Below are 144179 nucleotides of genomic sequence, written 5' to 3'. Positions count from 1 at the left end.
CTGGAATTCTTCTTTTTTATTTTATGAAGATAGATGAAACTTTTTATCTTTGTGTTACATTTAAGGGCATATTTAGGGCATATTTAGAAAGAAAATGTACCTACAGAGAATTTTTTGTGAATGTAACATTCACTGATTTATACATTTCCTCCTAAGAGTTGTTGTGTGCACTGTCTCCACCTTCCTATCATAGGAAGTCCAATAGATATGTGATATTTGCATAAATATAGTTCAATATATTTGTTATTAGTGCACTTTTAAATACAGGTCCACAAAGCACTACTGCTGTAAATGAAAAACAATTATTTTATTGTTTAAAATGTTTAGTCTTCCACGTTCCAGTAAGCTACAGTGTTTCTCTAATTTCCCTAAAGACCAGTTATCGGAGTCAAGGGAAAAAGGATATTCACAGAGGATATTCTTCTGAGATTATTTATTATTGCTGTCATAACAAAACATGGAGAAAATAAAACATTTAAGTGGCACTCGTGGGATAAAGTATATTGCCAGCTGATTTAATTTTGCGGTATTCTTTACAGTAAGTGACAGGTTGTAGTGGGAAGGATCCTATTTGATATAAAATAGAGAATCAACGCATATGCTAACTTGCAAGTCAGTTTTGTTAAATAATGAAAATGCAATTTCCATCCACCAATCATAGCCTATATTAATTATATTATGCTACGTTTAGATACAAAATCAAAATATATGTGCCAATGTAATATTTTTGGTGATTTTTTTTAGTTCAGTTTCTTGACACTGAAAACTAAAAAAATGTGGGCTGTCATAGATCCAACGTGAAACCTATCTGTAAACATAAGCAAGATGTGGAAACCCTTGGATCAGTGTAGAGAAGTCGTTTTTGCGCAAGTGAATTTTGGACATTCAAGTACCATCAGTTTTAGGAAGGGGCCTGCATTTTTGAATCTTGAGTTTGGGTACCAAAGAACCTTGCCCCAGCACTGCTTTCCTTGGTATTGCATAGAAAGTAAGAGCCAGCAAAGCACACATTTGTTTTAATGTAATTTGTAATGACCCTCATTCTTTTGAATGCAAAGTGGCATATTTAGTAAAAAAAAACAACATATAAATGTGGTAAAAAAACACACACATATAAATGCTAATGTAGAATAGATTAGGCATCTGTCGTAGATATACAACTATTTAAATGGGATAATTTCATAAATGGCTGTGCCAACAAATTGTAAAAGGGTGGCTTAACCACGTAAGGACTGGAAGGATTTGCCCCCTTAATGATCAGGCCATTTTTTGCGATACGGCACTGCGTCGTTTTAACTGACAATTACACGGTCATGCGATGTTGTACCCAAACAAAATTGATGTCCTTTTTTTCACACACATAGAGCTTTCTTTTGGTGGTATTTGATCACCTCTGTGTTTTAAATTTGTTTGCGCTATAAACAAAAAAAGAGCAACAATTTTGAACAAAATAACAGTATTTTTTACTTTTTTCTATAATAAATATCCAAAAATAAATAAATAATAAAAACAAATTTCTTCATCAGTTTAGGCCAATATGTATTCTTCTACATATTTTTTGTAAAAAATCGCAATAAGCGTATATTGATTGGTTTGTGCAAAGGTTATAGCTTCTACAAAATAAGGGATAGATTTATGAATTTTTTATTATTTTTTTTCTACTAGTAATGGCGGTGATCTGCGATTTTTAGCAGGACTGCGACATTATGGAGGACAGAGCAGACACTTTTGACACATTTTTGGGGCCATTGACATGTATACAGTGATAATGCTATAAAAATACACTGATTACTGTGTAACTGTCACTGGCAGGAAAGGAGTTGACACTAGGGGGCGAGCAAGGGGTTATATGTGTTCCCTGGCAGGTGTTTGTAACTGAGGGGGGATGGGACTTACTGGAGGAGAAGAGAGATCACTGTCCCTAATCACTAGGAACAACAGATCTCTCTCTACTTCCCTGTCAGAATGAGGATCTGTCTGTTTACATTGACAGATCCCCGTTCCAGACATCCCAACCTGCAAAAAAACATTTCAGGGAGGTTTCAAACTCATTTCAGGGAGGCGACACCGCCCCCCCCCCCAATAAAATGCAGCCATACCGGCGCTAATTAAATGCAGCATGATCAGTGCCAATTATATGCAGCTATAGCAGTGCTCATGAAATACAGCCTTACCAGTGCCCAATGAAATGCAGCCTGATCACACAGCTGCTGGGGCTGGGCTAACGGTCCTGGGGTCTGGCTGCTAGAGCCTGGCTGCTGGGGCCAAGGGTTTGGCTGCTGGAGCTGTGCTGCTGGTCCTGTAGTCTGGCTGCTGGGGCCAAGGGTCTGGCCGCTGGAGCTGGGGTGCGAGGGCCAAGGTCTGGCTGCTAGTCCTGGGGTCTGGCTGCTGGGGCCAAGGGTCGGGCTGCTGGGGCCAAGGTCTGGCTTCTGGAGCTGGGGTCTGGCTGCTGGTCCTGGGGTCTGGCTGCTGGCCCTGGGGTCTGTCTGCAATGGTGCTGGCGAGCCATCCCAGTCAGAGAATTTCCCAGAAGGAAGGGGGTGGGTGGAGGCAGAGAAAAGACTCTTTCTCCACTTTTGGTTGCCGTTGCGCAGGCAGTGATCTCCTGTGCGACAAGTACATGACAGTCCCCATCTCTTCTATATCAATCTGCTGGGCAGACTGAGACTGTCATGTACTTGTCGCACAGGAGATCACTGTGCAGCGGCAGCCGAAAGGGGAGAAAGAGTCCACTTGACAGGGGAAAGTTTATTTTCTTTTAATTGCTACAGCCTGCAGATCATAGTCTTCTCTCTGCCTCCGCCCACCCACCTCCTTCCCTGCTGAATCGACCTGATTGACAACAAAAAAAATAACTCATGAAGTAGCCAAACCCGCCTGTCAATCAGTCACAGACAAAGCATTTGGCCGCTCAGGATGCTCCTGTCTGTCTGTGGCTGAGTGACAGCGGGAGACTTGGGATGTCAGCCGTTCTGTCTCTCTGTGGAGCGATCGTGGGTGGCCAATGGAAATCACGACCACCAGCTGCATCAGCTCCAGTGTCGCATCGGCTCCAGCTCTTAAAGCGGCCGATTCGCCCAAGAGAGCCAACCTGCCGCAGTATAATGACGGCAGCTGGTCCTTAAGCAGTTATTCTTTAAAATTACCATTGATGAAATACTATGAAATAACCCTTGTAGTATATGTTTGTTGTGAAAGTTGTTTGAGTGGACTATAATATAGGGAGTTTGTACAGTTATTTAGGGGTATGAGGAGTTAACTGCATATTTGTGCAGCTTTTTAGCTGTATTACAGTGCCCCAAATATCAAACTTCTAGGGAAGGTCTGCTTTAAATCAGAATTTTGAAAAAGAAAAATTCCACAGTGCTAGTTATGATTCCTGTGCATAAACTAAGCCCTCTTTCTGTGGTTTATGCTTGTATTTTGTTTGATTCGTTCAATTCGCATTTGGAATTCGTAATTTTTTAATTTTCTTCTAATTTTGCGTTTTTTTCGAAATGCTCAAATCGATACATTTTCGAATCAGTCAAATGCAACAAAGTGAACAAACAAAAGAAAAATCTTCATCAAATGATTACAATGACTCTTTCAATCACCTTTGGCTTAACAAAAACAGCATTGTTTCAAAATGGTACTCCAATAACATGCACAGGGGGTTATTTACAAAAAGCAAATTCACTTTGCACTGAAAGTGCACTTGGAAGTGCAGTCGCTCTAAATCTAAGGGGTAGAACTGAAATGAGTGGAAGCTCTGCTGATTTTATCATCCAATCATGTACAACCTAAAATGCTGTTTTTTATTTTCCTCGCATGTCCCCCTCGGATCTACAGCGACTTTACTTCCAAGTGCACTTGCAGTGCAAAGTGGATTTTCATTTAGTAAATAAACCCCCACAGTCTTTGAATTCAGCATTATGTGTAGTTAGAATATGACTGGAGTTCAAGGTAAAATTAGATTTGAATTTCAGTCCGAATTTCTGAAATTCAGAAGTATTTCGTTACGTTATTCTGAACATTCGGTAAAATTTGTTTATATTGTAATTCAGGTATTTGGATATATCCCAATTTCTGAATAATGAAAAATTTGTCCGAATTTTAATTCGGAACGAAACAAACCGCACATGTCTAGTTTGTACTTGTATACTCCCAAAAGTAAATTACTGATGAAAGCTGTATTGCATTTTCTGACATATTTCTCAATTTGTCTTTATGTAAACAGTTTTTTTTCCATATGCAAACGGTTTTAAAAGCTAAAAATAAAACCTATATGACCCACTTCCAGTACTAAAAAAGTAATAAAGCAATGAAAAAAGCACAGGGACACTTTATCTTTTCTAAGTTACAAAAAGTGCAACAAAGGCTGAACACTAAAAATCAAGTAGGTCTGAAAACATGGCTCTGTAATTAAACATAGCATTGGCTACTAGAGACAAATAGAAAGCAAAGTGTCCAACCAAAACTTTTTTTTTTTTGTTTCAGAGTGTGGGGGGTAAGTACAATCCCTGTTGAGTTTGTATTTCTATCTGGGGATCCCTTAGAAAGATTTCTACTCACTTACTGAAGTGATATAAACATGCAAATAGGGACCTGGCTTTCCTCTAATTCCTACTTTATTATTCTTAGTTAGGTATCTGGGTCTTGTTATGTGAGGTCTACATCCTCAGTGTACACCTTAGCAATGCACATTCTTTGTATAGGCTGATTACTGATGCCATGATTATCTACTGAGTATGATGCCCCTGTTTAAACCTAATGGGGGAGTTCTTATAATATTCTTATAAGAATAAAACACTCACTAACAAAAAAAGTGTAAATAGATTTTGGCTGCACTGCGGGCAGACACATCCTGACCTATTTTACTGCGTTGTGGGTTACTGATATTGTACTTGAATACTAAGCATGAAGCAGTTCACTGTTAAGTCAGGATGTGGCAACTGAAGAAGCACGGAAACCACACAGCTGCTTTAAAAAAGCTTATATTCTACACATTTAGTGCATGGGCATATCAACCTTATTTTGGTCTGGCTATGTTGTTTTAAGTAATTATTATCTGTTTTAAGTAATTATTTATTATAGTAACTTGTGTAGTTGTATTTGTTCAAGGATTATGTAAAAATAATTAATTAACCTGCATTAAAATGTATTTTTGTATTTTATGACCCACTGTGTAATAATCTAAAGTATAAGCACACCCAATTGGTCATCTAGCTCTGGTCAGTTTCCACTGTGGCCATATCCTTGGTTGGATTCATGATGGTTAACTGGCAGGAGGTTACCATTCTTTCACATACATCAAAACAAGATTGTATTGAGAGGGAAAGTCCTACATGATTTATTACTGTTACAGAAATATTTTCTGTCACTCAATACACAAAAAATATACAGTATACTTTTGGGTTATTAATATTATTTGCATATAATTATTATTATATAATTATTATTTATGGTCGTGGCCCTATGACCGAGACAAATATGGATCACATAAACACGCAACAAGACTTACAACATAACAGAGACCTGAGGTGTGCCTTGGTCATCTGTTCGGTATGCCAAGAAAAGGGGGCATACCCAAGATAAGTAATGGATGACTGTGGAGTAGAATGTGCTGAGAAGTGCCCTGAAACAAGGGATGGGAGGGAGGCTTATTGTGCACTGGAACCAACAACGAGCAAGGGTGAGTGGTTTGCTTAAATACCCCCCGGCCTCCTCCCATAAATTCAGGCCAGCATACTGGCTTTATATTACCCTACTACTCTCTAAAGGAAACTATCTTTTCTATAAAGTTTATTACAAGCCAAAACTTTTTTTCAAGGCCAGGTTGCAAGCTTTTGTTAAAAAAAACTGCATGGGTAGTTGGCACTGCCATGGAGGACATGTACCAATGGCAAAATTAAAATGAATACTGCTTGGTGGGGAGCAGGTCTTTTAAAAAGGTTTGAAAGGGCAACATTAAATGACACAATCATATTAAATAACCTGCTTGGATGATACCTTAAATTTGCCCACCTGTACGATGTACTGTAAAAGTGACATTTAGGAAGGAAGAAAAGAAAACAAAAAAAAGTGCTAATTGACATTTCCTGGCCTGCTGCTTGTTCTTGTGTTTCTTGCTGTTGGAAATGTTCTCTCACTTTCTGTCTTTCATTGTTACAGCACAGTAAGGAAGCTTACATTTTTCTAATGGAGACCTGGATACAGTAAAACCAAGTAAGAGTTCTAATCCTCCTCCACTATAGGGTTTATTTACTAAAGCTTTAAAGTGCAAAATTAGCCTCACTTCTGCATAGAAATCAGTCAGATTCCAGGTTTTATAGCTAAAGCTTAATTGAACATGCTGAGGTTAGAAGCTGATTGGTTTCTATGCAGATGTGATTTTGCAAGCTCCAGCTTTAGTAAATAAACCCCTATATGCATAACAAAAAACTTTTGCCTAGAAATGTACTTTGAATGGGGTTTTCACTGTAGATACAAAAGAATACTCTCTTTATCAATGCTCTATAGAGGGTTCCTTCCCTCCCCCAGATCCTCTCTGTTTCTTCTGGATTAGGAATTTCTGATTTCACATGCAGTATTAAAACTTATAAAAATAGTACCCAGGCAAAATCATTTAGGTGGAATAGTACTCTTTGGTCAGACTTGTAAACCATTAAAGTGTCAACAGGCTGCCATAAATTTTTCAAATTATTTCACTTTAAAGGTAAATGACACATGTTTTTGGCTTGATAAGAGAAAAACTTGGGTGACTGCACACAACATCAATTAAAAAATATATTTTTTATACAAACTTTGAAAAACATTATAAAGTCAGACTATATCACAGAAAACCCCATTAGGCTTAAGTGCCCCAGTGGCATGAAACGTGTCAATAGACCTCCCTGGGGCTTTCAAATCCACAATAAGTGCAGGTCTAGCCTATGACTATGTGCATGTGAAGAGGGAAAACTCGGATGACTGCACACTAATATCATATAAAAAATATCTTGCTTTTTCAAACTTTTAAAAACTTTATAAAGTCAGATCATATCATAATGGGTTTTTCTGTGAAGTGGTCTGACTTGATAAAGTTTTTAGAAGTTTGAATAAAGATGATATTTTTATATGATATTAGTGTGCAGTCATCTAAGTTTTCCTCTTCACATGATCACAGTCACGAGTTGGACCTGCATTCATTGTGGATTTGGGCTGTAAAGATGGACCGACCTGCAACAGTGCTTCCTTTTGTGCTTTTGGCTTGACATACAGTTTACGAATGAAACGGACTGAGGTCTATAATGCTAAGCCTCTTACAAACACCAGCAATTTTGATCCAGAGGAAGGCAAAGTAAAAACACCAGACACTTTCAGTATGGGGAAAAGCAATTCCTCTTTGACCCCACAATGTGGTTGGATTTGTTTCCTAGATGACACAACATACTATTCTTAGTAATTCTAATGATGTAAACTGCTAGTTTTAATAAAATCAAATATAACAATATTTTTTACTTTTTTCTATAATAAATATCCTCCAAAAAAAAATAAATGAATTTCTTCACCAGCTTAGGCCAATATGTATTCTTCTACATATTTTTGGTAAGAAAAAAATGCAGTAAGTGTATATTGATCAGTTTGCCTAAAAGTTATAATGTCTACAAAATAGGAAATAGCATTTTTTTTTTACTAGTGATGGCGGCGATCAGTGATTTTTAGCGGGGACTGCAACATTGCAGCGGACAGATCGATGTTATTGTACTGATGACACTGGCAAGGAATGGGTTAACATCAGGGGCGATCAAGTGGCTAAATGTGTTCCCTCACTGTGTTTTCTAACTGTGTGGGGGACTGTGTGACTTTGGGAAACACACAGATCCGTCTTCCTGCTTAGCAGAAAGACAGGATCTGTGTGTTCTACCCTGTCAGAATGGAGATTTGCCTTGTTTACACAGGTAGATTCCCGTTCTGTCACTGCGAGGAACAATCGTGGGTGGCCGGCGGACATCGTGTCTGCCGGACCTGCTGACTGGCTCCTCCTCTGGCCAATGGGAGTGTGCGTGCCCACAAATGCAAGATCTCACACCGACCTACACCTACCTACCAACTTGCCACAGTATAATGATGGCGACTGATCAAGAAGTGTTTAGTGTGAATATTGTAGACAAAACTGAAGTGACGTTGTATTACACCACATACATGGTGCCAAAAAAACAACAACAATCCTTTAAAGCATAAACAAATAGTAAAGTTCATATGAAAAGAAAGATAATTGACTGTGTGGGATGTAAGTTATCTACTACCAGCTTTTATTCTGAACATACACATTACTGTTATTACTGTGATACACTTGAGGACCAGCCGCCATTCTTCTTGTCCGATACCTGGACACTCAGGAACAATTGGTGCAGCAGCGGGGAAGTTATAATCACGATCTCCCTGTGTGGCTTTCAAGAAAGCAGCTGAAAGCCACGGAGGGGAGAGGAGGAGAAGCACAGAGGGAGATGGGTGATTATATCTTCCCCCGCTGCTGCACTGGATGTTCCTGAGTGTCCCTTGTAGCCTCCTCCCGCTCCCCTCTGTGTTCCGCCATGTGTTCCTCTCCTGTCCTCCTCCACTGTTCCCCCTCCATTCTCCCTCCGTGAGCTCCTCCGGTCCCTCCTTTTCCTCTGCTCCCCCTCTGTGCGCTCCTCCACTCCCCCCCGTCCTGCTCCGCCCCCCTCCTCCTGTCCCAGATCTTTCAGGATGAAGAGCGGAGGAAGAAGCCAATAAATATGTCATTCACTGGCTCCTATGAACAGAGTGACTCTGTCCATTCATAACTGAGCTTTGGTTTATGAATGAACAGGAGTTGCTGTCCCCTCTTCATTCATCTTCATTCTTCATTCATCTTTAGTGCAGCTGAGGCGGCTGAGAAATCGACTGGGCAATCTCTATCCTCAGTCTCTTTGCATGTCTCCCCAAAGCCCCCCTACCCTAAGATTGAATAAAAAAAAGAAAACAAAAGTAAAAAGAAAAGAAAAAAGAAAGCATTGTAAAAAGAAAAAAAAAAGAAAAAATATATATGTATTGTAAAAAATAATGAAAAAAATGTAAAAAAATAACCTTGTAAAAAAATAAAATAAAAAGCTACTGACACAGTCCATGCCTCATCAGTGCCACCTATGGGTGCCCATCAGTGTAGCATATTAGTGCCACTATCTTATGACATTAAAAAAATATATCAGTAATCGGTATCGGCGATTATTTAAATAAAAATATCGGGACAACCCTACTTTTAATCTTTTGTTAAAAATAAATACTACACTATAAATCTTTCTCTCTCTGGCATTGGTGATTCAGTGCTCGGATGGATGCGAGTTCATTTTTCCCTTTGAGGTCCATGTACAATATTGGAGGAATATTCATATCCAGTGAATGCTGCATGCACCCCTTGTGAAGAAAGAACAGAGAGTAATGAATGAGTCTTGTTGCTCTATATGTTGGACAGCAGTTGGTTCTGGTGAGTTCACACTCTGTATGTTTGATGGAGACAAGGAGGTTCCCACACAGTCAATTATCTTTGTTTTCATATGAACTTTAATATTTGTTTATGCTTTCTTTAAAGGACTATTTTTTGGCACCATATATGCGGTGTGATATCAGGTCACTTCAGTTTTGTCTACATTATTGATTGTCAATATTCACTTTCATTCAATGTTTATTTGATATGAAATTATTTCATCTTAAGAGCTCTGCATGTACCTATACTTATTATTTTGTGTCTGCATATCTACACATATTGCACACTGCCACACATCGACCAACCTAGCGCTGACGCACAATCTCTTTACGGTTTTGAATCATATTAGTTGTCAGAGAGAGTTTTTTTTATATCATTTATAAATGATCACTATTTAGGTACTATTAATAAGGTTTAGAGGAAGCGCTTCACCATTGGATATACTATATTCCTAGATCTACCTTTACATTTTTTTCATTATGGTAAGCACAGTCTTGTGCATTGTGCACATTCTTGTATAAAGGCTAGTTTACACTTGCTTCAAAACAAGGCATCAGACAGGCTTTGTTAACCGGTTCCCGACCGGTGCACGTCGATGTACGTTGGCAGAATGGCGCGGCTGGGCAAATGGGCGTACCTGTAAGTCCCTTTAAATTTGCCGCCGTGCCATCACATGCAGCCGGGACCTCCGTGAGCCGGGTTGCAGGTCCCATGAACTCGATGTCCATTGGGATACCCTCGATCGCCTCACGGAGAGGAAGAACGGGGAGATGCTAATGTAAACAAGCATCTCCCCGTTCTGCCTAGTGACAGTGTCACTGATCTCTGCTCCCTGTGATCAATGACATGTCACACGTAGCCATACCACCCCACAGTTAGAATCACTCCCCATGACATACTTAACCCGTACACTGCCCCCTAGTGGTTAGCCCCTTGACTGTCAGTGTTATTTACACAAGAATCAGTGCATTCATATAGCACTGATTGCTGTATAAATGACAATGGTCCCAAAAATGTGTCAAAAATGTCCGATGTGTCCGCCGTAATGTCGCAGTCATAAAAATCGCTGATCACTGCCATTACTAGTAAAAAAAAAATTCTTAATAAAAATGCCGCAAAACTATCCCCTATTTTGTAAATGCTATAACTTTTGCGCAAACCAATCAATAAACGCTTATTGCAATTTTTTAACCAAAACTATGTAGAAGAATCGGCCTAAACCGAGAAAAAAACTTTTTTTTATATATTTTTGGGGGATATTTATTATAGCAAAAAATAATTGCGTTCTTTTCAATATTGTCGCTCTTTTTTGTTTATAGCCGAAAAAAATAAAAACCGCAGCGGTGATCAAATACCACCAAAAGAAAGCTCTATTTGTGGGAAAAAAAAGGATGTCAATTTTGTTTGGGAGCCACATCGCACGACCTTGTCAGTTAAAGTGATGCAGTGCCAAATCACAAAAAGTGCTCTGGTCTTTAGCCAGCAAAATGGTCCGGGGCTTAAGTGGTTAAAGCTTTCTGAATGCTAGTCAAAGCTCCTGTCACTAAATAAAATGGTTAGCTTACAGTCCTGTTTACACCTTGCTTTTGCTTTGCTTGAAAAATGATACCCCATGTCGCTTTAGTGGGGCTTCAAAGTGTCTTCAAAGCCTCCAAAGAACTCTATGGCAAAGCTTGCTTGAAGCACCTGCAGCTTTTGAGAGGCTTTAATTCAGCTTAGCTTTGTTTTGGAGAAATTGTAGGTATGAGATATCCACACACACACAGGGCATCTACCAAGCTTCAACAAAGATTCAAAAGAGCATCACCGAAGCATCACTAAAGCTTCATTGAAGCATCACCAAAGCTTCATCCAAGCACCGCCGACGCTTCATCAAAACACCACTGAAGCATCAAAAACACATCATAAAAGCATGTTGAAGCGGTAGGCACTTTAATGTGTGTTGAAGCCGAAACAAGTGTAAATGAGCCCTTAGTGGTGCTTCAAAGCATCTTCAGAGCCTCCATAAAAGTCTGTGGCAAAGCTCGCTTGAAGCACCACCAAAGCCCCATCAAAGCTCTACCAAAGCCTCATCGAAACCCCACCGAAGCCTCATTGAAGCACCAAGCAAAAGCAAGGTGTAAACAGGACTGTAAGCTAACCATTTTATTTAGTGACAGGAGTTTTGACTGGCGTTCAGAGAGCTTTAACAAAGTGTGTCTGAAGCCATATTTTGAAGCAAGTGTAAACTAGCCCTAAGGCATAATAATTTTTTTCCCTGTATTAAACAAGTTTTCCTGGAGCAGGGCACTGGGTACTTCTGTCCACCAAAATATTAAATTGTTACAAATTCATGGAATTTGGTTTATTATAACAGTGTTTATCTTTTTATTATAAAAAACATTTTGGCATGCTTGTTCTTTCTTCAGTTTGTTGTGTTAAATACAGATATTTGTATACTAGCCATTTAAAATCACCCATTATCACTTTCTTCTTCAACCTCCAAAAAATGGAAAGGTGGCCACGAAACAAATGATTGCAAAAGTGTGGAAGATGGCAATTCTCAACTTCGATGAGGTGAAAAGTCGGGTGTAAACTCTACGTACCTGGCAGCCCTGGCTAGACTATTTAACATTAGCACAACCAACTATGCCTTTCCTAGAACTGTACCCAAACAAAATGTGTTAATATACCCATAGTGAGCCTTGGGACAGAGATGCCCCCCCCCCTTTTTTTCTTTCTTTCTTTCTTTTCCTCTCTTCTCCCTCTTTTTCTTCTTTCCCTCTTTTCTCCCTCTTCCTCTTACATTTCCAGCTTACTTTCCAGATTCTCTCCGTCCTAGCATTTCCTTTTTGCCCGTAAGCAAGAACGGTACCTCTTTTTTGTCCTATGGATGACTGTACTGTTCTTGCTAGATCAAGGGCCCCTAGTCGAAAAGGCGTTTTAAAAAAACAAAAACAAAGCCTGTCGCATTTCCAGGCAGGGCTCTGACAATTGAATATCTAACAATATAATGTTGCTTGGGACCAATGGTCCTTCATTTCTACATAATTGTTTAATGTTCCACATGAGCAGAGAGAAACTCCTCCTGATTTTTTTCATATTTTCGCTTTGTCTATTTTTTTTTTCATTTCAAAAAGGCTATACTGTCCATTTAATTTAGGCCTCATTCATACAGACAACTGAAGGCACGCAGCAAATTCCCACCGCAAAAATCTGTGGATTCTTGAGGCTAAATCACAGGAGTTTGCAGACGGCTGTAGGTGCTCAGCCTGTACAAAGCAATGATAGGTAGAGGGTGACCATTGTTATTGACATTTATCCCCACATCCACAGGTTACATGTGAGAATAAAGAAAGATGTCTGTCCCAGGATGCAGAGATACGAAGATATTAATGTATTTAAAGCAGATTTTTACTAAATCTGAGCCCCAATAAACAAAGACCCTATTTAATTCCTTTTTTTTATTATTCAAAGCAAACTCCCACATCCATCCATGTCTGTATGCTTTATTTTGCAGAAAAAATCACTTTGAAAAACATCCCCTAGCACTTCTGGCCATTGCCATTTTTAGTAAGGGCAGATGATTCATGTAGCATTTACTTCCTGGAATCCATCTTAGCTCCGGCATGCATGCAAAAGAGTGTGCGGGGAAAACCCTTTGTCCCATCCTGAAGACTCCTTGGATGTATGGCATACTTTTTCCAGGCAAAAAAAAAACAGCAAGTAACTGAAGAAATGCAAAAAAAAAGTTTAAAACAAGTAAACTTTGCCAGTAGCACAAGGATTAAAAATAATCAGGAGGTGAACAGGATGGAAGACCTAATATGAACAGCTAGGAAAAGAAGAAAAACCTACTTAGAAATATGGACACCATGGAATCTTTATATCTCTTCGGAGGAGGGAAAGAGACAGATTGATGCGATCTAAGGGGGAGGAGGGGGAGATATAGGGGAAGGAGATGAGAACTTCCCCTCTCCCCCTCCTCTTCTTGGTCTGTGGGGGTGTTGAGGGGGGTGGTTTGGGGTGGGATTATTTTTTTTATTTTATTTTTTTTTGGGGGGGGAAAAACAAGGATGGAAATAAAGTGGGGGGAGATGAGAAATAAGAAGATAACAATAAAACTTTGGCCTGGCTGGGAATAGTACCAACTCAGGACCAGACATAGGGTATGTGGGACCGAATTCAGAGGGAGGAGTTTCCTCGACGTCGTCCCCATACATTACCATCAACTTAGCTTTTTTTCCCTTGGATTTATATATTACACTATAAGGGAAGCAAGAGGTAACGGAAATAGAACGAATTGTTATGTTTTTCTTTTTACTATGTATAAATATGGAAATTCGATGTATGATATTCAGACTGTTTATGTAAAATTCCATTCTTGTTTATATGAAGGAAAAAAGGGGAAAAAATAAAGAAATTAAAAATAATCACTGGGAGAGTGAAGTTCCACTAAATCGAGGGTTAGGGTGAGGGTTAGGGTTAAAATAGAAATAATGAAAAATTTGATTTAAAACAACACTTACAGTTTATTTTGCTTTGCATTTAGTTAGTATCTAGTCATTAAGTATATAACATGATCTCAAAATATATTGTATCTACATAGAACTGTATTGTCATATTGAAGCGATGCATACATTAATGAATATATTACATTGCTAATAATCACTATTATGTGACAAATATCATTAATATATACATGAAATGGAAAGTGATTTGAACATTTTGTGAAAGTATGATGATATTGCTTTCTTTATTAGGCAGTTGGACTTGACATTTATATTCTTTTTTACTAAATATATATATATATATATATATATATATATATATATATCAGTTTTCCACCACTGATAACAAACATGTTTATCATTAGTATTATAATTATTTATTTATTACGTTTTCCTCCCCCAAAGTTTTTTCATTGCATTCTTCATTTCCTCATTCCTCAAGGTGTAGATAAAAGGATTCAGCATGGGTGCTATGATAGTATAGAACACCATCACTGCTTCATCAGCTTGAAAACTTTTTGATGGTCTCATGTAAATAAAGACACAAGGCCCAAAGAAAAAGGTCACCACTGTAAGATGTGAGATACAGGTTGAAAAAGCTTTGCGTCTCCCTTCAACTGTTTTTATTTTGAAGATAGCTTTGCCAATACCGATATAGGATAATAAAACGGTTAAAAAGCAGCCCAGTGATACCACGCCGCTGTTGGCAACTATCATGGCGTCAATCATGGTGGTGTCAGTACATGCCAGCCTGATTAGAGGAGGGATGTCACAAAAAAAGCTTTTGATTGTATTAGGACCACAGAATGGCAGTCCTATAGTTAGTGTGGTCTGAATGTTGGAGTGGACAAAGCTAATAGCCCAGGTTGCTGCGACCAACCACAGACACAGCTGTTTGTTCATAATAATGGAGTACTGTAGAGGTTTGCAAATGGCTACATACCGATCATATGCCATAGCTGTAAAAATAAAACATTCTGCACAGGCAAAGAAGTGAAAGAAGTAAAGCTGTGTGATACAGCCATTAAATGAAATGGTTTTCCTGCTAGATAAGAAATCTACCAACATCTTGGGTACAGTTACAGAGGAATAGCAGAGGTCAATGAAAGAAAGTTTACCTAGGAAGAAGTACATTGGGTTATGAAGACGATAGTCTTTCCTGATGGTCAGCATGATCATTATGTTTCCACTCAGAAGAAGAGTATATAAAAATAAGAATATTGAGAATACAAAGTATTGAAAAGAGGAAGAGAAGTTAAACATAACAAAAACAAATTCTGTCACTTCTGTGGCATTTTGGGTCTTCACAGTAGTGCCAAAAACTTGGGGGTCATGTAGGTGTATTTGATCATTTGACACATTACCTTGTGAGGACATGGTTCACCGAGCTGTAATGCAATTACTAGATCTAAAAAGCGCAATAAAATAAAAACATAGATGATAACATTAATTATATTAAGCATGTAAAGGCTCATGAACTAAGAAGCTGTTGTTGGGGTGCATCACCCAGATTGTAATGGTCTAATGCATCACAGTGCCAGTTACATTTTTCTATTAAATATAGAGTTAGATGCAAACATGATCCATGATGATCCATCAGCTTTATCCTCCTATAACTAATATGACCACTTCATCACTTGCAAAACTTAAAGCGGTATTAAACCCTAAACCATAAAATGAATGTATTGCAGCTTACCAGTTATTATATGTGGTGGCTGCATTTGTTTTCTTTTTTAGTCTTTCCCCCCTCTGTTTTCACCTGGTGATCTAGCCAGTAACATACCTCCTGTATTATGGGGGGGGGGGGGGGGGCACCATTGCCAGTCTGGGGGAAGGGCTATGTTAGTTGTACTAGCAGATTTAGACATTCTAGCAAACTAAAGCCAAACTCCAGCTCACACTTTATAAGCTAGGTTACAAAAAACTGTTTTCATTTTGGGATAAAGGTTTTACATAAATAACAAAAAGCTGATCATTCTAAGCACCCCTGTCAAAGGTAAATTGTTTGTCCCACCCCTGTAACTGCTTCATCTGAAGGACAGCTTGTTTGTTTGAATATTTACTGGCTGGATCACGAGATGAAAATTAAAAGAAAAAGGCCCTAAGAAAGAAAACACATGCAACCATCACATCTAATAATTGGTAAGCTGCAATATACTACATTTTTGCTTTTGGGTTTAATACAGCTTTAAGGTCACATAGTGTAATACTAATCTGTATGAGCCAGGGCTATACTAACCATTTGATGCTCAGAGGCCTGTGCCATAGGCCACAAGGTAAAAGAAGATCAAATGATAACATTTACATTTTTTATTTTATTATTTCCTTTTATCAGGTCAACTAGAGACAATTTTTTGTTAAAAGTAAACAGAGATAAAATAGCTATCCTATCTCACCTTTCCTTGGAAAAGGAGAGCTGCTTGGCTCTCATACTTCAAAAGTTTCTGAGGCAAAAAAATATGCAGGACAGTCCTGACTTCACTTTTAGGGCTAGTTTACACTTGCTTCAAAACATGGCTGCGGGCATGCTTTGTTAAAGCTCTCTGAATGGTTAGCTTACAGTCCTGTTTACACTTGCTTTTGCTTGGTGCTTCGATGAGGCTTTGTTAGGGCTTCGACAAGGCTTTGGTGGAGCTTCAATGGGGCTTCGGTGGGGCTTCAAGTGAGCTTTGCCATAGACTTCTATGGAGGCTTTGAAGATGCTTTGAAGCACCACTGAAGCTACATGGGGTATAATTTTTGAAGTAAAGCAAAAGCAGGTGTAAACAGGACTGTAAGCTAATCATTTTATTTAGTGACAGTGTTCAGAGAGCTTTAACAAAGCCTGTCTGAACTAGCCGTTCATGTGTGTTGAACCCAAAGCAAGTGTAAATGAGCCCTTACTTTCTAATCTGCATGCTTATTCCAGATCAGTTGCACAGAAAGTACTGAAGAGAAAGATGGTATGGGATAGAGAATTGAGCGAAAAGGGATAGGGTGTACTATTACCTTGCCTGCTCTTGGCTAGTGGTGAACTGTAGAATTTAATGTTTCGTGGTGCTGACAAGTGGTCACGCATAGGTTGGACTTGATGGACTTGTGTCTTTTTTCAACCTCGCCTACTATGTAACTATGTAACAGTGCTACCTGTGCTACAATAATTATGTTATACGGTGGGTAATAAACAGGGAGGAGATTTTAAAAAGGGATCTTTATTATCTCAACCGTAAGAAAGAAAAATGTATACATTACGGTGATACTAACGTTTTTTTTTTTGTTAAAAATAAGAAACATGTTATTATTACCTGCTCTGTGCAGTGGGTTTGCACAGAGCAGCCCCCGATCCTCCTCTTATCGGTTCCCTCTTTGGCGCCCCTGGACCCTCCCTCCTGTTGAGTTCCCCCACAGCAAGCAGCTTGCTATGGGGGCACCCAAGCTGAGTCACAGCTTCCTGTGTCCATTCAGATATGGAGCCTATCGCAGCCCCGTTCCCTCTCTCCATTGATTGGCTGGCTGACTTTAATTGACATCAGTGGGATGGCACCAATGGCACTGCTGCTGTGTTTCAGCCAATCAGAAAGGAGAATCTCAGACAGCTGAGTGACTCGTAAACATCGCTGGACAAAGAGGGACCTCAGGTAAGCATTAGGGGGGACTGAGGGGGGCTGCTGCACACAGAAGGCTTTTTACCTTAATGCATAGAATGCATTAAAATAAAAAATAGTCTTGTGCACAAAGGAAAGTTTTGTTTTGTTTTGTTTCATTTTCATTTGTAAAATACATAATAAAAAACCTTCTGACTTTACAACCACTTTAACTTATGCTTGAAGTATAAACCCCCTTCACTACGACCGTACATAAATTTACATTCATGGCTTGAAGGGGTTATACCGGGATAATGCCTGCAGCTGCAGGCATCACCCTGGTACCGTTGTTTAGAGCGGGCGGTTGGCTCTTTAGTGATAACAATCGATGCGGCTAAAAGCTGCTTGGCTATTATCCTAAAGGAGCAGGAGCGGACATCCCCTCTCCCGCCACCTTTCACGGCTCTTCCCGGGCCTCCCGTCACACCGGGAGGCCCGAGCCACCAGACTGAGACAACGTCACTTCCAGTTTACTCAGCTGCCAATGGCACCGATTTAAAAAAAAAATGACAGTATTCAAAATCTTTTAGACTCCCGATTCCTCCATAAAGAGTACTGTCACCACCTATTACTGTCACGAGGGATGTTTACAGTCCTTGTGACAGCAATAAAAGTGATCAGATTTACGTAAGTCGCGCCCGCAAATGTAAACAGAGTTCAAATCACACGTGAGGTATCGCCATGATCATCAGCATGAGAGCAATAATTCTAGCACAAAGCCTCCTCTGTAACTCTAACCTGATGACCATTACATTTTTTTTAAAGCGTCGCCTATGGAGATTTTTAGGTAGCGCAGTTTGTCGCCATTCCACGAGTGTGCGCAATTTCAAAGCAGGACATGTTAGGTATCTATTTACTCAATGTAACATCTTTCACAATACAAAATTGGGGTAACTTTGCTGTTTAGTTTTTCTTTAATTCATAAAAGTTAAATTTTTCCCCAAAAAAAACATTTGAAAGACCACTGCGCAAATACCGCGTGACATAAATTATTGCAACGATCACCATTTTCTTCTCTAGGGTCTCTGTAAAAAAAAAAAAATATATATATATATATATATATATATATATATATATATATATATATATAATGTTTGGGGGTTCTAAGTAATTTTCTAGCAAAAAATACTGATTTTAACTTGTAAGCAACAAATGTCAGAAATAAGCTTATGGGTGAAAGGGCAACAAATACATATGCAATGCATCTTTACAATGCATGTACATTTCCCCATGTTTTAGCTCTTTAAAATCCTGCAGGTACAGCAAAACACAAGTTTAAAAGTATTCAGCTCCTAAGTATAGTTGTGGGCTGACAACACACAACAGGTTTGTGTAGTGAACACTGCTTCATGAATGTAATTTCTGAACGAAAACCACATACACTGAAAATTCCTTTGACTAAGAAGTTTTCTATTCTGCTTCTTCAAATTTTCCCATCACTGTGGTCAAAAACAAAATGATGATGATTTGACCCCACTAACAATTAGAAAATCAACAAACATTCTTAAAATTACATTTTTTTTTGAAGGAAGACATTGTTTTTGTATAGCCAGCATAAGTAACAGCAGGTGCAGGTAGCTTTTATCAAGCCACCTGCCTATATTACAATTCTATCGAAAACCTAGAACTAGCATTGGGACTTTATATGAGGCGGTATAAAATATATACATGGATCTCCATCCCCGATAAATTGAAAAAGAGAAAAAAAAAAATAAAAAAAATAACTTAAAAAATGGTGGGACTTTATATGAAGCATATCACTAGATTAGATAAGCCAATCAGTTTACACATTGTTCCATTTATTTATATAAGTCATACATACATAAATAAAGTAGTACGTTGTAGATTAATAGACAATTTTACTAATAAATCTCAATCAATAGATCATGATAATACATATATATATATTACAATTCTGTCTGAAAATCCGCAGAACAGTCTTTCATTTTTTTTTTTTTTTTTTAAATAAAAAATTTGATCTGAGTCTGATGATATTTACCAAATTCAACCTCTAATAGTATATACAGTATATCTCTTCTGTCTGTTATTCTCAGAGTGGATTAGAGATTTTGCTCCCTAACCATTTAGTTGGTTATTTATATTTACCACTGCATAGAGATATTTAAGAATAAATCGCCTTTTTTTAAAACTTTACATATTAACTAAATTATACACCACACTTTAAGGTCATTATCTGATTAATCGATTAATCAAAACAATAAATGGCCAACTAATCAATTATGAAAATAGTCGTCAGTTGGAGCCCTACTTTTGAATAAGTTATTCCCGACTGGTCTTCTGCTCCCCCCTGCCAACATTCTATATGTCCTAACACAGACCACTGATTACACTATTCCATATGCTGTGGTTTATGCCAAGTCTTGGCTCTTTTGGGAAGCAAGTCCTTTACTGTGTATGCATAGCTCTATTCTACTGAACTAAGTAGAGTACTAACCTGCAAGAAGGCATACTCTCCATTATACACTGGGTTATCTAATTAGTAGAGCAAGCTGTATGTATGTATCCTGTATATGTTTAAATGTTATATCTTTGCGTATTTTATTTTAAAATGCAAAAAAAAAAAAAAACTCTTTAAGAAAGTTTCTCATAAATATGTGCATTTATGACCATTTATTAAATAAAAATAAACAACATATATAAAAAAATCTAATTTTATTAGGTGTCAGAGACATGCATATTCATTAGGTGCAGTTAGGTGTCTATTACCTGTTCTATGCCATAGAGTAGAATGTGATTACAGTGTTGATTCCTTTGGCACAGATGATAGCACCCTCATCACCAGATATGATTACAATATGCTGCAAATGCCACACATACAACTGCTTTATTTGATGAGCCTTTCCATGGGGAAAACATCCCATGGATATTAGCCAAGGTTATTCTTACCATTTCCTCTGAGACAGTGACTCTTGTTCTTGAATAAACTTCTTTGATTTCTCTTAAGTTTATTTTAGAGAAGAAAGTTAGAAATAAACTTTTCATTTTTTGTTAACTAGTTTGGCTCTAGATCAATTTTTGTTTAATTTTGCACACATGTAAAATCTTCATTTTTGACAACAAAATTATGTAACCCCCCAGAACATTATATATTTTCTTAAAGCAAAGGCCCGTTAGAATAAAGAGATGATAGTTGCAAACTGTTTATTAGATGCAAATTTTTTAGGACAAAATATAATAAAATACTCACAATATAATACATTTGTTTTTGTAAAATATAAAAGATGGGGTGCATTGAGTAAATAGATACCAAACATGCCAAGCCTTAAAATGTTGTTCACCTGTGATATTGCAAAAAACTATGATACCTAAAATCTCCATAAGTGACGCTTTAAAAGCCTTTACAGCTCATCAGTTTATGCCCTGTACACACGATAGAATTTTCTGACAACAAAATCCATGTTTTATTTCCGAGGGATGTTGGCTCAAACTTGTCTTGCATACACACAGTCACACAAAGTTGGTCGGAAATTCTGAACGTCAAGAACGCGGTGACGTACAACACACGCACAGCAGAGAAAAATGTTCAATAGCCAGTGCTGCTCTTCTGCTTGATTTTGAGCATGCGTGGCACTTTGTGTGTCGGAATTATGTACACACGATTGAAATTTACGACAACGGATTTCATTGTCAAAAAATTTGAAAACCAGCTCTCAAATTTTGCGTGACGGAAATTCCGATGGAAAATGTCCAATGGAGCCTACACAAGGTGGGAATTTCCGACAACAAGCTCCTATCAAACATTTTCCGTTGGAAAATCCTATCGTGTGTACGGGGCATTAGGGTTAATTAGGAGCGTCTGTGTTAGAATGATTGCTTTGCCCTTTGACATTCATGGCAGTACATCACACGTGTGTTGCAGTTAACATCCGCATGTGCACCCTAGGAGTGGGTTTGCGTATGCGAATGTGTTCAGGGCAACAGGGGTTATGGCAATGTTTTACTTTTTCTTTTTAAATGCATTTTATTAGAAGTTTATTTTTAAAACATTTTTCTTTCATTTATTTATTTTGACATGATCACAAGAGCAGTGGCAGCCCATGTATTGTGGGCGCACGGATGCCACCCCCCTCGACACCTCCGTCACCTTTCAGGATGCTGGACACATGAAATACTATGGCGAGGATAGGCAGGGAGTGTGTATTTTGAAGCAGGTGATTAGAGCCAGAGGCTCTAATAGGCTCCAAAATAGGATGGGCTCGGGCGCAGAGTACTGCGTCCCGATCCCACCGTGTTGTGTGACATAGCAAATAAATTTTCGCTAATTTTCACACTGAAGTTCCTCCCTGACAATCAGCAGTCATTGAGACCTGTCTCCTGATTGGCCAAAGCATTAGGCAATCCTATTGCATGCCTAACGCTTTGGTGGAACAGGAGAGACAGTAGAGGAAGCCTGAGGAGCAGAGCGGACACAGGAGCCACAGCTTCCCACCACGGAGGAGAGCCACTGCTTCCCGCCGAGGAGGAGAGCCACTGAGGAGGAGAGCCAGCACTTCCTGCCGAGGAGGAGAGCCTCCGCTTCCGGCTGAGGAGAGCTGCCAATGAGTAGAGCCCCGTCACTCCAGGAGAGGAGCAGAGCTTCACCACACGAGTGATAAATGCCGCATGGGGGGGTAAGTGAAGTAACAGCTGAGCCAGGGGACGGGCCTGGCTGCATTTGATGGGCACAAGTGATTGCATATGACAGGCACAAGTGCCTGAATTTGATGGGCACAAGTGGCTGCATTTGACGGGCACGAGTGGCTGCATTTGACGGGCACGAGTGGCTGCATTTGACGGGCACGAGTGGCTGCATTTGACGGGCACAAGTGGCTGCATTTGACGGGCACAAGTGGCTGCATATGACGGACACAATTGGCTGCTTATGATGGACACAAGTGGCTGTTTATGATGGACACAAGTGGCTTCTAGGGATGAGCCGTATACCCCCGATTCGGTTTGCATCCAGGACATGCGAACTCCGTTAAAGTCTATGGGACTCAAGCGTGAGAAATCAAAAGTGCGACTTTTCAAAGGCTAATATACAAGTTATTGTTATACTAAGTTATTGTTCTAAAAAGGGTTTGGGGACCTGGGTCCTGCCCCAGGGGACATGTATCATTGCAAAAGAAAGTTTTAAAAACAAATGTTTTTTCTGGAGCATTGATTTTAATGATGCTTAAAGTGAAAAAATAAGAGTGAAATATTCCTTTAAATATTGTACCTGGGGGGTGTCTATAGTCTACCTGTAAAGTGGCACCTGTTTCTCTGTGTTTAGAACAGTCCTTGCACAAAATAAAATTTCTAAAAGGAATAAAAGTAATTTAACTGCTTGCAGCTATAATGTAATATCAGGTCCCGGCAATATGGATGAAAATTATAGAAAAACAGCATGGGTAACCCCCCAGCCCATCCAGGCTCTTTGGGTCTTTTATGGATATTAACCACTTCCCGACCAGCGCACGATGATGTACGTCGTCAGAATGGCACGGGCAGGCATATTGGCGTACAGGTACGTCCAATATTCGATGCCGCCCTGCCATCGGGAGCGCGCCGCCGGCGGCGCACTCCCGCGCTGGTCGGCACCCCCGTGAGTCCGGTCGCGGGACCCGCGGACTCGATCGCCGCGGGCATCCCCGCGATCGTCTCACGGAGCGGCCGAATGGAGGAAATGCTGTGTAAACAACATTTTTCCATTCTGCCTAGCAACTAGTGACGCTGATCTCTGCTCCATGTGATTGGAGCAGAGATCAGTGTACACTAAATGAAAGCCCAACCCCCCCACAGTTAGTAACACACCCCTAGGAACACTTAACCCCTACACTGCCACCCACTGGTTAACCCTTTCACTGCCAGTGTCATTTACACAGGAATCACTGCATTTATATAGCAGTGATTACTGTATAAATGACAATGGTCCCAAAAATGTGTCAAAAATGTCCGATGGGTCCCCCACAATGTCGCAGTCACAATAAAAATCGCAGATCGCCGTCATTACTAGTAAAAAAAAAATAATAAAAAATTATTAATAAAAATGCTATAAAACTATCCCTATTTTGTAAACGCTATAACTTTTGCGCAAACCAATCAATAATCGCTTATTGCGTTTTTTTTTACCAAAAATATGTAGAAGAATACGTATCGGCCTAAACTGAGGGAAAAAAATGTTTTTTTATATATTTTTGGGGGATATTTATTATAACAAAAAGTAAAAAATAATGCGTTTTTTTCAAAATTGACGCTCTATTTTTGTTTATAGCGCAAAAAATAAAAACCGCAGGGGTGATCAAATACCACCAAAAGAAAGCTCTATTTGTGGGAAAAAAAGGACGGCAATTTTGTTTGGGAGCCACGTCGCACGACCGCGCAATTGTCAGTTAAAGCGACGCAGTGCCGAATCGCAAAAAGTGGTCTGGTCTTTGACCAGCAAATTGGTCCGGTCTGAAAGTGGTTAAGAGGAAACCCATACCCAAATTAAAAAAAGAAAAGACTTGGGGCCCCCAGGCCCTATATGCTCTAGTCCAAACAAGACAGGGACTGTAGGTTTGGTCTTAAGTTGAATCTGTAATTTGGAACAGGTACATTTTTTAACTGTAGCTCCAGCCAAAAAAATAAATTTTTACGCTTTTTGGATAACATAGGAAAGGGTTATCATCACCCCTGTAACATTTGTTTTGCTATCTGTGCCCCTGTTCAGAAGATTTAACCTAATTTCTGTCCCAATGACAATTGGATTTTGAAAATTTGAGGTTTTTAGGGAAACAAGGTTTAGTGATAATAAAGCATCAGTGGAGACACTTTTTTCCCATATTAACTCTTACAGGAGAGAATTTCCCTTCCTAGGGGTAGATTTACTCTCACTTCCTGTTGTCTCCCTCAGTTTGTAAGTAGGAGTCATTTGTAAATCAGAAGTTTGAAAGTAGGGGACCGCCTGTATATACTATATGGCCTGCCTTATATACTCTGCAGAAATGTGGGCCTTAGATGTTGGTGGTACCAGAACACTGTAAGCCCACACAGTAACTCTTGGTGAGTACTGGAACGGGCCCTGCTGTGAAATAATAGATCAAAAACTTGTAATTACACGCCCCTGTTAAACAGGGCCAGAGAAATTGGGCTTTAGGCACTGGTGCCACAACACTGCGTCCCCTCACAGATACTCTAGTTGAGTGCAAGAACAAGCCCTGCTGCAAAATATTACAGCAAAAATTATAATTACATGCCCCTGTTATACAGGGGAAGAAAAATTTGCCTTTAGGCATTGGTGGTGGTGCCCAGAACCAAAAATGTTCTTAGAAGCGATTAACATGAACATTGAGGAGGAATAGGATAGTCACTCAGCATAACAGGATAGTCACTCAGCATAGGGAGTCTTCAAGGCATCTCACATTCATAAAAAAATTAATCAGTTACATCAGCATCAGGTGCTTGGTAGCTGGTGATCCAAGACTGATTAGTTTTTATGAAGGTGAGCCAATCAACTGAGTCTGTGGACAGGCACACTCTGTGATTGGTTACAAAGCCTCCAGCAGCACTGAATGTGCGTTCAGATAGAATGCTGGATGCAGGACAGGCCAGAAGCTCAATTGCATACTGTGCAAACTCTGGCCAGTGTGAATAAGTAAATAAAGTCGCGCTACCGACTACCCACCCTGTGAGTGGCTAAAGTAAAACGAAGTGAAAATTGGAATCAAGTGAGTAGAAATAAATTGAAGGGGTTAGAGCTGCCTTTACCTAGAACCTCCACCCCTTAAAATGGGGGGGGGGGGGTATTGGATTTAAAAGATGTGAATGATAGGTTATGGCGCTAAACCCAAATTATGTACCTTGCGTATTGTAGCCTGTCTGTGAAAAAATAATATAACTCTAGTTGGTGATCTATGTGCAAAACTTATGATACAAGAAACTCAGTGTTGAAATATTATTTAAGCATTATGAGCATTATGATGTTGGCATAATTACTTTTGTATGAATTTCTGAATGAATTTCTGTGTTATTGTTATATGCAATTTATATTAATTTGACACAGTAGTGTCAGCACGCATTTCACATACCAATCATTTATTTTTATTTTTTATTAATCTCATAATGCTTAAATAATATTTCAACACTGAGTTACAATTCTTGTATCATACGTTTTGCACATAGATCACCAACTAGAGTTATATTATTTTTTCACAGACAGGCTACAATACGCCAGGTACATAATTTGGGTTTAGCGTCATAACCTATCATTCACATCTTTTAAACTCTGGCCAGTGATCCATCCTCAAAACCCAGTAACCCAGAGTATTTTCGGTGGGAAAGGTGTCCAAGTCGGATCTTGCCCCTAGGTATTCCTGCACCATGTAAATGAGACGCTGGTGATGGTTGCTGGAACCGATCAGACCTTGGGGCTGCAGACTAAAAAAATTGTCTTAACACATCGGTCAGATGGCCACCTTTTCCACCGCTTCTTCTGTGACTGAACAAACCCTCAGCAACACGTTTTCCAGGAGGACCAGGAAATTGCAACCTCTCAGGCTCTGGAAACGCATTGCACAAACCTTTCTGCAAGGGCTCTCGAAGATGTTTCATCCTCTGCTCCCTGTGCAAAGGCTGAATAAATTTCAGCGAACTTACCCTTGTAACGTGAATCAAGAAGGGTTGCAAGCCAGTACTGATCCCTCTCCTTGATACCACGAATCCGAGAGTTCTTTTGAAGGCTTTGCAGGATCAGGGAGGCCATGCAGCATAGGTTTGCTGAGGCATTCGGTCCGGAGTCCTCTGGGTCACTAAGGATGACATGATCCTCAGCCACCTCCTCCCAGCCACATACAAGTCCATGGGTTTCTGGGGGACTGAAAACAATCCCTTGAAGACTGCTGCTGATACTGCCTCCATACAGACATAATGATCCTCCTCCTCCTGTTCCTGTGTCATAGACGGGCCTGCAGGAATACTGTCTGGATAAAGGGGGTCTTGAGATGTAAGGAAGTCCTCTTCTTCCTCCCTCTGTTCTGCCTCAAGTGCCCTGTCCATTATTCCATGCAGCATATGCTTCAACAGGAAGAAAAGAGGGACGTTATCACTGATGCATGCATGTCACTGCTCACCCTCGTGGCTTCCTCCAATGGTGACAGGACAGTGCATGCATTCTTGATCATTAGCCACTGGCATGGCAAAAGAAAGCCAAGCTCCCCTGGCCCTGTCCTGGTGCCATACTCGCACAGGTACTCATTGATGGCCCGCTGCAGCATTGCTGACGTTGAGTTACACCTGGTGGGCATGTCATAGATGAGGCGGTTCTTGGGCAGGTTGCATTCCTTTTGAAGGTCAGACAGCTGAGAACTGGCATTATATGACTGGCGGAAATGCCCACAGACTTTCCTGACCTGCCTCAGGAGATCCTGTAAGCCCTGGTACCTGCACAAGAACCACCAAATTAAGGACATGAGCCAAATAGAGAACATGGGTCAAGTGTCCCTGTCGGAGGGCGGAGAGGAGGTTGGTGCCATTGTTGCAAACTACCATTCCTGCCTGAAGCTGGCGTGGCATCAACCACCTCTGAACCTGCCAGAATATGTACCCCAGTGTGGCTCCTGTCCCTTAAGTAGACCAACTCAATCACCGTTTGGCATCATTTTGCCTGAGTGCTTGCGTAGCCCGTAGAACGCCTACAGAGCACCGCTGGTTCTGAGGTCAAATCTGTACAGGAAGAGGCCATAGAGGAAGAAGAGGAGGGGGTGGAGGAGAGAGGTGTGGTAGAATCACCACTACAAGCATTTTAGAGGCGTGGTGGCGGAACAAGCTCCAACATTAGTGCATCCTTTCCTGCATCCTTCCCAGCTGCCAGCAGGGTTACCCATTGCACCGTGAAAGAAAGGTAACGTCCCTGTCCAGATCTAGCTAAACTGGATACAGTGTATGAATATATATATATATATATATATATATATATATATATATATATATATATACATACACACACACTAAATAAACTGCAGCTAACTGAATCAACTGCCTGCCTGTAGTATATTACAAACAGTACAGCAGGAATGGTCTTCAGTAAGATCTAGCTAAACTGTATATAGTGGATATATATATTGTGGCGGTAGGACCCTGTGCTACCTGGAGGATTGCTGGTTTACGCCAGATTTTGGAGAGACAGGCACACTGATTGCACAGCTGTGTGCTGGGCTATTTGGTTTTGACCTGGCTATGGCTATGGCTATGGCTCAGTGTTCCACCCCAACAGACAGGACATCTGTGCATGGGAGTCAGGTGGACTCCCATGCCTCTGAGAGGAGTCAGGCTGCATGGGCTTAGCCAGAGCATGCATGTCTGCAGGAGGCAGACGTACTTGGTGACAGAGCAGCAAGACGCTGATCAGGAGTGAGCTAGGATAAAGCTTACCTCTAGGAAACTCTTTTGGGTCTGAGGAGCAGACCTAAGGCCTAGACTAAAGGCCTGAATCAGCCGTATGGTAAGAATGTAAGCCAGGAGGCTAAAGTTTTGAGTGTGCAAGATACAGTAATGGTGGAACCCCCTGCGTGGGTACTGATGTCTTTGTGAACTTTTCTGTGTTTTTAAATAAAAGTAGGCTACCAGGCCCTTAAAAATACAGTTTTGTACTCACGTTTGAGTCTGATAACCCTAATCTTATATATATAAATATATAAATATATATATATATATATATATATATATATATATATATATATATATATATATTAAATACACTGCAGCTAACTGAATCAACTGCCTGCCCGAAGTATATTAGAAACAGCACAGCAGGAACGGTCTGCAATGAGATCTAGCTAACTGAATACTGCCTGCTCAAAGTAAATGAAATGACACTCTCTCTCTCTGCCAGCAACACACTACACAAGGCCGACGTGCAAGTGGCCTTATATAGTGCGGGGCATAACCTCCTGAGCCATAATTGGCCAATTATCACGCTCTTTGCTGACATTGCTGTGATTGGCCAAAGCATGCAGGTTATAGTGCATGCTTGACCAATCATCAGCCAGCAATGCACTGCGATGATGCAGTGCATTATGGGGCGTGACACACCGCTCGAATTTGGCATGAACGCCTCATAATGTTCGATCTACTGCGAACGATCGAACAGCCGATGCTCGAGTCAAACTCATGTTCGACTCGAACTCAAAGCTCATCCTTAGTGGCTGCATATGATGGGCACAGTGGCTGCGTTTGATGGGCACAGTGACTGCGTTTGATGGGCACAGTGGCTGCGTTTGATGGGCACGGTGAGGCTGCAATTGATGGGGTGGTACAGTATTTTTCAGTTTGTTTGCGCCCCCCCCCCCCAAAATTTTTGCGCACCAGCCGCCACTGCACAAGAGTCTAATAGACCCCAATTTCTCCCCTGCCCTTCACACCATCTAACCAAGCACAGATCTGTTCAGTTAGACATGTCCTCTGGCTGTGCTGGCCAGGAAATGTGGATCTGAAACTGGAAGTGACTAAATCCTTGTTGCTTCGGGTTTCTCTGTTCATATGTAAGACTGAGGCAGGGATATTTCTCGCTCTGACACCACTCTCCATCCTTAAGCCAACAGTTGGGGGGGGGGGGGGGGGGACACTGCGCCACCCTCTCTGTGAAAGTGATTGGCAACTAGGCATTACTTTCACTTTCAATCTGGGAGCCGGCTGAACAAGTAGAGCACAAGCTGATGGCTACAGTATCAGCCAACAGCTTGTGATTAACAGTTCACTCTTTTGACGTTTGTCCAAAGGACCGGAATAGGTAAAGGAATACTGTAGTATGTAAACTATCAGTATCAACCACTTCTTATGAAAATGCTATCTGTATAGATATGAAGAATGATGCAATGACTTTGGATGTTTTTTAAGTAACTGATATAGAATAAGTATAGATATAAGGAATAGGAATGATCTGCCTGGGTTCAGTTTGTGAACAGTTTTGCAAATCTTGCTTGAAGTTTGCAAACTTAGTGGAAAATCTTTTTGAAGTCTATGGGAGAATAATTTATTCAACTGTGGCATTGGTGGGACTATTAAAGTGATTGTAAAGTCTTGTATTGTTTTTTAAATAACAAACATGTTATACTTACCTCCTCTGTGCATTGGTTTTGCACAGGGCAGCCTGGATCCTCCTCTTCGCTGCACATAGCCTTTCCCTCCTGTCGAGTGCGCCCACAGCAAGCAGCTTTCTATGGGGGCACCCAAGCCGAGTATGTCATGTGTCATTCAGACACATGGAGCTGCCGTGACTTTAATTGACAACCGCGGGAGCCAATGGTGCCGCTGCTGTGTCTCAGGGGGTCATGGACATCGCTGGACAGAAATGGGGCTCGGGGTAATTATTAGGGGGTGCAAGGGAGACTGCTACACACAGAAAGATGTTTTTTATCTTAATGCATAGAATGTATTAATATAAAAAAAACCTTCTGCCTTTATAACTCCCTTAGGCTAGGTTCACACTGCTGCGATGTCCATGATCGAATGTGATTCGCACCGCACTGCAGTGCAAATCACATGCGATCTCTGTGCGATGCGATTTCAGCCATACAGATAGTATGGCTGAATTCGAATCACATCCGGCCCAAGTTCATACAGGTCCCTTTTTTTGGTGCACAGCAGAATCGGATCGCATGGGTGTTCACACCATGCAATCCGATTCCTGTCCGAGTTTGCAGATTGCACTGCGATATGCGAACTGATTTGGAGGTGTCATTAACTTTTAACTGACACTCCCAGCAGTTCACATAGGGCAGTGTGAACTTCTGCCGGGAGACATGCGATGCGGGAACCCGCAGTGGATTCGCAGCGTTCCCGCATCGCAGCAGTGTGAACCTAGCCTAAAGCAAGATATTGTCAAGCAAAAGGCATGTGAAGCCAAGCAATGCTGTGGGTGGCAGGTACTACTGCCAAAACTAAGTAAAAAACAAACAAAAAAACAAAAAGGACCTCTTCACATTGACAATATGGCTGCTGTAAACCCACTCTTTTATATTAAGGTGACTGGATTATCCATTGATTCAAATTATTCTGGTGACTCAGTTGACCAGGGCAAAATGTATGCACTGTATTATAGGCTGTTCTATTTCTTGGGTTGAACCCATGGTTGTGTTGAAACTGAGACAATGTTTTAATTTAGGATCAACCTTCTTCCTCCCAAAGGATACACCTTTGTGGACATATTTGGGTGAACGTGGCTGTGGGTTGGGGCTCCTGCAGCACTGGAGCCAGACCCATTTTGGTAGTAGGACGCTGCTTCTCCTTTATGAAGTGACTTGCGGCATTATGCGCATACCCCGTTTATTTGGGACCATGACCTCAGGGGTCACATTGGGAGCATCTATCCTCCACTCGGCACCCAGTGAGCATGCACGTGTGCACTGGTGTTCATAGGCAGCGACAGCCACTTTGGGGCCAATGGCCAAGCGCCAGGTGGGCATTGTGTGCACGCATGCGAGATTGTGATCTGAGACATCAGCCATCTTGTAACTGCCTGGACACTGCTGGCATTCTGGGTGGTGGTATGCCAACTTTGACCAAGTTGGGGACTATATAGAGACTGTATGAAGTTTCCAATCCCAGGCTTCTTGTATTCTGTGGACATCCAGTGCTGTTTGAGTAGATTTGTAATAACCCATCACACATAAGGTAAATGATTGCAGACTTGATGTTGGGGTGGGGTTTATTTACTGATCCCGCCTTGATGGAGAGATTCATTTTGATTTTACATAGTTTTTTGGGCATATAGTGGTGTTGGAGGTAGGTTAAAAATTGATTTATTTACTTTTGAATGAGGATCGCTCATTATAATGAGTACCACTTTATACATGTGTATGCGCTTTATATGTTATAGGAAAATAACTATATGTGTATGGACTAAAGTGCAATCCCACTAATTGAAATTACGCTCTTAAAAATTCATTTTCAACCGGACATTGATATCCCCTGCCTTCAGCTTGTATTTTTGCTGCTTATTAAAAGGCAATGATTGCAAGCTATATTTGCTCTTAGAAACCCTACATTACAGTATATGCATACATTTACATGTGATGTAGTATACTTTTATTCTTTGTAGTATGCTCTTTGGTGTTCCTTTTACTTATTTTTGAACATCTCTTTTGTGCCTGATACTGCTGGGAGAAAACACATTGGTTTTATTAATGTTTAATTATGTACTCCATGGGGATTTCCAGTAATGATGCATTCATTGTTTATATAATCTTTGCATTATGGCTAGATGGGGGATGTCCATGGGGGAAGTGCTAAGGGACTTGGTGCTGCTGTCTGTAAGCCCTCAGTTGGTTCCAGCCTATGGACCTTTCTTCTTTTCCAGATCTATTATGTGCTCAAGGGTGTAATCTTAACAATAGAATACAAACTTGGATAATTTTGATTGTTTTTGTTTAGATTATTATGTGAATAAGCATTTTGACATCCCCTGAAGAAGTGGATCACGTCCATGAAATGCATCTGACCACACGGAATACACTATTTCTGATACAGTGCTTTGATTTATCACATCAATTTTATTATTTGTACTACATTTGGATATTTTATGATAATTTGTGGATAAATATGGAAAATCTGTTTTATGATTATTGATATCAAATAAATTGAGTTTTTAGATTTAATATGTGACTTAAAAGTCCCATTCCAGTGCCTTTTTCTTTTTTTTTTCTGTTTGATAGGGCCTTCTCAATGCTGACAGTTGCTTCCCTAGATTCAGAACCTGGGCTTCCAAGGAAACAATGTGCTTACATTTTTCACAGCAGTATTTGCTCTACATAATCAATGAACGCATACATGCCGCAAGATGTACACCAAGTCGTATCGCCACACCGTTGTACTTACCAATTTAATAAGGATTGGGATTATACCCTGTCCAAATTACCTAACAACTAGCTTCCTGACACTACTACTCAACAATACAATACAGAGGTACTCAACAAGACAATACACAGGTACCTGCAGACCACGTTCCCCCTGCAGACCCATGTGCACTCACAGACCCACGTGCACTCACAGACCATGTGTACTTGCAAACCCACATACACTCATAGACCCACATGCCCTCATAGACCCACATGCACTCGCAGACCCATGTGCACTCGCAGACCCCTGTGCACTCGCAGACCCCTGTGCACTCGCAGCCTACATGCACTCACAATACACAAGTATACACAATGCACAGGTACTAACAATCCACACACACTACTTGGACAACACTCAGGTACTCACACTACACAGGTACTTTGACCCCTGTTATAACCTCCTGTTTTCAACTCTGATTTTTAACTCACCACATAGTCCAGTTCTACTTGGTCTAAGTTCCAGCAAGCTCAAAGTTTAGCAGGCTCAAAATGAGTTCTACAAAAATTAGATCCACAAAAATTGCCCTTAATTAGTAGGCTGAAGGAAAGAAAAAAGTAACATGGGAGGGTGTTAAAAAAGCTGCTAAAATGATATGTGTTATGGTATTTACATTGATGTTACATTCATGTTACTGTTAATTAGTTAATTATTTATGTTAAATTAGGTGGCAGCTATGGCTATTTAACCGCTTCCCGCCCACCCTATAGCCGAATGACAGCTATAGAGCGGGTGCTTTCATCCGGGAGGCCGTCCCTGGACGTCCTCGTGTTTACTTCCGCAATGCGCGCTGCCGCGGGCGCGCATCAGGGAAGTTTTGTGTTTGCCATGTCCCCCGGAGACAGGCAAACACAGATCGCTGTAAACGGCCAATCACAGCGGCTGTTTACAGCGAGATCGGCGTGTCCAATGAGAGATGATCTCATATGTAAACATATGAGATCATCTCTCAGCGCCGCTCTCCCTCCTCACACAGACAGCGTGTGAGAGGGGAGAGATGAACGGCTGCAACGGCCACAAGGGAAAAAAAAAAAGTAAAAAAAAGTGCCATCCTCCCCCAGTGCCATCCTCCCCCAGTGCCATCCGCCCCAGTACCATCCACCCCAGTGCCATCCACCCCAGTGCCATCCTCGCCCAGTACCATCCTCCCCAATGCCATCCTCCCCAGTGCTACCTGCCCCCAGTGCCACCTGTTAGTGCTATCTGTCCCCAGTGCCACCTGTTAGTGCTAACTGTCCCCAGTGCCACCTGTTGTCAGTGCCATTTGTCCCCAGTGCCAGCTTTCATCACTGCCACGTATAAGTTCCATCTGTCATCAGTGCCACGTGTCATCAGTGCCACATAGTGCCATCTGTCATCAGTGCCACATATTAGTGCCATCTGTCATCAGTGCCATGTATCAGTGCCATTTGTCATCAGTGCCACCTGTCAGTGTCACGTGCCATCTGTTGTCAGTGTCACGTGTCATCAATGCCACTTATCAGTACCAATCTGTCATCAGTGTCACGCATCATCGGTGCCACGTATTAGTGACATTTGTCATCGGTGCCACGTATTAGTGCCACCTATTAGTGACATCTGTCATCAGTGCCACGTATTAGTGCCATCTGTCATCAATGCCACGTATTAGTGCCACGTGTCATCAGTGCCACATATAAGTGCCATCTGTTATCAGTGCCACATATTAGTGCCATCTATCATCAGTGCCAGGTGTCATCAGTGCCACGTATAAGTGTCATCATTGCCACATATCAGTGCCATCTGTCATCAGTGTCACGTGTCATTGTCCTGGTGCTCCAGGGCCTTCAAAAGTGTAATAGGTAGTCAACAAGTTAGATGTGTAATTTATGCTCCTAGAACACCTGATGGCGCTCCCTGCATGATGTTGGGCCTCTCTATGTGGCCAGGCTGTGAAAAAGTCCCACACATGTGGTATTTTAATACTCAGGAGGAGTAGCAGAATTTTTTGGGGGGTGTCATTTGTGGTATACACATGCCATGTGAGAAAAATAACCTATTACAATGACAATTTTGTGGAAAAAAATAAAAAAAATAAAAAATCTTAATTTTGCAAAGAATTGTGGAAAAAAAATGACAACATTAAAAAGCTCATTATGCCTCTTACTAAATACCTTGGAATATCTACTTTCCAAAGAGGGATCATTTTGGAGATATTTGTACTTTCCTGGATTGTTCGGGTCACAAGAAGTGAGATAGTCCACCAGTACATCAGGTGTGATCAATTTTGTGCGATTCGCACCACAGCTTGTAGACTCTCTAACTTTCACAAAGACCAAATAATATCCACTAATTTGGGTTATTTTTACCAAAGACATGTAGTAGTATAAATTGTGGCCAAAATTTATGAAGAAAAATTAATAATTTGCATAATTTTGTCACAGAAACAAAGAAATATGCGTTTTTTTTCAAAATTTTCGGTCTTTTTTCATTTATAGCGCAAAAAATAAAAACCCCAGAGGTGATCAAATACCACCAAAAGAAAGCTCTGTTTGTGGGAAAAAAAGGACAAAAAATTAATTTGGGTACAGTGTTGCATGACTGAGTAATTGTCATTCAAATTGTGAGAGCACTGAAAGCTGAAAATTGGTCTGGGCAGGAAGGGTGTTTAAGTGCCCAGTAGGCAAGTGGTTAATAGCCAATGTCATGCAGTTGACATATATTGACAATATTTTCAGTCAAAACTCCTCTGCTGAGTGAGTGCTGCAGGAAATAATACACCCCCTATTTAGCATAATGAAGGCTCCTCTTGCTCCACATTGATGAATATATATTTGTGTCACCACAGAAAAGACAGCAACACATTTCTGGGGCAAACACACCGCTCATATTTCACTATGAATCTTTGTCACTATGCCACTGTTGCTTTTTGCTTAACAGGTGGTTTCAGTATACATTATGTTAAAATGTATTAAATATTTATTTTTGTTTCCTTAATTCTCACTTACTGTCTTAAAACAGGTATCTGCAGAGCAGAAAATGTCACACAGTCAAAGCAAGAAGAAAATGCAGAAACGGGGGAGCACATCACAATAGACTGTAAATATGAAACAGCAGATAATTCTCCCTTTGTCTTCTGGTATGTTCAGTATCCTGGGAAAAGTCCCCTGTACATCCTAAAAAGCCTAGGAGTGACAGAACAACTAACTGAAAATAACAAGTTTACAGCAATGCATAGCCTGGGGCCGCGTACACACGGGCGGATTGTCTGCCCAACTAAGTTCGTCAGACAATCCGACAGACAGTCCGTTCAACTTTTGAATGAACGGACTTGACCACACACGATGAACAGACAGTCCGCTGAAAGCTTGCACGATGACGTGTACAGCACGTACGACGGGACTAGAAATACGACGTCCAATACACTGCAATGCAACCTTCGGCGTGTAAATCCTTTCTGAGCATGCGCCAAACTTAGTCCGTCCAACTTGCCTACACACGAGCGGACTGTCCGCTGAAACCAAGTTTGGACGGACAAAATTACGGAAATTCCGAAAGACTTAGTCCGTCAGACTGTCCGCTGAAAAAGTCAGCTGAAGCCCACACACGAGCGGATTGTCCGCTGAAACACGTTTCAGCGGACTAAGTTGGGCAGACAATCCGCCCGTGTGTACGCGGCCTGAATGAGAAAGTCTTCCCCCTGACAGTGTCTAATGTCAATGTGTCAGACAGTGGTGTGTATTTCTACGCACTGACACCCCCCACAGTGCCTCATAGTAATGTACTGCTATGTCAAAAAACGCATTCAGCGGAAATGATAAAAAAAAGTAAATGTGGGTAATTCCATAAAGCTTCTATGCCACTTTTCTGGCATTAATTGCTCTTGTTACTGTGTTGCACTTAATTCAAAATCATTTGTAACAGTTTTGGCTCTGATAGCGAATTGTGCATCAAATTCAGGTAGTTCTAATTCGCTCCACTTCTTATGGTGCAACACCTGCACCAAATTCAAAATGAAATACTGGTCATAGTCCAGAAGCAGTCTGAATAAGGGGTGGGCACTGGGCACAGCCACCGAATAATCCTACCGATGAGGAATCGTATCAAAAAGGAATCAATGCCTGTGAACTTGGGAAAATATCTTAGACCAACAATGTAAGAAAGTCCACAAGGGAGAAAGGAGTAAACCTACATACTTAACCCTTGAAGGCATGGAAATGTAGCATAGACAGATAAGGCATGTTCATTAAAAAAAAGTTGGAAGGTACAGGCAGGGCTCGGGTCCTGCGGGAACGCATGGGAATGGCGTCCCTGCACTTTTTTCACAGCAGGAACGCCGTTCCCTTTGCAGGACTAGAGCCGCCCGAGCCGATCCTTCACTTAGCGGCGATGCCCAGCATCGCCGCATAATAAAGGATGGCGTCCTCCCCTCCCTCTGTCCTCCTCCTCCATCAGCCACGGCTATACTATACAGGACCGTGCCTCCCTGCTGCAATACTGTCATTGGCTGCTAGAACCGCCATTGTTCTAACAACCAATGACATCACCTGTGCTCCCCGCCTCATCAGCAAGTTCCTCCACCCAGCTTTTGCCCCCCTGCAGCATGCTCCTTCATCAAGGACTTATCCGGGTACACGTTTTTATACTTTGTGATGGCTCGGTCACAGCTCTGATGGGGAACTCTGGGGACTCTCTGAGGGGGATACCTGCTCTCTGATGGGGGGCACTCTGATGGGAACACCTGCTCTCTGGTGGAAGGAATAGTCCCCCATCATTGGTGTCAGTGGGAGGAATCGTGCCCCATATTAGTCTCATTGGCCCCCCCTGTGCATTTATGGGATCCTTTACCATATGTCACAAAATGGCTGACCACACATCGCAGTGCAGATGATACTAATACTAAATCTCGTAAAGTTTATAATCTTGCATGGCAAGGGCAACGTTATTCCAGTTTGTGGGATATTTTCTAATGGGCTGTGTAACATAGAATTTGCATAATAATTTGGTACAGGGTGTATTTGTGTTAGAAATTCCCTGCAAGGGAAAGCTCATCACCCATTGTGATGATTATTCTGTTAGTTTGACAAGTTAACTTATTTTGTTTTTGTAAACTGGCACTTTACAATAAATGTTGCACTGTATTTTCTGTGAAATATATATGCATATGAGCGTATCTTTTTTTTTTTTTTTTTTGGGTGGGGGAGTGGATCTTGGGTGGGAGTTCCCACACTTTTTTCCCCAGGACTTGACTCCTGTGTACAGGTATAAAAAATACAAGGAAAAGGAGGGTAAGCCTGTTTCAGGGCCCCCCTTTTGCTATTGAAAATTCTGGAATAAGGGCCCTGCTTTAGGATAGGCTAAAATAGGTCATATGATCTCATAGAGGATTCCAGAATGTTGGGGGGGAGGGGGGTCAGTATATAAGGGACCCCCTTTCTAGGTCCATGGCCAGTCATCAGAGGGAAGACCATCCAACGGAGCTCTGAGCTATAATACCGAGCCCGCCAGAATTCCCTTTGGCAACATGAAAATCCTCTTGAAGCGGCTGTTGGAATGGGCAGAGGCTGAGAAAGGAGATGACTGGCTTCGTTCATCTCTGTTCATTTTGAACGTGACCCCAGGTAGACGGGACTAGCGAAGGAAATGTATGTCGCTGCCTCCATTAGCGAGATTGACACCTCGCTAGCACCGCCACCTGGTATGGATTTAAAGGGGAACCCCTATGCCAAAAAACGGCATGGGGGTCCCCCCAAAGTCCATAGCAGACCCTTATCCGAGCACGCAGCCTGGCCGGTCAGGAAAGGGGGTGGGGATGAGCGAGCGCTCCACCCTCCTGAGCCGTACCAGCCCGCGTGCCCTCAACATGGGGGATGGGTGCTTTGGGGAAGGGGGGAGCCCTGCGGCCCCCCACCCCAAAGCACTTTGTCCCCATGTTGATGAGGACAAGGGCCTCTTCCCAACAACCCTGCGGGCAGAGAGCTTATCGTAATCTGGGAGCCCCCTTTAATAAGGGGGCCCCCAGATCCTGGCCCCCACCCCATGTGAATAAGTATGGGGTACGATGTATCCCTACCCATTCACCTGGGGGAAAAAAGTGTAAAATAAAAACACACAACACAAATTTTTAAAGTACTTTATTAGTCAGCTCCAGGGGGGGCTTCTTCTGTCTTCGGGGGTCTTCTCGCTCTGCTATCTTCTGCTCTTTTACCAACTCTTTTACTAGCGGAGGAGCCCGGCTTTCTCCTTCGTCGCTGATGCCGTCCGTGGTTCTTCTTCTGACTTCGGGGGTCTTGTCCCACTCTTCGCTATAAACGTCACTGGCAGGGAAGGGGTTAACCGTGTTCCCTATTCAAACAGCGGTGACTTATATAGGAATAAGGGGCGGGTTCATTGGGTGATGTCACATGGTGACCCCGCCCCTTATGATGCCACCCCGGGAATGTGACATCGTAAGGGACGGAGTCACCATGTGACATCACCCGTGACCCTGCCCCTTATTCCTATATAAGTCGCCGCTGTTTGAATAGGGAACACAGTTAACCCCTTGATCACCCCCTATTGTTAACCCCTTCCGTGCCAGTGACATTTATATAGTAATCAGTGCATTTTTATAGCACTAATCACTGTATAATTGTCAATGATTCCCAAAATGTGTCAAAAGTGACCGATCTGTCCACCACAATATCGCAGTCCCGATAAAAATCGCAATCCCAATAAAAATCCCCACCATTACTATAAAAAAAAAAAACTAATAATAAAAATGCTATAAATCTATAACTTTTGCGCAAACCAATCAATATACGCTTATTGCAATTTTTTTTTTACCAAAAATATGTAGAAGAATACATATTGGCCTAAACTGAGCAAAAAAAATGTTTTTTTTGAAAAAAAATTGGGATATTTATTATAGCAAAAAGTAAAAGATATTAGGGGTTATTTACGAAAGGAAATTCCACTTTGCACTGCAAGTGCACTTGGAAGTAAAGTCGCTGTAGATCCGAGTGGGACATGCAAGGAAAATAAAAAACAGCATTTAAGCTTGCACATGATTGGATGATAAAATCAGCAAAGCTTCCACTCATTTCAGATCTACCCCTTAGATTTAGAGCAACTGCACTTCCAAGTGCACTTTCAATGCAAAGTGGATTTGCCTTTCGTAAATAACCCCCACTGTGTTCTTTTCAAAATTGTTGCTTTTCGTTTGTTTATAGCGCAAAAAATAAAAACGCAGAGGTGATCAAATACCACCAAAAGAAAGCTCTTCTGTTTGAGTACAGCATCGCAGGACCACATAATTGTCAGCTAAAGCGACAAAGTGCCATATCGCAAAAAAAATGGGCTGTTTATTGAGCAGCCAAATCTTCCGGGGCTGACGTGGTTAATTTTTAATATTCGGAGCAAACCATCTATCCATGTCTCTATGCTTTATTTTGTTGAGAAATCACTTTAAAAAACACCCCCTAGCATTTCTGGCTATGGTCATTTTGAGTAACGGCAGATGATTCATGTAGCATTTACTTCCTGGAATCCCCCTGTTCTTAGCTCAGGCAAGCAAGCAGGAGGGGATGTGCTTAGCCGAGAAAGCCCTTCCTCCCCTCCTAAAGACTCCTGGCTTGTATGACATCATTTGCCTAGACATAGAAACCAGGAAGTAACTGAAAAAAAAAAAAAAAAATAAGTGACTATGATATACTTTCCTATCTATTTACTAGTGCTTGCATCATGAGGATTAAAAATAGCCAATGTTGATTCAGAAAGTGAAGTTCCGCTTTAACCAGGTGTGACAGTGTGTGGCTTATGTTTGTTTGGAATGAGCAGTGCATGTTAGATGTGGTCACAGACACTGCTTTATGCATTCTGCAAATCCCTTTGTAATCTGGACTGTAGTTGATAACTGCTTTGGAACATCTTCCTTTACTGATACTGCATTATCTTTCTGCAGTGTGGACAGGGTTAAATTGATTATTCATTAATGCAGAAGTGCAGCAGCCATCTTTAAGAAGACCACTTTGTAATGCCATGCTATGGTGGGTCTCCAGTGCAGTAAGCAGCCATCTTGGCTGGGTCTTGATTGATCCTGGAGGATAGCGATTGGCTGATGCAACAAAACAAGGTGTGTGTGTGTGTGCCTGCAGGCTGCTGAGAAGAAAAGGGGAAATACTTAGCCCTTGTACACACGGTCGGATTTTGTCCGACGGATTTTGTCCAAAACTTGTGTTGCATACACACGTTCAGACAAAGTTGTCGGAAAATCCGATCCTACGTAACGTGACGACGTTATTTCATTACGACGGGACTACTTTCAAGCTAGTAGCCAATAGCTTTGGTCTAGGAATTTGATCTGAGCATGCGTGGCACTTTGTCCGATCGGAATTCTCTACACACAATCGGACAAAGTCCGATTGGATCGTGTTGTCGGAAGGTTTTATAGCCCAGCTCTAAAACTTTATCCATCAGATATTCCGACGGAAACAGTCCGATGGAGCCCACACACGGTCGGATTATCCGACAACACGGTCCGATCGGACATTTTCTGTCGGAATGTCCGACCGTGTGTACAAGGGCTTAGAGCTAGGAGGGGTGAAAATAAAAAGATTGAATGAAAACCTACTATAACTGACCAAAATTCGGTAAGATCTCAGAGAAGCAAAGGGACTGTTCATCACACAGGACCTTGCTTCAGAGACTGGGAGGGTGTGAGGTGTGATTTGGAAGTCTGGTGTGATCACACTTTACTAGAAGGAACTCCTGCTGCTTGTAAAGAAGGAAAGTAAGAGGGAATGTCTCAGCAGGATTGAAAGAGAGACATAACAGAAACTCCTATCCCTTTCTAAGGACTTGAAATTAATCTAAGCCAATGTCTAGGGACCCAGAAGAGGGTGCCCTGGGGTGTGTCATCTTCAGGTGTGCAGAGAAATCACAAAACAATGAATTGGCTTTTCTGGCGGTATCGCTAAACCTTATTTCATAGTTCATAGTCCATCTCTGGAGTGAGCAAGAAAGTGTGGCTACATTCCTACATACAGTGGAATCATGGAGAAGGAACATAGCAATCCTCTAACAGGAGGTCAGAAAATGGCACAAAAAGGGGAATTTGGAGATTTCAAGCAAACGATCTGCATCTCCATGTTGTGCTCATAAAATATTGTCCTTATTAATAACTCCACAAAACACAAAGCCCTAATAAAGTTAGTTGACGTGCTTCAACCTAGACGACCTTAGTCATAACAAATGACATATACTGTAAAAAAACAGCACAATACATAGTGATATAGTTAAGCACCACCCAACTAAATGGACCATCAATTAACCACTCAAAAATTAGAGGCTGGAAGGAGCTGAACAAATACCACAATAAATACAAAATAACAATGAAAAAGATACACATATATCGAAAAAATACAAAAATATTTATTTGTATATTTTTTGAATACTAGCCCATCTCCCCGTTGTATTGAGCTGCAGTCTTTTAGGAATGGGTGGGGTACACCTTATGCCTCGCACACTGGAGAATAATAAAATGGAAAAACAAAAAAGAAAATTTTGGTCAGATAATTAGGTGAATTACTAACTGTTGAATGCTCAGATCTAGTAGTCTATATGCCTGGGGGCACCTGTCTGTGGGGGGCAAGTCTTTTTTTTTTTTTTTTTTATTACAAACCTGTTGAGATGGGGTCTGATCATCAATGCGCATTTTACTGCACCTTGTCACTTGCACTAAGTATACAAACTCCACTGCTGCAATCAGGCCACTACAAGCTCCTCCCAATATGAATATAATACCCTTTTTCTGAGCAGTAGCTTTTTCAAAGCACAATCAGAATGAAGCTTGGCTTGTGTCTCGAACTCTGTATCCTTCTTGCAGGTGGGTGATTTAAGCTCAGGCTTGCAGCAATGTTATGTAGCTTCATGGTTTAACAGCATGTGCATTGAGAAATAGTGAATAATAGTATCATTTTTATACCTTTTTAATTATGTTTCTTTTTTTTTTTCCCAGCCAAAATAGTACAATGTCAAAAGGACTCTGTAACGCAAATGCCTGAAATAGTGGCATATAAAGGACAATCTGTGTCTCTTTATTGTACATATAATACATCAGGCAATCCCTATCTCTCCTGGTATAGACAGAGGCCTGGAAGTTACTTGGAATATATTGCGAAGGTTGACTATGCCGGTATTAAACATGTGAATGAAAAATATCAAAGCCGAATTTTAGTAACACTTAATAAAGAAAACTCTGCAGTTCCTCTAAATCTGACCGAGCTTCACATAGAAGATTCTGCTGTCTATTTCTGCGCACACACAGGTGCTCTTACTATCATTGTTCATGCAATAACTGTTCCAGCACAGGACCTGATATACTAAAAGTGTTACTTTCAACTTAACTACTTTCATTTCAAATACTTAGTCAACTTTAAAGAGGAAATTCTAAACACAGATCACCAAAACTGGTGTATACTAACCCCTGTCACTTACCTAATGTATCACATGCACAATACCATTATAAGCAAAGACAAACATCTGGAGAAAAAGAGCTTATTGTTGACAGCTAAATGGAAGGAAAGATCAGTTACCAGTTTTTAGAAGGACAGGTAAAGCAATGGCACCTACATATTAGTCTTTTCTTTTGAGGATTTTTAAAGACAAACATTTAGTGAATAATGTGACCAAGGTTATTTGCCCATTAGTTACCCATTCTTAAAAACGTGAAGAAAAAAAATCTTAAACGTTAATCTCTATCCACTTAAGGACCAGGCCTTTTTCTTATACTTGTTGTTTCAATCAACAACCAGTATTTTTGCTAGAAAATTACTTAGAACCCCAAACATTTTATATATATATATATATATTTTTTAGCAGAGACCCTAGAGAATAAAATGGCGGTAGTAGCAATTTTTGTATGTCGCACAGTTTTTGTGCAGTAGCATTTCAAACACTATTTTAAAAAAAAGTAAACATGATATATACCCCAATTTTTGTATAATATGAAATATGATGTTACGCTGAGTAAATAGATACCTAACATGCTGTAAAATGGTACAAGCTTGTGGAATGGTGCCAAACTATGGTACTTAAAAATTTCCACAGGCGACGCTTTAGAAAATCTTACAGGTCACCAGTTTAGAGTTACAGAGGAGGTTTAGTGCTAAAATTATTGTTCTTGTTCAGACGTTTGCGGTGATACCTCACATGTGTTGTACGAACGTACCCCAAATCTTTCCTCTACCCTCAACCTCCTCCCATCCGCCGGCTGTCAAATGATGGCTGGGTGGCTCGGCTCTCATTCTGGGTGGACGTCATATGGTGGCCCTCCAGAACGACCGCTCTCGCATGCCCCCTGTTGCTAGGACACAGCGCGACCCTGATCTGTGTAAAGGCTTAGAGTTTCCTTGCAACAAGGTCCCCTAACTTATAATAAAAAGTAGTTACAAAAAAACCCCAGCACTTTCTTTATTGCTCGATACCAGAAGAGCTTTTAGGCAGTTTTGGCATGTAGAGTTCTCCGAAAGCTAGCAGACATACATAAATACAGTGGCCATGGTACTTGTGAGAGTAGAGAAGCTGTGTAGAGCATTCCCTTCTGTGTAATTTGTTATGCACACTACAACTTTTCAGCTTCTTTTCCAAACCACTTTCGTCTGAAAGCCCTTTCTACCCCTTAACTCCCACAGAATTTTTGACAATCTACTAGCAATCACACTAGTTACCCATTAATATCCTTCCAATTGAATGAGTCCAGTAGATGTTTTGTTTAACATTACCAAGCCCTGATGAAGAGTGCCATTGGAACTCCCAAAACGAATTTGGATTCTATAATACAAGACGTGAATAAAATTAAAGTGGTTGTACAGACCACCTCATGGATGCTATGTATCATTGGTGCCTTAGGCCTCTTGTGCCTTATGAATTTATTGGTAGACCTGTTCAGCTATCTTTCTAGATGGCCCTCTTCTATTCATTACCACGTTATTGGACTGTATAGTTTTCCACCTTTTTTCTACATGTTGGGCTTCCTAATTTTATGTAATTATACCAGACCTCTGGGATGGTCCATCCCTGTTTTTGGGATCCACTTTATTCCCATTTTTGTACACCTACTGTGTATACAGCGCTATGGAAGAATTGTTTAGTGCTCCGCTTTGTATTGTCTCTTCTTTTTCTCATTTGAACAAAAAAAATCGAATTAAAATGATTGAAACAGAAAATTAAAGTGGTAAACCTCAGACATGAAATATGAACAAAGCTTAATCCTCTATAGCAGGTATATGCAATTAGCAGACCCATCATGCCTCTGCCTCTGGGTGTCATGCTTGTGGCTGTCAGAGTCTTGCTATGCCTCATGGGACGTGTAGTACTACAAAAGCTGGAGGTCAGCTAATTGCATATTACTGCTCTATAGTGTGTACTTGTCTCAATTAAAGCGGTTGTAAACCCTGTTACACCACTTTTACCTACAGGTAAGCCTGTAATAAAACATACATATGGGTACCGTGAATATCTCCTGAACTTGCACAGTTTAGGAGATATTCACTGTATCCGCATATGCTGAGGTCAGAGAAGAGAAGAATGCAGATAGGCAGATACAATTTATGTAGGAGGATTTGTTTAAGCTCTGTGTATCACCTGGATAATCCCATCACTGGGTATATGTAAGGGTTTACAACTACTTTAAGTGTGGACTTTATGGCATTATCTTGCAGGTTGTTTTTTGAAATGGTTTACTACCGCTTTAGGAGATCTATCTCCCTACACCTTTTTTTTGCTTCCCAACAGATATTATTTCCCATGATTTAATTAAGAAGAAAACATGAAACGTTAGCAAGAATGCATTTCTCTCTCATCCATTAAGGCAGTGATCATCAACCCTGTCCTCAGGGCCCACTAACAGGCCAGGTTTTATGTATTACCTTGGGGAGATGCAGACTAGAATACTGCAATTACTGAGCAGCAAATGATATCACCTGTGATGTATTTCCATTATCTTGCAAACCTGGCCTGTTAGTGGGCCCTGAGGACAGGGTTGATGAACCTGCATTAAGGGACACAGGCGTGTAGTATATTCTAGGATATGTGAGTCATACTACCACTTACAGGAGGTTGGGACACTGGCAAACAGAAAACATTAATCCAGCCCCTGTATAACCCCATCTCCAACCTCCTTGCCTCAAGTTTTTGGCTAGTGTTCAAAAAAAATGTGCAGCCTCCTTGTACTGTTTTAATACACTGCGGAGTAATGAAGTTTGTTTTTGTATCACATAGACTTCAGCACTTCAGTCAGTTCACATCTGCAATGAACTTCCTCACTTTAATCTTTTTGTTCATAGGTAAGTCATAAATTGTTCATAGCGTCTCCTTGATTATAACTATGACAAAAAAAATAAAGGAAAACAACAAGTTTTGTTAACAGTTAGGGGAAACTAACATTTTTTAAGCCTGCAAAAAAATTAATTAATGATTGGAGCCTATCGGCAGAACAGGCCTATTTAGTTAAATTTTTATAAACAAACCTTTTTAATTTCTTGCCGTTCTTTAACTAGTAGCTGTAACATTTAACTTAATTTTAAACATATGTATTGCTTTCTTAATGTTATATTGATCAACATGAAATTTTATTTGAGGTTTTATGTTTTTTTCAGTGCTGCATATATGCCAGTGCCAAGTGTTTCAGAGGCATCAAGTAACTGTGAATGAAGGAGAACATGTCCTTATATCATGCCACCAGAATGCTACTAGTAGAGATATCATGTTCTGGTATAAGAACACCATGGATGGAACATTTGAATATCTTGGAAGTGGATTTGATGATACAAATATTGCTGGGACATTTATGATGTCAGTGAATTCTGAAGAACGATCCACGAGCCTGAAGAAGAACCACACAGTACCTGAAGACACTGCTGTGTACTACTGTGCAGTTAGAGACACAGTGCTGTCAGCTGAAGCAACTTCCACCCAAAAACTCTTGTGATTTCGCACAGTCATAGTCATGAGCTCTATAATAAAGAATGAAGTATAAATCGGGTAAGGTAAAATGAGATCATGATTAAGACAAATGCATACAAATTTATGTAAAATATACCTTTTTAACAACTCTTTACTATTGTTAGAAATATAAAACGGAATAGAAAGGAACGTATATAAAATAAGGAACACTTATCAGCATCTACCACATTTTTCTGAACCATAGATGTAAGGACAATTAAAGTGCTAAGGAACACACAAAAATCTACCAATAGAACATTTAAAAAAAAAATGGGTACCAAAGAAATGGTGCCATGTGGGGATGAGAACATATAAACCAACAACTGTCCCCTTTAAAGTGAACCAATTACTAAACTGTATGAAATTCTAAAATAAAGAATAAGGTGCTATACATGTTCATATAAAAAACTGGCACAAAGAAAAAACACTGCATCAAACTTAAATATGCACATTAGTGAAAAAATAAGCAAGCATAAAGTCCGTAAGTGGGAGCTAAACTTATAGATTTTCCACCATGAGTGCTGAGTATGAAGATGGCCACTGACTAGAGCTGTTTGAACCCTTTTCACAGGATGGTCAAAAAACGCTTTGGGAACACCAGATTGGTTCCACTTATGGTATAAATCCACTCCAATAGCCACTCAGGAAGGAGCTAGAATTTAAAAAATGACTCCACAGGGGACACAGATGAAAGTCTCATAGTGTAGTCATTTTTAATATAGTAAAAACAGCAGCAATGATAGCAGTTACATTCACATATGATAGTGCCTGGCCTGGCACTAGGGTTAAACAGTGTGTGAGTCAGCTGATCCCTGGGGGGTAGTGTTTGTTCCATGTCTTGCTTTCGAAGGTGCAAAGCCTGGTGTGGGGTATCAAATATGGACTCAGAAATTACAGATAATCTGCTCCGACATATGTTTCACCTTGAAAGGCTCTTCAGGAAGTGATATCATGCCACTTCCTGCTTGCTTTTATATGAATAGAAAGACTGCTATTGTTGAGGCTCCTCCAAAATGGAGGAGAAGACAAAAACATAATACAAAATCTGCCTTCAGGGAGTGACGATGCACACACACTGCCCACACTGCACATAAATAGCCAACCTTACAAAAGAATCAATAAATGGACTAATACATAAAAATATTTGTAGTCAACAATCACCTGAACAGTGATAAATGAACTATTTTGGTGCATGGATGCAATTTAGAGCTGAGTAAGATCAGATGGGTATATTGCGGCTTGGAAGAAATAATTAGGACAGCACCATCTAGTGGTGAATACCCATATGGCTGAAATTGCCAATACAACCATGCCTGTACTAACAGATCAAAAGAAAATTTTAAAATAATTAATATAATACACAAAAAAATGAATGAAATAATAATAGAGAACTTGTGAAAATACATTATACTAAAAAAATAGGTATTAATAAGGAAACCCTGAGGGACCAGGCCTCTACTATAAAACCCAATCTTGCTAAAAACAGATATATTTTGGGTCATGTCAGTTCCTCTCCAATGCTGGTGAACCCTATCAATGCCCCAGAGCAAGGAGGGGTCCTTATTGTGCATCAGCCTGAAGTGGTTAGATACACTGTGGGCTTACAATGATTATATAATGATAATGATTCAGTATTGACTGTGGGTCACCACTGAATCTTCAATTAACTCAAAAAATGTCAGTAAGTGACAAACTTGTTTGTTATCAGCTGTGGTGTCAGCTGATCTCACAATGCCTTTTGTAACCAGAGGAAAGGCAAACATATGTGTTAAAATGTCAACTAAGCTAAACAGCAAAACACTACTCATGATTACAAATTTCTCTGATGTTTGTGAATTTTTACATATTGTTTTACCATATACATGGATTATTCTATGTTCACATTATATGCATATTTTGTCATCCTGTAATTATTGCTCTTGTGTTTCAGATGCGCAACAATTGTAATAAATCTACATTATTTTACTTCCATGACATGTTTTTTGACTAACCATATTCACCTCACTCAAAGTCCCAGGGCGAACCCCTTTTATTTGGTAAAAAGTTTTACTAAACAATTATGCTTGGTTTTACTATGAGAATAAATAAACATTCAAGTCAAGCATGGTGGTGGAAGTGTTATGGTTTAGGGCTGCATGAGTGCTGCCGGCACTGGGGAGCTACAGTTCATTGAGGGAACCATGAATGTCAACATACTGTGACATACTGAAGCAGAGCATGATCCCCTCTCTCCGGAGACTGGGCCGCAGGGCAGTATTTCAACATGATAACAACTCCAAACACACCTCCAATGTGACCACTGCCTTGCTAAAGAAGCTGAGGGTAAAGGTGATGGACCGGTCAAGCATGTCTCCAGACCTAAACCATATTGAGCATCTGTGGGGCATCTTCAAATGGAAGGTGGAAGAGCGCAAGGTCTCTAATATCCACCAGCTCCATGTTGCCATCATGGAGGAGTGAAAGAGGACAGGACTCCAGTGGCAGCCTTCGAAGCTCTGGTGAACTCCATGCCCAAGAGGGTTAAGGCAGTGCTGGAAAATAATGGTGTCAACACAAAATATTGACACTTTGGGCCCAATTTGGACATTTTCACTTAGGGGTGTATTCACTTTTGTTGCCAGAGGTTTAGACATTAATTGCTGTGTGTTGAGTTATTTTGAGGGGACAGCAAATTTACACTGTTATACAAGCTGTACACTCACTACTTTACATTGTAGCAAAGTGTCATTTCTTCAATGTTGTCACATGAAAAGATATAATAAAATATTTACAAAAATGTGAGGGTTGTACTCACTTTTGTGATAAACTGTATATATATTTACATTTTTTGTCTATTTTAAGTTACTATTTATAATAGTACCTGTATCTAATAAATGAACTATTAAATATGTTTAGAGGAAAATGGACTTGGACTTTACTGGTACAGAGAGGACCCACACATCAAATTTATAAAAATATCAAAAAGTTTATTACAAATCCTTGTTAAAAAAAATATAGATAAAAGTGTACATAACCAGGTCGCAAAAAGGAGTTGAACCTGTAAAACAAGCCATCAGGAACTACTCGGTTCCTGTATAATTCATGGGTGCACAAAGATATCAAAAAGGTGACACGTTTCACAGTCTTTGCTTCTTCAGGACCTTGTACTCTTGGGCATACCAATGAGCAGCATGTTGCTGTTGGATGGAAGTAAAGGACAGCAGGTGGGCAATAGGAATATTAGGAAAGGGGCCCTATTAGAGCACTGAAGTCAATCCAGTCCAAAAGATGGGCTAAATATTTTCTCCAGTGGTTAGAGTAAAGTAGATTGCTAGATACCCTGTGGCTGCTGGATGTTATTTCAGCAAGATAGAAAATATCAAGAGAACCCTTGGGGCTAAAGACTGAGATGTAAGGTGTGTCCCCTCCTTAGGATCTATCTGTTAATATCAAGGGCCAGTCATATGGTTGATAATATAAAGTATCCCCAGGGTATACAAGTATCCAGAGAGAGAGAGAGAAATCCCAATAAGCTCAGAATGCCAGCCAATGAAAATAGATGATACAAATAATGCCAATATTTCCTCAAATAGGGGACCCTTGAATCATTAAAGTGGTTGTAAACCCAACCCCACAAGTTTGTCCCATGTAAATCAGCATAAAAAAACCCTAATGAACACTGCTTGTAGATATCTCCTTACTTGCTTAGTATTGTTGTAATCCTTTTTGTTCTTTAGAATGACGTCACTGAGCATGCCAAGATCTCCCCTGATTTACGGTACACTCTCTATGTGCTTGTCTATCTATTATCAGGACTTCCTATGACACATAACACTGAACTCCCAGGAGGCTGCAGAATCACTCAGAGCTTCGTCCTACACGCCTGTCACATGTGACATTACACACAGTGTAAAGCAGGGCATGGGACAGCATTACTGCAGTCTTATCAGCTGAAGCCGATAGGACTCACACAGGCAAACACTAGATAATCAGAACAAGTAAATACTATGAAATAAAACAAGTCACCTATGAACAGGGAATTAGGGTTGCCATAGAAACGTTGGATTGAGAAGGAGGCTTGGTTAACAGTACAGGAAGTGCTCAATGTAAGGGCAGAAATACACTCTACTGTGGACTCAGAAAACAATACTTAAGATGGCACTGCCTAACCCCTGGAAACAAGTTTTTTAAAGTTTCTTTAAACAGTAAGTAATATGCAATTTGGGCTGGATTACAGTGGCTATAGTTTGATAATTACTTATTATAATGGACTAAATTAAAAGAAGCATCAGAGTGGGAGAGTTTACTTCCTCTTTAAATAGATGGCACTACAGATGAACTCAGCTGCCTTAAGGTGTCAGTGTTCATCTTCACATTGAAGGCTTTCATTTTTAGCAGTGGAGCCTACATCCTTCATGTTATCCATATTTCAGAGCTGTCATAATGATCACAAAGCTGGGAACCACTCTGTTGAATTCCCAATCAGCAGTGGCGTGGCTGGCCAATTGATAGCTAACAGCCCCATGAAGTGCTAACTGCTGGTTCTCATAGGGGAGAACATTCATTAACGTGTCCTCAGTACAGAGTATCCTGCCAGGGAGTATTAATATACAGATTGTGGGCAAGAAGGGATTAAAGTTTTGTGAATATTTAATTCTTTTTCAGGAAAAGTATGATTGGCAAATTAGGCCCCCAAACAAACAGCCTTCCATGCTGAAGAATTTACAGTCCTTTTGGCAAACTATAGTGATTTGTTATCTATACGTTCAGAATATACATAGAAATAATTAGCAAGCATCTACACTTTCTGATATGTGCGGTCAGACAGATTACAGCACCATTAATCCTATTATTTTATTATTAAACACAAAGTAAAACATTGGTCCCACGGTTGTTCTATAATTTATATTTTCAATATAGAATATGTTTCTTTTCATTAAAATAATTGTATCATTAATAAGCTAAATAAATTATTTATTTCTTCTGATAAGTATTCCAAGGGAATTTCTAACCCAGAATACAACACAAGGGATGATATAAATATGAGATTAGCTAAATTGTTATACAAAATTATGCTTGCCTGTGTCAACAATGCACAAAACCCTTCAGAGCCTATCCCACTGATCTGTATGTCTCTTCATAGAGTGTAAGGTGCTTTTTTGTTTAGTATACCTGTATTAGATGTTTCTATAGTTCTATATTGGTCAGCTTTTCCGATCTCGGAGAAATATTACAAGCAGTGAACCAAAGAAAGTATTTAATTAAAGGAACACAATATTTTATGTATTTATTTATTATTCACAATAAGGTACATTACAACTAGTAAAATGAAATGGGGCTGATTTCCTAATTGAATAGAAAAGTCTACATAGCTCATTGACAATTTGTGGTCTTCAAATACCTTTTCATGTGGAGAGAAATTTTAAAACAGAAATTTTACAACTATGAACTTCACTTGCAAGTGATTAGATGATTGAAATGTACAGAGCACTGGTTTAACACTCCAACCATGTCAGTGTTATATATGAATTTTTGCATATATTTTTTACATATACAGGAAAAGGTGATTAGCAAAGTGCAGTTATCAAGAGAAAACAGTAACATTTCATTTAAATGTACACCACTCAAAGGACAAAAAATTCTAGTTGTTCGCTACAAGTTTTTGTTTCACGTTTCAGTTTTTTTAGAAGGTATAGTAATTATATTTGGTGAAGTATAAATGTTAATTTTATGCAGTGACGAAAAACTTCCAGTTAAAACACAAATTTGGAAAATCTGAAGCAAAAAAACATGGTAGGAATTTAAAATCAGTTATAGCGCTGTGCTAAAACAATGTTAGACTTATACAAATAATGGAATTCATTTCCAAATATGGTTGATGACATGTTGTTTCTTTACTGATTTTTTTTTTATCATCCCTGTTGAGAGAAGAATATGGATCTTCAAAATCAAAGTTTGGTAACAGAGTTCACCCTTAGTGGTTTCTCCCATTCGCATGAAGCTCGGGTTATTTTCTTTGCCTTGTTTCTCGCCCTGTATTTGATGACCTTATCAGGGAATCTTCTCATCATGACAGCAATCCATGTTGATCCACATCTGCGTTCACCTATGTATTTTTTTCTCAGTAACTTGTCTTTCTTGGACATGTGCTACTCAACGGTCACCATCCCAAAGATGCTGGTTAATGTCTTCTCACATCAAAAGACTATCTCCTTTAACCAGTGCATATTGCAGCTTTTCTTCCTTCATTTATTTGGTGGCACAGAGTGCTTCCTTCTGACTGTCATGGCATATGATCGCTATGTGGCTATCTGTAATCCTCTAAGGTATCACATTGTCATGAATTCCAAATTTTGCTGTTGGCTGGTGGCATGTACTTGGCTAGCAGGTTTCTTGCATTCCTTTACTCAGGCTTTTCTCACCTACCAGCTGCCATTTTGTGGTCCAAACAAGATAAATCACTTCTTCTGTGATGTCCACCCGCTAGCTGTACTTGCCTGTTCTGACACTTTCTTTATTGATATATTTATTATAGCAAACAGTGGGATGATTTCACTAACTTGCTTTGTGGTGCTATTGTTCTCCTACCTTGGAATCATAACCACAATCTTAAAGATCCATTCTTCAGAAGGGAGACGTAAAGCATTCTCTACATGTGCAGCCCATCTCCTGGTTGTTACATTCTTTTTTGGACCATGCATATTTATCTATTTGAGGCCACCAGTGAACTATGCAGCAGACAAGCTGGTGTCTGTACTGTATACAGTACTGACGCCTCTACTAAACCCTATTATTTACACACTACGAAACCAGGAGGTCAAAAATGCTATCAGGAAACCTTTCAGAAACAAATGTTGCCCAAAATTCGCAAAGCAAACAGATATACTATTTGTTACAAAGCACTGAAATAAAGGAAGGGTTTACGTTATTCCTATTAAAAATGCAACTGTTGCTTGGCTAATGTTATAGCTAATGTCCAATTCCAGTCTTATTGTCCCACTTCCTAGTGCTCCCCCTCCCTCAGCAGTCTTCAGTCCTTACCAGAAGTCTTGAGGCTGGTTACATGATGAGCAGCAGGGGGCGACACAAGAGAAGAGGTGAATATTACAGTTGTATTTTTTTCATGCATGGGGACAATTTAAAAAAGTAGCAAAGAGTTGGGCTATAATGAACAAACTAGTGTTTTCCAATATGTACATAATTCTCTTTTTCCCCCTAGTGCAAGAAAATACTGTTTAAGATGGGCTTCTTCAGTAAAAATACAAAATGTACAGTAACAAATTGCAATCAGTCAAATCTGTGTTTATTGAATTCATATTGAAATAGTTTCATACTGTGTTTTTCTGCTCCTTTAATGTCCTCCACGAGCTTCCATTTATTTGGAATGAGTATTTCCTTTTTATTTTGCAATCATGGGAGAGGGTGGCTACATTCCTACATACAGTGGGACCATGGAGAACGAATGTAGCCACCCTCTAACAGTAAGTTGGATCAAATCAGTAAAAAAAAAAAAAAAGGGAATTAGGAGGAGGCTCATAGCAGTAGAAGGTGCTTTTCTAAGTTAAAGTGGTTGTAAAGTCAGCAAGTTTTTTATCTTAATGCATTAATGTATCTTAATACATTCTATAAACTTGAAAACCGATTGGTTACTATGCACAGCTGCACCAGATTCTGTGTACACCAGTTTTAGTAAATCTCCTCCATGGTGTCCATTTATTTTATTTTAACTGCCATACCCTTCTGGGAAGAGGCACATTTACTTAATACTTATAGCAAAAAATAAAGTTATTAAAAATTGGGACTATATACAGTATGTTTGCTAGGGTAATTCCACAAGGTGCCTTTCAAGAAGGAGGTGACCAAACAAATTTTCTAACTCAACTTCTACAATCAAAATGTAAGATTATATAGAACTCTATATTGACCCCTGTGGTTTTTATTCAGTCAGTTCCAGTACATTCCAGTGCAGAAAAAAGTACAACATGCTGCATTTTATCTGCACAGAACTGTATCGGAATGCAGCAAAGTGCACCAAAAATGCACCAGAACACATCTAAATGCATAAAAAAACACTACAGCAAAACAAAACCAGAACACTTTTTGAAAAAAAAGTGGGGGAAAATGCATGAAAAATGCACCAGAATGTAGCAAAAATGCATGAAAAACGTGCATCCAGCACACGTGCAGACTGCATTTCTGTGGTGCGGACCAGCCCTAATAGTGTTTTTTAGGGTAGACAACTTTTCCCTAAAGGCGCTGAAGTTCATTCAGGATTTTGTGTCAGCTGCTGTTAGAGACTGGGCCCTTCACATTGTATTTTACCCTAAATGATGGCTTCATTTATTGTTGTAACTGTAACTAGTTAACCACTTCAGCCCCCCGAAGATTTGGCTGCTGAATGACCACTGCATCACTTTAACTGACAATTGCGTGGTCATGCGGCGCTGCACCCAAACAAATTTTTTTCCCCACAAATAAAGCTTTCATTTGGTGGTATTTGATCTCTGCGGTTTTTATTTTTTGCGCTATAAACAAAAAAAGATCGACAATTAAAAAAAAAAAACACAATATTTTGTAAATTTTGCTATAATAAATATCCCCATTTAAAAAAAAAAGCAAATTTTTTCTCAGTTTAGGCCGATATGTATTCTTCTACATATTTATGGTAATAAAAAGCACAATAAGCTTATATTGATTGGTTTGCGCAAAAGTTATAGCTCTACAAAATAGGGGATAGATTTATATCATTTTTATTATAATTTTTTTTTTACTAGTAATGGCGGTGATCTGCAATTTTTATCGGGACTACGACATTATGGCGGACACATCGGACACTTCTGACACATTTTTGGGGCCATTGGCATTTATTCAGTGGTATAAAAATGCACTGATTGCTGTAAAAATTTCACTGGCAGGAAAGGGGTTAACACTAGGGGGCGATCAAGGGGTTAACTGTTTTCCCTATGTGTGTTTCTAACTGTGGGGGGAGGGGACTGACCTAGAGGAAATGACAGATCTTGGTTCCTAGCTATTAGGATCTCACAATCTGTCTCTCCTCACAGAACAGAACAGGGATTTGTATGTTTACACACACACGTTCCTGTTCTGCCTCTCGTGCCCGCGATCGCTCATGGCTGATGGTCATCGGACTGTCGGCCACGAGCATTGGCACCTCCGTAGTGCAGTGCTATCCCGCTTAAAGGAGCCAACCTACAGCTACGATGGCTTGCGGGATTGTGTCGACCTGTTGCAGTATAATGACGGCGGCTGGTCGGAAAGCGGTTAAGGGAGAAAGTACCATAAAAATGTATATATTAAGATATGGTTTCCAGAGGGAGGGGAAAAGTAAACACATTGAGGGAAGAGGTATGTACAAGACCATAATTATGTCTTTAACTGATGCCCACCTAGCCACTGTACATATACAGCCAGAAGGGACAAGCATCGTTCTGGGTGGACATACCTGTACAATCTGTGATTGATGTGTCCTTCGGACACAGCAGCTGACAGATTGAGGTACAGGTCCATTGTCATTGGCCCTGTACCATGTCCTTGCTGTGACCAATCATAGTGGTCACAGTAACAGTAGTAAACAAGGACTTTCATTCATGAAGCCCTTGTTTACTACTGTGATCTCTGTGATTGGTCCCAGTGATCACATGCTACAGAAAATGAATTGCTTACTGCTGTCATCATTACGTTGTAAGCAATCACAGCTTAAAAGAAAAAAAAAACAGATTCTCAGAGCAGTACAGTTTCACTATTGTGAGACTGCACTGCTCTGGTGACAGTATGTAAAAAAAATTGCAGTAATGGTGATCATGTACAATAACTGGCTCCTCCAAAATCACTGTATGTCAGTGCTGCCAGCCACTGTATCTGATCGCCATCACAGCAGTACTGTTACACTAGACCAGTGCTTTCAGTCAGTGTCCCTAATCACCACCACACCAGTCAGTGTCCCTAATCACCTCCACCCACTCACAAAGCACCGCAGCCATGGCATTTATTTGTACACCCCTGGCTTCTTCCCTCTGTAGCTAAAGGGAACAGGCCCTAATAGTGCAGTTAGTCAATGTCTCCAATCACCACCACACCAGTCACAGTGTCCTCAGTGCAGTGTAGCTGGATTCAGTACTCCTAAATGCCACCACACCAGAAACAGTTTTCCTGATCACTGCCACACCAGTCCCAATTTTACCAGAACAGTGTATGCCAGGAACAGGGTTCCTCACATAATCAGTCATAATCATAAACATTGAAAAAGTCTCAAACATGTTACATAGTTACATAGTCTGGTTGAAAAAAGTAAATGTGAAAACGTTTAAATAAAGCAAGTGAAATAAATATTAGTATCCACTTATATTATGTGTATCTAGGAAAGCATCCAGGCCTTTCTTAAAACAATCTACTGAGCTGGCTAGAACCAGCGCTTGAGGGAGTATATTCCACATGTTCACAGCTCTTACTGTAAAGAAGCTTTTCCATATTTGGAGAGCACCTTCTCTATTTGTCCTGTCTACCATTATCATTGAAAGTGAAAGCACAAAAAAATCCCAAATTTTGGGTTGGCCCTAGAAAAGTAATAAAGGGGAAATATTCCAATAGGGACACTGGTTCTGGTGACCTGGGGATCCCAAGTTATTCCTGTAATTTGTAGGGATTTCCTCTCTGTTTTGGCTATGGAACAGAAAGTGAAGGTAAATCTTCCCTATTGGACACAGTTGGCAAAAAAAAAAAAAAGCGCAAGATCTGGTGCAGCTCTACATAATAACCAATCAGCTTCCATTCTTTTGTCAAAGCTTAACTGAATTCAAAAAAGGGGGAGTTGGGAAGGGATTATCACGGTGCTTACAGATAATAAAGGAGAACACAAGGGGATAAAATTCCATACATTTAATATGAACATGACTAAAAACCAAACATAACAGTTTGTTGAGTTTTGTTTAACATTTCCATTATAGTGGTCATGTAAGAAGGATTCCGGTTGAACAAAGATCTGACATTCGTATGCTTTCCCGACATGTTTCGCCTTATGGCTTCATCAGAGGATATACGAATCAACCAACCGACTACGAGAAACTATACAGGAAAATAGAAAATACTACATAAGAAAATACATAAATAAATACATAGACACACGTTACAAAAAAAGAAAAAAACATAATCCATTTACCAATGTCCACCCATGCAAGAGCTTACCACCTCAAATCCCCCAGGAAGGTCACCACCAGAGGAAGGACCACCAAGAGGAAGAGGCACTGTGCGGCCACAGAGAACACACAAAGACATGGCTAACACAAAAAAAAAAGGAGAATAAGTCCTAAATGTGTGCTATTTAAATTACCGTATATACTCGAGTATAAGCCGAGATTTTCAGCCTCTTTTTTGAGGCTGAAAGTGCCCCCCTCGGCTTATACTCGAGTCATCGCTGTCTGCCTGCTCGATCAGCATGTCGAGCAGACAGACAGCGGCCATTCTATCCTTCAAACGCCGCGCCTCCGCCTCCGCCTTCGCCTGTGATAGGCGGAACACTGAATTTCCCAGCAGCCTGTGTTCCGCCTATCACGGACATCGTCTCATCCTCGTACTACGGACGAGGATGAGACGATGTCCGTGATAGGCGGAACACAGGCTGCTGGGAAATTCAGTGTTCCGCCTATCACAGGCGAAGGCGGAGGCGGAGGCGCGGCGTTTGAAGGATAGAATGGGCGCCGAGGCGCCGACGAAGAGCGGCGATCCTGGCAAGGCACGGGACGGAGGCAAGGCACGACACGGGACGGGACGGGACGGAGGCACGGCACGGCACGGGACGGAGGCAAGGAGGCAAGGCACGGCACGGGACGGAGGCAAGGAGGCAAGGCACGGGCTCGGGACACAGGTAGGCTGGACACACACACACACACACACACACACACACACACACACACACACACACACACACACACACACACACACACACACATGGACACACACACACATGGACACACACACACAGGGATGGATGGATGGATGGAGACACACACACACAGGGATGGATGGATGGATGGAGACACACACACACAGGGATGGATGGATGGATGGACACACACACACACAGGGATGGATGGATGGATGGACACACACACAGGGATGGATGGATGGATGGACACACACACACACACAGGGATGGATGGATGGATGGACACACACACACACAGGGATGGATGGATGGATGGACACACACACACACAGGGATGGATGGACGGACACACAGGGATGGACGGACACACAGGGATGGACGGACACACAGGGATGGACGGACACACACACAGGGATGGACAGGCATGTCTCACCCTCGGCTTATACACGAGTCAATAAGTTTGCCAGTTTTTTTGGGGGTAAATTGGGGGCCTCGGCTTATATTCGGGTCGGCCTATACTCGAGTATATACGGTAGTTGGAAAAAAAATTGCACCAAAATGCAAATGGAAAAGAGGTGCATAAAGGGTAAACCTTAATTGCCAATGGGAAAAATCCCAAGCAAATTACTTACTTAGAAGAAAATGTATTCAGAGCATATAATGGAGGGTGCCTCTTTGTAGAAATACATGTGTCCAATAGAGATTAAATAAATGACACTGAATTAGGGAAAAAGAAACAAGAAAAGGGACATGGAAAAAATAAAAGTATATTAGTAGATTTGAGAGCCTAAAATTTAAAACTGGTAGGGATCATTCAATAAGGACTCTATGATTATTTGTTGTATGAAATAGGGAGAAAATCATGTGCAGTATCTCACAAAAGTCAGTACACCCCTCACATTTTTGTAAATATTTTATTATATCTTTTCATGTGACAACACTGAAGAAATTACACTTTGCTACAATGTAAAGTAGTGAGTGTACAGCTTGTATAACAGTGTAAATTTGCTGTCCCCTCAAAATAATTCAACACGCAGCCATTAATGTCTAAACTGTTGGCAACAAAAGTGAGTACACTCCTAAGTGAAAATGTCCAAATTGGGCCCAAAGTGTCAATATTTTGTGTGGCCACCATTATTTTCCAGCATGGCATTTATGCTCTTGGGAATGGAGTTCACCAGAGCTTTACAGGGTGCCACTGGAGTCCTCTTCCACTCCTCCATGACGACATCACAGAGCTGGTGGATGTTAGATATATTGCGCTCCCCTACCTTCCGTTTGAGTATGCCCCACATATGCTCAATAGGGTTTAGGTCTGTAGACCTGCTTGGGGCCAGTCCATCAACTTTACCCTTCTTTAGCAAGGCAGTGGTCGTCTTTGAGGTGTGTTTGGGGTCATTATCATGTAGGAATACTGCCCTGCGGCCCAGTCTCCGAAGGGAGGGGATCATGCTCTGCTTCAGTATGTCACAGTACATGTTGGCATTCATGGTTCCCTCAATGAACTGTAGCTCCCCAGTGTCGGCAGCACTCATGCAGCTCCAGACCATGACACTCCCACCACCATGCTTGACTGTAGACAAGACACACTTGTCTTTGTACTCCTCACCTGTTTGTCACCACACACGCTTGACACCATCTGAACCAAATAAGTTTATCTTGGTCTCATCAGACCACAAGACATGGTTCCAGTAATCTATGTCCTTAGTGTGGTTGTATTCAGAAAACTGCGGGCTTTCTTGTACATCATCTTTAAAAGAGGCTTCCTTCTGGGATGACAGCCATACAGACCAATTTGATGCAGCATTCGGCATATGGTCTGAGCACTGACAGGCTGACCCCCCACCCCTTCAACCTCTGCAGCAATGCTGGCAGCACTCATACATCTACTTCCCAAAGACAACCTCTGAATATGACCCTGAGCATGTGCGCTCAACTTCTTTGGTCGACCATGGCGAGACAAGTTCTGATTGGAACCTGTTCTGTTAAACTGCTGTATGGTCTTGGCCACCATGCTGCAGCTCAGTTTCAGGGTATTGGCAATCTTCTTATAGCCTAAGTCATCTTTATGTAGATGAACAAACTCTCCTCGGAGAGTTCTTTGACATGAGGTGTCATGTTGAACTTCCAGTGACCAGTATGAGAGAGTGAGAGGGATGACATCAAATTTAACACACCTGCTCCCCATTCACACCTGAGAACTTGTAACACTAATGAGTCACATGATACCGGGGAGGGAAAATGGCTAATTGGGCCCAATTTGGACATTTTCCCTTAGAGGTATACTCACTTTTGTTGTCAGTGGTCTAGACATTAATGGCTGTGTGTTGAGTTATTTTGAGGGGACAGAAAATTGACACTGTTATACAAGCTGTACACGCACTACTTTACATTGTAGCAAAGTGTAATTTCTTCAGTGTTGTCACGTGAAAAGATATAATAAAATATTTACAAAAATGTGAGGGGTGTACTCACTTTTGTGAGATACTGTAATAGTTAATTATATTACATATGGTAAAATAAAATAAACAACGGGTGGTAAAACAAGCATCCATTTGAGGGGCATATACAAATAAATAAATCATAAAAGGCTTAGCCTTAGCATTAGATCAGCTAAGCATGGAGTCACAGCAAAGAAAATGTATGTAACAGCAGGCTTTACCTAACAGGCAAGCAAATGTGGTTCACAGGTCACCTGCAATCTCTGTTGTGTTGCCGGAGAAGCCAGCTTTCATATGTCCTCTATTCGTTTGGCGTCTGACATCACCGACCATATGTGGACGTGGTGGCACCACCCGCATGCGCGAGGTTTCCAGATCACACTCCAAACTACATTGACCGGAGGGCAAAGTGGTAGGCCGCGCGACATGTGGTAAATGTCACCGACAGGGAGGGGGAGCTCAACCAGTCACAATGCTGGAGGGCTGCTCATCCCACCAGCCCACGTGGCCGATTGGTCAAGAGGAGGAGAGAAGCAACACCATTGGATGGAAACGTTGTGCTGGGGACCAGATGGACACCAAGAGATGTGAACATCTCGAGGGAAAGAGGGAACAGGCGCAGCGCAGTGGTGCCGAACGGGCACTGACAGGGGAACCCCTCAGTGCCCTGGGCATCCATATGGTTGAAAATGCACCCACTGCCTCAAATGGTTCCACACAGCAGAGACCATATGGGAGCAAGTGATGGCACAGTCCTGAAAGAAATGTGGGACCGGTGACCACATATCGGTTCCCACAGAAAGTGGTGGACAAGGCAAATTAATTCAAAATATAGACATAGATATATGAATATCTTCAGAATTGTATACAATAAACAAATTACTACTTATAATCTAATTTTGAACCAAAACATAATAAATGAAAAAACACACAAAGAGTCCCATAATTGTAAAAATTAATAATAATAGGAAAAAAAACAAAATTCCATAAAGTGGAGGGAAAAAGAAAAAAATGGGGGGGGGGGCTGACTGGTGAGAGGGGGAAAAAGAGGGGGGTGGGCTGAGTAAACCCCTGCGAGAACAGATACAAGGAGGGAAAGGGAGTACACATGACATTGTAGAGTTACAGAAAGGATTTGAAACTTAAAGTTTCATTAAAGCCAGGGTATTCAGTCGCTTTTAAATTATAAATCCACTGAGCCTCTAATTGTAACAATGTTTTATCCACACTGCCACCTCTCACATGTATGGATATATGTTCCAAGACCATGAATTTTATCATATTGGGTTTAAAATTATGATAAGTGCCCACATGTCGGCTGATGGCCGTCTCCATCTCACATTTGCATACAGGTTTGTTGATGTCTAATACGCTTGAAAAATTGGCACTTTGTCTTCCCTACATAGAAGCCTCCACAGAGGCAACTAGCTAGGTAAACCACTCCCACCATTTAACAGGTAACTCTGTGTTTTATAGAGTGGGTACAGCCATCAGAAAGAGTAAAATCACAGCTATTAATTAGAAATGGGCAGACATCGCAATGCCCACATGTATAAGTACCTGGGCATTTGGGTTCAGCTGGGCTTGATGTATCAAAATGACTATGAACAAGATGATCTTTCAGGGAGGGTGCACATCTGTATGTGATTTCTGGATATTCTTTTACATATTTTTTTATAGTTGGATCAGTTGACAAAAGGGGCCAAAATGTACTAAAAAAAATTCTGATCTGTTGATGCTGGGTAGAACAGCAAGTAATTATTCAATTAATAATATATATAATATAAGAAAGCTCCTTTACTTTTGGATTACCCTATTGTATGCCCTCCTAAGTCGTGTGGCTATATCCTCTGTCTTTGAGTCTGTAATATAGATCTTTAGCAGCTTTTTTGAAATAATCTTCCTTGCTACAATTCTGTCTAATTAGTAGGTATTGGCTATAGAGTATGCTCTTAAAAAGCAGTTCAGGGTGGGAACTGGTGGCATGTAAAATTGTGTTGCCTGCTGAGGGCTTCCTATAGAGAGAGGAGTTTACAACACCATCATCCAAAAATATTTCCACACAAGAAGCTAATCTTCACCTGACTACAGTTCATTGTAAATTTTAAGTTGAAATCATTAATTGATATGGTCTGTAAGAACTGCCCAAGTTCAGCCTCAGTACCAGACCATAAAATGAGTACATCATCGATATTGCAATATTATGATATGATGATGGCGAGAAAATTAGCCAAATCCTCACAAGCAAATAGGTCTCTCTGCCCTCCCCCCAGGTACAGCTTGGCATATGACGGAGCACATTTGGTCCCCATCGCAACCCCCTGCACCTGGAGGTAATGGGACGAGCCGAACATAAATACATTATATGTGAGGATGAATCTGAGCAGTTCAATAACAAATTGATTGTATTTGTGAGAGGAAGGTTCTCTTTCACGTAAATGATTCTCTACAACCTCAATCCCCTTGGCATGGGGAATGATGTTATACAGACTCTCTATATCCAAAGCTTCAAGCCGTGTATTTTTAGGGAGGTGACTACCTTCAATTGTTTTAAAAAGACCTATAGTATATATGATACAGGAGAATAATGGAGTAACAGGATACAGGTAGCTATCAATCAAAGAGCTTGCATTTTCCATTAAGCTAGCAGATCCTGATATTATAGAGTGGCCAGGGGGTTGGGTAGCAAATTTATGTATTTTAGGTAGGGCATAGAAGGTTGGGATTTTTGGATCTTTGGTGTTTGGGATGCCATAGCTTGAAGACCACGTGAAGATTGTGGTGAAGCATGAAAAATAGAGGGTAAATGTGAAGGTGCATGTTTTGGGCGAACGGGTTGTGACCGACATGAGCATAACGAGTTGGTGCTGTAAGGAATCAGTGGAAGCAGCATAAGAGTTTCCTTACCCTTTTTTATGGAGTCTGTCCATCAGATAAGTCACAGTATATTGTGGATTAGCTGGAAGATAGGGAGGAAGCAAAGGATAAATTAGGCACAACTTCATCAATATTCATTTGACTAGGTTTTCTATTGTATGGTCTATTATAGGCATTCTGGCGCTATTTGTAAGCAAACCCATTAGCATCGGCATTGCTATCATGTACAAATTTGTTCTCTTTAGTACGAATGATATCCATAGTATATCCTTCAACATGTTCCTTTAGTTCTTGTTCCTTTTTCTTAAATCTGGGACTGGTTACTATGAGATAGTAGTCACTATAGCACTTTTGTATTTGCTTGTCTAAAGTAGTTATTTCTCGCTCATATTGAGTGCATAGAATAGAAATAATTTCAAACTAGCAAGTTTGCAAGTTGCATTCCCACATATGCTTCAGAGGTTCAGTCTATCTCAAATTGGGAAAGATTTGAATTCTCAGTCCCTATGGTACAATTTTATTTTCTGCATATTTTTCAAAGTACTTTTTATGCCAGAATATTTTAACCTTATTCTCCAACAAATGTCGTTTGAGATTCTTGCATTTTTGTCATGAGCCCCTTCCAGTCCTGCCCTCAAAAAGTAGCCCTTTATGATGATAAATTCTGCAGAATGATCCACCACCTTGAAGAAGAGCCGTACAGCACCAGAAGACACTGCTGTGTACTACTGTGCAGTTAGACACAGTGCTCCATTTACTAAAGAGGATCACATTTGGTATTTAAGTGATGTGACACATTTTCCCTAAATATCAAATGCAATGCTAAAAATTTCAATTCATTATCACCTTATGTGGTATTTACATCAAAATACAAAAACCCTTGGTAAGTACCGCAAACTTGTCAGGTCCTTATTATTTTCTATGTCCCCGGTAGGGAGCTTCACTCTCTCTATTTGTCCTTTTTACCATTACCATTGAAGGTGAAAGTACAAGAAAATACCAAATTGTGGGTTGGCCCCAGAAAAATAATAGATAATAGAGGGAAATATTCCAATAGGGACACTGGTTCTGGTGACCTGGGGATCCTGAGGTATTCCTGTAATTTTTAGGGATTTGCTCTCAGTTCCTATTTTGGCTATAGAACAGGAAGTGAAGGTAAATCTTCCCAATGGGACACAGTTGGCAAAAAAAGGCGCAAGATCTGGTACAGTTCTACATAATAACCACTCAGCTTCCATATTTTTGTCAAAACTTAACTGTACAAGCTGAAGTTAGAAGATCATAGGTTACTATGCACAGCCGCACCTGATTTTGTACTCTCCAGTTTTAGTAAATCAACCATACAATGTACATGCATATCACAATGGTCTAATCGGCCTTGTTAGAACATATGTCATATGTAGTAGGGATACTTTACTAATTCACAATTCTTTTTAGAGATATCTTTGGCTCAAATATTCACAAAACAGAATGGGATTATGAATAGACCAGTATTCTTACAAAGGTGTGGAACTTGAGCTGTTAGGAGAGGGGTGTCATCAATTTGTAGGTTTGACAGATGGATACCAGAGTGACAATTTTAAGAACATCAGAGAATGAAAATGACTATTCTCTAACAAAACAAATCAGACCTATCCTAAGATATAGCAGAGTTTCTCAACCAGGGATCCATGGAACCCTTGAGTTCCTCCAGAGGTTACCAGAGGTTCTTCAGGGAAATTCTGTAGAGTAAGGAACATTGTTCCCACTTACCATCAAACTAATGTATCATAAGTTGTAGATACAGCAATTTTTTTGCAGGGGTTCCCTGAGACTGGAAACTAATTTCAATGGTTCTTTTGTGTTGAAAAGGTTGAGAAAGGCTACTTTAAAGTGTAACTAAAGTAAAAACTTTATTTTTTCAATTTAGATTAGAACCCCTGTCAGTTTTTTGTTTTATTTCCATCTGTGTCCCATTGGAGAAATTTACCTTCACACCCTGTCCCATTGCCAAATCAGGAAGTGAAAGAAAATCCGTGCAAATTAAGGGAATCCCTGGAGGCCCCCAGGTCACCAGAACTAGTGTCCTCATTGGAAGATTTCCCCTCTATTACTTTTTTGAGGACAAACCCAAATGTGGGATTTTTTTCTACTTTCACTTTCAATGATAATGGTAAACAGGACAAATAGAGAAGGTGAATCTCCCTAATGAGGGCAAATAAAAACATAATAGGTGTTCTAATACCTCTCCACTCTATCCAAAAAAATAATCATTTAGGCTGGGTTCACACTAGTGTGAATTGGATGCAAGTTAATAGTAATCAAATAGTAATCAAATGATTGTATAGTAATCAAAAAAATAAATAGGAAGCAAATAATCCAATGAATATCAAAATGAATTAGTAAAAAAAGGGATCATGACAAAAAAAAATAAAAAAAATAATGGTACTCCTCCACCTTCCACCATCATAAAAAGACAACGTTATCTATATCTAACAACTTCTAGGCACCATCCATGCATCCGCACACCCACACATCAATTCATATAGCATTCACTATGAAATGGGAAGCTGGGGTAGGCTAACCAAAGCTAGCAGGGCAGCCCTGTGAATTCCAATAGCCAGTGAGTGGCAGTCATACACACCTCAGCTAGAGAGCACCACGTCCAGACGAAGCTGGGGACTCCCAGTGAAACACGCTGACGTCATGCCTCTGTGCATCTGATGCAGTCCATTGCATCCCATTGCTTCCATTGCAGCATGGCCGATACAGTGTGGACCTAATGGTAGTACTGGGAAATGAAGCAGCATCCAGCTATAGACTTTTGTGAACCGCTAACAGACACACCTGGTGTGGTGTCTCCTTATGGAGATTGACGTGTTGTACCACAAGGAGAACTAACGGGAGGCTGGATCCACTTCACTGGCAGTAGGCTTCTTGGAGCTTTCAAGCTAACACTTGGATACATAAATATGCCTAATCACTGAAGTGTATAATGTTTTCCCTGTCTGCAATGGACATCGTTTGCTAACTCTGTCCACACTTAGCTGCCTGTGTACTGTGTTCACTGGTTGGTGCCCCCATTGTCCCTATTTGCCATTGGCAATTTTCTGTTCTTTTCTATCATTTGACCCACCCAGTCATCGGCACCAGCATACATACATCCAGCAGCACCTATAAGACTGTTTTGCCAGTTTTGATGTCCATTTGATCCTGCCTTGGCTTGTAGCCCTCTAGACACCTGAGTTATTGCATTATTGCATTGACTGACACTTACTGGCTATTGGAATTCACAGGACTTCCCTGCTTGCTTTGGTTAGCCTACCCCAGCTTCCAATTTCATAGTGAATGCAATATGAATTGATATGTGGGTGTGCGGATACATGGATGTGCCTAGATCTTTTTAGATATAGACAACGTTGTCTTTTTATGATGTGGAAGGTGGAGGATTACCCTTATTGTTTTTTGTCATGATCACTTTTTTTTACTAATAAATGTTGATATTAATTGGATTATTTGCTTCCTATTTATTATTTAATTACTATATCCCTGTGGCTCACGCATGTGGCACCTTTGACTGTCCCCTCTCTGGTACAGTCTTCCTCTTTACTGTATGCTGGTTGTTATTATAGTCTGATAAACATTCAAAAATGTAATTAAAAAAACCATTTGCTCACACCCATTGTGCATCTGCGTTCGCAATTTTACTCATGTCGATGAGTCTTTTTATTTTGCTAGCAATCTGTTCATTTTTAAATGTTATCTGTATCCTTGTGTGACTCGATGGAGTCATTTTAAGCGCTTAAGTATTCGGTTGAAATAAATCCTGTTCAAACCATATTACACGATTTGGCGCACTTTGTTTTTTTATGGTGATACGTCGCTTTGAGGCCTGCTGAGAGGATCCGAGCGGATTTGAAGATCATGTGACATCCGAACGATTGGGTCGTTTTCCGGCATCCTGTATCGAGACGTCTATGTGATTTGTGATCGAATCTGCGCAGTTTGACCTCCCTTAACAGGGGGTGACTGGGGATCTGGTAAGCCTCCATTTATTAGTGATCTATAGAGGTGAAGGGTCCACGTGGTCAAGTATTATTATTATTTTTGAACAAACAAGATTAGCTACCTTTGCTTCATATTCACATGGGACATTATTTATATTATTTTGCTGCATCAATTTATTTATGATCATTTGGCTTCACAGTTCGTTTTTGATTCTATTGGACACTTGAGTTTCAAAAGCATCTTATATTAATGTTTTTTCACAATATTTGTATATTTGACTTCACAGTTTTTTTTTGTTTCACATTTATTAGGCCACATTCATATTTAGTGGCCAAGCGCTGCACTTTATTTCTTTAGTTATAACACTGTTCCTGTATCTAAAGTCGGCCATAGATGGATCGAATCTCAGCCAGATTCGGTCCATCCATATATGGATCGACTTCAGTAAACCCAGCCTGTTGGGTTTTTTATGCAATCACTGCAAGTGGCTATAGCTGTCAGCAGTGACCATTGTGTTCTCCATGCTTGGGGAACACAATAGCAGTGCAGGAGGGATTCCCCCATCAACAAAGACTGTATTGATGGGGGAATCGAGCAATTGCATTGGGCTGCTTATCAGTTGAACTAATAAATAATGGATGGTACTGCAGATGAACTGAAGTTAGCAGTGTTCATCTTGAGGCTGAAGGCTTTCATTTTTGACAATGGAGCATTTAGCCTGCATGTTATTCATATTTCAGAGGTGATAACATGATCAAACAGGAATTTACAGTCCTTTTGCCAAACTGAAAAAAGAAATATTGATTTGTTATCTATACATTTAGAATGTAAATAGAAATGTATGGTGATTATCTACATTATTTGATGTTTGCAGACTGCCAAAGTAAATCAACATTAATCCCTTTATCTGATTATAAACAAAATATTTTTTTTTTTAATATTTAATATTTACTATATAGAATCTGCTTCTTTTCATTAATGTAATTGGATCATTAATGGATTTTTTTTAAATAATTTATTTTTTTGTAGCATGTATTCCAAGGGAATTTCTTACCCAGAATACACCACAAGGGATGATATAAATATGAGATCAGGTAAATCATTTGCCAAAATTATGCTTGCCAATGCACATGTTCCATCAGTGTTTATCTTACAGATTTGTATGTCTCTTCATAGAGTACAAGGTGTTTTTCTCTAATATACCAGTATTATTCTGTGTTTCTCTATTCTCCTATGCATTAAGAACTAGACAACTTTTCCCATCTTGGAGTAGGTTTACTATTTGATTTAAATGGCATTTATTTACTATTTTTCATTTTACAAAGTTAACAAACATCGGACCAATAATGTGTTTAAAGGAAAACAGTATTTATGAATGTATTGATACATACCAAACCCTTGAAATTACACATATAAGGTACATTACATACAGGCAAACACTATTCTACTAAAACTGCTAAAATTATTGGGGCTTATTTTTTTTAATGGAGTAAAATAAAATATCACATAGCTCATTGACATGCTTCAAATACCCTTTCATGTGTAAAGAAATGTAAAATATATGAACTTTTCTTGCACACAATTGGATGTTTAAAAGTGAACAGAGCAGTATTTAATATTTTATTCTTTCAGTAAATCAGCCCCATATGTCAATATTATAGATTTAGTTTAAGGTGTATGTTTATACATTTAGAGAAATAAGGTGATTAGCAAAGTGCAGCTACCCATAACAAATAATAACATTTATCTTTACTGCATAGCACTCAAAGAACAAAGATTTCTAGTTGTTTGTTATGGGTTCTTGTTGCTGTTTTCTGTATTAAGCATAGTAATTATATTTGGTGAGGTAAAATGTGAAGTGGAAAAATTAATTTTATGCAGTGAAGACAACTGTCTAGTAAAAACATTAATTTGGAAAATCTGGAGCAATAAAAAAACATGGTTAGGAATTAAAAGTTATGAAGCATAGTACTTAAAAATAGACGTATACAAATAATAGAATCTATTCCCAAACATCTTAAGTTATGTAAATGTTAAAAAATATAATGCTGGCAAAAAGTTGTTTCTTTACTAATTTCTTCTATTTCTATTTTTCACACTTTCTTCATCTCCTATTAAGCTGAGAGAAGAAAATGGATCTTCGAAATCAGAGTTTGGTAACAGAGTTCACCCTCAGTGGTCTCTCTCATTCACCTAACGCTCAGGTTATTTTCTTTGTCTTGTTTCTCGCCCTGTATTTGATGACCTTATCAGGGAATCTTCTCATCATGACAGCAGTCCATGTTGATCCACATCTGCGTTCACCTATGTATTTTTTTCTCAGTAACTTGTCTTTCTTGGACATGTGCTACTCAACGGTCACCATCCCAAAGATGCTGGTTAATGTCTTCTCACATCAAAAGACTATCTCCTTTAACCAGTGCATATTGCAGCTTTTCTTCCTTCATTTATTTGGTGGCACAGAGTGCTTCCTTCTGACTGTCATGGCATATGATCGCTATGTGGCTATCTGTAATCCACTAAGGTATCACATTGTCATGAATTCCAAATTTTGCTGTTGGCTGGTGGCATTCACTTGGGTAGCAGGTTTCTTGCATTCCTTTACCCAGGCTTTACTTACCTACCAGCTGCCATTTTGTGGTCCAAATAAGATTAACCACTTCTTCTGTGATGTCCACCCGCTAGCTGTATATGCCTGTTCTGACACCTTCTTTATTGATATATTTATTATAGCAAACAGTGGGATGATTTCACTCAGTTGCTTTGTGGTTCTATTGTTCTCCTACCTTGGAATCATAACCACAATCTTAAAGATCCATTCTTCAGAAGGGAGACGTAAAGCATTCTCTACATGTGCAGCCCATCTCCTGGTTATTACATTCTTCCTTGGACCGTCTGTATTCATATATTTGAGACCACCAGTAAACTATGCAGCAGACAAGTTGGTGTCTGTGCTGTATACAGTACTGACGCCTCTACTAAACCCTATTATCTACACACTACGAAACCAGGAGGTCAAAAATGCTATTAGGAAACCTTTCAGAAACAAACTTTCCCCAAAATTGGCAAAGCAGACAGACATAATATTTCACACAGACCACTGAAATATAGGAAGGGTTTACTCAATTTCTATTAAAATGAAACCGTACTTTGTTAAAGTTATATTTAAAGTTCAATTCAGGGCTCATCCTCTGCTTATTGTTCCTCCTCCTCCTCCAGCAGCCTCCACGTGCATTTGTTTTCTTTATTTTATACTTACCTTTTCCAGAAGTATTTAGGCCAGTTTTTATGAAGGGCAGCAGGGGCAACATAAGAAAGAAGATGAGTATTACAGGCAAAACCTCTTATTTTTTTTATATCTCCAAGGAGATTATTTAACCACTTGCTGACTGGCTCAGGTTGATATATGTCAGCAAAGTGGCACGGGTATGCAAAATCCTGTATCGGTACGTCGCCCCTTTAAGAGCTGCCAGAGGGCGCATGCACAGCGGAGGAGCTAATGCCTGTGGCCGATGGGCACGATCGCATGCATGAGCGCCAGTACAGGGATTTCTGTGTGTAAACACACAAATCCCTGTGCTATCAGGGGAGAGGAGACATGTTGTTTGTTCCTAGTAAATAGGAACAACAATATGTCTCCTCTCTTACTCAGTCCTATCCCCATACAGTTAGAACACTGAGAGAACACATATTTAACCCCTTGATCATCCCCTAGTGTTACTCCCTTCCCTACCAGTGACATTTACACAATAATCAGTGCATTTTTATAGCACTGATAGCTGTATAAATGTCAATGGTCCCAAAAATGTGTCAAAAGTGTCCGATCTGTCCGCCGCAATCCCAATAAAAATCGCAGAATGCCACCATTACTAGTAAAACAAAAACTAATAAAAATCATTCCCATAGTTTGTAGATACTATAACTTTTGTGCAAAACAATCAATTTATTATTCAATCAATATATTATTATTATTATATAATCATTTATTATAGCAAAAAGTAAAAAATATTGTTTTTTTTTTCCAAAATTGTCACTGTTTTTATGTTTATAGCGCAAAAAATAAAAAACTCAGAGGTGATCAAATGCCACCAAAAGAAAGCTCTATTTGTGGGAAAAAAAGGACGCAAATTTTGTTTGGGTACAGCATCGCATGATTGTGCAATTACCAGTTAAAGCGACGTAGTGCCAAATTGTAAAAAGTTCTCTGGACAGGAAGTGGGTCAAATATTCTGGGGCTGAAGTGGTTAAAAAAGGAGCCAATAAATGGGTCTTAATGAACAAACAAATTTTTTACATTATGAAAATCATTTTATCTCTTTCCCTATTGCAAGAAAATACTACTCAACATAGATTTCATCTGTTAAAGTGAAAAATGTGCAATAACCCATTGCAACCAATCAGATTTGTGTTTATTGAATTTATATCAGTGCAAGATGATTCCCTACTGGACGCCATAGAGTTTATTTACTAAAGACAAATAGGCTGTTCGCTTTACAAGCTAATGTTTTCTTACCTTAGAGAATGCCGTAGAAATTCACTTTGCAAAGAATACCCAATGACATGCAAGGAAAATAAAAATAGTATTTTTGCTTGCTCCTAATTGGATGATAGAAGTCAACAGAGCATCACCTCATTCAGTAAGCTAAGGGAACATTTCCTTACAAAGTGAACAGCTTTTTTGCCTTTAATAAATTAAACCTTAGTAAGCACATTTCTTTCCCTTACTTGTAGCAGTACTATATTTTTTGAAACCATTGAATAAAATATTTCTTGAAAGAGAAGGAAAACCCAGTCACTCTAATCTCCTATAAACTTCTATGCAACACCGAACTCTGGTTTAAATAAAATAAAAATCTATTCAAGTATGTATTTTTAACTCAAAAAAGCACCTTTTATTACTCTCAGCCTCCTCCAAACATCCATAATCTTTGTTTTTGCTACTGTGATCTCACTTCTTGTTATGCCGCATACACTCGATCGGACTATCCGGCGGACAAAAAGCCAGACTTTGAAGCGGAGGTCCGCCGGACTTTCCGAACGAGCGGACCTGCCCACACACAACTGGACTTTTCAGGCGGACTAGGTCCGGGGGACAAACCGTCGGACTATGGCGGTAGTCCGCCGGACTTTTGAAATGAACGGATTTGCCCACACGGAGGAAAGTCCGTTCATTTTGAACGCGGCTCCAGTGTAAAAAAAAAAACCACAACACGTTTTTAAAATAATTTATTGCACAGCTTTGGGGGTCTTCTTCCGTCTTGGGGGGTCTTCTCGCCAGACTCCTCCGTTATCTTCTGCTAGCTCTTTTACTAGCGGAGGAGCCCGGCTTTCTTCTTCGTCGCCGCCGCCATCCGGGAGGCTTCTTCTGACTTCGGGGGTCTTGTCCCCCTCTTCGGGTCTTCTTCCCAGGCCCTCCCCTTTCTTCTTCCAGCTCTTTTACTAGCGGTGGCCCGGTCTTCTGTCGCCGCCGCCGCCGCCTCCTCTTTCGACTTCGGGGGTCTTGTCCCCCTCTTCGGTTCTTCTTGCCAGGCCTCCGCTTTCTTCTTCCAGCTCTTTTACTAGTGGTGGCCCGGTCTTCTGTCGCCACCTTCTCTTCTTCTTCCTTGAGATATTGACTTGACACTCTCTCTGGCCACAATGACAGGGACGCGTTGTGCTGCAACTTATATAGGGGCAATGGGCGGGGTCACCGGGTGATGTCACATGATGACCCCACCCTCTTATGATGTCACAGTCCTGAAGGATGCTGGGACTGTGACATCATAGTAAAAGAGCTAGTAAAAGAGCTGGAAGAAGAAAGCGGAGGCCCGGCAAGAAGAACCGAAGAGGAGGACAAGACCCCCGAAGAGGGGGACAACACCCCTGAAGTCAGAAGAAGAGGTGGTGGCGGCGACAGAAGACTGGGCCACTGCTAGTAAAAGAGCTGCAAGAAGAAAGCCGAGGGCCGGGCAAGAAGACCCGAAGAGGGGGACAAGACCCCTGAAGTTGGAAGAAGACCCCCGGATGGCAGCTGCAACAAAGAAGAAAGCCGGGCTCCTCCGCTAGTAAAAGAGCTAGCAGAAGATAGCAGAGGATTCCGGCGAGAAGACCCCCCAAGACGGAAGAAGACCCCCGGAGCTGTGCAATAAATTATTTTAAAAACGTGTTGTGTTTTTTTCTTTACAGTTTTTTCACCAGGTGAATGGGTAGGGGTACATGGTACCCCAATACTCATTCACATAGGGTGGGGGGCCGGTATCTGGGGCCCCCTTATTAAAGGGGGCTCCCAGATTCCGATAAGCCCCCCGCCCTCAGACTCCGACAATCAACGGCCAGGGTTGTTGGGAAGAGGCCCTTGTCCTCATCAAATGGGGACAAGGTGCTTTGGGGTGGGGGGGCTGCAGAGCCCCCCTTCCCCAAAGCACCCCCCATGTTGAGGGCATGTGGCCTGGTGCGGCTCAGGAGGGGGGGGGGGGCGCTAGCTCGTCCCCACCCCCTTTCCTGACCGGCCCGGCTGCATGATCAGATAAGGGTCTGATATGGACTTGGGGGGGAACTCCACGCCATTTTTTCAGCGTAGGGCTTCCCCTTTGAGTTCACACCAGGTGACAGGGCCAGCGAGGTGTCAATCTCGCCGCCGAAGACAGCGACATTGACTTCCTTCGCTAGTCCCGTCTACCTGGAGCCACGTTCAAAATGAACGGACTTTCCTCCATGTGTGGACAAGTCCATTCTTTTCAAAAGTCCGGCGGACTGCCGCCATAGTCCGGCGGCTTGTCCACCGCACCTTGAGTCAAAACTTCTTTCTAAGTCCGCCGGACTTTTGGAAAGAAGAAGTCCGCCAGAGCCCACACACGGGCGGACTGTCCGGCGGACTTGGTCTGATCTGATAGTCTGATCGTGTGTACGCGCCATTAGAGGGTGACTACATTCATTTTTCGTATTCCCACTGTATGTAGGAATCCAGCCACTCTATCTTCCTTGCTCCCAAGATGGGCCAGAGACTATGGACTATGAGATTTGTAGTGAGTATAGAGCAGTGCACATGACCACCAATAATGCCCGCTAGGGATGAGTCCACAGTTTGAGTCGAATGTAAGTCGGATGTTCATTTGCTCGCAAACAAACCAAACATATGGGGTGTTCACAGGAAATTTGAGCGCCACAGAATGCCCCATAATGCACTGCAAGTTCACAGTGCATTGACGTCTGATGATTGCACCTGACATGCATGCTTTGGCCAATCATAGCACTCTCTTCTGTGAGTGCCATAATTGGCCAAAGGCAGCGTGCCTTTGGCCAATTATGGCTCAGGGGGACTAAGTCCATGCTCCACACTTTACAAGGCTGCTTACATAGCAGCCGTGTATAGTGTGTGGACGGAGATAGATTGAGTTAAATTAGGCAGGCAGGTTAGTTAGTGGCATGCAGGCAGTGTATTTATATATATATATATATATATATATATATATATATATATATATATATATACTCTGCCTTTAGTGTAGACTAGTTATTCATTGTGGACTCAATATTCAGTCAATGCAGGCAGTATAGTATATATAACACAGTGTATTGAAGTGGTTAAGGGGAACCCCGCACCAAAATTTAAAAAAAATGGCATGGGGGTCCTCCTAAAATCCATACCAGGCCCTTCAGGTCTGGTATGCATTTTAAGGGGAACCCTGTGCCAAAATTTAAAAAAATGGTGTTGGATTCCCCCCGAAATCCATACCAGGCCCTTCAGGTCTGGTATGGTTTTAAGGGGAACCCCGCAATTTTTTTTTTGAAAAATGGCATGGGGTCCCCCACAAAATCCATGCCAGACCCTTATTTGAGCATGCAACCTGGCAGGTCAGCATAGGGGGGGCAAGCGAGCGCCCCCCCTCCTAAACCATACCAGGCCAGGTTGGGGAGGGTGCTTTGGGTTCCCATGTTGATGGGGACAAGGGCCTCGTCCCCACAACCTTTGCCCGGTGGTTGTGCGGATCTGCAGGCGGGGTTTATCTGAATCTGGAAGTCCCCTTTAACAAGGGGGCCCCCAGATCCCGCCCCCCATGGAGGGGACCCCAAAGCACCCTCCCCACATTGAGGGAATGTGGCCTGTTTTGGTTCAGATGGGGTGCTCGCTCGCTCCCCTATTCTGTTCTCCGGGCTGCATGCTTGGATAAGGGTCTGGTATGGATTTTGAGGGGACCCCCATGCCAAGTTTTTTTAAATTTTGTCGTGGATTTCCCCTTAAAATCCATACCAGACCCCAAAGGGCCTGGTATGGATTTTGGCTGGAACAACACACTGTTTTTTTTTTTTTTTTAATTTCCCTTACATTCCATACCAGACCCAAAGGTCCTGATATGGACTGGGGGGGGAGGACCCAAGCCATTTGTTGCCTTGATTTTTATCTATATTACTGGGGCCACCAATACATTACAGGCCCGAGCAAGTTTAGATTACATTTTTTCCTTTAGAAATATCATTTTGCTGTGGGGTTGTAAAACATCAGACAGATGAGCTACTTTACAGGCAGACTAAGAGGACCCCACAGGCACAGTATTTAAAGGAATATTTAATTTTTAATGTTTTATTTTAATCATTCTTAAAATCACTGCTCCTGAAAAAACGGTAGTTTGTAAACCTTTTTTTTTTTCCATTGATACGTGTTCCCTGGGGCAGTACCCGGGACCCCATACACTTTTTATGGCAATATTTTGCATATAAGCCTTTAAAATGAGCACTTTTGATTTTTTCATGTTTGTGTTTCATAGACTTTAACAGTGTTGGCATTTTCGCACAATTTTTTTCCCCTGTTTGCATGTTCTGGTGTGTACCGAACCGGGGGGGGGGGGGGGGGTGTTCTGGTGTGTACCGAACCGGGGGGTGGGGGAGGGTTTTGGCTCATCCCTAATGCCTAGCGCACAGTCAAAACAAATGGAAGTAAGGAAGAAAAGGAGAGATTCAGGAGTTCACAGAGTATAGTACAAGGAGGCAGAAAAACACAGTAATAAGCAATTTAATGAAAAAAAGATCACGGGGCCATTAAGTGGTGGTAGTGTATGTAGCAGAGTCTTTCTTTTGGAAAACCAGAAATATGGGCTAAAAGAGGCATATATATTTAATCCCAGAGTACTCACATACTTCATATATTATAGTTCCCCTGATGAAGTCACGTGCCATGACATAATGCATAGGGAGTGGCCAGATACAGAGCGAACCGGAAGTGACGTAAGAGGCGCTTGTAATGCCGTGTAATTCACATTTCTGCTGTTTTAAATGTTTTCTTTGTAAGTGCCCATTTGGCCATTTAATAAACTAGTGAGTACATACAGTACATTTTTGCACTATGGGAGATTCTTTTTTATCCCCTTTATATGCACGTTGTCTGTGAACGATTGTGCGGAGAATCCGGAAGCCATCATTTGCTGGCGAGGCACCACTTGCTATCATTGGATCCATGGATGTTCCCCTGCTATGTTGATTTCTCAACATTATACTTCATATTGAGGTAAGAGTCCAGAGAGCATTAAGTGGTGTACATGAAGATTTTCAATTGAAGATTGCGTTTGATGCACATTTAGTACTTTATCCATTAGTCCATCGTTGAGTGAACTATTTTATCATCATTACATCATAAACTTTTGTGTTGTAGTTTCATGTTATTAGGACTATTTGGAACTTTACAATTTATTTGCACAGTTTTATATATACTTTGCACAATTGGACTACGTTATTTTGTATGACATTTTGATTTAGTTTGCACAAAATTCTATGCACTTTTATGCACTTTGCTACATTTAGTAGCCATTTGCACATTTATTCATATATTTTTCACAGGATTATATGTGCTTATTTGCACAAGAGATAGATATTCATTTATTTATACAGGAGTTATTTATTTAGGATTATAGCTTATATAGTTACACTATACAAAGTTGTGCTCATCACTTTTTTTCTATACTTCATATATTAGCAAACATTTTGTACTAAATAATTTTGTAATAAACCTATCTAGCCCTGGACTCATGTTGCTTGGTGTATGCTTGTGTGCTCCAGGTGAGTTATTGTTATGTTAAACTGTAGTGCCTTGAGGAGTTCATTTGGAACTATAAGGAAGTGGTTTTCTGTGAAGTATAAGTTAATGACGTTTTTCCTTTGGCAATTTACATGATCTATTTTTGACCAGAATTCACACAGAAACCTTCAATGTTGATATCAAAACTCATAAAATGACTAAGCTAATCATTTAAAGAGGAAGTAAACCCTGATGAGTTTACTTCCTCTTTCATTCCCTGCAAAGGTAAAGCATAATGGACTACTATGCATTGCATAGTAGTCCATTATGTGTCACTTACCTGACACAGGAGCCAGCGAAGTCACTGCTGTCCTCTGTAGTCCGGCGCATCCATCTTCTTCAAAAATTGCCTATAACAAGATAGTGTGCCAAAGTCAGAGCAAATTGCTTCAAAATCCATTTAGAGTGGAAGGCTGAAATCCATTGTAGACTTTAGATCCAGCACTGGGTGGATTGAGTGTAGGAAGCTCAGAGATTAGGCAAAAATTGAAGTGAAGAGTCTTGCATCTGAAGACCACAAACAAGGATAAGGAGAGGAGTAGCAGATGCCAGGCTATCAGAAAATAGAGCACAGAATACAGTCAACAACCTAAGGAATAAAAAATGGTAACCTGATGCTGGGGAACAAAATCGGTGGTCCCAATGTATGTAAAGATAAAAACCAGAACAACAAATCCAAATAACCATTATAAATATTATTTTATTTATTATTTTTGTGGCAACACAAAGAAGCAAAGAATCTATAAAGGTTTTGATAGCAGTGTAAACTATTTTTTAGTGAAGTGCTTTTACAACTTTTGTCTTCCTATATATAAAAGCATGCTCATATTTTTTTTTTAATAAAGAAAACCTGTCAATTGGCCATTTTTCTAGTTTGCATTTTTTAGCTATGATTAGCTATTTTGACATATTTATATAAAGGTGTAAAGAGATAGATGATTTGAATGGAAAGTATAGTAATATGACAATGGCGTACACAATTGTATGCCAGTCTATCTCCCTTCCTATAAAGATTTCTGTAGAATATATGTATGTACCGCCCTGCTCCTAATGGGCAGACGCTATTATATTTCAAATTTAGTGGTCTGAAGCTGCAGTTGGGCTCAGGCTAATTTTTCCAAAAAGTTATGGTTTCTGTGCCAGTCCAGCTGGGTTGCACTGGTTCCCACTTGACCGTAGGTGCCGCTGTCACCGCCGGTAGGTGTGGAAATGCAGCAGGCTGGATGTATTGAATACCACCTCTTGCTCGGAAGTAGCTCAGTGGGAGTGGTTTCCCTGCTGTGCATTCTGGGAGAGGGTATTTAAGGTACCGACGCCATATTTGGTGGTCTTTTTCTGGGGTCCACTATCCCGACCTCATGGCCCTCCTGGTCTGGGGTCTATGTTGCAGGGTCCTGTGCCTCGGAGCCGGCTGGCTCAAGGCTCTGCAACTGAGAGGGTAGGCCCAGAAAAGTCTTGGGGCCTACTGATCCAGGGGTGGTCCTGTGCTGTCTCGCCTGCGGGGAGAAGCCAAGAAAACTGGAGGATCCAGGGGAGGACTTTTCCAGTAGAGGACCGAGCGCAAGGCTGGTATCTCTGGAGGAGCCTGGAAACTCGGTTAGAGGACGCAACCATACAGTATCGCCAGGTCGGCTGAAAGAAAACTGGTACTGTATGGTAGTTCTTTAAACCTCTCAAGATCTCTCAAGAATGCTTTAGTTTAATTGACAAGTCTGTGGCAGAGACTTTGTTGAGTACCTCATCGGCTGCTAGGTCAAGTGAGAGGGGCCTATCCAGTGGTTGCTGGATCCAGTCTGTGGAGCTGTTTGTCCTCTGGATCTGACCAATGCCTCTAACCCGCAATTACCAGGTGCCTGAACTTAACCTTAACCTTAACCTTTTGACCCTCTATTGAAGAACTTTATGCTTATCCTGAATAAAAGTTAAAAAAAGGACTAAGTGTCGATAACGATGGGGGCGTGGTCATCAGATGGCATCATTCAGAGGCTCTGCCCCTTGTGACATCATAGACCCTTTATGCCCCAGGCGATGATGTCACAAGGGGGCTGGGCCTCCGGATGACATCATCAGATGGCCAGGCCCCCATCATTATCTAAGACTTGCTTGACATCGGCGTGGACAGATCAGCGGGACGCAGAATCAGAGGAGGGTCATCGGCGGAAACAAACGCAGTGTTGGAGGAGGGTCGTTAGCAGCAGAGGAAAAAGAACACAGGACAATGAGGACAGGAGAAAGAAGAACAGTGGAAAAGGAAGCAGCGGGAGAAGGAGAACCCAGAGGAGGAAGATGCGGGAGAAGATTACCGGGGGAAGAAAAATATATTTTTAATAAAAGACTTGTCAAAAACTATCTACTGTGTTTTTTCACACTATACTACTTTTTTTGGTGAATGGGTAGGGGTACAATATACCCTATACTCGTTCACATAGTGGGGAGGCCAGGATCTGGGGGGGATTCCGATAAGTCCCTGCCCGCAGACCCTGACAAACACCGGCAAGGGTTGTCAGAAAGAGGCCCATGTTCCCATCAATGCGGGGACAAGGTGCTTTGGGGTGAGGGGGAGCAGAGCCCCCCTGCCCCAAAGCACCCACCCCGCATGTTGAGGGCATGTGGCCTGGTATGGTTTGGGGGGGGGCGCTCGCTCGTTCCCTCCCTTTCCTGACCTGCGGGCGGCATGCTCAGGTAAGGGTCTGGTATGGACCTGAGGAGGGACCCCACACTGTTTTTTTCACAATTTTTTTTAGCCGCCAATTCTTATTTTTACATTCGGCGGGGAAGCCCGCTGACAGCTGATGACTCATCAGTTGTTAAGTATATGGTGGCCGGCTTTCTGGCCCCCTCCTTAGTAACCAGCTATATACAGTATTAAAAAAACGCAAATTGCGGCAAAATCGCGATAAAATTGCGTTAAAAACGCATGTTCAAAAATGGGGCAAGCACCATAAAAAGCACTGCAGAAACACTCAAAAGTAACATGCATAGATCTGAACCGAACCTTATAGAGATGTCTTACTTCCCGTTATGTCTACAGGACAGGAAGCACAGTAAAATCTTACCAATGGAACACAGGCAGAAAAAAAAACTTTACAGCTGTTTAGCCAATCCTTATTCTGTTCAAAACTAAAAAAGTTTGGACTTTGAACATATTTTAAACAAAGTACTGTTTGTTTTTTTACATTAAAATAATGCTACAGTCAATTAAATTAAATTAGACATTTCTTCCAACGAGGGCTGTAAGGGAATCTCTCATCTGAATACTGCACAAGGGATTATATACGTGTGAGATCATATAAATCATTACACAAAATTATGATTACGTATATCACCAATGCACATATTCCTCCAGTGTTTATCTTACTTATGGTCGAAGCCCTATGTCCGATACGTATCTGAGCAATACAAGTCTATGATAAGATACCCTATATGAAATGGACCTGAAAGTGTGCCCTGGTCTAATGGACGGTATACCAAAATAAGGGGGCATACCCAGTGATTAGAAATAAATGAGTTTAAAGAGAAATGTTTTGAGAAATGCCTTAAAAAAGGGGATGGGAGGGTGGGTATTGCGCACAGGAAACCGACAAAGACCACAGGCGTGTGGGCTGGTTAAATACCCCCCGGGCTCCTCCCATAAATTCAGGCCACCATACTGGCCTTCTTACTTATGGTCGAAGCCCTATGTCCGATACGTATCTGAGCAATACAAGTCTATGATAAGATACCCTATATGAAATGGACCTGAAAGTGTGCCCTGGTCTAATGGACGGTATACCAAAATAAGGGGGCAAAAACACTTAGGTAGGGGTAAGAGATTTTATTGTTTTCAGCTTTATCTTACTGAGCCAGTTGGGAGAATGCCCGAGACATTTCTACCTGTGGGTTAGGGATGTATCGAGAGAAGCAGGCCGATTTCCACCTGCCCAATCTTTTGATGACGTGGTCCGGGACCCCGTGCCGGGATGCAGATGAAGCTGCTCCGATACAGAAGGAATGACCGGAGTACTCACCGGGGTTGAGGAGCAAATTGCGGAGAAGAACCCTTACATGCTTGATGAACTGGTGGTTCGTTAGTGGTTTGACCGGGAAGGACAACAGAGGACAAGAGTCCGGGAGCTCGGGTAGAAGAGAGAGCAACTGTGAAAGTACAGCGACCGGGCACCAGGCGTTGTTGGTTTTGTAGAGGTGGATATCTACGCTGGTGCCTGCTTGCTGAGTCTTGGTAACTGGGAGGTGGAGAATGAAGTGGTCCTGGTGACGGATCAGATGACGTCTGCGAAGGACTGGACTGTGTGTGCTGTTATGGGTGAATTCGCTGGGTCGTAGAAATCCGTAGTAGGCTAGATAAATGGCCGCCTGTATGACCATACTGGGGAGAACACCGAAGGGGTAGCTGATAAGCATGTTGGACATGTCCCTGAAGATGGAACTGGTGATGGGGAGCTGCTTGACCTTGTGTGGTGGTTGCTGTTTCTGAATGCCGCGCAGGACGGCTCGGATAGCGTGAGATGAGAAGATGGACGGTTTGGTAGGATCCTGTAATGAGAGGTAGTGCTGTATGCCAGCTAAGTATAACCGGATGGTGTTGAAGGACAAGGCAAGTTGACTATGGCAGTACGAGGTAAAGGCTAGTATATGCCTGGCATCAGTTGGGGTGCCTACTGAGGAGGCAACCAGAAATGTATTGAACGCTTTCCAGGCTACCTGGTAGGCTTTCAAAGTGTTGTCTGCGAGTGATTGGTTGATGAGCCGAGTGGCTCCATGTAAATGCGGCTCTAGTCCAGGGTCAACTGAGACCAGTGTGGGATAGGCGCTGACACCGTATCTGCTCCGGGAACCTGCCGGAAGAAGGACAGGAAATTAAAACGGGACAGTGCGTCAGCGGCAAGGTTGTGCTTTCCAGGGATAAATGTGCAGTACACATTAAACTGATGTCGCAGAGACAGCTGCACCAGCCTGCGAAGGAAGGACATCACGGAGAGAGACTTAGACCTGCCTTTGTTGATAATTTCGGCCGTGGCCTGGTTATCGGTGGTAAAACCTACGGTTTGTCCTGTCCAGGTATGACCCCAGAGCTGGGCGGCTGCTACAATGGGGTAGAGCTCGAAAAGGGATGAAGACTGACTAAACCCAGGGATCAAGAGAATTTGAGAAGGCCAGGGTCCGGCGAACCAATGGTGGCCAAAAATAGCTGCAAATCCTGTGGAGGCTGCGGCATCTGTTACTACCTGTGGTGAGAGAGGTGAGATGGACGGGATGAACAGGGAGATACCGTTCCAGGAGGACAGGAACTCGTCCCACATTGCTAAGTCTGCTACAGCTGCGACATCCAGGCTAAGGACCTGATCCGGGTCTTGTGCCTAAGAAAGGCAGACCAACAGGCGTGAGATAAAGGAGCGACCTTGTGGGATAATTCGCATGGCAAAGTTCAGCATGCCTAGTAGCGCCTGTAGCTGCCTCTTTGTACATCCCCTGGTGCAGGAGAATTCGTGGAGGACTGCCCTGATGCTCGTCAGTTTGTCGTAGGGCAGGCTGGCCTGCATGGCGCTGGTGTCAAGATTGACTCCGAGGAAGGTGATAAATTGTGCGGGCCCGTCAACCTTATGTTCGGCGATGGGGACGTTGAGATTCCCAAAGACGGTCCTTAACTTACCAAGGTCCCTTGGAGGTACGCCTGGCTGTTCAATTAATAGAAAGTCATCCAGGTAATGGATAACTTGCTGACAAGAGGCCTTGTGCCGAAGGATCCAAGCAAAAGACTGTGCGAATGTGTCGAACAGCCAGGGGCTGCTCTTGGAGCCAAATGTTAACTTAGTGGCAAAATAATATTGATCTCTCCATTTAATGCCGTGCCAGCACCAGAGGGATGGGTGAATAGGCAACAGTTTGAAGGCATCGGATATGTCGGCTTTGGACAGCCATGCACCTGTGCCTACTTCAAGGATGGCCTGGATCGCCATGTCCACGGAGGCATATTTTAATGAAAATTCTTCTGAAGGAATCAGGGAATTTAGGCTGGGAATGTGGGAAGAACAAGGCGCAGACAGGTCGTACACCAAACGATTTTTATTAGAAAACTTGCCCTTGACAAGCCCAATAGGGCTAACTCTCCACATATTGAAGGGGGGCTGTGTGAAGGGGCCTATGACGAAGCCTCGATCCACCTCGGTATGCAGTAACTGATCAATGGCTGCTGAGCGGAGGTAGCTGAGCGGAGGTAGCTGAGCGGAGGTTTCCGCACTCATAGGTTGTGTGGGGCAGGGAGATGAGGCCGGTGTGGAAGCCTGTAGTAAAGCCACTGATGAGGAAAGTGGCTAGTGAAGGAGTGGGGTGCATGGAGAGGTAGAAGCCCAGGCATAGGACGTCTATGCGGCTCAGTCATGAGCCCTTGCAAGCTTTAACCTCACACAGATTTCTGGGGTGCGCTCTGTGACATATGACACAGACGTGCAATAGGTGGCACTGGCTAAAATTACATGAGCCGTAGTTATAATTATTACAAATGGCCGCACCCCCCATGGTTCGGACCGAACGCCCAAACTTGTCCACTTGTGTTTTCGGTGTAGGGCCTGATGGGCCTTGGCCTGTGCCGGAGGTGGAGGGGAACTCTACCGGGCGGCTAGCCGTGATGTTGGCGCACCAGGGGGCGGTATGGGTGGAGGACTGGCAGATGGCACACAGAGGTGAACGAAGGCCGGCGAAATGCCGGCAGAACAATTCGGTGTCCATCAGGCTCCAGTCCATGGGTGATTGGAACTGTGCCAGTTTAGAGGCTACTTTGGCGGAAAAGGATCGATGGTAATCATAGAAGGCGAAGCCTCCGTATTTGTAACCTAGGTCCACCACTGTGTGGAGGTACAAGTCCAGCTCTTCTCTTCTGGCGGGGGATGCTGAACAAATGACGTCCCGAAGCATCCCAAAAGCTAGGGCAAACTCTGGGATGGAAAGTTTGCGGTTCAGCCTGGGATCCTTGGCTTTGAGGACTACGGAGACGTCTCCCCATGTGTAGGCCTTGTTCTCAGCAAGGTCGTGGACTGAGATAAGCAGGGAGGCAAGGTTGATATCCTTGCCGTCCAAGATGTCCTTCCTTATGCCGGCCGGCACCAGATGTGCTGGGTGGACAATGGGACATGACCCTGCGTTACCTGTCGCCAGTGGTAGCGGGACTGTAACTGGAACAGGGGCGGCTGTGGCTGGGTGAGCCTCTAGAAGCGTCACTCTGGTCTGGACGTCCGTGACCGTGTTGTTTAAGGACGACACCATTGAGTGCGGCTGAGAAATAGCCGCCGAGATTGACTGAAGAGAAGCCTGAGGTGGGGTACTGGGCCCTGAAAAGCTCTGCCTTCCTAGCGGTAGCGGGGAAGGGAATGCCCTTGCGTCTCAGCTCTGCCGTCAGCCTGGGGATAGTCCAACCCCTGTAGGACTGTACGCTGTCGCTCACTGAAGGCGGGCGAGGAGACAAGGGGGCGGTAAAGTCTTCGCTGCCAACTTGGGACATGGCTCCAGGTGAATCGTGCCCTAGGAGTGATGTCCTATCTCTCTGGGGACGGAGGATGGACGACCGGAACCTATAGAGGGTGACATAAGTCAAGACTGTTTCTCTATTTTACCAAGTGAATCCACCTGTTGCTGAGTGCCAAGGCGGGAGCGAATGCGTATACATATATATATATATTGTCACGGCCTTCATATATATATATATATATATATATATGTATGCCAGCATGGTTGCTGTCGCATTTTTACGCCTTCCCCTCTCTCTCTTTTTTTTTTTTTTACCTGGGAAGATAACGTCCAAGCTGGTGCAGGGTGGACCTACTGAACTTGACTGACCTGGAGAGAGAAATAACAGATGACAAACTGGTGAGGAGCCTAACAAGTAAACTGAAGAGTGACGCAAACGGTTGGCTAATACGAGTGAGGTGCACCGATGAGTAGACAGTTTCGTTGTAATTCCTTTCATTATTACCACCATTTGTTCTTTATTTTCCCCCTTTTTTTTTTTTCTTTTCTTTTTTTTTTGCTGTCCCAATCCGACGTATCATTTGCATGAAGGATGGGATGACCTGTGTCCAATGCGGGAGCGTAAATAAGTGCTGGATTTGTGACCGTACAATAAGGCAACCTGTGGAGAAAGTGAAATGTGGCCGTTCCCTCTGGGGCACGCCGAACCGAATCGATGCATCACGGATGCTACTGGATTCGAGTCAGAGCGCTGTAAGTGACAGTAAATGAAGTATGATTGCCATGACAGAGGCACGAAATGGTCGTGTCGCAAGTGCGACTGACAACAAAGCGGACTCTGGAGCATGTACTGAAATGTGGGCAATAACCTGGAGCGAACCGGAACGAATCGGTGCATGTGAAGGTGCGACTGGATTCGAACCGGAGCGCGGAGCGTGACAGTGAAATGAAATGAACAACTTCTGTCATGACAGAGGCCTGGATCGGCCGGCCCCGAACTGAGACTGGAACCGAACCGGTCTCTAGAGCATGCACTGAAATGAGGCTGAAAAAATACCTGGGGCCGTCCGGACGAATCGATGCACAGGGATGCAACCGGATTCTAACTGAACGCACTACGTGACAATGAAATGTTTCCCATGATAGAGCTACGAATCGGAGAGGACGCAGCCTGCGACCGTCAACGAGCGGGCTCTAGAGCATGTACTGAAATGAGGCCAACGCAACTGGGACACGTCGATCGAACCTGTGCATTTTGAGAAATGCGACTGGTTTCGATTCGGAACGTAATAGATGACAGTGAAATGATTCCCATGACAGAGACCCGGATCGATTAGCAACGAGCGGGCTCTGGAGCATGTACCGAAATGAGGCCGAGCAACTGGGGCACACTGGAACGAATCTGCGCATTTAGCGGATGCGACTGGATTCGAATCGGAGCGCAGTGAGTGACAGAAATGAGTGAAATGATGAAATGACCTACGTGAGCCAGCTGTGGCAGAGGTACGAATCGTTGTGCCGTGTGATGCGACTGGCAACGATTTGTCTGTGGAACACGGTGATGAGGCAGACAACACAACAAGTTACGAAAACAGTGCAGTTTTTTCTTTGAGCAATTCCTACTGAAATGAGGCTCGTGAAATGAAGGGCGCTGCGAAAATGGTGCGTTTTGAGTGATAAACGACCCGGTTTCATAACGAATGACTTGAGATATTTCAAGTTTTAACGATACTCAAAAATAAAAATGTTTTTTAGTAAAGGAAGGTCAATCGAGACCCTTACCTGCGGCAGTCGAGCCAGAGACGTTGTACAAAACACGAACGGGAACGAAAACCACGAGACTTCTAGTAGAGAGAAGTTATCCGAATGGCAACGAAACTCGAGTAGTCGGCCTAGTGACGTAGTATTGCGCACAGGAAACCGACAAAGACCACAGGCGAGTGGGCTGGTTAAATACCCCCCGGGCTCCTCCCATAAATTCAGGCCACCATACTGGCCTTCTTACTTATCCTTATCTCAAAATAAATTACAAGGCATTTTTTATCTATTATATCTGTATTTTATATTTAGATTTTTCATTTTTACCATTATAATGCAACATTTTCCCAAGATTTCCCCTTTTTAGAGGATTTAATATAGTCATTAGCAAAATGTAGTATACGGTGTAATGTACTGATATACACTATTGTAGCGGCAGGCTCCTGAAGAGCACGTGCTATGTGTTTTAAAAATCTAACTTTACCCAAACTACAGTTTGACTGGGTCGTGAGATCTTCAGCATGGCCACAGGGGGGCACTGTCTCTGGTGGCAGGCGTGGAATTATGGTCTGGATGGGCATTTAATTTACTCTCTCTCGGAGTCAGGTCTGTGGGAGTGGCCCTCCTGCTGTTCTAAATAATAGTTCTAAATAATAATAATAATTTTATATAGGTGAACACAGTGTGGCTCCATGAGGGGTGATGACTATATAAAAAAAAAAGTACTAAGGAGTGTAAGAATATCAGTGTAAAAAAGTGATGGACAAGTATATGAATCAAAAAAGAAAGTGTAAAAAAAGGCGAAAAATCTATAACAAGTGAGAAAATAGAAAGTAGAACTCAAGAAGAAGAAACGAAGAACGGGACAAGACCCCCAAAGTCGGAAGAAGACCCCGGACGGCGGCGACGATGAAGGAGAAAGCTGGGCTCCTCCGCTAGTAAAAGAGTGGTTAAAGAGCAGAAGCTAGTGGAGGAGCCTGGCGAGAAGACCCCCGAAGTCGGAACAAGACCCCTAATAAACTACTTTAAAAACCTGTGTTGTGTTTTTTTTATTAACACTTTTTCCCTCAGGTGAATGGGTAGGGGTACATCGTACCCCATACTCATTCACATAGGGTGGGGGTCCAGGATCTGGGGGCCCCATTATTAAAGGGGGCTCCTGGATTCTGATAAGCCCCCCGTCCGCAGGCCCCAACAACCATCGGCCAGAGTTGTCAGGAAGAGGCCCTTGTCCTCATCAACATGGGGACAAGGTGCTTTGGGGTGGGGGGGCCGCAGCGCCCCCCCTTCCCCAAAGCCCCCCAATGTTGAGGGCACGCGGCCTGGTATGGCTCAAGCGGGGGGGAGCTCGCTCATCCCCACCCCCTTTCCTGACTGGCCGGGCTGGGTGCATGGATAAGGGTCTGGTATGGACTTTGGGGGGACTCCCATGCCGCTCTTTCAGCGTAGGGGTTCCCCTTTAAATCCATACCAGGCGACGGGGCTAGCAAGGTGTCAATCTTGCCGATGGAGGTGGCAACATTGACTTCCTTCGCTAGTCCCATATACCTGGAGTCACGTTCAAAATGAACGGACTTTACTCCGTGTGTGGGCAAGTCTATTCATTTGAAAAGTCCGGTGGACTAGCACACAGACGAGCGGATTGTCCGCCAGACTGCCGAGTCCAGCAGACAATTTTGAGTCAAGACTTCTTTCTAAGTACGCCGGACTTTTGGGAAGAAAAAGTCCACCAGAGCCCACACACGGGCGAATAAAAAAGTCCGCCTGATAGTCCGATCGTGTGTACGCGGCATAAGGTGATAGGAACTCTATCTTTCCAGACTCCCAGTCAATATGTGGGTTGTGAGCCTGTAACCAAAGGAGCCCCAAGATGACAGGGAAAAGTGGTGATGAAATTGCATCCAAGCATAATAGTTCTTGATGGTTGGTAGCAATGATGGTTAGGAGAGGTTTCTTTGGTCCTGATTTGATGCAAGATCCGTCAGCCAGGAACACAGTGAGCCCACAGTGAGGTTGTAGCGGAATGTGCTCCTGGGCTGCAAAGGACAGATCAATGAAGCAACTGCAGGCTCCCAAATCAATGATTGCGGTTACTGTCACTGTTCTTCCCGGAATCTGGAATGAAATAGGCAGATCAATGTAAGCTGAATTGGCAGACATGTTGGGTTGTTGAGCTGAAGAATGTGAAAGGCACTTATGTAGATTAGCAGGGAAGTTGCGTATGTAGTGACCAGGCTCTCCACAGTAAAGACAGAGGTCGTTGTTGTTCCTCAGGGGTTAATGACAGGCGGATCAGGCCCAACTTCATTGGTTCGGGGGCTTCTGGAACAGGTAGAGCAGAATTTCCAAACATGGGGTCAGCAGGCATGGGTGTCTTGGGCAACATCCATACTGGTCTGAACTGCTGCGAGGATCTCTCAGTTCTGCATTTACGTAAACGTTGATCAAACTGTATGGATAATGTGATCAGAGTCTCTAGTGTGTTTGGTACACCTACCCAGGCAAGTTCATCTTTGAGACCTTTGGATAGGCCCAAATGGAACTGGTGATGTGGGGCTGCGTTGTTCCATTCAGTATCTGCACTCTAACATCGGAAATCCGTGACATAATCTTTAACCGGTCTACGGCCTTGCTGAAGGGCATGCAGGGCTGCCTCGGCAGTAGTGGTTCATTGCGGGTCGTCGTATAGCTGGGACATGACAGTGGAGAATAATTGCAAGATGTTAAGCTGTGCGTTGTTTTCCTCCAGTAAACGGTGGGCCCAGGACTGTGGTTCTTCTTGGAGTAGGGAAATGGTAAATCCCACCTTTGTGGCCTCTAGAGAAAATGTCCTTGGCTGAAGGGCAAAATAGAGCTGGCAGGCATTGTGGAATGCTCTAAACTTGCTCCAATCACCACCTCTCAGGGGCTGGTACTCAAGGTAGCATCACTACTGGAGAACTTGCAGGGGCCCCAATTGACGTAGCAGGTGCAGATGTGGTGAAAGTCTCAGCAGAAGTGACAGCAGGTATGGCCAGTGCCTGAACGTGATTCTCCAGTCGAGCATAGTATTCTTTCAGGGATGTAACCGCCTGAGCGAGTGAGGCAAGGTGCTGGCAGATCTCATTTAAAGGAGAGGGTCCTCTTACAGGCTCAGTCATGGCTGTTTGGTACTGTCACGTACCTGGTTCATGAGCCTGACGAGTAGAGGAGGGGCTCTCGTACCTCGCTGGCTTGTAGGTTACTGAAGGTGAGACAGCAGCCACAGAAGCACAGTGGCGCAGGAGTGCCTGAGATCTGTCCTGTAGTCTGTATGGCTGGTAGTCCATGGATAGATGTGCAGCAGGCAGGTAGGTGGTGGTTAGGCAGACCAGGGCCGAGGCAGGCTGGGATTGCAGTTATAGCAGGATCTAGATGTGGATTGCAGAGCAGAGCCATGACAGGCTGGATGAGCAGGTGCAGGGTCAGGCAAGCCGTGTCAGTAATGTTCAGGTAGATAGAGCAGCAGGCAGAAGAGGAGTCCAAAACAAGCCAGAGTTGGGGTATCAAGCAGAAAGCATTTGTGAGAACAAGCCGGATCAAGATCAGAGGTCAGCACAGGTAACAGGTCAGAACACACAGAAGCTGCAGACTAAACAGCAATGAGTCTATGCAAGAGCTTAGTTTAAATAGCCGAAGCATGAGTACGCATGTGCGTACGCCGATGCGCCAATACGCTGGTGTGCATGTGCACATGCCGCTGTGCCAATGATAACCTCTACAGGTACTGTGGACCTGTCTTTCCTAACAATACCACTTCCATGAATTGATGTACTTGGTCAGCAACAATGTTTAGGCTGGTGGTACGTATCAAAGTAACAGCAACATTAAGGTAGGACCCAGGTTTCCCAGCATAACATTGTCCAAAACACATCACACTGCCTCCGCCAGCTTGCTTTCTTCCCATACTGCATCCTGGTGCCATCTCTTCTCCAGATAAGCCATTTATACGCACCCGGCCGTCCACATGATATAAAAGACTGCATAATTCATCAGACTAGGCCACATTCTTCCATTACTCCATGGTCCAGTTCTGATACTGCCCATTGTAGGTGCATTTTTTTTTACTAAAATAATTAACATGTCATACTTACTTGCTCTGTGCAATGGTTTAGCACTGATCCCCCCCTTCTCTGGCTCCTCCTCTTCATCCAGTGCACTCATAGGAAGCTTCTTCCTGTGGGAGTACTCATGCGGTCTCACTCCCAAGCCCCGTTGCCTGCGTCCTTAGAAACAGACACCAGGGCAGGGCCCCGACCCCACTCCCTCATCACAGTGTTTGATTGACAGCAGCAGGGGCCAATGACTGGATCATGGATCCACTACTGTGACCCAGTAGTGGAGAAATGAGACACTTGCTACACACTCCCCCCACCAAAGGAAGTAACAGTCCTTAACCTGATACATGCTTGTAGAATACACGCAGAAAAAAGCAGGTTAGCATAACAACAAACAACTGTTAACATTACATGACTCAACAAACTCATTTTATGACACAGGATTTACAGAGAAACCTCCCACCAATTGTCATATGATGGGGAGTTGTCCTGTCCACAGGCCACCTCTACTTGGCTGGCCCTGCCAGTTGTGCTAAGGGGTGAGACAGGGTCACCCTTCCCCAAATCTGTGGTGAACAGGTCAGGAGTGAGTCTCTTTAGGGATGAGTATGACTTATTCTGAGCTCTAATCCAACACATCACAGGTCAATCTCTTGAGATGGTGCATAAGTCTTTGCCCTTTCTGTGCCCCTAGTTCAGGCCTAGTAGGCTCACTAGCCCAATCTTCCTGTTTAACTGTTTCTGCTTCCTGCAGATCAGTTTCTTTTGCTTCTGCTGTGGCTCCTCCTTCACCTAGTGTACAGAACGGAGACACGTCTCACTTTTCTGCTGACAGAGAAGATGAGGGATCACATCTATGGACAACAGGGACTAACAACTGTGTTACCAGATCTGTGTTGGTTCTAATGACCAATGAACTTCCTGTAGACCCCAGCAGCCAAGGGCACACGATGGGCAGTGACTAAAAGTTTTGAGGCTTCCCAGTCCTCAGTGCATCACATGGAAATCAAAAATTTACGAGGTATGTGTTAAAATCCGCTTGTTGATAGCCAACATCCCAGAATAGAACAATATGGAAGTTTTCCCCTTGGGAAAGGCGGGACTTTTTAGGCATAAACTGTAACACCTACGATAATTTTTTAAGAATATATAAAATACTTTTATTGAACCAAAAGAAAAAAGAAGAAAATACATTAATTTACATATTACAAAAGAAAAAAAAAAAGGACATTGATTCCTTCATATAGTCATGTTCATAAAACCATATACATGTTTTATACTTATTTTTCCAAAGGCGTACTCTTATCACATTGTATTATTGTACATATGCACATTCCGAAGATGTAAAACAATTGAACAAAATAAATATTGTGCGTCCAATGTAGCCTACGCATTACATTGTCTTCAGAGTCTTAAGCTCCTTCTTCAGGGATAATTCATTTTTGCACATTTACTTTGAAAAAAGGAAGAAGAATTTACAAAACATAAGAAAAAAAAAAAAAAAAAAAAAAATATATATATATATATATATATATATATGCACACATTTCTTCAATGAAAGAGAGAAGGAAAAAAAAGGGGGGGGAGCACGCACCATCTCTACGTTCTTCACCCCAAGACACAGATATGGGCCCAAGGGGGTCACCTCTCTGGATGGAAACCGGGACCGCGGTGGTAGGTTAACTGTGGGGGAGGAGACACGAGAGTGGAATGGATGCATGGAATTACACATGCCTTTATTTAAATAATTAAATACTAAGATTACTTTGTTTCAACAACTTATATGTATGGAGAGTTATATACTTCCCATTGTTATCCTAAAAAAGGACAGCCCTAAAAAAAGAATATATGTAGAAAAATATATAATAACAATACAATAAACCAATTATATCAAACTACCTTTTGGCTGATCCTGTGACAGAAGCGTCTTTTAAAATAATCTCATATGTCCAAAACCGAGTGAAGTCATCATGCTCGAAGCATGTCGTTTAGAGGGAGATTTCCAAAATTATTGTTCGCAAACTTCAATGCAGAGGGTAGTTTGTTCGCCTACTCAAATAATATAAAACTTTCAAAACCGCCGCAGCGCCTAATAATCAAAAAGCATCTTCCATCTGTAGCACTGTATGGAAGATTTCACATGGGGCATACAGACCAAGTCCAACCTAAAGAAGGGACATTACATACATTAGTCCCCATTCATTACCAAGCAGAGAAGCACAGAGAGCGGCATAAAAAATAAATTTGTTACCTTCAACTGTGTCCCTGGAAAGGAGCCTCCTCACTGACCATTGCGGACTGAGCACAGACCACTCGTAACTCTTTAATATATCCCACAACCCCGCCTTTTTACCTCCCCTTGCAGGTGAAGATGGTATCAATCACCTGTATCACCTCCAACACCTCTAGGCGGTCCCCCAAGTGCGCGGCGCATGGCGTCGCCCCCTACCCACATCCAAGATGGCGCCGTGGGAGGAGTGACATCATGCGTCACGTTCCCACTGACACGCATGCACAGACCATTCATATACAACCAATAGATGGAAACAAACAGCGTCGGATAGACTACATCCCCCAGAAAGCACATCACCAGCAACCCAGATGTGTCAGTGTATCTGACTGTGCGTCCACCCGAGATGTCAAAAGGACGGATGTGAAAGAAACAACAGGAAAAACGGGAGGATAAGGTGATATGACACCCACCCCCCACTGTTCAAAAAATGAACATGACTAGGAAAAGAAAGGCCACGAGGACAAGACAGTACATGCCGATTGAAAAAAATCAATCAAAACAGCATCCTCCCATCCATAGTGGCCTATGCGTGCCGGGATCCCACCCAAAGCAGACCCCTATAATCTACACACCAAAGGAAGGGCTCCTCTCATCAAGGGGAAATAAACACACAGGTGGAAGCCAAAAAAAAAGGGGGGAGCTGTTGCATATTCACATATCTACTTCTCCATACCCCCTGATACAAAGCCTTCCAAAAAAGATCTATAATTTACTGTCTCATTCAGGCAAGGGAAGGTTGTAGCTTGTAATTGGAAGATCCATTTTAATTCTCTTTGCAGTAGGACCTTATTCCAATCCCCCCCTCTTTTGTTGGGGTGAATTCTATCCAAGACCATAAATCTAACCCTGGGAAAGATACCTCCATGTAAGGAGATGACATGCCTTCCCAGGGGTAGATCAGGAATGGCTTTTTTCATGCTCTATATATATTTGGATATCCGTGATCGCAATTCCAATTTGGTTTTTCCTATATAAAAACAGTTACACTCACATGAGAGTAGATATATCACCCCTTTCGTCTTACAATTGGTGAAGTGTGTTGCTTTCAAAGATTTTCCATTAGGCAGTATACACATGGGTCCCACCTGCAGATATTGACAAAGGGTGCAGCCCCCACATGTATACGTTCCCTTGAATGTACATGGGTCTCTCCGATTTTCCCCTTTGAACTCACTTTGTATAATCCTATCCCTTATTGCCGTTGCGCGTCAGTGCATCACATGACAACTTGATCTGTAGATATCCATCACAAGGGTAATCCTCCGTAGGGGTATGTATGACAAATACCTCTCATAAAAAGTCTCTGGTCAACAAGGTAACCTGAGCACCTGAATCAAGAATGGCTCTTGTATAAATTCCTTCTACCAAAATAGGCACTACAGGCAGAGGGCCTACCAACTGAGCAGGAGGTTTGGTGGAAGCATTTGAAAATTGACCCGACTAGTCACCTCACACTGGAATGCTTCACTTTCAGTGCAGGTGCACCTCAATATGCGCCTGGAAGGCGTTGACATATGCAGCAGGAGAAATGTGGTATGTGGACACAGACAGCAACAAAAAAAAAAAAAAAAAACATGGAGGGTTTTGAAGCTTTCCTTATACTATCCCTAAAAGAAAAAAATGTTTGTCCTGGAGGTCCACTTTAATCACACAATGCTAACATGTAAAAGTTGTAAAAGTTGTACAACAGGGCAATATTGCATAAATTCACAATTAAAGATTTTAAAGAAGCAGTTGAAAGTAATTAGAAGATGCTCCCAATTGCATCCCATGCTCTTCTCCTCAGCTTGATATTGCGGTAATATCTGTGGGACAGATAAAAGAGCTGGGACCTTCTCTGCACGTCATGTATAAGGGCCTCCACATTGATTGAAAGAGAGACATGTTTGGTCTTGACACTAAACTACAACCAAACCTTTTTTACACCACATTGCATGAGGTCAGAGGGCAGCGCAACAGATGCACCTCAATGGCAACACATGTAACATGCATTAGTGAGCATCCCCATTAACTTGCTAAAATGCACCGAACCACTTCAAAAAATATGCAAGACCATTGTTGCACTGCAATGCAGAAGTGCAAACAGAGCGCTATTTTTTTAATGGCAAACATATCATACTTACCTCCACTGTGCAGCTCATTTTGCACAGAGTGGCCCCAATCCCTGGGCACTCATTTCCACACACACACATACACACACATTTAAAGAAGATTGTGGAGTGTTTAAAAATTAAAAATCATTAAGTTAATGAAAGTTTATTTTAAAAAAAAAAGAATAACTACATTTCTTTTGTTTACAGTTTTGTCCATTTGTCAGCCCATTATAAAAAAAGTAGGAAGGAAAATAAGTTATTGAGTTAGTGTCAAAATATCTGAAACATACTGACTGATCCTTTAATCAATGACCTCCTTTAATCATAAGGCGTTAAAGAAAAAAACCTTTTATTAATTATTTAATTTGCTACCATATTTACCCTCTGAATGTAATTGAACTGCATTTGTTTCCCTTACACACGGGAAATGCATTTGATTCCCCTATGTAACACTTATTATTCCTTTTACTTAGGGAAACATGTATGATACCCAAGAGCATAGTTGGATTAAAGTAATAAATATTTATCTCCACTCATGTAGGATTTTTAAGGATGAGTATTTACTTCATACACTGCATCTGTCTGTTAATGTTTCCATATGCACAAATGCTTACATATACAGAAATAGGCTAGTCATTAGCATGATTTTGGTTCAGGTCTTGGATACCAGGCCAGTTACAGGTTTACAGTTGACATGTTTGGATCTATAATCATGGATAGAAACAGCTCACTAGTGATAAAAGAGTTTATACTAAGAGGAATCCCACACACAGAGGATCTTCACTTTTTCTTAATTTTAATTTTCTTTTTGATGTACATATTTACAATTGCGGGGAACAGTATGCTAATCATAGCAGTTCAAGGGACACATGCTCTTCATAAGTCCATGTACTTCTTCTTGACAAATCTTTCCTTTCTGGATATCTGCCTTTCCTCAGTTACCTTGCCAAAATTATTGAGTAACTTCCTATCTTGGAAGACTATTCCTTTCAATGAATGTGTATGTCAGTTATATTTCTTCCATTTCTTGGCAAGCTGTGAGTGCTTTCTGTACACCGTCATGGCCTATGATCGCTATGTGGCCATATGTCAGCCCCTACATTATAGCAGGTTGATGAGCTGGAAAATTTGTATAAGTCTTGCCTGTGGGTGCTGGACAACAGGGTCTCTACATTCCATGACTCACACACTTTTAACTTTTCTTCTGCCCTATTGTGGTCCCAACACAATAGACTATTTCTTCTGTGATATTATCCCTATATTAAAGCTGGCCTGTACTGATACTACCATCAACAAAACCGTAACTCTAGCCAACATTGGAGCTGTTGCCCTGCTCTGTTTCATAATAATCCTAACATCTTATGTACATATTCTTGCTGCTATTATGAAAATCAAGACCGTGAATGCAAGGATGAAAACATTCTCAACATGTGCCTCACATTTAACTGCAGTAATGCTATTTTATGTTCCTTGTGTATTTATATACTTGAGACCCTATTCTGGATCATCAGGGGATAGTTTTATAGCTATTTTCTATACACTTCTCACCCCACTTCTGAACCCAATAGTCTACAGTCTAAGAAATAAAGACGTCAAAGTAGGTTTGAAGGAAATTCTAAGAGGACATCTGTTTTAATAGTTGCTAACAGTACAGTTTCTGTGTCAAATATAATCATTAGTGGTTCTAAAGGCAGAAGTTTTTTTTGTTGACCTTAACTACTTGACCACTGGGCACTTAAACACCCTTAATAACCAGACCAATTTTCAGCTTTCGGTGCTCTCACATTTTGAATGACAATTACTCAGTCATGCAACACTGGACCTCTATGAAATTTTTGTCCTTTTTTCACACAAATGGAGCTTTCTCTTGGGGGTATTTAATCACCGCTGGTTTTTTTATTTTTTGTGCTATAAAAGAAAAAATACAGAAAATTCTGTAAAAAAATTAATTTTTCTTTGTTTCTGTTATAAAATTTAGCAGATTAGTAATTTTTTCTTCAGAAATTTTGGCCAAAATTTATACCACTACATATCTTTGGTAAAAATAAGTACAAATTGGTGGATATTATTTGGTCTTTGTGAAAGTTATAGAGTTCACAAGCTATGGTGCCAATATCTGAAAATTGATCACACCTGAAGTACTGACGGCCTATTTCAATTCTTGAGACCCTAACATGCCAGAAAAGTACAAATACCCTCCAAATGACACCTTTTTGGAAAGAAGACATTCCAATGTATTTAGTAAGAGGCATGATGAGTTTTTTGAAGTTGTCATTTTTTCCCACAATTCTTTGCAAAATCAAGATTTTTTTTACTTTTTTTTTTCACAAAATTGTCATATTATCAGTTTATTTCTCACACAGCATATGCATACCACAAATTACACCCCAAAACACATTCTGCTATTACTCCCGAGTACGGTGATACCACATGTGTGAGACTTTTACACAGTGTGGCCACATACAGAGGCCCAACATGCATGGAGCGCCATCAGGCGTTCTGGAGCACCCAGGACAAGTCTGACATTTCTCTCCTACATGTAAAAATCATCATTTATTTGCTAGAAAATTACATAGAATCCCAAAACATTATATATGTTTTTTTAGCAAACACCCTGGAGAATACAATGGTGGTCGTTGCAACTTTTTATGTCGCACGGTATTTGCGCAGCAATTTTTCGAATGCTTTTTTTTGGAAAAAAAACAGTTTTGTGCTTAAAAAAAAAAAACACAGTAAAGGTATTGCAGAGTATTGCAGAGTATCGCAGGGTATTGCAGAGTAATGCAGGGTATTGCAGAGTATTGCAGAGTAGTGCAGAGTAATGCAGAGAATTGCAGAGTATTGCAGAGTATTGCAAAGTATTGCAGTGTAATGCAGAGTATTGCAGTGTAATGCAGAGTAATGCAGAGTATTGCAGAGTAATACAGAGTATTGCAGAGTATTGCAGAGTAATGCAGAGTAATGCAGGGTATTGCAGAGTAATGCAGAGTAATGCAGAGTATTGCAGGGTAATGCAGAGTATTACAGGGTAATGCAGAGTATTGCAGGGTATTGCAGAGTAATGCAGGGTATTGCAGAGTAATGCAGAGTATTGCAGAGTAATGCAGAGTAATGCAGAGTATTGCAGGGTATTGCAGAGTAATGCAGGGTATTGCAGAGTATTGCAGGGTATTGCAGAGTAATGCAGAGTAATGCAGAGTATTGCAGAGTAATGCAGAGTATTGCAGGGTATTGCAGAGTAATGCAGAGTAATGGCAGGGTATTGCAGAGTATTTGCAGGGAATTGAGGGGTTAATTTTCGGTGAGCAGCGATGTGGGCACTGCAGATGCAGCCCACATCACTGCTGACACCGATCTCTTCCCCCTCCGCTGTTCCGATCGGTACAGAGAGGGGGAGGGAGGAACCGGCGTCATAACATGACGCCGGTTTGTTTACAAGTGATCACTCCGTCATTTGACGGAGCGATCACGTGTTAAACGGCCGCTATGAGCACAGGACCCGGCGGTCACGGATGCTCTCGAGTGCACGCCCCAGGGGGCGCGCGAGAGCGGAATTCTGGGAGGACGTCATATGACGGCCTCCCAGAGTTAAGAAACCGCCCTGTAGCCGTCATTCGGCTATAGGGCGGTTATTAAGTGGTTAATGTATGCTATCCTGTGCTAATGTAAAAAAACCTTCTGTGTGCAGCCCCCCCATACTTACTTGAACCTTATATCTCTGTCACATCGCTGCTCTCTCTCTCCCTCCTTACTGGCTCAGAGGTAGCAGTCAGAGCCATTGGTTCCAGCTGCTGTAAATCACAGGCAGTGAGGAGGGAGCAGGGGGTGGGGCTGAGCAGCACTGTTTGACTTGACACACAAAGCACGGCTTGGGAGCAACTTGCTATGGCACACTCAGCAGAGGGGGAGCCAGAAGTTCCAGCGGGGTACTTGAGAAGAGCAGGATAAGGGCTGCTGTTTGCAAATCATTGCACAGAGCAGGTAAGCATACCATGTTTGTTAAAAAAAAAAAGATACCTTCACAAACACTTTAAATCTGGACCTCATGCAGGTATTTTTGCAGTTATATAGTCATTACAAACTTATGTGTTGATAATACACATGCTGACAGAAGGAGAGAACACTCTGAAGTGAGAAGTGAGCAGAGTTGATAACTTATCAGTGTGCTGCCTCTTCATTGTCCATTCACGGGATTAGGGAAGGTAGGTGATCTAAATGTATTCAGCTTTAAACATTTTTTAAATTAAATTTACATTGAAAATGCACTGGAATTCTCTGATTATGCCAGTAGTAGAATATTGTATTAGCCAATGGTTAAGTGATTTTAAGTGAGTTTAAGAGATGCACTTTATTGACTAACTTAAAATGTTATTAAGCCACTCCGCTCTCTTTAAACAAACGTCTCTGTTTGCTAATGACAACTGTTCCAGTGTGTGTGCTTTATACATAAAGTGCCGCTCTATACCCGATTTGAGCTTGGCGCTCATGTGACTGGCCATCTCTCCCCTCTGCCGATCTGACAGCTACAGCAGAAGGGGCAGAGAATCCCCCCCCCCCCACTGATGTCAGTCGGGAGGGAAGGAGAAGAGGAGGATAGAGGCTGTTGGTCATGTGTGTGTTGAACGGCGCTCTAAAATCAGGTATAGAACATCACTTTATTTATAAAACACACACACTGGGACACTTATCATTAGCAAACAGAGAAATGTGTGTGAAAATGTAAGAGTCATTTTAGAAGTGGGAGGGGAGGGGCGGGCACTTGTAAGAGCTGACAGGCAGGGAGGGAAGGGGAAGAGGACAGGGGGAGAGCAGAGAGGAGAGCTGTGGATGACGGAGGCACATAATGTAACGCATGTAACAAACACTTTAAGTTATTAAAGATGTGCAGTTTCAGGATAACTGGAATCAGGGGGTGGCGCAGGGACGTGGTGGTGAGCCCAAACTTCTGGGGCTCAAGTGCCCACTGCTCAACATCCTGAGGCCATTCCATACGCTTGGCTTGGGAGTAAAAGGTGGATCGGTAGGGAGGAGCATAACAAGACAGGTAGCTATGATTCTTTTTTAATCAGATTCTTTTTATTTTTATATGCAAACATTAAAACAATACAAATTATCCAAACAAAACCAAATAAACCAAACAGACACTACATAAAAAAAGAGAGACAAACACCCACTCCCACCCTATTTCTTGGAGTATAAAAAAACACCCTTTAATGCTTAGAAGCACTGAGGGAGGCCACAAAATACAGCTTTCACAGGAAAAATGAAAATCCAAAAACCTATATATTTACCCATAAATACCTATATTAAGATGGTCATCTTTTATTGTCCTCCTGTGCCTTGGAAATGGTTTTCTTAAGTACCTGATTGTTGGTAACAAAGAAATTCTGCCTATCCTAGCCACTTGAGGACCGCCGTATTGCCAATGTACGTCAGCACAATGGCACAGGCAGGCACAATCACGTACATCTACGTGATTGCCTTCCAGCGGGTGGGGGGTCCGATCGGACCCCCTCCCGCTGGTTACGGCGGTCCGATTCGGTCCAGGAGCGCTCCGTGATGAGGGGATGGCCGTTGGTTTTCGGCCACCCCCTCTGGATCGCTCCTGGCCAATGAGAAGCTTCCTCCCCTGTGTATTGTTTACACAGGAAGGAGGAAGTGATGTCATTCTCCTCGGGGCGGTCTTTTTGACCGGACTACGAGGAGAAGAGTAAAAGTAAGTGTGCACCAACACTACACTGACATGTAGGTACACACAGGCACACAAACCCCCCCCTGATCCCCCCCCCCGATCGCCCCCCGATCCCCCCCCGCCCCCCCTCCCCCCCCAGTCACAGTGTCACTGATTGCATTGATCATTTCTTTACTGATCAATGCATTCAGTGTCAGTTGTGACAGTAAAAACTGTCAGGACAGTTAGTGTTAGGTCCAGGGTAGCCCCCTATCACCCCCCAATAAAGATTTAACCCCCTGATTGCCCCTAGAGTTAACCCTTTCACCCCCTTTTGCCAGTGTCACTAAGCGATCATTTTTCTGATCGCTGCATGTGTCGCTAGGTAGCTAGTTATTTTTTTAGGTTCACCGCCAGGTTTTTATATCGCTAGGTACCCCGATATACTACCCAATAATGGGTTTAACCCCCTGATTGCCGCTAGTTAACCCTTTCACCCCCTTTTGCCAGTGTCACTAAGCGATCGTTTTTCTGATCGCTGCATTAGTGTCGCTACAGTCGCTAGGTAGCTAGTTATTTTTTTAGGTTCACCGCCAGGTTTTTATAGCGCTAGGTACCCCGATATACTACCCAATAATGGTTTTAACCCCCTGATTTCCGCTAGTTAACCCTTTCACCCCCTTTTGCCAGTGTCACTAAGCGATAATTTTTCTGAACGCTGCATCAGTGTCGCTAGTGTCGCTAGGTAGCTAGTTATTTTTTTAGGTTCACCGCCAGGTTTTTATAGCGCTAGGTACCCCGATATACTACCCAATAATGGTTTTAACCCCCTGATTGCTGCTAGTTAACCCTTTCACCCCCTTTCACCAGCGATCACAGTATAAGTGTCACTGGTGACGCTGGTTAGCCAGTTAGTTATTTAGGTTCCCCGTCAGGTTTTTATATAGCGCCAGGGACCCCCATATACTACCTAATAAAAATTTGAACCCCCTGATTGCTCCTAGTTAACCCTTTCACCACTGATCACCGTATAAGTGTTACGGGTGACTCTGGTTAGTTTGTTTTTTATAGCATCAGGGCACCCACCATTTATTACCCAATAAAGGTTTAACCCCCTGATCACCCGGCGGGTGATATCAATTAGGTTTTAGGGTCAGGGTCTGCGTCGCCCCAGGCAGCGCTAGGTTAGTGCCAGTACCGCTAACACCCACACGCAAAGCATACACCTCCCGTAGTGGTATAGAATCTGAACAGATCAATATCTGATCTGATCAGATCTATACTAGCGTCCCCAGCAGTTTAGGGTTCCAAAAAAACGCATTGTTAGCGGGATCAGCCCAAATACCTGCTGGCACCTGCGTTTTGCCCCTCTGCCCAGCCCACCCAAGTGCAGTATCGATCGATCACTGTCACTTACAAAACACTAAACACATAACTGCAGCGATCGCAGAGTCAGGCCTGATCCCTGCCATCGCTAACAGGTTTTTTGGTAGCATTTTATATTCAAATCCGGAAGGCAGTGCTTGGTTTTCGGGGTCCCGTACGTGGCTAGGCTCCCAAAAAGTCCCCCACATGTGGTATCCCCGTACTCGGGAGAAGCAGCAGAATTTATTTTGGGGTGTAATTTGACTTCTGCCCATAGCATGTGTGAGCAATATATCATTTAGTGACAACTTTGTGCAAAAAAAAAAAAAGTTTGTAATATTCCCGCAACTTTTGGCAAAATATAAAATATTCCATGGACTCAACATGCCTCTCAGTAAATAGCTTGGGGTGTCTACTTTCCAAAATGGGGTCATTTGGGGGGGTTTTGTGCTATTTTGGCATTTTATGGACTTCGAAACTGTGATAGGTAGTGAGGAGTTAAATCAAAAATTTGCACCCTTAGAAATCCTGAAGGTGGTGATTGGTTTTCGGGGTGCCGTGCGCGACTAGACTCCCAAAAAGTCCCACACATGTGGTATCCCCGTACTCAGGAGAAGCAGCAGAATGTATTTTGGGGTGTCATTTCACATATGCCCATAGCATGTGTGAGCAATATATCATTTAGTGACAACTTGGTGCAAAAAAAAAAAGTTTGTAATATTCCCGCAACTTGTGGCAAAATATAAAATATTCCATGGACTCAACATGCCTCTCAGTAAATAGCTTGGGGTGTCTACTTTCCAAAATGGGGTCATTTTGGGGGGTTTTGTGCTATTTTGGCATTTTATGGCCTTCGAAACTGTGATAGGTAGTGAGGAGTTAAATCAAAAATTTGCACCCTTAGAAATCTTGAAGGTGGTGATTGGTTTTCGGGGTGCCGTGCGCGACTAGACTCCCAAAAAGTCCCACACATGTGGTATCCCCATACTCGGGAGAAGTAGCGGAATATATTTTGGGGTGCAATTCCACATATAACCATGGCATGTGTGAGCAATATATCATTTAGTGACAACTTTTTGTAAAAAAAAATATTTTTTTTTTTTTTTGTCATTATTCAATCCCTTAGGACAAAAAAAATAAATATTCAATGGGCTCAACATACCCATCAGCAATTTCCTTGGGGTGTCTACTTTCCAAAATGGGGTCATTTGGGGGGGATTTGTACTGCCCTGCCATTTTAGCACCACATCGGCAGTCATAAATTAAAAGCTGTGTAAATTCCAGAAAATGTACTCTAGTTTGTAGACGCTATAACTTTTGCGCAAACCAAAAAATATATGCTTATTGACATTTTTTTTACTAAAGACATGTGGCTGAATAAATTTTGCCCTCAATGTATGACTAAAATTTAGTTTATTCGATTTTTCTTATAACAAAAAGAAGAAAATATCTTTTTTTTTTAAAATTTTCGCTCTTTTTCCATTTATATCGCAAAAAAAAAAATCGCAGAGGCAATCAAATACCATCAAAAGAAAGCTCTATTTGTGGGAAGAAAAGGACGCAAATTTCGTTTGGGTGCAATATTGCATGACCGTGCAATTACCAGTTAAAGCAGCGCAGTGCGAAATTGCAAAAAGACCTCTGGTCCTTAAGGTATTTATTGGTCCGGAGCTGAAGTGGCTAGACAGCTGGTACAGGAGAATCCAGAATGAATGTTGGCAGAAAAGAAGGATGAAAACCATAATTAGAAAAGAATGGTGATTGATTTTTTTCAGAATGAGTAGAATTATTAAATGCAAATTCTGCCAGAAGTAGCAATGAGGCCCAATCCTCCTGGGAAAAGGAAGTGAAACAACGTAAGTACTGCTCCAATGTTTGGTTAGAACGTTCCATCTGCCCGTTGGTCTGGGGATGATAGGCTGAGGAAAAATTAAGTTTAATGCCTAGTGCTTCACACAACGATTTCCAGAATTTCGAAGTGAATTGAACTCCACGGTCATAAACAATATCACTGGGAATTCCATGGTGCCTAACGACTTCTTTAATAAATATTCTGGCTGTCTCAGTTGCAGATGGAGTTCCTTTCATGGGAAGGAAGTGTGCCATTTTAGAAAAACAATCCACCACTACAAAGATAGAAGAGAACCCTTCAGAGGGAGGGAGTTCAACAATAAAATCCATTGCGATTTTATCCCATGATCTTTCAGGAATAGGTAGTGGTCTCAACAGTCCCCATGCTTTATTCTTGCTATTCTTATTTCTGAGGCAGGTTGGACAAGAGTTAACATAATCCCTACAGTTCTTTGCAAGATTTGGCCACCAGAAGTATCTTTGAACTAGGTTCATAGTCTTGTGACCCCCAAAGTGACCTACCAGGGGATAGTCATGACAGACCTCTAGGACGAAAGTGCGGAGATCTTGAGGGACAAAAAGTTTATTTCCCTGCCAGAAGAGTCCATCCTTCTCTTGGAGGTTTGTACCCGGAGGGACTGATGAACCTGTGACAAGAAACTAGGTTGGGTTAGCAAGAAATTCCCAGCTTGAGGATAGTGTCTGGAGGAGATGAAACTTCAGTCTCTGTGAACATACGGGATAACGCATCAGGTTTACTGTTTTTGGATCCTGGTCGGTAAGTTATATGAAAATTAAAATGAGAAAAGAAAAGAGCCCATCTCGCTTGTCTGGGTCTGAGGCGTTTGGCCGTTCTGAGATACTCTAAATTTTTATGATCTGTGAAGATCAGTATTGGGTGTGCTGCCCCCTCCAGAAGGTACCACCATTCTTCTAAGGCTGATTTTATTGCCAGAAGTTCCCGATCCCCCACATCATAGTTCCTTTTCGACACACCTAGTTTTCTGGAAAAGAAGGCTACAGGATGCATTAAGGACTTAGGGCCTTGGCGTTGGGACAGAATGGCTCCTACAGCATTTTCTGATGCATCTACTTACAGCATATAAAGGCAAGGCAGGGTAAGGATGTTTTAATATTGGGGCGGATGTAAACAGTTCTTTAAGCTTATCAACCACAGCTTGAGCTGCAGCAGTCCATTGAAACCAACTTTGTTTCCTTGTGAGTTTTGTGATAGGCGCTATAATACTGGAGAAGTTCTTGATAAATTTTCTATAAAAATGAGAGAAACCAACGAAACGTTGTACCCCTTTCTTGTCGGTTGAAGGTGGCCAGGACAAAATGGCTGAAACCTTCTGAGGCTCCATTGCTACACCCTCAATCGATATCACCAGGCCGAGAAAGTGAATGGTCTGGCGCTCAAACTCACATTTCTCGGCTTTAGAATAGAGTCAGTTTTGCCTTAGTCTGAGAAGAACCTGTTTTACATGGTCACGATGTGCTTCTAGAGAGTTTGAAAATATCAAAATATCATCCAAGTAGACAATTACGAATAGATCCAAAAAGTCCCTGAAAATATCGTTAACGAAATGCTGGAAGGTAGCAGGTGCATTGCAGAGTCCAAATGGCATGACAAGGTACTTAAAGTGGCCAAAGCGTGTCCGGAAAGCTGTTTTCCACTCATCCCCCTTACGAATTCTGATCAAATTATAGGCACCCCGTAAATCCAGCTTTGTAAATATTCTTGCCGAACTAAGTCTCTGGAATAATTCCGGGATCAATGGAAGAGGATAGCGATTTTTAATCGTTGTTTTGTTCAAATCCCTGTAGTCCACACAGGGGCGGAGAGAATGATCCTTCTTCTTGGCGAAGAATATTCCGGCACCAGCTGGAGAAGAAGAGTGTCGGATGAATCTCTTCTTGAGATTCTCGTCGATATATTCTTTAAGGACCAGAAGGTCAGGTTCTGATAAAGGAAAAATCCTTCCGAAAGGAATTTCAGCTCCTGGCAATAATTCAATTGGGCAATCATAAACCCAATGAGGGGGAAGAGTGTCAGCCTTTTGTTTGTCAAAAACGTCTAAGAAACTATGATATGTAGCTTGGGACCAGTCTTTGGGTCTCAGATGTAGGTCCTGAGCAGGCAATGACGGGGAAAAAATGGTGGGAGACCTTGAGGCAGTTCTGGAGGCAGTAAGCGGACTGAAAAAACCACATCACCAGTCACCCAGTTTATTTGGGGATTGTGTGCTTGTAGCCATGGCATTCCCAGAATGATTGGGAATAGTGGCGAGGAAATAACATCCAGGCGGAGTAGTTCCTGATGATCGGGAATTATGTTGGCGGATAATGGTTGAGTCTCATGGGTAATAGGGCCAGATCTGATGTTTTATCCGTCCGCTAGCCGTATGCAGAGTTGACGTTGCTTGGGCATCAGTGATATGTTGTGTTAAAGAACGAGAGCATGATCAATGAAGCAGCTGCAGGCACCAGAATCAACTATAGCCTGGACCTGGAGTGTTCCTTCTGGAAGCTGTAAGGAAATGGGCACAGCAATGTGAATAGATTTTGTCAAAGGCAATGCATTGGGTTCATAAGGCGAAGGGTTGAACCTACGGGTCTTGTTCGGGCACGTATTTACATAATGACCAGCTTCTCCACAATAGAGGCAGAGATTGTTCTGGCGTCAACGCTGCTTTTCTTCTGTAGATAGCGGTGAATGAAGCAGGCCTATTTGCATTGGCTCTGGGGCTTCAGAGGTGGTAGTAGGTACATGAGACATAGGAATGGGAGGATAATTCGGGATCTTAGGCAACATCCATGTGGGACAAATTTGACTGATTCTCTCAGATCTCCGTTCCCTTAGGCGACGATCTATTTGGACCAATACTTGGATCAGGTCCTCCAAAGAACTGGGAACTCCGACAGGGGCCAACTCATATTTTAGAGCCTCGGAAAGTCCAATGCGGAACTGGTAACGGAGGGCAGCATCATTCCACTGAGTATCAGAACTCCACCACCTGAAGTCCGTCACGTAGTCCTCTACGGGTCTATGACCCTGCTGGAGAGCATGGAGACTGGCCTCTGCAGTTGTACCATGCTGAGGGTCATCATATAACTTGGCCATTTCATTCAAGAAAGAGTCCATAGTATCTAACAGAGGATTGGCCTGTTCCAATAAGCGGTGAGCCCAGGTTTGAGGTCCCCCCCCCCCCCCCCGAAGTAATGAAACAATGAATCCCACCTTTGTGCTTTCCAGGGAGAAGGTACAAGGCTGAAGCAGAAAATATAACTGGCAAGCATTCCTGAAGGCACGGAATTTACTGCAATCTACTGAAAACCTCTCTGGAGTAGGAACTCGAGGCTCTGTGGGTCGCACCACTACTGCAGGTGCAGATGCTGAAGTTGCCGGCCCGGAGGACCGGGATGCTGTGGCCCCTTGAGAAACAATGACTCCACTCTCTGTTCAAGTTGGTGGTAACCATCCTGCAGGCCATGGACTGCTTGGGTAAGGGTGGAGATCTGTTGGCACAAAGCTTCCAAAGGTGAGGCCCCCCTGTCGGACTCTATTATGGCTGGATCGTACTGTCATGTACCTTACAGCAGAGTCTGACTGCTGGGGGTGGCCTCTTGCACGGTTCCGGTCTCAACACCCCTGCGGATTGAAGATGGAGGCTTGAAGATACTGGACCCTCACAGAAGAAGAGGTGTAAACTGGTCACCGGAGGTGTTCAGTGGAAGCCAAGCAGGTATGAGGAAAACACTGCACGTCAGGAACAAACAAGGTTGGCAACTGGCTGGCAACGATGTACAGGAATGGAAGGCAGGTTCGTAGTCAGGGAAGAGCAGAGGTCTGGTAACATGCTGGCAGTGAGGTACAAAGTCAGGAAGCAAGCCAAAGTAGAGAATCCATGCCGAGGTCAGTATAACCCAGGAAGTAGTAAGCAGGGATGAGTAGTCGTCAAGCAAGCCGGGTAATCAGGAACAAGATAACAGGTACAAACAGCAATCAGGTATCTCAGAAACGAGCTGAAGACGATCCAGCACTGGTATCAGGTCAGGACCCTGTTTATATATGGTGACATGTGCCAGGAGTACATACATACGTTCGGTTTGGCGCACGAGTGCGTCCACGTGTTCGTATTGGCGTGTGCGTGCGTGCGTTCGTTACGGAACTCGTTCGCCTCTGATGGGGACACCGCGCATGGCCCTTGGAACGAAAATAAGCTGCTGTTACACGGGGATGGACATTCACACGGTGAGTTCCCTGACAGGAGCATTATGTAAGAAATAAAGAAGCTGAGGCATCCATATCATCTTAATTAGATTAATAAGGCCTATTAACGAGAGAGGGAGTTTATTTTGCAGATTTTACTTTGGTCTTGGAAGCTAGCGAGTAGAGGAAGTATGTTGTCTACAATATACGACTGAGGTGAATCAGAAATAGCTATGATTCAGCTCTGCATCCCTGTGCCATTCTGCATATGAGGGGGTGGAGGAATAAAAAAACATACACATAAGTGTATGTACCTGTCCTGTAAGGTAAAATGATTTCTCAGAAACCAGTGGGGACTTATGCTAATTTTGCACATAGCTTTTGGCATGCACACTATCGCTTCTCGCCCTTTTGGCTAAGATCAAGTGTAATATCTGTTCTTATCAGTTACCAGGAGGTGGTTGCTTCCGTCCCTGTTCTACGGCGAGGTGGAGCAGAAGTGGCGGTTGCTATGCAAAACCTGCTGGTGTGAAGATAACCCGGTGCGGTTCGTAGCCTAAAGGTAAGCCTTCTGATTAGGATGGAGAACCACTGGTTGGCGCCAAGGGAAGGGGACCCTGGCCTTCTGGCCTGGATTGGGGCAGCTTTAGCTCCGGTCAGTTTTTTGGGAGGGAACCGTGGTTCCCCTTTCTCCCACCGGGGGAACGGCCAGTACTTCCCGAATGTAATTAGGTAGGAGTGATGGGAGCGAGGGTGAGGCCTGATGGCAAAGGGCTCTCACTAAACTCCTGGATCTCCATGCCTTTCTGGCTGGGCTGGGGGCTGCTGTGGTCTGGGCTGGGGGGTCGGGGATGCTTTTGTTGAAAAGCCTATGGTGATGTGCCCCTGAAGTGGCAGTTCAGGGGTGCCCTACGTTCACTGTGATTTAATCACTTTGATGTTTGGCACCTTGGTGACGTCACTATAACACATCTTTTCACACCTGCCTCTAGGGCCAGGCCTTTTGGCTAGGACCAGAGGAATTTTTTGTTTCCTGGCCGGAGGGCCTGGTCATTGTATTCACAATGGCCACTCTTTTCACTCTCCTTCTTCACTATCCCTTCCCCACTTTATTTATTTATTTTTTTGATTGTTGTGTGTCACGTTTTGTGTTGTCACCTGCACGTTTGATGAGTAGGGTGTCGATCCTTGACCAACCCTGAAAGTCTTGTGGGAGGGTGGACATAGGCCTTCTGGCTTGGTTGGCCCTCTCTTTGGGGGGGTCTCCCTTCGGGGGAGCCCCTACCCTAGTACCTGGGTGGGTCTGTTTCGGCAGACCTTCCGGAGAAAGGCGGTCGTCTGGCTTTGGCTAGATGGGCCATGTATTGGTACCTCAGTCCCCCTCTGGAGCCTAACGCCCCGGGGGATCAGGGTAAGGTCCTTCCTTGTGGAGGACAGCAGACACGTTTTTGCACGTTTTTGTGTTCACTCTTGATGTGTGTGCACTTTTTTTGGCACCAGGTGGAAGTTTTTGGGTGTGTTTTGCACACCATAGGCTTTTTCAAAAAAAGAAAAAACTTGCCCAGTGGCTTATTTTAGTGGACGTGTCACTGCGAGAAGTTGTTGAATGTTATTCAGCTTGTTCCATGTGTCCTGAGACCTAATCTGTTGCATTTGTTTACCTGTGTATGACCCAGCTTCCCCCTAGACTTGGCCTCTGCTCTCTGCCTCAACCTTGCTTATCTGGTTACTCTGACTTTGGCTTGTTTCTGCCTGCTGATTCTGTACTGCTTATGTCCAGCTGCTACTGACCTCGGCCTGCTCATCAGTTTCCAGGCTCATCTGCATGCACCTCAGATAATATCAGCTGGCTACCGAGGCACTCATGCCACTCTGTGCCTTCACACTCTCTGTCTCATCTTCAGGAGTGTTGGGCAGGAGGTGCAAGAGAAGCCCCCACAATATAACCCCTTCATCATTCATTACTATCTCTCTGCATTACTAACTCCTAACTGTGCACTCCACATTACTGACTTCTGATCTTGCACCCTGTATTATCAACTCCTGACTCTGCACCCTACAATCAGTAATTTCTGGCCATGTAAGCAAATTAGCCCGGGTAAATTCAGTGGTTGCTAAGGATGTGGAGGGTGCATGCACCCGCAGTGTAAATGGCAACCACTGACATCACAATGCCGCAATGGCTTACATGGCAGGGGATCTACAAGATCTACAGCGCTGGGTGAAGATTGACTGTGGGTTTTCCCTTTGAGACATTTTTTTAAATAAAGGTCTTCTTGCTAACCACCAACAGCAGGCAATTTTAGTTTTTTTTCCACTGACAATCGACACCAAGGCATTTTGTTTCCTCTCCACTGACCAGCAATGTAAGAGGCTTGGTTACATAATTAGAACCGCTGCAGTTTTTTAACTGGGGTGTATGTTACATACTCCTGATTAAGGATGAGCTTGATGTTTGAGTCGAATGTAACTTCGACTTGAACATCGAGTGTTTGACCGTTTGCCGAGCAGCGAACAATATGGGGGGTTCACGGGAAATTCAAGCGCTGCGGAATGCCCCACAATGCACTTCAAGATCGCAGTGAATTCGTGTCTGATGATTGGCCAATGCATGCACCTGACTTGCATGCTTTGGCCAATCACAACCCGTTCTGCAGAGAGAGCCTTAATTGGGCAAAGGCAGTGTGCCTTTAGTTAATTATGGCTGAGAGGGACTAAGTGCATGCCCCACACTATATAAGGCTGCTTACATAGTGGCCATGTATAGTGTGTGACTGTGGACAGAGATAGATTGAGCTAGATTAGATAGGCAGGTCAGTTAGTTGCAGTGCATTTGATATATATACAGTCAGTCTAATATATATATATATATATATATATATATATATATATATATATATATATGCATATGCATATATGCATTTAGTGCAGACTATATATTCAGTGTATACTCTATAGTCAGACGGTGTATTCATATATATATATACAGTCTAATATATATATATATATATATATATATATATATATATATATAGTCTGTATTCAGTGTAGAGAGAGGGGGTGCCACAGAAGGAAAAGAAACTGGCAGTCATGTTCCCCAAGCTGCAACATACTCCCAAGTTTGCTCCAGTGATGAGGAGGGAGGGGGTGATGAAGTCACTGACCATACTTGGGCGCCAACTCCAACAAGGCCACAGCCACCCTATTGCATCACATATATATATACTCCTGTGTGTCCATTACACGCCAGCTAGACTGGTGAGAATGGATGTGAGAGATGATCCTTCCTGTACAAGGTGTATGAGGGACCACGGTGATTTGATCCACATGCTATGGAGGTGCCCTAAATTGCAAATCTACTGGAAGGAGGTGCTGGAAACCATTAACCGGGTATTTCAGGCCCAGCTTATTTGACATAAACTGTGCTTGCTGGGAATTATAGACAACATCCCTGAGAAAGTCCCTGAGGAAGTCACCATCTAGACTAGCGATAGCTAAGGCTCTCTTCCAGGCTACGAAATTGATCTTGAGACACTGGAAATCAATAGAACCCCCCCCCCCCCCCCCCCACGGTAAAGGAGTGGCTGAATAAAATGGGTGACACTATTTATCAACATAGGGGGAGTGTGAAAAATTTTACAAAATTTGAGCACATTGGCTAGATGTTCCTGGACTGGCTCCGGTTGATCTAATTATAGACCGACTACTTCTGTAGAGGGGAGGTGATAGGCACTGTAGGGTGTATGGCACCTGGGATATCCACTCCTCATAGAAGGCCTCTGTTCAAATTGTTTATTTTTATTCTATCCAAGAAGTGTGATGCTGTACTGAGTAGAAATTATTTGTTGCTACATACCAAAGTTTTGAAGATGTAAGTTTATTATCTGCAAGATTTTGTAAACTGTCCCGCTTATTTTCATCTATTGTTCTTTCAATAAAACTCTATTTGATTAAAAAAAACTAAAAACGTATCTACCACTAGAGCTAATGATCCCTCATGTTACAATATTAACTTCTGGTAAATGGAAAAGATATAGTTTGATGTAACTTGATGTCATCAAATGTTTGTAGAATCCTCTTACTGTAAACATTTAGTGCCCGTTCACACTACCGCGACTTGTCAGGCGACTTAGCCGCCTGACAAGTCGCGCTCCGTTCTGTACTATGGAACCGTTCTAATAGGAGCGACTCAAGTCACTCCGACTTAGAAAAAGGTTCCTGTAGTATTTTCGGGGCGACTTCAGGCGACTTGCATTGACTTCTATACAGAAGTCATTTTGCAAGTCGCCGCTGAAGTCGTGTGCAGGTCGCGTCTGTGAGTCGCGCTGCATGTCGCGTCGCCCCTGTGTGAACGGGCACTTATTGGAATCTGCACCCTGTATGTTCAGATGATTGCTGTTTTTGTGTCTTGTTTTTATTCATGGCCTGTGCAAACTAAAAAAACAATGAAAAAAATCTGATTGAAATTTTTTTTTTTATGAGGCATCAATGTTTATTAGCCTCCTTCATTAATGTCAATGGTAATGTGCTGTAACTGCACCTATATCATTTATGGCATATTAGTAAAGCATTTATAAAATATATATATTAGCTGAGCGCTGGGGGAGAGTCAGTGGAGGTTCCTGTATCCCAGAATCGACTGGGAAATAATAGAGAACTAGAAAAGAGCAACTCCAGACATTTCCTGTTTGTACAGAGCAGATGTGTGGATATATTAGAGACTCTCTTGTTAGAGATAGTGTGTAATCCAGGATTCTCATCTCATAGAGAAACTACTGGAAGAAGAAGGTCTAGAAAATTGTATTTAAATATGCAGAGGATATCACCTGACAAAAGAATTATTGAAGGTTCAACAAATGGCAATGTGCATACAGTATCTGCAAAAGGGCAAATACAATAAAAGTTTAATACAACTTTTTTACAATGTAGCATAATCCCTGAAACAAGCTTGAAGCCCCTGTACTTCTCCAGTCTCAGGCTGGGTATCAGCTTCAGGGAGCTTGTCCCCACTCAACTTAGCACAACTTCATGAAATTAAAGCTACACATTGATATTGTCATAACCATGGATACCTTGTTCAGCCACACTGGCTTCCTGCAGAGTCCCTACCTATGGCCATACCCCTATTAGGCTTAATTGAAGAGGTAGCCTGTGGAGTATCAGCTGGGGTGTAGCTGAAAAAAGCATCCATGGTTATGACAATATCAGGTGGCGATGTGGAATGAGTGAGAGTGTGTTGTCTATAGACCCATTTGTATCACAGATTACTTGTGGCTTATAACACATATACCCACTGGACATTGTCATATCTGCCTCTATGATTAAAGTGTAAGTAAACCCTCCTATCGTTTTCAGCCAAGGATGCGGTCATCTTTGCCTCTGTTTAATCTACAACTGCCATGATGCTGCACATGTGATCAGTTTTGACACCAGCCATTGGATGGTTTGACAGTTTGGTTGAAAGCACAGCCAATGGGAGTGTAACATTTCCAGCACATGCCGGAAATGAAACTGTTTTATGAATGGGTTTACTTCCACTTTAAGCCCTACACAAGTGAAGCATGTTAGAGGGGCTTTCTTGATGGGCGGAGAGCCAGTTGAAGCCTTTTTATGATAAGTTGTTTTGTTTTAATTCACTATTTGTGTGGTCTTGGGAATCATTTGTGATTATATCATCAGGCTTGACGTGCGCTTACAAGTGACCCGGTCAGATATGCAGAATCTGTGGCATGAGTGATCATTTTGCAACTCAACGTAGGCTAAAAAGCAAACAGCAGCAGAGACAAGTAAACAGAGTGACACAAAACATGGGCTCTGACATTGTACAAGACATACAAGGTATGACAATTGAATACCCAAAATGGAACGTAAAATAAATGTTTGTGCAGGAGCATTGCCATGGTGGAGAATCCACTTGTCAGACCAGAGTTCTGATTTTTTTCCCCTAAACAGATTCCCTTAACCTTTTCAGAATTTCCAAGTAGTAACATTGGTTGACCGATGTACCACATTTTATGAACTCGTAGTGAACTAACCCCTTATTATCAAAAAACACATCAGAATGGAGGTGTGAAGATTCGCACTTTGTCCACATTTGCATCTGTACTTTGGCTGCATCATCGTGAACATCTTCTCGCCCCATCCTTAAACCACCTATGCCATTCAAAAACACTTAATTTCTTTATGGAATGTTCACCATAAGCCTGTTGTAACAGAACTAAAATTTCACTAGTACTTTTGCCAATTTTCATGCAAAATGTGATGTTAATCAACTGCTCCAGACTCCTGTCACTCATTTTCACTACCAGTGCAACAAACGCACTTGTTATTTCTTCTACCACTCTGTAAAGGCTAGGTCAACTGGTCTGCAACCCAGGCAAGTGCAAACTAGAACCTTTTTAGAACACTCTCAAATGTGAATGGCTGCGTGACTCATCACCATAGTGCTACACTGTGGACATTCCAGGAATTAAATTGCCACACCTTGCACTCTGGGTACAACCAGCAGCACAGAGTGTGACTACAGTAAGGAAACAGGTAACTAATGACGCAAAACCCATTTGGATTCAGCTTTATTGCGGAGAAAGCTGCAATGTTATTACATTTTAATAAACAACTAATGTTTCCGTTTACAAATCAGTACAACAAAAGTACTCTGAAATCCAGGGCTGCGTGGAGACTAAAATTAGTCTTCTAATAAAAAAAGTTACAGATATGAATGTACTGTGTACTGATGGTGATCTTCCACATCTGGGAGTCAAAGCAAGTCAAGCTATGGACTTGATAAAAGTACGGTCCTACAACATTCTGTTTGTTCACGCCTCCCAGAAAGTTAAAACTTCATAACAAAAAATAGATGTCAGTGAAGGGAATGGGTGCCTGGCAGTGGCGGAACTACCGCCATAGCGACCCATGCGGGCGCTATGGGGCCCGCAGCCGATCGAGGGCCCGGTGAGTGGCTTTGCTACGCGGGTGCGGGCCGCACCGGGTGACACCCGCCAGCGGGGTGACACCCTTGAGTAGCGGCAGCCGCACCACTAGCACCTGTGCCTTCTGTGCTCGAGCGCAGGCTGAGGGACGCAGCAGCGTGGACCTAAGCCACCTCCCCTCCTCTCTGTTTACATGCACAGAGGAGGAGGAGCCTGCGCTCGAGCCTCGAGGAACACACACCGCTGTATGTGGAGAATGTCAGCGCTGTTGTGAGGTATGTAAGGGGGGGTCTGCTCTGCACTACTGAGGGGGGGGGGGTCTGCTCTGCACTACTGAGGGGGGGGGGGGGTCTGCTCTGCACTACTGAGGGGGGGGTCTGCTCTGCACTACTGAGGGGGGGGGGTCTGCTCTGCACTACTGAGGGGGGGGTCTGCTCTGCACTACTGAGGGGGGGGTCTGCTCTGCACTACTGAGGGGGGGGGGTCTGCTCTGCACTAATGAGGGGGGGGGGTCTGCTCTGCACTACTGAGGGGGGGGGGTCTACTCTGCACTACTGAGGGGGGGTCTGCTCTGCACTACTAGGAGGGTCTGCTCTGCACTACTGAGGGGGGTCTGCTCTGCACTACTGAGGGGGGGGGGTCTGCTCTGCACTACTGAGGGGGGGTCTGCTCTGCACTACTGAGGGGGGGGTCTGCTCTGCACTACTAGGAGGGTCTGCTCTGCACTACTGAGGGGGGGGGGGGTCTGCTCTGCACTACTGAGGGAGGGGGGTCTGCTCTGCACTACTGAGGGGGGGGTCTGCTCTGCACTACTAGGAGGGGGGGTCTGCTCTGCACTACTGAGGGGGGGGGGTCTGCTCTGCACTACTGAGGGGGGGGGTCTGCTCTGCACTACTGAGGGGGGGGGTCTGCTCTGCACTACTGAGGGGGGGGTCTGCTCTGCACTACTGAGGGGGGGGGTCTGCTCTGCACTACTGAGGGGGGGTCTGCTCTGCACTACTGAGGGGGGGTCTGCTCTGCACTACTGAGGGGGGGGTCTGCTCTGCACTACTGAGGGGGGGGTCTGCTCTGCACTACTGAGGGGGGGGGTCTGCTCTGCACTACTAGGAGGGTCTGCTCTGCACTACTGAGGGGGGGGGTCTGCTCTGCACTACTGAGGGGGGGGGGGTCTGCTCTACACTACTGAGGGGGGGGGTCTGCTCTGCACTACTGAGGGAGGGGGGGTCTGCTCTGCACTACTGAGGGGGGGGTCTGCTCTGCACTACTGAGGGGGGGGGGTCTGCTCTGCACTACTAGGAGGGTCTGCTCTGCACTACTGAGGGGGGGGGGGTCTGCTCTGCACTACTGAGGGGGGGGTCTGCTCTGCACTACTGAGGGGGGGGTCTGCTCTGCACTACTGAGGGGGGGTCTGCTCTGCACTACTGAGGGGGGGGGGGGTCTGCTCTGCACTACTGAGGGGGGGGGGTCTGCTCTGCACTACTGAGGGGGGTCTGCTCTGCACTACTAGGAGGGTCTGCTCTGCACTACTGAGGGGGGGGGTCTGCTCTGTACTACTGAGGGGGGGGGTCTGCTCTGCACTACTGAGGGGGGGGGTCTGCTCTGCACTACTGAGGGGGGGGGGTCTGCTCTGCACTACTGAGGGGGGGGTCTGCTCTGCACTACTGAGTGGGGGGTCTGCTCTGCACTACGAGGGGGGGAGTCTGCTCTGCACTACTAGGAGGGTCTGCTCTGCACTACGAGGAGGGTCTGCTCTGCACTACTGAGGGGGGGTCTGCTCTGCACTACTGGGGGGGGGTCTGCTCTGCACTAATGGGGGGGGGTCTGTTCTGCACTGCTGAGGGGGTCTGCTCTGCACTACTGAGGGGGGGGGGTCTGCTCTGCACTACTGAGGGGGGATCTGCTCTGCACTACTGAGGGGGGATCTGCTCTGCACTACTGAGGGGGGATCTGCTCTGCACTACTGGAGGGGGTCTGCTCTGCACTACTGAGGGGGGGTCTGCTCTGCACTACTGGGGGGGTCTGCTCTGCACTACTGAGGGGGGGTCTGCTCTGCACTACTGGGGGGGTCTGCTCTGCATTACTGAGGGGGGGTCTGCTCTGCACTACTAGGAGGGTCTGCTCTGCACTACTGAGGGGGGTCTGTTCTGCACTACTGGGGTGGGGTCTGCTCTGCACTACTGAGGGGGGTCTGTTCTGCACTCCTGGGGGGGTCTGCTCTGCAATACTGGGGGGGTCTGCTCTGCACTACTGAGGGGGGGTCTGCTCTGCACTACTGAGGGGGGGTCTGCTCTGCACTACTGAGGGGGAGTCTGCACTACTGAGGGGGGGGGGGGGTCTGCACTACTGAGGGGGAGTCTGCACTACTGAGGGGGAGTCTGCACTACTGAGGGGGGGGGGTCTGCACTACTGAGGGGGAGTCTGCACTACTGAGGGGGAGTCTGCACTACTGAGGGGGGGGTCTGCACTACTGAGGGGGAGTCTGCACTACTGAGGGGGAGTCTGCACTACTGAGGGGGGGTCTGCACTACTGAGGTGGGGGCCTGCACTACTGAGGTGGGGGCCTGCACTACTGAGGTGGGGGTCTGCACTACTGAGGGGGAGTCTGCACTACTGAGGGGGAGTCTGCACTACTGAGGGGGAGTCTGCACTACTGAGGGGGAGTCTGCACTACTGAGGGGGAGTCTGCACTACTGAGGTGGGGGTCTGCACTACTGAGGTGGGGGTCTGCACTACTGAGGTGGGGGTCTGCACTACTGAGGTGGGGGCCTGCACTACTGAGGGAGGGCCTGCACTGCTTGGGGCCCTGCACTACTGAGGGGGAGTCTGTACTGAGGGGGTTGTCTGCAAAGCTGGGGGGGGTCTGTAATGGGGGGTGTGGGTACTAAGGGGGATGTCTGCATTGCTGGGGGGTCTGCACTTGGGTGGGGGGTCTGTACTGATGGGGGGTGTCTGCACTGAGGGGGGTCTGTAATGGGGGGTGTCTGTACTGCTGGGGGGGTCTGCACTGAGGTGGGGGTGTCTGTACTGCTGGGGGGGTCTGCACTGAGGTGGGGAGTGTCTGTACTGATGGGGGGGTCTGCACTAAGTGGGGTGTATGTACTAAGGGGGGTGTCTGCACTGCTGGGGGGTCGGTACTACTGAGGGAGTCTGCACTGAGAGGGGTGGGTTTGCACTGCTGGGGATGTCCTGCACTGAGGGTGGTGTCTGCACTGAGGGGGGGCCTGTACTGATGGGGGTATGCATGTGTGTCCTTCAGGGGCTGCATACAGTATACTGCATACTTTGTTGGATGAAATTAATATAAGCTGTTGCCTGGGTACTGTGCTACATGAGTGTGGTAATCTGTTGTTCAATGGCATTAGTTCATTTTTTTTTGTGGGGGGGGGGGCCATGCAACATTTTGCTATGGGGCCCTGTGATTTCTAGTTACGCCCCTGGTGCCTGGAGTTTAGTCGATTATGAACAAGAAGAATGCCTGTATATTAAAAGGCTAAGTTCATGTTTTGTTTTCTTTAATAATAAATGCCCATCTTTTTGCAGGTTAAAAAATATGCATTCATAATTTTTTTTATTAGGAGCCTTAACCGCTTAAGGACTGCCTCCTGCACATTTACGCCGGCAGAATGTCACAGCTGGGCACAAGCACGTACAGGTACATTGCTCTTTAAGTGCCCAGCCGTGGGTCACGTGCACGCCGCCAGCGGCGCGCGCGCCACCCGGTCCTGAGCTCCGTGACCGTGGCTGCGGGACCTGATCGCCGCTGGTGTCCAGTGATCGGGTCACAGAGCTGAAGAACGAGGAGATTTCTGTGTAAACAAACCTCTCCCCGTGCTTCCTACTGTGGCTGTCACCGATCGTCTGTTCCCTGTTATAGGGAAAGATGATCAGTGACGTCACATGCCAAGCCACGCCCCCTACAGTAAAAAAAACACACAACGTCACACATAACCCCTCCTCGCCCCCTAGTGGTTAAATCCTTCACTGCCAGTGTCATTTACACAGCAATCAGTGCATTTAAATAGCACCGATTGCTGTATAAATGACAATGGTCCCAAAAATGTGTCAAAAATGTCCGATGTGTCCGCCATAATGTTGCCATCACAATAATAATTGCTGATTGTGCCATTACTAGTAAAAAAAAAATAATATTAATAAAAATGCTATAAAACTATCCCCTATTTTGTAAACACTATAACTTTTGCGCAAACCAATCAATAATCGCTAATTGCAAATTTTTTTTAACAAAAATATGTAGAAGAATACGTATCAGCCTAAACTGAGAAAAAAAATGTTTTTTTATATATTTTTTGGGGATATTTATTATAGTAAAAAAAGTAAAAAATATTAGTATTTTTTCAAAATTGTTGCTCTATTTTTGTTTATAGCGCAAAAAAGAAAAAAACGTAGGGGTGATCAAATGCCACCAAAAGAAAGCTCAATTTGTTGGAAAAAAGGACGCCAATTTTGTTTGGGAGCCATGTTGCACGACCGCGCAATCGTCAGTTAAAGCGACGCAATGTGAATGTGGATGCAATGCAAGGCTCCTACAGACTGCCAGATTGCCAGACGCCAATTTTGTTTGGGAGCCATGTTGCACGACCGCGCAATCGTCAGTTAAAGCGACGCAATGTGAATGTGGATGCAATGCAAGGCTCCTACAGACTGCCAGTGTACCTGTCTGCTCGTATCTCATATTGGCAGGCAGTTACTGAATGACAGGCAAAATCAGTGAACTACCTAGAGTGCTCGTCAATGCCCTGGCAATTCATTGAAAACTACAAGCCGTCAGTCGCAATGCCTGACAGAATTTGTAGTTCTCCCAGTCACAGAACAATGTGAATGAATGTTTCTGCCAGGTGGGTTCAGCCCCACATGGCTGCATTTTTAAAAAATTGTGACAGTGACTGCAAGGAGATAACACCTGGCTGCTGTCACAACAGGGACTCAAGGGATGCGGAGGCTGCTTGCTTAGTAACATAATGCATGTTACACCCTGGATACAGATGTAATATGTACAGTGCCTTGCGAAAGTATTCAGCCCCCTTGAACTTTTCAACCTTTTGCCACATTTCAGGCTTCAAACATAAAGATATAAAATTTTAATTTTATGTGAAGAATCACCCACAAGTGGGACACAATTGTGAAGTGGAACGAAATCTATTGGATAATTTAAACTTTTTTAGCAAAAAAAAAAACTGAAAAGTGGTGGTTGCGAAAATAATTTGGCTCCTTTACTTTCAGTGCAGCAAACTCACTCCAGAAGTTCAGCGAGGATCTCTGAATGATCCAATGTTGTCCTAAATGACTGATGGTGATAAATAGAATCCACCTGTGTGTAATCAAGTCTCTGTATAAATGCACCTGCTCTGTGATAGTCTCAGGGTTCTGTTGAAAGCGCAGAGAGCATCATGAAGACCAAGGAACACACCAGGCAGGTCCGTAATACTGTTGTGGAGAAGTTTAAAGCCGGATTTGGATACAAAAAGATTTCCCAAGCTTTAAACATCCCAAGGAACTTTCAGCTCAGACAAGGAGAAGACTGATCAGAGATGCAGCCAAGAGGCCCATGATCACTCTGGATGAACTGCAGAGAACTACAGCTGAGGTGGGAGAGTCTGTCCATAGGACAACAATCAGTCGTACACTGCACAAATCTGGCCTTTATGGAAGAGTGGCAAGATGAAAGCCATTTCTCAAAGATATCCATAAAAAGTCTCGTATAAAGTTTGCCACAAGCCACCTGGGAGACACACCAAACATGTGGAAGAAGGTGCTCTGGTCAGATGAAACCAAAATCCAACTTTTTGCCCACAATGCAAAACGATATGTTTGGCGTAAAAGCCACACAGCTCATCACCCTCAACACACCATCCCCACTGTCAAACATGGTGGTGGCAGCATCATGGTTTGGGCCTGCTTTTCTTCAGCAGGGACAGGGAAGATGGTTAAAATTGAGGGGAAGATGGATGCAGCCAAATACAGGACCATTCTGGATGAAAACCTGTTGGAGTCTGCAAAAGATCTGAAACTGGGACAGAGATTTATCTTCCAACAAGACAATGATTCCAAACATACAGCAAAATCTACAAAGGAATGGTTCACAAATAAACGTATCCAGGTGTTAGAATGGCCAAGTCAAAGTCCAGACCTGAATCCAATCGAGAATCTGTGGAAAGAGCTGAAAACTGCTGTTCACAAACGCTCTCCATCCAACCTCACTGAGCTTGAGCTGTTTTGCAAGGAAGAATGGGCAAGAATTTCAGTCTCTCGATGTGCAAAACTGATAGAGACATACCCCAAGCGACTTGCAGCTGTAATCGCAGCAAAAGGTGGCTCTACAAAGTATTAACGCAAGGGGGCCGAATAATTTTGCACGCCCCACTTTTCATTTTTTTATTAGTTAAAAAAGTTTCAAAAATCCAATAGATTTCGTTCCACTTCACAATTGTGTCCCACTTGTTGGTGATTCTTCACAAAATATAAAAATGTTATATCTTTATGTTTGAAGCCTGAAATGTGGCAAAAGGTTGAAAAGTTCAAGGGGGCCGAATACTTTCGCAAGGCACTGTAACATGATATGAAAGGTAAACTTAGCCTTTAATGCAACCACAAAAAGATGAGCCAAAGAATCTACAAGAAAAATTATAGTACCAGTACCCAAAAGCACAGACTGAATAGGCAGTTTAGCGATAGTAAAGAAACAATCAGGGAAACTAAGAATATGAAGAGCCTCCGGTCCCAGCTGATGCCTCTTACAGGGAAACGCGTCGAGCGGAACAGCATTCAGACCATCACCATGATCAGCTTGTTGGCAAGATCCATGGCTGTGTTACTTATGTGTTTTTTACCACCTTCTTGAATGTGAGCGCTACATATTTTTTTAATAAATTATCGTATGAAGTACTAGACCATGAAGTCTTTTCCTTCCCTTACTACTTTTATCTGAGATGATTCAGAGACAGATGATCCATATCCAAGAATGATCCAGAGGATTATGAGGAGAGGATTTTTTGTGCTGGATTTATTTGCATGAGCACATTTGATCTCTATAATTTGAGATCCAACAGATCTGGTAAGTGGCTGTGTTTTTATTTGAAGGAGAACACATCCAGTGCATATTTATTTTTTCACCTGGTTGAGATTATGAGCACTGTTTGGACTTTTCTTTGGAATAATTTTTCCTTTTTCCTTGATTGATAATATTTTTTCAAGTTTTTATGGACACAATATATAATACTTTTGTTTGTATTTTTTCTTTGGGTAGCACACCAATATCTATCTTAAACTAAGAATATGCATAGACCCCAAACCACTGCATAAAGCCCTGAAAATTAACCATTACCCAAAGATTACTATAGAAGATATTTTAGCAGATTTATCAAAAGCTATTCAGTATGTGTTGTATAAAATTGATTCTGACACGTAAAACTCAATGAGCAATCAAGTTACTTGAGTATATTTTTATCCACATTTAGATTGTATTGATTTTTTAAGACTGCTCATGGGAACAAGAAATGCTCCAGAGGTTTCCAGCGTGGAATTTTTTTTTTAAAAGTCAGCAGCTAAAAAAAAAGTAGATGCTGACTTTTAATAAGGACACTCACCTTTCCATGGTACCCGCGATGTCAACCGTCCGAGGCCGACCCGTCCCTTGGCTCTCGGGTCCCGGCGCCACCATCCTCACTAAGGTAAACAGGCAGTGGAGTCTTGCAGTTTCACTGCCCGTTTCCTACTGCGCATGCGTGAGTCACGCAGCGCTTTGTGAATGGGACGCACTGTGTTAGGAAACACACAGTTTCCAAGAACACAGAGCGCCCCATTACCCAGAAGACAATGTGACGAGGAGAGAAGATCGAAGATCATCGCAGAGTAGGAAGAGGCAGATTAGGAAGACTGCCTAGCAACAGGGATTTCTGGTAAGGTAAAACATTATTTTTTTTCAAATTATTTTTTTCATTTTTTTAAGATTATTAATGCTGTTTTTTTGTTTTGTTTTTAGGGTGGCCCTCCACTTTAAAGTAGATCTATAGGCCAAACGTTTTTCTTTTTTGGATAGCGTAAAAGAGGGTTAGAACCCCTGTCAGTGTCATCTGTGCCCCATTGGTGAGATATACCTTCACTTCCTGTCACATAACTAAAACAGGAAGTGAGGGTAAATCCCTGCAAATATGGGAATCCACTGGGGCTCCTCAGAACTAGTCTCACCAGATCTAGTATCCCCATTGGAAGAATTGCCATATTGCTGTTCTGAGGACAACTCAAAACTAGGGATTTTCTTTTACTTTCAATCTTGATGATAACTGTAAACAGGATAAATAGAGCGGTAGAATTTCTGTAAACAAAATTGGGGGCACAGATAGCAATACAAATCTGACAACTGTTGTAATCCCTCTCTAGTCTATCAAAAAACAAAAAAATATGCCTTTAGTTATACTTTAATATAATGTTAAAAACACAGGTTACAAGGATCTGAATCAGCCTTTCTCAACCTTTTCAACACAGAGGAACCCTTGATATAACTTTCTGGTCTCAGGGAACCCCTACTAAAAATGACTATATCTACAACTCATGATACATTAGTGTAATGGTCAGTGGGAAGAATGCTGCTTACACTTGTAGATACTGGGAAGAATTGCCCCCTTACAAATAGCTAAAAAGATTAATGGTGGCAGTGGGAACTTATCTAAGAGGCAGAAATTGCTAATTTCTCAAGGAACCCCGAGCAACCACTGGAGGAACCCTAGGGTTCCATGGAACCCTTGTTGAGAACCCCTGATCTGAATTGTCAACTAAGAATAAAAATAATGAATTATAGCCAGAAGAAGTAAAAACAAATAAGCGATCGGTGTGGGTTAAAAAGGAACATAAAGTCCTACCCTATTTAGAAGACAAATGTATCTTCCTGCACCACTAAGCTCTCATTAATGTAACTGCCTCTTCTCTGAGACAGCATGTTTGTCAAGACAGCATGTTCCTGTCTCACCATAGAACTTTACATGTAAGCCCTTGTACACGCGGTCGGACATTCCGACGGAGAATGTCCGATCGGACCGTGTTGTCGGACAATCCGACTGTGTGTGGGCTCCATCGGATTGTTTCCGTCGGAATATCCGACAGACAAAGTTTTAGAGCTGGGCTATAAAACTTTCCGACAACATGATCCGATCGGACTTTGTCCGATTGTGTGTAGAGAATTCGGATCGGACAAAGTGCCACGCATGCTCAGATCAAATTCCTAGACCAAAGCTATTGGATACTAGCCTGAACGTAGTCCCGTCGTAAAGAAATAACGTCATCACGTTACGTACGATCGGATTTTCCGACAACTTTGTCCGACCGTGTGTATGCAACACAAGTTTCAGACAAAATCCGTCGGATGTCCGACCATGTGTACGAGGGCTAAGACACTCTAAACAGTTACGATGCTTCTAATTATTTGCTGAATGCATTTATATATTATTGCTATTATTTTTATTTTTTTATATATTTTGTAACACAGTTATTTCTATAAAAATAAAAAAGTCACTGTAGGAACAGTCCTTTTTGCTTTAATAAAGTAACTCATTTTTGGTAAATAGCACTTATTCTTACCTGACTCATTGCGATGCGGATTTCTTAAAAGGCAGGTAGTAGAACATTGGTAAAAAAAAAAGTTCTTTAAGCTTTTTTATGCGGTCTCATGTAAAACAACTGAATGGGATCCTTTAAAAGCACACTTACGCTTATTAAAGGGTCAGTGATTGTAATACTCAATAATCACCACAAGATGGCTCCAATTAATTGAAAAAGAAAATGTGCATATGAAATTGCAGTTTCAGTGAATAACTTTGTTAAAGAGGAAGTAAACCCTTACAAACCACTTTGACCTACAGGTAAGCCTAGATTAAGGCTTACCTGTAGGTCCAAGAAATATCTCCTAAACCTATATGGTTTAGGAGATATTTGCCCGAAAACGGGCACCGCTGTCTACGGCGCATGCGCCGTAGACAGCGGCGCGCAGGCGCACTAAACGCGGCAGTTCCAAGAATGGAGCTGCCGCATTTGTCGACTCCCGTGCGCATGCGCGGGAGTGACGTCATCGTGGCTTTGCCGAATGACAGCGGCGGAGCTGCGAGACGCCACTCCCGTGCGCATGCGCGGGAGTGACGTCATCGCGGCTTCGCCGCTGTCATTCGGCGGAGCTGCGAGACGCCACAAGCAAGATGGATGCGGCGGACTACAGGGGACAGCGGCGACTTCGCTGGCTCCTGTGTCAGGTAAGTGACACATAATGGGCTACTATGCGATGCATAGTAGTCCATTATGCTTTACCTTTGCAGGGAAAAAAAGAGGAAGTAAACTCATCAGGGTTTACTTCCTCTTTAATAATAATAATAAAAAAATCAACATGTTTACTGTTATGTTAAAAAGCATTTTGGCAACAGATGCACTGGTATCATTCATTTTGCTTTCATTTATTTTTTTTGATCAAAACGGATTTTATTAACACACAGAATCATACACAGGTCATCACATAAATCACAAAAAGAAATACATAGTCAAACAACTCACACAGAAAAACATCTATTACATAGCATGGTCACATATCCCAGGAGGTAGTGAATATCCCATTAGTCAATCATGATACCACAAAAATAGGGCAAAATCTTAACTAAGCAACCGTCCCATAACCAGCTCCAGGGGCGACAGCCCGGGGGTATCAAGCCATGGTCCCCACAATCTCTCAAAGCGTCCCGCCCGGCCTCGGTGTTGGTAAATATACTTTTCCATACTCAATACATTTCCCATCTGAGTTATCCATTCCTTCAGCCTCGGAGGGTCACTCGCTCTCCAGTGTTGAAGTATGAGTTTGCGCGCCTGAAAAAGAGCTCTCCCCAGGGCCTCCCTAACCGGCGTCCCCAATGAGGGATCGTCCAGCACACCCAAAAGGCACACCTTCGGATCCTGTGTAATCCGCACCTGGAAGGCCCCGTTAAGAGTCGCAATGACCCCCGACCAATATAAGTGTAATTTGGGACAACGCCAAAGTAGATGTATGAGGTCCCCCCTATCCCTGGCACATCTGGTGCAGAGGTCACCCTCCCCAATCCCCATCCTATACAGTCTAGCTGGTGTTCGGTGCACCCTCATAACAATATATAGTTGCGATAAGCGCTGTGCCGTGTTCAGTGAGCAGCCTTGTATTGCCTGTAAGGCTTCCGCCCATTGGTCCTCCTCAAACACTCCCACATCCCTCTCCCAGGAGGCAATCACCCTGGCGGGGAAACCCGGCATAGATGCATTCAGTAACATATTATAAGAACTGGATATAAAACCTTTAAAACTGGTAACTTCAGTCACAAACCGAAAAATCGGGGTAGGAGATTGCCTCCAGGGATTGTTTCCAGCTTGAGCCTTGACAGCGTGGCTCAATTGCAAATAATAAAAGTACATACCCTGAGGGACGCCATATCTTTCCCTTAATTCTGCAAAAGAGAGCAGTGATCCCCCAGAAAAAATTTGAGACATAAGAGTCACTCCACAGCGCCTCCAACGTTCAGCACAAGTCAAATCGACCATCTCCCCATAGTACCGATTATGCCATATCGGGCTATACTCCGTAAAGCCCTCCACATTCTGCAGTTGACGTGTTTTATTCCATATTTTTTGAATTAGGGCAAACGTTGGAAAGAGTCTATTAGACTTGGCGAACGAAAGAGTCTCCAAACCCGCCACCACTCCATCCGACCCCGTGCCATGGCTCAGAAGGGCAGCGGCTGGATTCTCCACCCCCTCCCCCCCCCTCCCGGCCATTCACCACGGAGCGGGCAATATGCTGCAATTGAGCCGCTATGTAATACAGCCATGGGTTGGGCAGAGCCAGCCCCCCCGCCTCCTTCGGCTTCTGAAGCTGCTCCAAACGTATCCTAGGAGGTTTGTTAAGCCAGATAAATGATCTGAATAAGGAGTTAATAATTCTAAATAATTTAAGCGGGATCACCATGGGAGTATTATGTAAGATATACAGTAATTGTGGCATAAAAATCATTTTAATAAGATTCACCCTGCCCACCAGTGACATCTTCAATTTAGCCCACACTTTAGCTTTATCTCTGATCCTGCCCAGCAACGGGGAAAGGTTCAGTGATAAATAATCACAAGGTCGCGGGGTGACCCATATCCCCAAGTATTTAAATTTATCAGCGACTGGAATATCATACCGCGTAGGATCCCGAGGGGAGGGAGCATCTAGCAACATAAGATGTGATTTGGTCCAATTAATCACCAGACCCGAAAAAGACCCGAAGTGCCGAACCACTCTCATAGCCTCAACCAGAGAACCTGAAGTATCCCCTAGGAACAACATAGCGTCATCTGCATAGAGCATCAGTTTTTCATGTAACTGCCCATATTTAAAACCCGTTATCAAGGGGTTGCTTCTCACCAGAACAGCCATAGGCTCTATGGCAAGAGCAAACAGCAGAGGTGACAGAGGGCACCCCTGCCTGGTTCCCCTAAATAAAGGAAAAGGAGTTGACACCCTCCCCGCCTCTCTAATGACCGCCGATGGGGAATTATACAGTAGTTGTACCCAGGATAAAAAGCCAGGCCCAAACCCAAACCGCTCGAGAGTTGCCCACAGATATCCCCATTCAATGCTATCGAAAGCCTTATGGGCGTCGAGCGACAGCAATGCCCTGTCCCCCATATTATCAGCCCGGGACTGCACATTAAGAAACAGGCGACGAAGGTTAATTGCCGTGGACCGCTCAGGTATAAAGCCCGATTGGTCCGGGTGAATGAGGGAGGCGATCACCGTGTTCAATCTCCGAGCCAGCACTTTAGCAAGGATCTTGATATCATTCTGTAGCAACGATATCGGCCTATACGAACCGGGGTCCAGCGGATCTTTCCCTGGCTTAAGAAGCAGCACAATACTGGCTCTTCTCATGGACTCCGGAAGGCAGCGGGATTCCCTGGCCAAATTCAGGGTACGGAGCAGTTGAGGCAGTAGTACTTCCCCAAACTGTTTATACACCTCTATTGGGATACCGTCATCCCCCGGGGCTTTAGAGTTAGGGAACGAGTTGGCAGCCAACAACATCTCCTCTAGTGTAATAGGCTCCTCAAGAAACTCCACTTGGGAATCCGCCAAACTCGGTAGCTCTATCCCCCGTAGAAATTCCCGAACTTCAGCCACATTACGTGTCGACTTGGACTCATAGAGTTCCGAGTAGAAACCTACCAACTCGCTCATCACCAAATCCGGAGTGTTAACCAGCCTGCCCAACCTGCCACGCACAGCCCCAATAGATGGGGAGGACCGTTGAGAGTGCACCAACGTCGCCAGCAGCTTGCCCGTCTGCTCCCCCTCCTCAAAAAAAGCCAGCCTATTAAAAAATCTCTTTTGGGTCGCCTTGGAGGCATCCATTCTATTAATAGCATCTTGTGCAGCTACCCAGGCCTCCCGGGTGGTCCCTCCCGAGCCAGCAATATATTCCGCCTCCAGTCGTCTAACCAACTGGTCCGCTTGATCCCTCTGGGCAGACGTAGCACTTTTAATGGCGTTGACCTCAGTTATGAACAGCCCCCGTAGGAAGGCTTTAAAAGCATCCCAGGCAACGTTCGTGTCTACAAATGCCTCATGTCTCTGCCAGTAGGCTTCTATGTCCGCTTCAAGAGTGTTAGTGGGAGAAAGAAGATGTAACCAAAAAGCATTAAGTTTCCATGGGGCCCTCTGCAAAGTAGAAGCCGGGTTGACCGTTATGTGCACTAGCAAGGGGGAATGATCAGAGATACTTCTAGTCAAATACTGCACTTTTTCCACATGTTGGAACGCTGCATCCGAGCACAGACACATGTCAATCCTAGACAAAGAAAAATGTGTCTTGGAAAAGCATGAGAATTGCCGCTCGGTAGGGTTCCTGAGCCTCCACGGGTCCAACCAGCCCACCTCCCCCAGGAATCTAGCCAAGGACGTGGAATGCACACCCCCACCCCCCGGAGGGGGAGGGTGTCTATCCAGGCCAAGGTCTAGGACACCATTAAGATCACCCACCAACACCATAGGGGTCCCCGGGTTAGTTAGCAAAAAAGTCAATAGGGCACGGAGAACCGGGGGACTAAACGGAGGGGGCACATAAACCGCAGCAAGAATGAATTGCAAACGTGACACTCTACACATCAAAAATACATATTTCCCCTCTTGATCAACCTCCAATGCCATCAGCTGAAAATCGAGGGCACGATGCACCAGCACACTCACCCCCCTGGAGTAGGAGGTGTGTGTGGAGTGATGCGCCCAGCCCACCCATGCAAACCCCAGGCACGACACCGTTCCCGGGGTCAGGTGGGTCTCCTGCAACACACAGATACCCGGCATATGTTTTCTGATGGCCGTGGATACCATAGTACGTTTCAGGGGATCCCCAAGGCCCCTCACATTCCAGGACAATATAGGAATAGATGTCATCCCGGCACATCAGTTAAATGGGCTTTACAGAATAATTCTTCCATAAATACAGTATACTGCATTCGGCATACCCAGTTCCCACACCTCCCAAGACCATCCACACCTCCATGGAAGGAATACCACAATATACAGTCCCGAAGAAGTGCATAAACCAGGCAGCATCCCCAATGACAAACACCATCTAGGCCCCCACTCCCCCACCCAGGGACCATGTGGCAGTCTGTCTGCTGGGCTTGACCCGGTGCATTCCTCTGTGTGATTCTTCTACAATAATATAATGATGACCCCTCGCCCCCCTCAGGAGCGAGAATAATGCTAGAAAGAAAAAAACCAAACTGGAAAAACAACAAAAAAAGTCTAAGGGTATAAACATAACCCCTCACCGGTCCATGTTGCAACAGGCATACCACGGCCGGTGGTTTCGTATCAACAGTGCGCTCCTGCAACGAAGGCACCTTCTTCAATAACATCAATAGCGCTTCCAAGTGTTCAGTTCTGTATAAACTGCTCCCGGCCGATCATGTTACCGGCCCCTAATCAGCCAATAATTGCAAAAGTCCTCAGTCAGAATAATCACTGATTTGTAATCCAGAAAGATGTCCAGCACAGGCCATAGCCAGAAATGCCACAGGATCAATCCACCCCCTCCTCGTTCACTCCATCCTGACGAAAAAGATGCTCATTCACCTCAAGCCACGCAGAGGCCTCTGTAGCAGACTCAAAAAATTGAGCCTGCCCTCCTGCAATCACACGGAGCTTGGCGGGATACAGCATGGCGTACTTGGCGCCTAATCGTTGCAGCCTCCTTTTCACATCCCCAAATTTCGCTCTGCGCCTCTGAACTTCCGCTGAAAAGTCAGGGTAAAAAGAGACCCTTGCCCCGTTGTATTGAACACCCCTCTTCTCCCTGGCCAAACGCAGTATGATTTCCTTGTCCTTGTAATGAAGTAACTTAGCCAGCATGGTGCGGGGGGGATTGCCCGGAGGTAAGGGCCTAGGAGGGACCCGATGAGCCCTTTCGATGGAATAAAAAGGGGAAAACGCCTCACGGCCGAAAACTTCCACCAACCAGTTCTCCACAAATTCGGTAGGATCCCTACCCTCCGTTTTTTCTGGTAATCCAACAATGCGGATATTACTCCTTCTCAAGCGGTTCTCAATGTCCTCATGCTTAAGCTCATTAGCATTCGCGGCCCTGGCCGTGATCTGTAATTCCCTGACCATGGGCACCATTCTATCTTCCACTTCACTGATCCGGCCCTCCACCGCCGTTGTGCGCTCCCTCACTTTCTGCATGTCATGTCTGATCAGCCCGACCTCCTCTTTCAGGCTTCCAAAGTGTTCCTGCAGAGTCTGTACCGTTGCTGTGCATTTCTGCACCGCTCGCAAAATTTCGGCCAGCGTGGGTTGTTCCACAGTGTCTTCCTCCTCCAACACCTCCATCTCAGGGGTATAGTGCTCCCCCTCAGCCTGCTGGGCCCGCTCAGAGGGTTCCCCCGTTTGTTGTGCCCGAAAAACAGCGGGGGTGGCATCCAGCTCTGCATCTTCCCGGGGCCTCTCCGCCCCCTTCAACTTCTGGGCATAATAAAGGATATCTTTCCCCTGGGCTTTAGGGGTCTTAGGGAGCGCCTTACCCTTCTCCTTGCTGTCCCCTCGTGCGCGCTGTGATGACGCGGCGCCATCTTGGATATTCAGCACAGGGCCTTCGTCTCCCCTCGACGGCTTGCGGGCCGGCATGGCAGCTCCGGAGCCGGCAACTGAGCCAGATGATGCCCGCAGGATTCCCCGAGGCGGTGGAACGGTTCCTCGCCCGGTACGAGCCCCGGTTCGGCCGGGAGAAGGATCGTATTCAGGATGAACTCAGGGAGCTCTGTGAGACACGTCCGCTCACATGCCGCTCTTGGCCACGCCCCCGCTTTAATTTATTTGATACTTTTTTTTTTTTAATTGACAATTAGGTTGAAGTGTCACCGCTAGATGATGCTGTTGTTTAAAACAAAGAAATACAAATGATTTTTTGTAAAAGAGAAGAAGGGCCAAAGTTTTTCTGGTTGTACTCCTCTTGTGGGTCACAGGAGTGTGCTTACTTGCTTTTCTGTGACCCAGAATCAGCCGACAGCGAGCTAAATTCCTCTGTTAGCTGACCTCAGAGAACACCCCCAGCCTCTGGAAGGATTTTGACAATAATGTGGGGGGGGGGGGGGGGCTTTGATGAGATATGAGTGGTCTTAATAGACCCCTGACATGTCCCTTTTGAGACACAGAAAGGGACTGGGGACAGAGATTCCCCAGTCCTTTTCTCAGGAACCTCAGCTGCACTGGAGATGAATGGACAGGAGACAGAGGCTCCTGTCCATTCATAAACTGAAGTATCATAAACACAGTTGGACTGTTCATTTGGAATAGGAAGGAGCCGACAGATTTACTGGCTCCTTCCTCCGGGGGATTGGAGCACACAGAGGTGGGGGGACCGAAGCACACAGAGGTGGGGGGACCGGAGCATACAGGGGGGGGGGGGGACCGGAGCACACGCAGGTTGGGGGAGCAGAGCACATGGGGAGACCGGAGCACACGCAGGTTGGGGGAGCGGAGCACACAGGGGGACCGGAGCACACGCAGGTTGGGGGAGTGGAGCACACAGAGGAGGGGGGGACCAGAGCACATGGAGGGGGGGATTGGAGCACACGGAGGTGGGGGGACCGGAGCACACAGAGGTGGGGGACCGGAGCACACGCAGGTTGGAGGAGAGGAGCACACAGAGGAGGGGGGACCAGAGCACATGGAGGGGGGATTGGAGCACACAGAGGTGGGGGGACCGGAGCACACGGAGGTGGGGGACCAGAGCACATGCAGGTTGGGGGAGCAGAGCACACGGGGGACCGGAGCACATGGGGCGGAGCGGAGCACACGGGGGCACTGGAGCACACTTGCTTTGACTTTAACACACTTCAAAGCACTTACCGCTTCAACATGCTTTTTTTATGTGTTTTTGATGCTTCTCTGTTGCATTTTAGAAGCTTTACTTAAGGTTGGCAAATGCCTTTTGTGCATTGATTTTCTATTTTTTCAAAAAGGGAAGTGATAATATAATAGCAAAGCAAAGCTAAAACTGAGCTAAAGCTCTTGTACCGCTGCTGATGTGGTTAAGGAGCGCTCTGACAGACTTGTATGGTGGCTTTGGAGAAGCACTGAAGCAAGATGAAAGTGACATGGGGTATCATTTTTAAAGAGCTGCAAAGCAAACACAACAGCGTATACAGAACTGTAAGGAAAACGTTTTATTTAGTGACAGGTGCTTTTATTCGGCATTCAGAGTGCTTTAAAAAAGTGTGTCAAACGCCATGTTTTGAAGTCTACACAAGCCCTTAGAAAGTATTAAAGTTATTAGATTATCATGACAGCCAGAGGATCAGCATTTTTAGAAGAAAGACAGCATTGACAGCCTGTATGTTTTGTCATTTCTGTTTTCCTTTATCAAATAGGTTTTAAGTGGACCGCTTAACATATAAATAAAGATAAAACATTTCTGCAGCGCCATCTTTAATACAAATGTACTTCTTTCTTGCCATTAAAGCAAAACACTGCTATGAGCTCTATGATATAATTTAAAGTCTAAACAAAGATTACATGGTCAGTAGTAATCATGTGTATTTTGGGCATATGGCAAATTTAAACAGAGAGTATTGTTTTAAATCATTAAGAAATTATCATTGAGATTAATGAATTAGCATGATGAAAACTCTTCTTGTGTACTGAGGAAAAATGGCTTTCCCTATGTACACATATAAATATTATATACACAAAAAAAAACAGTTTCTCAACACACTACATTATATGATTCTAATGATGATTAGGTCTACAGAACCCCAAACTGAGTGAAGAGAATGAGGTGTCATGCTGAACACCATGTCTCCCTCTTTTCAACAAAATGTGTAAGTCAGCAACAGACAGTTTTAAATTGTGTATTATAACACATGTTTTATATCACCCTTCCCCACTAAAAATACCCAGCTCAAAACATGATCAGGTTGGAATTGTTTAAACAGTACTAGCAGAAATCTGGCAATCTAGAGCACTAATAAGGTCTGTTCAGTGTTTTACCTGCTGCTGGTTTGATTTCTTCCTCTGCTTTCCATAAACCTGTAGAACTCTCCGGAACATAGGTGTGGAGCAATGCAAATAGCTGCATAAATACATATGCAGCCCTGGCCATCCCAGGGAGGGTTGCCCTGAACGCTGCTGGTAGTCTGTATAAATACTCTGAGACACAGAGCTTCTGAGTCTTTTCCTGGAGAGGGGAAGTCCAGCCTAGAGGGCTTTCTGCCCTCTAGGCAGCCCTGCCATGTGCTTTCTGTAAGTGAGGCCTCATCTGGGCTAGATGAGGGCCTGGATGCTGAAGTTACAGAGACCTGACTGTAGGGCTGTCATCTGAGGATCTAGTCTGGTATCACAGGAGAAAGGTGTTGCATGGATGTTGGAAGGAGGCAACCAACTTTCCCTGGACATTTGTGAGTAAAGACAGCGAGAGAGATCTTAGAGACTTTTGGGCTGCTGCCAACCCTCTGGTGCTATGGAGTCAGTTGTGTGTTTGTCTAAAGGGGACATAGGCTGGTGTCCTGATGAGCTCAGTCTATCTGGTTCTTTGTGAAGGTACTCTTCTTTAGTTGCTCTAAAGAAAGAAGCTTGTGTGCTTGTAACTTCTTCTACTAAAAGTCAAAGCCAAGTCCACAGTTTGCTTTTGCAAGAACTTTTGCTTCAGCATGAAGTTTACTGTCCTCAACTTGTACATAGTTCTTTTTGGAGTATCCCACTCAATTCCTTCCTCAATTCCCCAAAAATAAAAACAACAAAAAGAACAATCCTGGACTTGTTATTGAGCCAAAGAGTGACTGTAACTGTGTGCTTGGCTGAGGGGCAATTACTTGGAAAGGGAATCCTGGGCAATTTCCAGTAGCTCCTTTGGGGGTAGCGCTACACATGAATACTAACAGTCGTCTCTGAAACCAATGACTAAGATCAGGCATACCTTGTGAAAGTTGATTAATTTTTAATACAGTTTAGTGTGCAATTTCTTACTGTCTATGTTGTTGTTTTTCTTACATTTTGGTGTCCTTTTATGAAGCAGTGAAATCTATTCACTGCTTCATTCTCCGGCATTCACATAGGAGATCTTTCTCCTCTGTGTGCCACTTTATGAAGCGGAGTAGATCGCTTCACACTTGGAGGAGTGAAGCGATCTACAAACGCTTCTAACACTGGAGAACGGCCCCTAATACTGGAATCTCGTGAGACTTTACGAGATTACAGTACTAGAAATTCACAGATACACACAGATGTCAATTTATTAAGCAGTGATAAATTATCACAGCTCAATACACTGACACGCGGTGTGATTAATGTTAGTGAAATAAAGCGTCCCCCTACATAATATATACATGTATACACACACAGAAATTATATATACATGTATATACACACACATTATATATATATACATATACACATTATATATATATATATGTATATATATGTATACACATACATATGACAGGGGGACATGGTTACAGTGTTGGGGGGTCTGAACGAGGCATAAGGAAGTTAATTATCTTCCTCTTTCCTCCTCAGATCCCCCCACATTCTCTCTTCACTCCCCGGTTCTCCCCCTCTGAGTTGGTGAATCAGGGAATGTGAATTCTGACACAGATCACCAGTGAAGCGCTGAGATCCCAGCTTCATAAAGTGACCGTTACTGTGTCAGTCTATGAGGATTCTCAGTGTGTGGAGATAATTGGCTGGAGAACAAGTTCAAACACTTCTCCCCCGATTATCTCTGGTTTATATACTGTTTATGGGCTGTGATCAGCGGCGATCCTCTGGATCTCCACTGATCACTCCTTCATAAACGGACACCTTTGTCTTGCAGTGTATTGCTTCTCATTTCATTAAACAATAATAAAAAAATATTGTTACAGGTGAATGGCAGATGTTTCCGTTAACACATGTGGTGGCAGCTATTGTTTGTATGTGTAAGGTATAACTCTTGTGATGTGATAGCCCTATTATATTGTAGTTGGACTATACTTTCTTATTATGTGTGGTCCTAATATGGAAGTATAGCTCACTGATATTCAGATATTTGTCCAGTAAAGCAAATTTCCAACTACGATTTGGAGAGTGGAGTCTGAGATTTGGTAGTTCTCACATGTAACACCTCCTTTAAAAGCTTGCATTTTCACTTTTCTACATCTGTTGGCTCAAATGTTAATTTTGATCCAATTTTTTTTTTTTATTAAGCTGCCAGCATTGCCAATCTGCCGTTTATAACAGATGTGAAAATATGATTATGCTAACTTTGACCCCCCCCCCCCCCCAACTACTTCCGTTAAAGCCACAAGTTATGACTGCACCATTACAAAGTCATTCCTACATTTTAAATATTACATCTCAGAAGACAGAAGTTATTTCATTTACAAATCTGCAATGTGCTATTACATATTGATTGCAGTTATTATCAGTTTATTTCATGGTAAGTAGCGACTAAGGAAGGCTGTTACACAGGAAGTCATCTAACCGTGCATTAATTAACGTTTCTCCACCATAGAACAAGTATATGGAGACACCATCTTACAGCCTCCTACAGATGAAGGACGAGAAAATGAGAACAAAGCACTCCCTTGCAAGTATACATCTGACAGTGCCAGTGCTTTCATATACTGGTACAGACATTATCCTAATAATACAATACAGTTTGTGCTACATGACTTAAGTACCCCAGCTCGCAAGAACCGTATGGATGGCAACAATAAATTCAATACCGTGACAAATTCATCCAGCTCCATCTTAACTATCGCCAATCTGAGCGTGACAGACAGAGCTATGTACTATTGTGCAGTTGGCGACGCTCACACAGGTAAAATACATTGCTTGATTGTACAAAAACACTTGACCTTTACGATCACTTCTTGCTGTACAACACAAAGAGCATCAGTTCATATCTACCAAGAAATAAATAAATATATAGAACTCCACACGCCAGTCTTATGGAAACAGGTATTCAGTGAGCTGGTAGTGTGGTTCCTGTATACTATAGGAATAAGAGTTGGGTTAATTGCACACATAAGAGTTGGGTTAATTGCACACATAAGAGTTGGGTTAATTCCACACATAAGAGTTGGGTTAATTGCACACATAAGAGTTGCGTTAATTCCACATATAATAGTTGGGTTAATTCCATCTCTCCACAATGCTATGTTAGTAAAGGCTGTGATGGATTATCTACCTGTTAGGTAAATGGTAACCTGTGTAGAATCGTTGACATAAGCACAGTTGCAGTGTTTCCTGGATGGTGTTAAAATGCACTGATTCTACTTTAGGTCCAAGATTGTTCTTTATCATGTAGCACATAAATAAAGCAGTTAATTACAGAGTTAACAGTCTTTATTGAAAAACTTGCTCACCCCTCCCAGATCAGAGGCATATACTTATTTTCTGGGTGTGGTACATGTAGTGGTTATAAGCAGATGATGAAAGCTCTGTATGCCGACAACCATCTGCAGGAAGAACAGAAAGCTCGCTGCTGCCGTGAAGACGTTTAAGGACTGCAATGACTTGGAAATGCTACGTATCTTTATTTCCAGCCTTCTTTGTTGTGTCTTTTCTTATAGTTTCTTTGGTTGCCAATGATGTGACCCAACATGATCGTGAAATGACAGTTCAAGAAGGTGCTACTGTAACCTTGAATTGTAGTTATACAACCACCAAATATGTCCTAATCTGGTATTTACAGAAGTCAGAAGAGTCTCTCAAATTTCTTCTGCATGATCACTCTAAGAAAAATGATCTGGATGAGGAGTATCGGGATCGGTTCTCTGCTTATCATGACCCAGAGAAAAAGATTTTTCAGCTGACGATAAAAAACATTCAGTGGTCAGACACAGGGGCTTATTACTGTGCTCTGGAGCATGGCACCACATGCAGCATACAGTCTGTAGTCACACTATAACTTTCTACACTGATATGCAATTTGCCTACCCAAACGCATAGCCTTTATTATATAAATGCACAGCACAGCTAGACCCTGAAGGAGATACACCTTGATTGATTAACATGCATTGATTAACATGCATTTCTAATAGTTCTAATTTGTCATATTGTCAATAGTATGGATGTCAATAAAAAATTGGTTGAGGTTGATATACTAAATAAATATTTACTGTGTTTGATTAATAAGATGCAGCTGTGTTTGCCCTATTTACTATCCCTCACTTTGCAAAGTGAATATTTTCTATTTCTTTCGTAAATCCATCCCCTGAATCTATGTTGCCACTATCCTCACTCCTTTCCTTAATCAGTTGATGACAGTTTGGGGAGCTGTCATTTAGCTAGTGTTACCATCACTGCCTGTTTTATTTTTTTGGTGAGTCGGTGGTTGGGGGGCATTGTGATTGACGATGGATTTACAAGGGGGGACATGTTTTGCCGATTTTTTTTGTTTTTAATAAAGAACTTGTCAAACATTCGAGTGTCTTTATTACAGGTTACATCTTTTTTTTTGTGAATAACTAGGGGTACTATGTATCTCGTACTCACATGGGGAGAGGGGCATTATTTGTGAACATCATTTATTGAACTCTGTACAAAATGGGCTTTAAAGAACAAACCTGTGAACTAGATGAAAACATATGAAAAGGAATCTAACTAAGTAGTGTCATCTACCAACAGAAAAGGAGAATATAATATTTATACGCAATATTTCATATTTGCCTGGCTAAAAAAAAAAACGATTTTTAAAATATTATTTTTTAATCTTGGCTATAATAAAGAAAAACACAAATACAACTACTATACATTTCCTTAAACAGGATCATAAGCAATGTTACAGATGTTACCAGTGTTGAAAAACGAATAAGTATTATCCCACACTTATGTTCCTGTTTTCCAAGTACTGTCTTTTTACTGTTGGGCAATGACTGCCACAGCTAAATCTTTAATGTGGAAATGTGCCAAACCACATCACCCCTGCTCGCTAGCTACTGTTAACAGCAGTAGAACACACTGGAAGAAGGTTTGGAACATTAACATTTTGGAAATTTCCACTTTAAGCCAATAAGTCCAATACACTAAAAAACTCTGGTTATGACAAATTGATTTGCTTATCATTACTGATCACAAAGGAAAGAATGAACTTTGGTTAATGCCTAGTACAAATGGACCGAATTTTGTCAGACATCAACCAGTTCAATAAAAATCGTCCGACATTTGGCCCATGTGTATGTCAGTATGCCAAACGGCCAGCTTCTGTAGGATGAACATTGGCGCTTTCAGCAATTGGCTGAGAGGGCTTACCGCAGTGTTCTCTGCCGGGGGGGGGCGCCCCCTGTCAGAACATAACAGCTCGGTGGGGGAGATCTCTGCACTATCGTTGGATCATTAGTACAGCAGCTCCAAGCGGAGCTGTCAGTTTTTGCTTGTTCAACCCACTGGGCTGAATGGAAAAAAAACTATTAGTGTGTACCAGGATTTAGTTGGAAATTCCCAGCCATGTAAGCAAAGGGGCAGTTCCAGTTAAAGGAAAAAAAATGTCATGGATGTTCCCCCATGAATTCATACCAGGCCCTTCAGGTCTGGTATGAATTTTAAGGAGGACCCCATGCATGCAAACAAAACAAAAAATGTTGTGGAGTCCCTCCCCAGATTCCATACCAGACCCTTCAGGGCTATTATGAATTTAAGGGGGATCCCTGCGTAACTATCTAGAAAAAAAGTGTGGGGTCTCACCAAAAGAGTTCAGTATGGATTTTTGGGGGGACATCATGCTTGATTTTTGTGTGGGATCCTCCTTAAAATTTATACCAGACCTGAAGGGCCTGGTATGATTTATGAGGGAACTTCATGCCATCTTTTTAGTGGATGTACCCTATTAACATCTATAGCAGACCCTCATCTAGGAGAAGGTATACATGGTTTACATGATAATAACCCACAGCTGCTTTGTTTACAAACAGAACAAAGTGGCAGGGAGCTTTGTAAATATATTTGTTGCTATAATAGGTTGTATACATTTCACAGGTGCATGTTATTTAATTGTGTTTTACCTTTTTAATGTTTAACTTTAAAATTATTCTAAACACAGAGTAGCCCGATCCTCCTCCTGGGTTCCCTACACTCCTGGCTCATCCTTTTCAGCAAGTGCCCCCATAAGAGGCCCCTTCCTATGGTGAAATTGTAGTTTTTGTCACCATTTTATGAAAAATTAAGACATTAAAAAAAAATTCACAATTTTTTTTTTTTTTTTACATACTGTCACCAGTGCAGTCACCGGTGTGGCAGTGATCAGGGATACTGACTGGTGACAGTATGTTTTAAAAAAAAATTAAAATATATTTTTTTTTTACTTTTTTTTTAACATAATGTCATCAGAGTAGTTCAGTGTCACCATGGTGACATTGTACTACTCTGGGGGATGAGCAGGGATTTTTTTTATACTACTATTGCTTATAACAGTGATGGTCACTTTTTTAAGGAATGGTCATGAATGGCTTTCATTCATGACAGCTTGCTTACTATTATGATGCTCTGATTGGCCACAGCTAATCACATTGCACTGGTGCCAGATACAATGTGATAGCTGTGGGCCAATCATAGCATCACAACAGTAAGCAAGCTTCATGACAGCTTTGCTTACATTGTAATCATGTGATCGCTATGATTGGTCACTAGTGATCACATGATACTCTGGGAGGGCTGTGATCTGCTGTGTCCACCAGACACAGTGGTCACAGGATCATGCCACTGCGTGCCCCATGGGGTGCACCGCATTATACCAGTAAGGTGCGATGCCTGCAGCTGCTGCCCGCTCACAATAAATGTACTGGCATGTGGTTAAGCATCACCAAAGCAATTGATCCCTGCCAAATGTTTTTTTTTTACGTTTTTTTTCCCTCTGTCTCATTGAGTGCCCTGCTTCTAATGCCATTTGTTTGACAATCTATTGTCTGTTAACCTACAAAATGGCCACAACTGATTTTTAACATTTAACTCCCACTGACTTCAATGGGGGTTCAGATTCAGATTCAGCACCCAAACTTTACTCATGTTTACTGAACCCTGCTAGAACAGAACCCACATGTGTTCGGCTCATCATTAGGGATCCTCATTGAGAGATTCAGGGAAGACACTTCTGGCATAGACTTATCTTGAAGACAATAGTAATATCACAAACTTTTCTAACCTCCTAAGGAGCCTAGCCCAGAGGAATCTACGGTACTCTATAGACCAGTGATTTCGAACCTTGACACCCCAGATGTTTTGGAACTACATTTCCCATGATGCTCAACTACACTGCAGAGTGCCTGAGCATCATGGGAAATATAGTTCCAAAACATCTGGGGTGCCAAGGTTCGCCATCACTGGTCTAGACATTTTATTGTTTCAGTTTGGCCACAAAAATGGAAAAAAGAGACTGTCCTCTTAAGTTTTTTGAGCAGGCCTGTACGTGATTATACAATTTGTTCAATAAAAAAAATGTAAAATTGTACAATGGGTAAAATGAGTTGAATCAGATCAGCGAGTTGTCCTTCCTCCCTCTTTAAAGACAGTAAACTGCAACACATTTTTAGGTGATATCACATGTGCAAATTGCACTTGAAGAGCTGAAACAAGAGGAGTAAGACCAGAATGGCTGGTCAGCACAGAGAGAAGGTAATCCCTAATGAATTTCAGGATTTTGTGTGGAATCAATCGTGTACAACTATCCCTGACTGAAGCAAGCAGATCTTCTATACAAGTTGAGAATGTTTCTCAAAAATAGCTGACTGTACAAGTAAAGGACTGCATTCTGTAATTCCATCTGGTGAGCTTTCATTACCACAGCAGAAGAAGCCAGTAACACCCTGTTATAAAATCTCTCCAGGAACAGATGTGCTTGCTTTTTCTATTGTTCTTATTCTACCAGCATTGCATATTCCAACACGAAATAACACCACTTAACACCAAACACTAAACTTTTACTTTATTTAAAACTAGTGAGGCATAATTTAGCTTTCATGCCAGTGCTCCCCATCTCATTTTTTTTAGTCAATATTTCCTTTTTTTGTGTAATTTGTATATTTGAACATTATAATTTACTCAGTTTATTTAGCTGTTTTAATAAATATCTCTTTCATCTTTTTTTTTTTTATACTATTTTTTTTTTAAACAGTATTAAACCCAAAAACAAAAAAAAATTATATATTGCAGTTTACCAATCCTTAAATGTAGTGTCTGCATTAGCTTATTTTTTTTACATTTCTTTTTTCATTTATTTGTACCTGATGCTCCAGCTGGTAAGACATTTCCTGTCTTATGGCCCGTACACACGATCCAAAAATCGGACGACAGATCGTCTGTTTTTTGGGGTTTTTTGCACGCTGGTCGCATTTTAAAAATGGAGAGTTTGCTAAAGTCACGAAAATTCTCATATGACAGAATCCAAAAATCGGAAGTGATGTCATGTGTTGTAGTGTATTTGTATTGTGTTTTCAGAAGACAGCTGTACTGATTAACTGAAAATCGTACTATCTGTTATCATACAAGAAAATTTGTCGTGCTTGTCCCATCGCATAATATCGGATGAACTGTCATGATTGGCTCTCTAAAGCTCTGTACTAACGATCTGATTATCGTACGATCGTGCAGAAAGCGGTATTTTTGTCCGATTTTCGGATAGTGTGTATGGGCCATTAGAGTGTAGAGTGTCTCCACTCTGATGAGAGATGCAACAGAGCCAACTTTAGATGTCAATCTGGGGGGAGGTTAACAATTTTCAAGCTGTTTTTTTTTTTTGGGGATAATGGTTTAAAAAAATTAATAAAAGCTGGGGCGCATGCGCGGCGCGATGGAGAGCGGACGTCCTTAGAGAGAGCTCCAGAGGAACGGAGACATTTCGCCTTCCTGCAGGGCCATTATCCCACCAAACTTAACCCAAATTGCCAGACACCCCTGCGGGAGTTCCAGGTATATGCCGTCCCGCAAAAAATCGAAGAATAACAAGCCGCAAGGGTCGCTTACAACTTATCTCCCCTGCACAACTCCCAGAACAAGCATGGCTAAAGATGGCGCCCAGGCACGGCGGTCCACTTCATCCCCGGAGGTCTGCCCTGGAATCTCCTCTCCAGCTCAGGATGATGGTGAGTGCCCCACATATCTCACTAAAGCAGACTTGGAAGATAGCCTGACATCTATGTATGAAAAACTGGCTGGGACTTTCCAATCAGAACTGCACAAAGCTACGAATACTTTATCATTGGAAATTACGAACCTAGGTAACCGAACGGATATCCTAGAGACCAAACACGATGAGCTGGCACTAGCGCACGCTGATCTTCGTAAAGATTACGAATCCTTGGCCAAAAACTTCCAAATGGTTCAATCGCAGGTCGAGGACCTCGACAATCGTAACCGCAGAAATAATCTTCGTTTGCGTGCCATTCCCGAAACTGTCACGACCTCCCTGCGGCGGCCATCAAAATATTTCAATCTCTCCTCCCCACCATCCCTTCCTCATCGTTCACATGCGACAGGATACACAGGGCACTTCGCCCCAAGCCTCCTGTAGATAAACCGCCTCGTGATATCATATTGTGTCTTAAAGACTATTTAACCAAGGAAGAAATCCTGCGCTCAGCAAGAAACTCCACCAACATTGAACTGGAGGGAGTTAAAATTCAAATTTATCCAGACATCTCCCAAGCTACATTAGACCGCAGACGAAAGATGAAAGAGGTCACTTCTGTGCTACAAGCTGCTCGGATCCGCTACAGATGGGGATTCCCGTTCAAACTCACGGTACCACATAATGGCTCAACATATACAGCATACAACGCATCAGAAGGAAAGGAGATACTGATCAAGTTGGGACTCTTGGAACCGGACATTCCGATCCGCCGCCCTTCTACACCGGCACCTAGTCCTATATGGAACACACCTTCTTCACGCCGTGGTCAAAGTAGTTGGCGCCAATCTCTCCGCGACAAGCCAGCCTGAATCATCATTTCTCCTACGTTCTCAGTCATCACAAACTCAAGCTCAAATTTAACATTTATTTTTTCTCTTTAGCTGTTGGCCACTTAGGCCTTTTTGTTCACTACTCAATCTATCAATCCAACCTCTATGTCCCCGGCTGAACGTTGGGTTTTCCCCCCCCTACCCCCCCTTGTTCTTTTTTTTAACCACCCTTTACGGTTTTTACAGCCTGCAAATTTGGGACGGCTTTCTTACACCTATACACTTATAAGTTATGCACTGTTAATCTTTCGGGCGACTGGTCTCCCCTCGTCCGCTGTCATGCCCCCCTATCAGCCACTGGTCCCCTCTCTTTTCTGGGCCCACTGGTTGATATTGGACTTGTTGTCCAAAGTTATCTTGTATT

At 42.8% G+C, this 144179-nt stretch overlaps 4 protein-coding genes, 1 long non-coding RNA gene and 1 gene segment (V, D, J or C); 4 read left to right on the top strand and 2 right to left on the bottom strand.

The window, feature by feature from the left end:
* Positions 1-13979: 13979 nt before the first annotated feature.
* Positions 13980-20390, bottom strand: LOC143956669 (olfactory receptor 4E2-like). The gene is made up of 2 exons (XM_077466852.1): positions 20310-20390; positions 13980-15367 (listed from the first exon to the last, which is right to left on the bottom strand). Exon 2 carries the CDS (start codon positions 15334-15336, stop codon positions 14344-14346), a length of 993 nt encoding a protein of 330 aa, XP_077322978.1. The 5' UTR covers positions 15337-15367; positions 20310-20390; the 3' UTR covers positions 13980-14343.
* Positions 20391-50717: 30327 nt separating this feature from the next.
* LOC143956664 (olfactory receptor 4E2-like) lies at positions 50718-57185 on the top strand. The gene is made up of 2 exons (XM_077466851.1): positions 50718-51501; positions 52287-57185. Exon 2 carries the CDS (start codon positions 52290-52292, stop codon positions 53259-53261), a length of 972 nt encoding a protein of 323 aa, XP_077322977.1. The 5' UTR covers positions 50718-51501; positions 52287-52289; the 3' UTR covers positions 53262-57185.
* Positions 57186-57236: 51 nt separating this feature from the next.
* On the bottom strand, positions 57237-137201 carry LOC143956668 (uncharacterized). The gene is made up of 3 exons (XR_013269973.1): positions 137052-137201; positions 63606-63657; positions 57237-57437 (listed from the first exon to the last, which is right to left on the bottom strand). It is a non-coding gene; the product is annotated as an uncharacterized LOC143956668 (long non-coding RNA).
* LOC143956653 (olfactory receptor 4Q2-like) lies at positions 69663-71091 on the top strand. Its single transcript, XM_077466842.1, has one exon. It carries the CDS (start codon positions 69695-69697, stop codon positions 70664-70666), a length of 972 nt encoding a protein of 323 aa, XP_077322968.1. The 5' UTR covers positions 69663-69694; the 3' UTR covers positions 70667-71091.
* Positions 95856-97030, top strand: LOC143956652 (olfactory receptor 10G2-like). Its single transcript, XM_077466841.1, has one exon. It carries the CDS (start codon positions 95986-95988, stop codon positions 96925-96927), a length of 942 nt encoding a protein of 313 aa, XP_077322967.1. The 5' UTR covers positions 95856-95985; the 3' UTR covers positions 96928-97030.
* A 174-nt stretch (positions 137202-137375) lies between the features above and the next one.
* Positions 137376-137774, top strand: LOC143956659 (T cell receptor alpha variable 38-1-like). The segment is given in 1 exon segment: positions 137376-137774. A coding segment is annotated over 1 exon segment (399 nt).
* Positions 137775-144179: the final 6405 nt, after the last annotated feature.

This window comes from Lithobates pipiens, unplaced genomic scaffold (genome assembly GCF_037356315.1).
Source record: "Lithobates pipiens isolate NorthernLeopardFrog02 unplaced genomic scaffold, aLitPip1_a1.2 Scaffold_4, whole genome shotgun sequence".
NCBI lineage: Eukaryota > Metazoa > Chordata > Amphibia > Anura > Ranidae > Lithobates > Lithobates pipiens.
This window is presented reverse-complemented; position numbering and strand designations above follow the sequence as displayed.

Excerpts from the sequence above, each read along its gene's own strand:
- LOC143956669 (XM_077466852.1), bottom strand. The coding sequence starts at position 15,336 with ATGTCCTCACAAGGTAATGTGTCAAATGATCAAATACACCTACATGAC.
- LOC143956664 (XM_077466851.1), top strand. The coding sequence starts at position 52,290 with ATGGATCTTCAAAATCAAAGTTTGGTAACAGAGTTCACCCTTAGTGGT.
- LOC143956653 (XM_077466842.1), top strand. The coding sequence starts at position 69,695 with ATGGATCTTCGAAATCAGAGTTTGGTAACAGAGTTCACCCTCAGTGGT.
- LOC143956652 (XM_077466841.1), top strand. The coding sequence starts at position 95,986 with ATGTTTGGATCTATAATCATGGATAGAAACAGCTCACTAGTGATAAAA.